Below are 136,510 nucleotides of genomic sequence, written 5' to 3'. Positions count from 1 at the left end.
AATAATGAACAACCATATACCAGAGACATTTTGTGGGGGCGGAGTGGGGAATGGGATCAAAAACAGGGGGAGGGGGAGGAAGGGAGAGAAATGCACGGGACTATGGTGGTGGCACAGGGGTGATTTGGTGATGGGAAACCAGCGGGGATTACAATCGAGATGGAAAAAAAAATGTGCAAAATGATGTAAAAATAAACTTTGTAATAAAAAAAAATATTATCACTTCACTTATATTATCTAGGAGAGGTTGAATGTTACCTGATAAAAATGGTTCTAGGTTTGAAAAATAAAACCTCTCCACGTTTTTAGATATAACTTATGGTGACCACTTGATTGCCTCTTAAAATTATCTTAAGTATCATGAAGTGGCATTAAATATCTCTATAGAAGCAAGTAAAATAAAGATGTGTCTTGTCCTTTCAGTTATTGCTTGAACTATGTGGACAAAATAAAACTTTAACCCCTGTAAAACTCTTTCAGATATCAACTCAAAAGCAATTATGCTATGTTCATCTTTGTCTGCTGCAGAGTGTGTATCTACTGCCTACATTCCTCAAGTAATTATTTCACGAAAGTCTTTTTCCAACCACAATGGAAGCATTCTAACTTTTTAATTTTCAGGAAATCAATCTAAAAGGTATTCTGGTGAGTAAGGATGATGGCTTGTCTAATTTATGCAGTAAATATTTTTATGTATGTACTAAAATTTTTGACTGCAAAATTGAGCTCTAGAAATACAAAGGCACAAGTAGCTCTAGCATGAATCCCAAAATGAAGAAGCTAAAGAGAACATTCCCTCTTCGAGTTTACTTTGACCTAGAATATTGGAAAGTTGAAAGTAGAGATGTATTTTGACTCAACAAGTACTTACCCTCAATCTCCAAAGTTCTTCCCAGCAAGATTACAGCATTGCCCAGGGTGCCCTCTAAAAGGGACAGTGAAGTAGGGCAGCTCTGGGGCAGGTGCCCAGGCCTACTTTGCATCGGCTCCATTGACAGCATAAGGGCAGCACATGCCAGCTACAAGCATTGTTCTCCTTAGAGTGTGCCCTTTCTCTGTCCTGCAATTTGCCAATATACACATGCACATGCAATCATTCTACCTTGTTACCGAAGGCCCTCCCCATGCTCACACCCTGGGATGGCTCCAGGTATGTCAGGAGCCATACCAGCCCAAAACAAGCATTCTCTGTACCCCTCCAGCAAATTTGCTACTCAGTATCCCCCTAACACCCAGGCATTTGGGTACCCCATGACATCTTGCACTTACTGAAATAATGCTTGTTACCGTTCTTACGCCGCTTCATTTGAGTGGGTTTCAACTCCCAAATTAAGTTAATTGAGGGGAAGGACTGTGCCTTTTATCTCTTTTGAATCCCCCCTCAATGTCCAGAAAGTGCCCAGCACAGAGCAGATGCTCAAGAAGTGGCGGTTAGTGGTCATAGTCATAGCTGAAAGCCAGACGGTGTCTCATTCTCCACATGGGTCCATCTTCTGTCACTACTGAGAGAGTCCCAAAGAGCACATAATGTCACTCCCCACCCATACCATCTGCAATCCCTGAGCCCATATCCTTTCTCAGTTTCCAGGCACCAATTGTATTACCATGTTCTGTCCCTCACTACACTCTCCCTTTTAGTAGAGATCCTTCTCCTTCACGATCTTGTGGGGAATGCCCCTCCTCATAGGTACCACTCTTAGATGTTTCTGGTGTAACGGACTCCCAGTTATCTTACAGACTCCCAGTTATCTTATTTGTTTTAGCAGTGGGAATGACAGAATTGCCACCAAACATACATGAAGGCCAGATAAAAGGAGAGGAAACGTTTTTTGGAACGGTAGGCACCAGGAGGATGTCTATCTTAACAGCGCTCATGGTCAGGTGAGGAATTCTTACTAGGACACCCTCAAGGCCACCAGAGCGGTAGCTCTGAAGCCCCAAAATATGATCTAAATATACTTTTCCTTGGGCTTAACAAGATTCCGATCCAAGTATAACATTCCTTTTTCCTTTTTCTCATGCAACATATCAAACCCGTGGAGCCTTAGCGCCATTCCATTCCCTTTCTGAAGTGGTTTCTTCCATCTATAGAAGCAAAAGTTTCGGCTGGGAGATCCCAAAACCCTCTCCAGTTAGAAAACCGACGCAAAAGTGTCCAGAAGACATCTGCTCTTCTAGCACCCCTAGACCCCTCACTCCCTCTGAAACTCAGGTGCAACAAAGGAGATTGGTGGGACCCTGAGGACACATTAGATCCGAAGACACTAAGCCACAGACTAGCTAAAAGGACTACGATGCTGCGTCCGCCTTCTGGGTTGCATAGACCAGGGAACCAAGCAGGGGGACTCCAGAATGAACTAGTGTTGGGATCCAAGCTGCCACCAGCCACCCGGGTGTACATCCCATCTCCGGCCTCCCTACCCCTCTTTTCCGGCCCTGCTCACCGCTCGCGAGGCGGCAGCCCTCCCGGAGCGCCGCTGCTGCAACAGCATCCGGCACGCTAAGGTGAAGGGATGTGTATACAGTCGCCATGACAACGGCCGTTTCCAGCGTTCCCGGAAGTATCGAGGTGGTGGCGGAAATGAAGTCCACGGTCCTCTGTTGAACACGAATAAGATAAGGGTAGAATCGAAAAACCTGAAAAAGAGACCGATTAATCCAGAAAGATTGCGGCAGCCGCAGTCGCGAGGCCAGAATTGGGTACGAAAGTTGCTCAAGAACCAGGAAGCGGGGCAGCAAAGCTTCCGGCGTAGAGGAATGTGCGACTACGGCGGCCGCGCAGGCCAGTCCAATTCCAGCCCTGCCCTTGGAGCTGCTATCCGCGCATGCCCTCGCCCCGCCCTTTTTAGTAACGAGCCGGCCGGCAAGGCCTGCGCAGTCGCGGCGGCCGGGGAAGATGGTGGAGGACGGCGCGGAGGAGCTGGAGGACCTGGTGCACTTCTCCGTGTCCGAGTTGCCTAGTCGCGGCTACGGCGTCATGGAGGAGATCCGGCGGCAGGGCAAGCTGTGCGACGTAACCCTCAAGGTACCGCGTGCAGGGCTGCGCGGGACTTGGGGGGAAAGCGGCCGGGTGGGAAGGAATGAGGGGCGGGGGAGCGGGGCAGAGAGGTCTGCGGGGCGGAGAGGTGGAGAAAGGAGGTTGGAGGGAGAGACCGAGTAAGGGAGGCCGAGGTGCCGAATAGGAGTGGCCGGTTGGGGCTGAGTGGAGAGACGGGGAAGGATAGCCTTTTGTCCCTCAGAAGGAACGGCTGGGAGATGCGCCGCTGAGGTCCTCAGTGGGAGACACTGAGGTTCCCGCCTCCGTTTTCTGTCACACACAACACACACACGGAAATGGACGTGCAGCCCGTCTGTAAGGTGGGCAAGCTGGCGACGGTACATTCTGAGAGGCGCTACTGAGGCATCTTCTCTTGTCACCATAGGCGTTTCTTTGGGTCCTGAAGTGAGCTGTGCTGTTGTAGAGGTTTCTCCCTAGGAGTCATTGTTTGTCCTTAATTGCTAGATCGCTACCTTGTTCTTTAAGAGCTTTCAAAATCGAATCTGGAAATTTTGAGGGGGGCAGCTCCTGTATCCCGCCATGCATACCGCCACAGTGGTTCCGGAGGCTGGGCCGGTGGGCTCCGCGGGGAGAGGGATCTCTGAACCACCTGTTCCCTACTGACATTCTGGTCAACAAAGCCAGCCTCCCTCCCGTGCTCTGCATTCACTCCTGCTGGGGATGCATGCTGTGTTGCTCCGTGGCCAAACGAGCCCTTCGGTGAGGAGATGCTCCGCAAGCCGTGTCCCCTCTTGGGCTTCGGCGGTAAGGTTCTCAGCATCTGTGGAGGACCCTGTTTGAAAACAAAACTATGCAGAATCTTTTTGCTCTTATTTTCTGCAGTTATGGAAACTTTTCTTATTCCACATATTTGAGTCAGACCTCTGGAGACAGTGGTGTAAGAATGTGGCTTTAAGGATAGAAAAGCACTTGGATTATAATCTTAGTTGTAACCTTGGACAAATTACTTAGTCTGTTTAAGCATCAATTTTCCAAATATAAATTCTCCCTAGTGTGAGGATTAAATGAGAACATTTGCGGTGTTCTTTACATAATGCCTGGCATAAATTTTGCATCACTCTGAACTCTTCCTGAAGCAGGTTAGTTTTCCAGAAGAGGAATGAAGTGGTCTGAGAGGGGAAAAAAATCTTTAATAGGGAACCAAGAATTTTGAGAAATGAGCTGGACTAAAAGAGGCAGAGGATGTAAATAAGTGAGAGGTGTTTGTTCATGGTGACTCTGTGGTAGAAGATATCAAGGCTACTAGAGATTTGTAAGCAGAGAAATGATAGGATTGTGACACAGACACTTGAAGTAGAGACGGTGAAAAGGAGTAATTGGGGAGAATTTTTGGTTTAAGATTTAGGCTGTGAGCGTGAGCATGGAAAGCTTGTAAGACTCAAAAGAGCAAAAAGGGTGTGATAGTGCGATGGTCCTAAGTACTTTACACTGAGAATGTCAATGAAAATTACTGTATTGCTGTCAAAGAGTTGGGAAATAAGGACCAGTACAAAGACAGGCTAGAGCTGGATTGGACCATAGAGCATCTGCTTCATTGCTTTTCAAAATATTCTGCAGAAGGTGAGGAGTAGTTCAGTTGCAGTGTTACAGTGGGAGCCTGAAGGAAGCCAGGCTTACCCAGTTCTCTTGGTTTTACTCACCTTCACCAGAGCAGCTCTATGAAATCTGTTTTGGGCTCTCTCTTTTAGGAAGAGAGTCTTCCCTCAAATTTCTGGCAATTCTAGCCTGCTTTTCAGATACATAGACTAGACACTGAAAAGCTGGTTGGAAGCTTTTTGATGTGGGATGGGTCTGTTGACTAGTGATGCTACTTGTAGGGTAGTGGTTCACAAACACTTTAGCTGAGATTAAAATCAGCTGGCTTCCTTGTTCACCACTGGTTGTTGGGCCTCACAGAAGACTTTCTTAATCAGTAGATCTGACATGGGCCCGAGAATTAACATGTTGTATAAGTTTCTGGTATTACTACTTCTGGTCTGGGACCACATTTTAAAAGCAATAGTTGTGTGAGGATAGAGCTGTCCTTTTCAGTGAGATATGTCAGAGTACATGGCCTTGTCCAAACTGATCCTTATTCTAGGAGCCTTACGGTGAGAGAAAACTAGGGGCTCTTGCTTCTGTGTACAGACTTTCACTGAACTCCCACCAAATGGTGCTACTTCCTTGTCTTCTAAATCTGGATTCTCTAGTTCATTCTATCCAGATAATAAACCTCCAGCCTTTTCCTGGGGCATTGACAGTATTTGCCCATGGATGGGGACCAATTTAATTACACGTTTTCAGCCTTGTGCTAACACCTTCATGGAAAGCCTGTATTTCTAAAAGTTGAGTTCTGGAGGAAGTTCCGTAGTGGTTTTCCATCTCAGTACTCGGTATTCTCCATCTAAGTCAATTCATGCTCATTTGTCTGATTTTTCACCTTCCAAAATCTCATAACATTATCTAAACTGCTCTCTCAACTTTTTCCTGGGAGCATTGTTCATCTGAGAGTTAATATAGCTGACATGAGCCAGACTGCCTAGGTTTGAATCTTAGCTCTGCCACTTACTAGCTGTGATGATTTGGGCAAGTTTCTCAAATGCTGGTTCCTCCATCTATAAAATGGGGATCATCACCTACCTAATAAGAGTGTTGACGATTCCATTAGTTAATCACTTAAAACAGTCATGTAGTAAATGCTCAGCAAGTATTAGATATTAATTAACTGCGTGAGATTTCCGGAGGGAGTAGAGATAAATGTGTATGTTTGACCTATCATTTTGAATATGTTTTAGTTTCTGATGAATTCTGAATGATTTTATCAAAATATAATTTCATTGTCTTAAAAGAATTTGCAAACCTCTTCTACTTAAGTAGTCTGAATTATACAGATGAGGATCCAATCACAGAAGGCGGAAGGACTTGTCCAAGATCACAGATTGAATTAGAACTAGGAATAGACTGGAGTCCTGGTCTCTGTACTCTGGGTCAGGTGTTCTTTCATGCTCACCTACTGCCTCATCCATCACTGATTTGAAGTAATTTCAGCTGCTTCTATGTGAATTAATCTACCTTCAATCAGTTATTCACATCTTTAATCTGTCGTCTTTTCTATCTGAATTTTATCTGAATTCTTTTCTATCTGAATACCATGAAAGCAGCCATGCCACATTCTCAAAATTCACTGCCAACTCTGACACCTTGCTAATTTTTCTTTTGGAAAAATTTGAAATTTAAATTTCTTGGGATAGCTAATGTATTGTAATTTCTTTTTTTGTAAATTACCTTCTGTATTTCTGGTGACCTGAATCTCTTTGGACTATCTAAGCAAAGATCCCTCTCCCCAGAAAGATGCACATGCTCTGGTGCATATAAAATTCAGTCTTGAGAGCAATTCCCCTGAAGTTCATCTTTAAGTCTTGGGTTATGAATTCAACTGAGTATTCTTCAAGCATATGATCCTTCTCCTGGCAAATTATTTCATTTTTAATGTTAGGTATTCAGATAATAGTGCAAGAGTTTTTGGCAATTTATAACATAAAATCTGGTTTGAATAGAGAAGTCTGCATCCCCTCTCCCCAACATCTGGTCTCATCTCCTCTCCTTTGGGCTATCAGGAACCCACTGCTCAGGCCGCATCTGTCAGATTCATCTGGGACAGCGATTTGGGCAAACTCAACAGATTTCAATGAGTGTTCTCCACAACATTTTATTCATGAGGTTTAGACCCACGAGATTAATATATTTTTAGTTTTCCTCATTCACATATTTTTAAATTTTCCTTTGTGTGTGAAAAGAGAACGGGGTCACCAAACCTGCATACTGTTTGCTAATCCATAAGCTTAGAAGAGAGGAGCCTCCTACACACCCACATACCTTGTTTTGCAACCACTAATAAGTGTTTTCTCAAAGATCTGTGGGCATGGGTCTTATCAACATTTTTTTAAGGTCTCTGCTGAGGTTTTTAACCCAGATCTGAGACTAGTCCCCAGAAGGAGATGGCTTTTCCATTGGTGAAAGGCACAGTTTTGGAATATTTTCTTTTGATCCACTAAATTCAGGTTATATAATTCTCAGTGATACTTCAGGAGTCACAGATTTGAATCCGGAATCTTGCCTAATTAGTTGTCACACTGAAGTTGTGATGAAAGAATAGGTGGAGAAGACTATCAGGAAATGAAGTAGAGGCTTGTTGCTGCATGCCATTTTTTTGTTATGTGTAGTGAATTACACAGCTGTAATTATAGAGTTAGAATAATCATATTAAAAGGAGCCATCGAGGTCATCTATCAAAACCATTCATTTTACAGATGAGCAAAAAACTGAGACTTAGAGCTGTTAAGGGATTTGCCCAAGGCACAAAGCTACATTATCTGAGATAAAACACAGCTGTTCATTGGTAGAAGCAATACGTTTATATCCTTTGTCAGATTACTGGCCTCTTGCTAAATGGTAGGAAGCAGAGGGGGTAATAAACACATTTCCAGTGTCATCTCTGAGTACGGAGGACAGTGATGTGTGTGTCTAAGTGCAACATCACTGTTTGATTTCAGGAGAAAAGAAAGTTGCAAGATTTTTCTACTAGACTTTTACTATGAATTCTTGACTTTTAAATAATACAGTTTTGGGAAATTTGTGATCTTGAGTATTGTTCTGCAGACAGTTTTCAGGTAATTGTGTTGATTTTCAGGCTTTTTTCCGTTCAATGAACAATTCGAACCAAAAGGAAGAATGTATTTCTTGAGAGCATATGTACTCTCACATATCACAGAGTATACTTGTGATATGAATTAATTCATCAGAAAGTATTATTTCCAAAAGGCAGATTTGCTCTCTCCTTCAAGTCATGTTACAGATACTGCTGTTACATTCTGACAGCAGGAAGATGAATATGAGAGCTTGATGCTGCCTGACTTGTGGGTGAGGAGAGCTAGTGGAAAGTCAATTACCAGCCAAACCACATTCATGGGGTTCACCTTGAGGCATCCAGAGGTTGGCCTATTGGATAGACTTAAAAAAACAAAAACAAAAAAACCCAAAAACCTATGTTTGGAGATGCTTCTAAATGCAGGCAGTTCCTCTACTTGTGCATGAGACGTCAATCTGGTTCAGCTTATCAACTGATTGATGGAAAATGAGACCTTAGTGTTTTTCTAAAGATCTTTCCTTACCCCTTCCTAAATTACAAGTTCGGCATCCACCTTCCTATTCTTGATTTGTTGAGTATGGGCACTCACATTGCCTCATTGCAAACAGCCAGCTTCCCAGAATTAGTTTAGGAAGATCTTTTCTGCCTAGGTGATTACATCAATACTTGTTTGCTATTAGGGAGAAGAGGATGAACCAAAAGTATGAAATAGGAGTTGGCAAGCATTTTCTCTCAAAAGGCAGATGTAAATATTTTAGGATTTGTGGGTCATACATATAGAAAGTTGCAAGTACTCAACTTTGATTGTGTGGCACCAGAGCAGTTGTACACAATACATTAATAAGTGGTATGGCTGTATTCCAGGAAAACTGTATTTGCAAAAGCAAGTGTGGACTGAACCCATTGACTGTAGTTGGCTACTTCTGTTGTATAATGTTAGAGCCTTTGTATACTTTAAGACTTTTAGAGTAGGTTAAATTGCTTTTTTACTCTAATGTGTACTTCTGTCATTTCAACACAGTATCTAGGAATTAAAGAATGCAGATGAACTAGGGATGAAAAATGTTTTTTTCTAGCTCAATGCAGGTGCTTATGGGACTGTCCTAATTGGTGACTGAAAAACTGGCATAGGAAAAATTATTGTTAAATTTTACATCTCATCTTTAAAGTCTTTAGCTCTGTTGGAGCTTGACACAGACGTACTTCCCAAGCATTAACTAAAGACACCATGCTCCCTTTCTGTCTCAGTTGGAGCTGAGGATGCTTAACTGCTTGCAGAATGGCAGGCCAGAGGAGACCATGATGGCTCCTGTGTTCCGGTGGACCTGACCAGCTGTGTTCAGGGCCATGAAGGTAAGGGTAGTTTGGGTCTTTGGCAGGCAAAGTAGTGAATCTGTAGTTCATACATAAGTTGGGCAGACTGTGCAGGGTATGCTTTTCAGGAAAGTTCAAGAACGGATATTTATATGACCGTGTTCACAGCAACATTATTCATAATAACAAAAAGATGAAAGCAGTCCAAGGATGCAACTAGATAAACAAAAATGTAGTACATGTTGTTTGTATAATATTCTATACATATAAATGGAATATTATTCAGTCTTAAAAAGAAAGGAAATTCTGACACATGCTACGACACAGATGAACCTTGAAGACAATCACATTAAGTGAAATAAGACAATTACAAAAAGGCATTATGATTCCATTAAATGAGGTAATTAGAGTAGTTGAAGGTTAGAGAACTATCACATTTTATGTGCTCACAATTTTGAGATGTGGCTCAAGTTCAGGGTAAAACAAATTTTATTTACAAAGTAGTGATTAAGATAAGGAAAAGGTTTCTAAGGCCGCAGATGACTGGACTCTTCTGGGGAGACTTCCAAATGACATGAAGTCAGAGCATTGTAGCAAATATTTGTTGAATGAGTAAATGACTGAAACTGGACTATAATTATTCATGCATTTATTTATGAATAAAAACATCATGACATGTTAGGAGTGTGTCTTAGAAAGATAGGATGCATTTTTCATAGTTCATGAAGAGAACACAAGATTTCACTTACACTTTCCCCTTTTTCCATTCAGGAGAGATGATATTAACAGCTAGAGCAAGAGAGACTAATTCTGGCTTGTTCTTGAAGGAAATTCTATTCTTTTGCACATAGTGAAAATCTGAAGTTAGGAATTTACCAGGGAAACAGCAAGTAGAGCAGAGCTGCTCAGCTCTTGGTGCCTTTAAAAGGTGCTCTTTCCCATATTACTGGTCTTTTTTCTGTATCCACAGGCTCTCATTTTAAGTCAGCAAGACAACTGGCGAGAGCCACAGAGCAGTGGGAATGCAGGAACAACAGGTGGTGGCTAGTTTTCTAAGGATTAAGGGAAGGACTCCTGATTTAACTGACTCTGATTATTCTAAGCTGCTCACAGAAATCCTGTCACTGCCTTCTGTGAGACGTAAAGGAGAAGCTTAAGGATGTCATGTTGGTGTTGACCACCACTACTAGTTGACCTTTCTAGCTTGTTCTTGATACTCAGGACGCAGCAAAAGTACTTTTATTTTTTAAGCACTGTACTTGATATTTAAAGATCACTGGGGAAGATAGATACCTATCAGTTTATTATGATGTGTGATGTTTTGTTACTACACCACTATACCTAGAGGCCATCACAGGAATGGCAGCTAGTCCCAGTTCAGAGGATTTGTGACAGTGTCATGGAGTGGGTGGTATTTGATTGTGCCTTATAAGACCAGTAGGACTTTTGTAGTCACTGTGGAAAGTCATTCTAAGCTGGAAGAGAATATGTTCAAGGACCTAAGCATGAAAGTACACATACAGGATGTTTCTTGAACAAGTTAGAGTCACAAGGTGTAAGGTACAATTGGGGGAGGTGGTTTGGACACAGACCAAACTAACTGAATTCTCATTGTGAGAAGTCTTAACTGGTAAGCAACATCCACAAATCACATGTAGTTGGTAGGATTAGATACTCTTTTGATGGATGGACATAAGTGGGAGGTAGTGGAGAGTTAGGAAGAGGTATGGACAGGCCTAATGCTTTAGCCAAATCTTAGCTGACTCTTCGCATGGGACCGTAATAACTTTAGGTCTTTTTTAAATGCTAACTGGTCAGCCACTTCCTGGTCAGCTACTTCCTGAGTCATTTACACATTGTGGCCCCTTAAAGCAGAGAAACTCAGGTTCCAATAGAAAGTTTCAGGCTGTGTGCTTTAAAATTGTATTAAAATGCCATTGTATACCAGTGTGTTTTATTATACTTGTCTGTTTCCCATCTCTGAGTTTGCAAGAACTAATTGGAACTTAGAGCAGGATGGACAAGCACCCCTTTTTTCCTATATACTACCTTGTTAGAAGCACATTTAAACTGCATTATGGCTTGTTTAGTTGTTCCAGGGCTGAGAATACTGTTAGCCTGGAAGTCAAGCCCTCCATAATTGTTCCTAAATCCTACCCATCTTTATCTTCAGTCTTTTGTTTTATCCAGCTAAATTTTCAGAGGATATCAGAGTAACTAACACTCCTCATGCTTTCCCACCATTGAGCTTTAGTCAACGGCCAGGGCCATCCTCCCACTGACTCCACCAATCCTGACCCATAAAAAGAAGAGATGAAACTCATTGGACATTTTTTTTTTTAAGATTTATTTATTTATGCATACAAGGACTGGGGTATAGGCCAGAGGTGTGGGGCAGGTCAGAGGATTCACTAGAGACAGAGTGGAGAGCAGAACAGGCAGATCAACTGAAATAACACTGCTGAGGGGAGCAGCACGCCAGGCCTCCTGTGACATGTGGATCACCTCCCTGACCAGGGATCGAACTCATGCTGCAGGGGCTGCAGAGAGCTTCATAGTGCTGTGACTTAACTCCTTGTACCACCAGAGAGGGCCCCTCATCAGAAGTTTTTGTAGCTTATCTGTATTGCAGATGAAAGACCAAGCTACCTTTTAAATGAAATAGGGTTTAGGACTCATTACGTAGACCCAGGATTGAAGCACTCTTCTAAATGCTAGGACACAACCTTTTCTTTTCATGGGAAGAATATTACCCTGGACAAAGAGACATTGGCAGAGACAAAGTAATACATGCTTGAGGCAAAACCAGGTAGTACAAGAATTGGGGAGCTGACTGCCGTAGTGAAAAGGAAAGTGACTCATGAAGAGGCGCTGGATCTGTAAGGATGAGGAGTAATTGATTGGGCACAAAGAGGGTAATGATTCAAGGGGAAATAGGAAAATTTAGGGAGATTAAGAAGACAAGCTTGGGGGATAAAACTGGCTGGGATAGGCCCTCCCTGGTGGCGCAGCGGGTTAAAGCACCGCACTAAGAAGCTAAAGCCACTTCTGCATGAGTTCGATTCCCGCCTGCCCCGGAGGTGACCACATGGCGCGGCAGACCTCTCCTGACCCGCCCGCTGCTCCCCTCAGCAGTGTACTTCGTGGATCTGCCTGTTCTGCTCCCCACTCTGTCTCTGGTGAAGCCTCTCACCCTCCGCATCTCTGGCCTGTACCCCAGTTCTGTATGAATAAATAAATCTTTAAAAAAAAAAAAAAAAAACTGGCTGGGATAACTGAGGATCATTTTAGGATTTGGACCTGACTTGTTGGTAGTAAGGAGCTCAACAAAACGGAGATTCTGTGATACAGGTGGACACACCCAGATTTCTATCCTATTAGTTCCGTTTTCCTGCAGAATCCTGTTTTTTTTTTTTTTATTTCAGACATTATGTGTGGTGATATCTCTTTGTGATACTTGTTCATTTCCCTGATGGGCAATGTTGAGCATCTTTTTATGTGTTTACTTGCCATATTGATATCCTTTTGGAGAACTGTCTCTTCATGTTTTATTACACATTTTCTTACTGGAATGTTTTTGTCGTTTGAAAGTTTTTTGCTTAATATATATTTTTTAAAGGTTTATTTTTGCGTATAGAACTGGGATACAGGCCAGAGGTGCAGGGGGGTGAGAGGATTCACCAGAAACAGAGTGGGGAACAGAACAGGCAGACTGATGAAGTACACTGCTGAGGGGAGCAGCCGGCGGATCAGGAGAGGTCTGCCGCACCATGTGGTCACCTCCGGTGCTAGCAGGGATTGAACTCATGCTGAAGTGGCTTTAGTGCTCTGCTGTAACCCCGGAGGGCCCCAAAGTTTTTTGTTTGTTTGTTTTATAGGTACCTTTTGTCAGATAGGGTTCATTTGACAAATACTCAAAAATACTTAGTACATTTACATGATTAGTCCAGTAATATATGACTTTTACTATTCTTTTAAGTTGGGTATTTTAAATATTATATATATTTTATAATTTTTTTTAAATGGCAGGGTAGAGTTGAGTTAGAAAAATTTTGTTTGTACCTGCTCTTTAGTAATGATAACTTAAGGTGCACTCACCACATTTCAAGGGCTCCCTCCCTTACTGGACAGTGCAGATAAAGAACATTTTTACCTCCATGGGAAGTTCTGTTGGACAGCACTGACTTACATTAATTATGATTTACTACTACTCAGTCTTAAAACTGCCTTCCTGCCCCCCTGGGGACATCTATTTGGTGAACAGTCACAGCGTCTCACAATGATTCCACCTGGATTTCACGTGTGTGAAATCCTGTAATGTGTTGGAGTAACACATTTCTGGAGCAGCTGTATTTCACTTGGGACCAGTAATTTTATTTAAACATTAAATTTTGAAATCATAATGCTCAGTTGCTGGGATCTGTGGTTTACTTGACAAAAATTGGTTATGTATATTTGTCAATTTTTAACTGGGCAGTTGAAAATGCTAGTAAAGTGTGCTATATCTGTTCTTTTATTGTGCTATCCAGAAGTTCTTATAACAGGGGATCTACTTTATAAGTGAATGTGAAAATAGGTCCTAGTGTGTGCCATCACCAAAGTTTCACTTTTTACTCTGCTGTTGCTCACCATGGCAGCAGAGAAAGTATATAATTATTGATAGTCTCCTTTATTTTCCTAATCATTCTTGCATTTTCTGGGATCTTGTAATAATTCCATACAAAGAAAAGGAAAAATAGCTAGAAAGATACAGATTTTCCTCTTCTCTATCCTGCATACTAGAGGTAGGGTATGGCAAGCCCTGCATGCCTCTTTCTTCTCTCTGTGGTAGAAATGGTAAGGAGCAGAAGGTAAGAAGCACTGGACAGAGCTGACATGAGGTAGAGACAGTAACTAGTCAGGTTTTGGGGAAGGTTTTAGTGGCATGTGTTGAAACCAAAAGGGTCTTCTGTTAACCTTCAAATAACCTAAAATAATTAATAGACCATCACCATAATGATTGATAGCAAATGTGTTAATTATGACATTAATGTGTAGTTAGTAGATATAAAGAGATACATATATCTAGTTAATAGTGAAAAATAACACTAGATTGTTTTTGCAGTAGCCATCAAGTGTTATGTTCTTTATTTTTACTTCGATTTCTTTAGATTTCCTTTAACTTTTTTATGTAAGAAAACTTTGAAGGTAATGAGTAGAAAATCACAGTGCTTCCTGCTGTCTTTGATATGAGATTAATTTATTTTCACAGGGAATTGCTGATTTTCTGGGCTACTGTTTAGGATAGAATAGATACTTTATTTTGATGTGTATTTATTGAGCTATTTAAGGGCACACAAGACCCTTACTACCCTCTAGGAGTCTGAAGTACCCTGAACTGGGTTAAAACAGAAAAGCACAGTACTTGAGTCTGAGACTTCACATCTTCAGCATGGAATTGCCTCACTCATCTAACACCTGATTAAGTTTTTGGTTGGGGGTAGAAAGGTGGGCTGCACCTGCTTGATGCTTGGTGTTACTGAGTGAGGTTGGGAATTGGTTAGGAGGTAGGAAGGCAGATGCCTTTATGTAGTCCACCTCCTGCATTTCTGATGGACAAGGCTACATTATTTGTTGGGGTTAATTGGCATTTACACGCTGTAGAGATGAAGAGAGAGTAATTATGTAACTATGACTAAGAAACTGAAGGTTTTTTTAAAAAAGGGCATATTGGTTAGTGCCAGTCCCATACTGGCCATTTTGGTGGCTTGTTGTTTGGGCTTAAGTCATTCTCTCAAAAGGGGGCAAGTATTTTGTATTAGATATAGTTAGTTACCTTGGTATTCCACAAAGTGCAGACATTTCATACTAGTTCAGCAGTGGGGAGATTTGGAATACCAGCAGAAAATGAGGTTTGGTCTGGACTGGGAGAAAAGGGGTATCTTTAGAAAGTACTCAGCATCTTCTTCTTTATAGAGAATGTTTTTATAGCCTTCTTCATAATATTTTTTTCCTGCAACTCTAGAGCAGAGGGTAGCTAAGTTTTTCATAAAGAGACAGTTAATATTTGTGGATCATTGGTAGCTTTGCCATTATATGGGTATGTCTATGTTCTAGTAAAACTTTATACATGGACACTGAAATTTGGTTTCACATAATTTTCATATCATGAAATACTAGTTTTGATATTTTTCCCCCAACCAGTTAGAAATGTAGAAATTACTTTTAGCTCATGGGTTACACAAAAACAAGAAGCAGGGGCACACTTTACCTCATAAAAATAGTTTAAGACTTCTCTAAATGTCTTAAAAATAAATTCTGTAAAGTTCCAAATTTTAGTACATTTAACAAAGCTAACATAGCACTTAATATGTGTCATGTATTATTTACGTGCTCCACAGGTACTAAATAATTTTCATACTCTCAGAAATCCCTTAAGTTCTGTTATCCCATTTTATAGATGCACAAATTGAGACACAGAGGTTAAGAAACTAGTGCAAGGTTGCCTAGCTAGTAAACAGTAAGTAATTTAGCTCCAGAGTACTTTTTCTTCTCTACCACAATATGCTATCTCAAAGACTTTGTAGCTACTGACTTTCTAATTTAAAGGAACTTCAGCGATTAATCCTTTTCTACTATGTCTCCATTTTATACTCATACTTACACACCAGCTTCATAGCCTTTATGATTCACATTTGTGCTTAGTAAAATTATGGGTACTACTTAATGCACTTATAGTATCCCTTGTGACCATCTAAAAGCTTAAACACCATCCACCCCAAAGGTATTCTCTCTGAACAAGTTGGGCCCTTAACTGTTCATATATTGTCTTATATTCATTTCAGGCTTCTTGAAAGTAAAAGCAACACTATCAAAGTGTTTTCCACCAAAGAGAAGTCTATTCTGGGTGTATCTTTTGTTTTCTTTGGGAGCACTTGTCTTGGTTACTCCAATTCAGATTTTTCCCTGCTACTTTCCCTGCTTGAATAAGCAGCTGTTGAATCTTGAGCCCCACCTGCCTCTAATGCTAAACTATTCCTGTTGACCCAAAGATCCTGTCAGGGTAGGGCCTGAAAGGCAGAGCTTCTTTGTCTCTCCTAAGAAGAGCAGGAGAGGGTGTGCACATGTGAAAGCACATCTAGTTCCCTTTGCTCCATCACAGTGTCAGACTGCACAACAAGAGGGACCCTCGCACCTCCTAGGGAGGGGGCCCCATGCCATGGGGGTTTCCCAGAAATACTGCACTATGACCTCAAGTCTACATATATACTAATCTGTAAGCCAGAAAAATGTATCTTTTACATGTGTATACAGTTACTCTTCAAATATATGTAGAGGCCATTCTGATCAGAAAGCAAAGCTTACTGAGTTCATGTTAAGCTATTATTATGACACAACTAGTATATTGAGACACCTGATATAGTTAAAGTCCTTTATTTACTAGAACTTAGGAGTGATAGAATAATTAGTGGAAGCTGGCAATTTGTACGTATCATGTGGGTTGTGCATAGGCATAGGTAGAGATTGACAAGCATTTTGACTTTTTTTTTATCTCTAATAGAACTGGTGGGGTAGAAAGAGAAGCAAGGATATTTCTAATAATAGAGTCTCAACAAAACCCCTTAAAGTATCCATCCCCTCTAGGCAAATACTTAGCCAAACAAGGTCAGCCTAAAGCAGGGCTGCTGAGGCCCAGAAACTTTCCATAAATCTAAGGTGCCTTCTGTTAGGCATCCCCAAGAAAAGGGTTAAGCAGTTCCCAGAGAGCTGGAATTGAAAGGGGTTTCAGAATTCAAAATGTACCATATAATCTACTGTGAAGTCAAAAGAGGTGTTGCCTTTGTCTCTGGGAAGGACCAGGAGTAGTTCTCCCATGTGTCTCTCACATATATAACTTTTTCCAGTATGTCTTTCAAATTTCTCTACGTCTCCAACTCTACTTCCCAGCAGAAGTGCCAGAGAAGTGGGCCATAGAAGCATGGCCACTAATCTGTGTCCCTTGTTCCCAGCAGCCCACACATTCAGGTAGTCAGGTTCATGGCATGCTGGGAGTTTTACTTTGGGCAACTGCAATCTCTGGCATAGAGATGTGGGTGCATTTTATAAAGTCATCAGGGGATGGAGTACATTCTGTTTATCATTCACGGGCTCAGAGTTTGTTCTAACAAAGCCAAGCTTAGACCCCTGGTAAATGGTGAGTTGTGACTTTAGGTCTGACTTCCTTTATAAATAACCCTAGGGGAATACTCTGTAACTATCACTGGGACATCTCAATTTTAACTTTGACATTGATCTTGATGAAATTTAGATGCTTCTCAGCTATGGAAGGTCCTCTGCAGAGCCGATGAGGCCCAGTATACCATGGACTGTCTTCATGGGATCATGTGAGGTATAGTTGCAGCTACAGGAACTGCATGTATGACAGAGGTTGTCATGCTGAGGATGGGGGCTCCCCACACTTCTACTCTCACCCCAGGACTAAAATAGAAAATATACCTAATGGGTACTTAGAAAAATAGCTCAATTTATCTCTCTGTCTCTCTTTTTAGTGACATTTGAAAACTGAGATTACCAATAAGGGTATATGGTTTTTAAAAGCTTTTCACACAGTCTAAAGCCCCAAGGTAGTGGAATTAGAGGGCACCTTTAAAGATTACTTAATAGTTCTAGACCCGTCAAGGATATTCCTAAACATTCTTAGGTGATTGGCTTCTATTCTTAAGATAAACCAAAATCTGCCTCTCTGTAACTTCTAGGTCAGCCCTCATCCCTGTGTAGCCCTTCCAGGACTTGAAAACTATGGTGTCCCCCTTAAATTTCTTTCTCTAATCAACTGTACTAGCTACTTCTCATAAGATATTGCCTCCAGACCCTCTACCATCTTGGTCTCCTTATTTTATCTAAAGATAAATTTGTTGTTCCCCTAAACTAAACACAAAACTTAGATGTAATCCTGCTAGCATATTCCAAGATAGCTGAGCTTTACTGCAGCTGAGCTTTTTTGGGAAACCAGGTCACCTAGTTCATGCACACAAAGCTTATTCTTTTGTCTTCTGTTTACTTTCCATATGAAAAATAAATGTCTGGCAATTGAGTAGCAAATCAAATATACATTTGAATCTCTATTCCCTCCTGTAATGCCATTAAAGTGGTTGTAAGAGTGAAAAGAGGTATTAGCAAAAAAATCAATGTTGAATCCAGAAAGCATATGTTAGATTTAGTGGCCCAGAGGAACTAAAAGTGCCTGGAAGAGGGGCCTCCCTGATTGTGAGGGGTTAAGTCTCAGCACTAAGAAGCCCTTAGCAGCCACCCACTGCAGCATTCTTAGATCCCTGGTCAGCTGGTCAAGGTGCTGACCCATATGGCATGGCAGACCTCTCCTGTCCCGCCCCCTGCTCCACTCAGCAGTGTATTTCAGTCGATTTGCCTGTTTTAATACCTACTCTGTCTCTGGGGAATCCTCTCATCCCTCATATGTCTGGCCTACACCCCAACTCTTGTATGCTTAAAAAAATAAAAACAAAACTATATATATAGATATAGATATATAGTTATATATTCCATCTTTTCCCCCAGTTCCTGCCACAGAGCTCCTAAAACACTTGTAATTCCCAGCATGATAGGTTTGATAGGAGTATCTTTTGTTCCTATTCTAAAAATTAGGTCTTTGTTAAAGCCCTAATAATATTTGATGTTTGATCCTGCTTCCTCAACAAAAGTGTCTAAAAACCTTGGAAGTACCTGAGTGATAGGGATGTAAGGAGCAAGCAACAGCTTTGATGTCATGCTAATTGGGTAATTCTTGATAGGTCTTTAGATAGCTTCAGGATGTGTCTGGTTGTTAGAGGAACCAACCTTGTGATTAGGAGGTTCCAAACTTTCACCCCCACTTCTCAGTCTCTGGCAGGGAAAGAGGATAGAAATTGTAGAGGGTAAGCTAATTGCCCAGTGACCAACGATTTAATCAGCCATACCTACATAATTGGACTGCCATAAAAACCCAGGACAGTGGGATTTGGGCTTCTACATTGGCAGATACAGCCATGTGCTAGGCACCTTTGTACCTCTTCAGAGGTACCTCTTTTGTATTTTATAGAATCCTTTCTAATCTGCAAATCATCAAACCTTAGGAAGTGGTTGTGAAGATCACCCCCTTCCCAATCCTACCTTTATAGTTGATCAGTCGGAAGTATAACTTGCCAGGACCCAATTGGCATCGGAAGCAGGGGCTTTAGTCTTACAGGACTAACAGAACTAAACTCTTAACCTATGGAGTCTGGGTAGTTAGCATGAAAATAAAATTAAATTGTAGGCCACCATTTGGTGTCTGTTCGAGTTGGAGAATTAGTGTAAGAAAAATCCCATACTTTTTTGTCAGGTATGCTGTGAGTAAATACAGTTTAAAGCACTTTCTAGAACTATCACCAGACCAAGGAGAAAAACAAGAAGGACTAAGTGGAATGCAAAAAACAGGGATTCTTATCTCAAGAAAAATTTAAATCACACAGTAAAGGAAACATAGCGGTCATCTTGGCTTGGCTACAGATAATATTCATATAGACCTTATAATGCAACTCTTACTCTAGCCAGCATTGATGTAAGTATATTGAAAAGATGGAGTAAGTAGAGCAAAGAGAAAAGATCAACAAAACCCTAATCTTCCATGATAAAAAATACGTAATATTATTGTATTTTACTACTATTACTAGTAGTAACAATTACTCCAAAACTTGGTAACTTAAAATGACAAGTACCTATTATTTCGCTGTTTCTATAGCTCAGGAAGCAGGAGCAACTTAGAGATCTCTCATTAGGCTGTGGTCCCTGTGTCATCTTGGGCCTCAGTCATGAGACATCTGGGGCTGGGGCTTTCACTTTCACACTCACTCAGGTAGCTGTAGGAGGGGGACTTAGTTCCTTCTCAGCTAGGCCTGTCCTCAGGATTTGTCATGTGGTTTCCCCCAGAACAAGTTATCTAGGAGAGAGAAGAAAAATTCACAGTGTATTTTATAGCCTACTCTTGAATGCGACATTCAAGCAGTGATGACATCATCACCACGTCTGTATTCAGTTGGTCACGCAAGCCATTCCTGAGACTGTGGAAAGGTGCTACACAAAGGTGCTGAATACCAGGAGACAGGAATTTTTGGGGCTGTTGGGACACTAACTACCAAAGGTAATACCTAAAAGTGAAAGATTCAAGAAGTAATGTCATTGATATGTTATTTAGAAAGGTGGAGATAAATATGAGAAGAAAGGTTGGCCCTGGGAGCAGGAACAGGGTTCAAAAACTGCTGGATTTCATTTTAAGCCTTACAGAACAATTTTAAGTAGAACAACAATTGGATTATAAGAGGAACTAGTAGCAGCTGAATCTGGTAAGGATCAGTAGGCATTTGGAAGATTGTGTGTGTGATAAGGATAGTTGATATATATATAAGCCTACAGTTCAGTGAAAAAGAGGACATTGTGACAGAAATGAGCTAGGAGCCTTGAATAAAAGAGATGAGCATCAAGTAGTGGTTACTCTGACATTTCATTGATGTCGCTCCCAGATGAAATAAAAAAGCTGTTCTTTCTGCTCAGTGCTTAAGTGGAAACGTTTGTGTCTTGGAGCTATAAATGGCAATACTTATCAAAGGGAATATTAAAGTTTAATAAATGGCAGATAGTTGGAAAGCACTTACAGAACTTCCTAAGCTAAGGATGTTTTGGTGAGAGTTGGGTACAAATGGGAGAAAGAGACAGCCTCTGCCCTGCAAGAGCCATGTGCCTGAGCCCTGTGGGTTGGCAAAACACTGGCCAGGCCACAGCAGCCCGCTGCTGTGGGGTCCTTTTCCTAAGAGCAATTCTGGCTCCCACATGGTGCCTAGAGACCCACCAACTTTTGTGCCTGTGATACCCACTGTGTTCCTTATCCCCATGCATGTCCCCTGTTGAAGTTTAGCTGTGCTTGTTCTTATCTCTTCCTGTCACAATGTATTTACTCTTCTGGAAGAACCTACAGATAGGAATTTTATTCTGGGGCAGTTTGTCCAGTCCAATGGCCTTCTAATAAAACGAATCAGGATAAATTTGAGGATATCAAGTCTTTCTTTGAGTGAGGGGAATTGCAGTGACAACTACCCTATAAGTAAAAATTAAAACTAAAAGCATTCAGGCTTATATTTGAGCCATTTTAATATCTCGTTAAAACATTCATCTACTGTAACTGAGTACATTGAATTTATAATACATCATAGCCTCCATGATAATTCAGACATCATTTACTAGGTTGTCTTCTGTATCATTGTGATGTTGGCCAGAGGATTCAGCTGTGGAGGGGGCAAGTTGGATTTTTAAAATTTTGTGTTCCTCAGTACCTATCTTTGTATTTTACTTTGCCCACAGATTGGGGACCACAAATTCAGTGCTCACCGGATCGTCCTAGCAGCCTCAATCCCGTACTTCCACGCAATGTTTACAAATGACATGATGGAGTGCAAGCAGGATGAGATTGTAATGCAAGGAATGGACCCAAGGTACTAAATTCCTCCGTTAGGTTCCACAGGCTGCTGTCCAGGTACAGATTCAGCCTTGTGCTTTCATGTCATGAGGGCCTGCAGAAGGTAATAGCATCTAGCACAGCTCTACACACTTAGTAGGCAATTAATAAATAAGTTGGACCCTCACCTGGTAGCCCAAAACAGTTTAAATGCGGTGAGTTTTGATGCTATTTTTTACTCTATTAGAGCAACACATTTAATAGGAACTGGAATCCAAGATATTTTCTTAAACTAGGACTGGATATAAAGATGGCAGTATATATTGTTCTCTGCACTTTTCTGTGCTAGCCATTTTATATGGCAAAAGTTTTCCAAACAAGTATCATTTGTTACCCTGCTCATCAACCTGGAATAGTGTTGTCATTAGAACTTTCTGCAATGATGGAAATTTTCTGTTCACTCCAAAATGTGTAGCCAGTAGCCATATGTAGCTATTGAATATTTTAAATGTGACTAGTTTGACTGAGAAACTGAATTTTACATTTTTACATTTTGTTTTAATTTTCTAAAAATATTTTTTAGTTCCCCCATTACCAAAGCACCATCACAGTCCACTGTACTCTTCCCATTTCCATTTTTCTCCCCTCCCCCCTCCCCATTTTATTTAATTTTAATTTACTTGTAATTTTAAACAGCCACATGTAGATAATGGCTATTACAACACAGATATATAAGGTGGCAGACGTCATAACGTATTTGATGGGTAAGAAAATTGAAACCTTGGGAGCCAAGCCCAAGATTATCTTTCAGTGTCTAAAACAACCCTTCATGACAAAGAATTATTAACCCCAATGTTAGTAGAACCAAGATTGGAAATTTTGGTATCATAACCTCCAAAACCATATCATTTAGGCGCTGTTCTTATATCTAGAGTCACTTCATGGAAATGCTTTTCTTATTTCTTCATGAAGACTTTGCATAAACATTTCGTAGTATTTCTTTTTGGACTTTGAAAGAAAAAAGGCGTGTTGACATTACTTAAGAGGCTTTGTTGTAAGTCTGCGAACTGAGGCTGTATGTTTATAATCTAAGCTGTATCATCTATTATGTGTCTGCATTGTTCTGAGTTATGGGAAATCAGCAGTAAGACATACCAAGTGGCTCAAGGCGATGAGTCTTGTACTTGTATGAGGAAACAATAAACAAATCAGTGATCCACAACACTAGCCAGTAACCTATCATTTGTTGCCTAACTTCTTAATCTCATGATGGTGAAAACTATGGGAAAAAGACCTTGGAGAATGTGGTACCCTCTGCATGATTGAAGGTGATCTCCACAATACATGGAAAGGATTTATATACCTACTGTGAGACAGAAATCTCAGGTCAGCTACTTGTGAGGAAAAACACAGAAGTGAATCTCCAGGAGTCGAACACTCTTCTCTGAGGTCTCTATGTAAAGGAGCCATGCTAATCACCATGCACATTCCAAGGACTTCATTTCACAGAAATACACTGAGCACCTGTGCCTTTGCTGCTGTAGGCGTTGAAGTGTAACAGTGATAAAACAGAAAGCACCTCTTCTCATTGGGCTGATACGGTGAAGAAATACATGCATGGTGTGGCAGGAAATGAAAGTGAATTAAGAAAAGTAAAGCAGAGTAAAAGCTAGCAAATGATGGTGGGGGTCTGTGCTATTTCAGGATGATCAGGGAAGGCCTCTTTGATGAGGTGACATTTGAGTCAAGACCTTAATTGAAGTGGGGGAGTGAACCTTCTGGGGGAAGAACCCTCCAAACAGAGAGCAGCCAGTACAAAGGCCCTAAGGTGAGAGTGTGATCAGCATTTTGGAATAGAGGAGGGTGGGGGAGGAGAATGGAAGGTGATAACCTCAGTCGGAGGCCAGACCACATCCAGTCCCATAGATAGAATTTGAGTTTCATCCTTACTGTGAATTAGAAGCCAGGAAAAATGTTAGAAATTTAATCCTGGAAATCTATCCTAGTTCTTTTTATAAGGTAATAAGATATTAATAGCTGTTATGCCTACTATTAAAAGAAATAAATTTTAGCATATTTACATGTTGGAATGCTGTATAGCAGCTATTAAAAATGTTAAAACATGAAGACGTGTAGAACCCAGGAAAGAGTTTCATAAGTTTTATATAATTAGACTCATACAATTTGCACATGCTGGCAAATGGGAAAATGACTACCCTTGCCTCATTCAATAGAGGCAACTTCATGAATAATTATTTTCTCTTTTTAGAATTTTCTTTAATAGAGTTATTTAAAGACAACTTTAAAAAGAGTGAGTCTTTGATGGTGATGAAGCAGTTTTTCCATTCAGGTAAATTCTTAAAGGGCGTGGACTGAGTGCCTGTTAGAGTAGGGCACACTCGTTCCCCATACAATAGATCCTGAATCTCCTGTGAGCCAAGACATCTCTAAAGAACATCTTTTTCTCTTCCCTCAGTGCGTTGGAGGCGCTCATCAACTTTGCCTACAATGGCCACCTTGCCATCGACCAGCAAAATGTCCAGTCACTGCTGATGGGCGCAAGCTTCCTGCAGCTGCAGAGTATCAAAGATGCGTGCTGCACGTTCCTTCGAGAAAGGTGAGGTGTGATGGGCCTGACCTGTGGTGCAGAGCATGACCATTTCATTTCTCAAATCTCTGGTCACTGAGTCTTTGAGCCACATTGACTTTTATGAGGATTGTAAGCTGAGGTAACTCTATAGAAGTGACATTTTTTTGGAGTCAGTATCTAGTGCCCCTTTTTTGGGGGTAAGCCTTTGAAATTTTAGGGTTTACAGAGCTCTGCCTTCACTGCCCGTTGGCCGGACATGTTCCTCTTTAATCCCCTCTTCATTCTGACTAAGCCACTGACTTAACTGACTCTTCTCACCAAACCATTTTATTCATTGCTCTCTATCTGTTCCATATACATCTCGTTTTGTTTAGCTCCTCTTTCCCCCTCCTTAATTTCTTGATCTTTTTATGTTAGCTCTTTAAAAAAAAAAACACCCAAATAACCCCCTGGAATTCTCTGTCCATCTCAGTCTCTTAGCAGCAACAATTTGCTGCTCTTGTAGGACCCTACCTGTGACAAGTACTTGCCAGTGACCTTTTAGTGACTAAACAGATAAGAAACCTCTTCATACCCTTCAATGCTCAGTGCTTTTAGTCATAAAGTAAAAGCCACCTTTTAGCCATGAGAGGCTTGCGGGTGAGGATTAGTGCTGGTCTATACTCAGGCAGGAAGAAACTAGAACAGTACCCCTGAGGTGTCTAGTGCTCTCTGATGCCCAGCCTTCACCTAAGCTACTCTGATCACAAAGCCACAGGCCTGAAGACCAGCATTAGATCTGTCCCCATTCTTAGACCTGGTGTGCCTGTCTCCCCTTCCCACTCCATATGTCCAATTCACTTGGCCACTCTATGGATCCTGTGTTGTCCATATCCTGCCCATATGTGGTCATGGATGCCACTGAACATTACTGTGTACGCAGCTGGTCCTAACTGTGGTATGATGCCTACCATTCGGGCATGCCTTAGCTGGGTGCAGAATGAATGGTCTCAGGGTGAGGTAGGTGATCCTGTTTTGGACTTTACAGATGGAGGTTGTGTGGTAAGGGTGCAGCGCTAGACCAGGCTTGTCCCTTTCCGGAGAAACACCTTCTCAGCAGATTAGAGGGATGCAGATGGGTATGTAGGACATACTCCATTTTTCCTACTCATTTGTGAGCTTCTTATGAACGGACTCCACACTTGTTTATCTCTGTGTTCCCACAGAACTTGGAGAATGCTTAAGTAGGCATTGTGGAAAGGATTATGTTGGCCATTTTCCCTAAGGGCAAAACAGCTCCACCTAGGGGCCTTTGAGGCCTTCACTGTCAACTCCAGATTCAATCTCCTATAAAGTAGTGTCATCTAAAGGTGCTTAGAAGAGTGATTTTTTTAGACCAGTGCAGTTTTTATATGGAACAGTGACATTTTGGGGAAAAGATATGTAATTGCACAAAGCCTGTTGTTTTGAGTCTACCCTTGACATTTTTTCATTCAACCCTGCAAGATCCCTTTTAAAGCCTAAACTCACACCTGATTTCTGTTCTTATCCCTTCCACAGGCCTCAGAGGCTTAGTCTGTTTTCTGTTTTTCTCTCCAACACTTACTACCACTACATCTGTCCCTGGGGATGATTTTCCCTGTGCCTGCATAGAATGATGGAGTCTTTGTAAAGGAATTCTCTCCTTCCTGTGTGCCCTCGAAAAGACAAGCATGTGCACACTTTGGTCTTAAGATTTGCTTACTAATGACGTGAGGGGACTCATTCTGAGAAGTAGTGTAAGAGGCTGGGCCCTACAGCACAAAGAGAAGCTGCAGAAATGCCATCGTTCTTGATATTGTTCTGCCTGCTAGAACTTTAGTATGCTGATTGGTTTATTTCCCACATAAAGTTGAGGTTATTTTTTTTCTGGTGTTCCCTTTTCCTGCCTTCAGATATAAGGACCTTGTTTTTTAAGTGAGCACTGCAGCATGTATTTTCCAAAACTCTTTTCTCAGAGTTGGATCCACACAACAAAAACACCATTGAAATAAGCCATTAACATATTTGACTTAAAGAGTCACTGCTTGCCTCTGTTATTGCATTAGCTCTTTGGGTCTGTTTTCCCTCTTAATCTCCTTGCTCAACAATGGGACCCTTTCCTACTTGGTAGCACTATCTCCTTCCCTTCCTGGAGTACAGTTCAGCTCAGTTGAAGGTGTCTGTTATGTTCAATATTTTTTTAAAGATTTATTTATTTATGCATACAAAACTGGGGTACAAGCCAGAGGTATAGGGACAGTGAGAGGCTTCACCAGAGACAGAGTGGGGAGCAGAACAAGCAGGTCGACAAGGTACACTGCTGAGGGGAGCAGCGGGTGGTTCAGGAGAGGTCTGTGCCATGTGGATCACCTCAGGGGCTGGTTATCGAACTTGCACTGAAGCAGCTGCCGCTAGTCTGCAGTGCTGCATCCTAACCCATTGCTTATGTTCAATATTATGCCAAGACCATCTAAGACTGTCAAAGGTGAGGTCCAAGAGGAAGAAAATGGAACTATATTTGCATGCCAGTCAGCTATATTGATCATCTTTCTCTGTGATTTTGGACTGTTCGGTTCCCAGTCTGTGACATTTCCTCTTGAGTTGATATCAATACAGATGTTTGAGTGAAGAAATACTGTAGTGGACTGGGAAGGGTTAGCCTCATGTTTGCTGTACATACACAAAGTGCTTTTAGCAAATCTCAGTCAGTTCCTATAAGTGCTCCAGGAGAACGCTGTTACTTGACACACGACTGAGCTGACATTGTGATCTTGAGCCGTGTGCTGCCTTGCCTGTGTGTTGCTTTGTGCTTATGTCTTTGGTCTTTGCAAATTCACATAGGTTCCAAAACAATGAACAAGACAGTTGAGACTGGAATGCAGACACCTGTGTAAAGTTCAGTTTTATCACAAAGTCCAGCTACTGCAATGCTCTTACTCTTTCAGTCCCTGAGAGGTCTGTTGCTGGGGGACAGTGGTGAACACTGGGTAGTAGGTAAAATTCTGTGCCTTTAACCTTAAGTTAACATAAAGGCGAAAGAAAGAATTTTTAAAAAGTAAGACTGGGTAATTTTAAACACCTCCTGCAATAGATTGAGTCACATGACCCCCAAGGGGCTGCTGCTGTCACCAAGATTTCAGAACTATATTAGGCTTATTTGGAATTTTCTTGAATGTCATAGTAGTAAGAAAAATAACCTTAGTCAAAAATTAAAAGAGCAGGTAACTTCATACCAGGCATCTCGATGAGTGTGTTTCATTACATTCTTAATCCCAGCCACAACCCTAGGAGATGGGTAGCTGTGGGCATCACCCTTTCCTAGGTGAGGCTCTTACTGGCACCTGAGGAACCTAAGGTGCTGGCACCACCAGTGAGCAGCCAGGCCAGGGCTTGCACTGGTCTCCCTGTCACTGGGGGGATGTGCCCAGGAGGCTGTGTTTAATCTCAGCACCACCATTTGTTGGTAGGGGGACTGTGAGCAACTTTCTTACATTCTCTGAACCTCACTTTTCCACTAAAAATGAGAGCAGTTGCTACTTTTTGATTTGTTAAACATTCTGAAAAATGTGTCTAAAAGCATAGCGAAGTACCCGCCTCCCTGATAGTGCTAAATAGCAACAGGTGCTGCTTTTGTTTCTAGACACTTAAACAGGTATATTTACAAAGCCTTTCCCTGTTTTGGTTTTTTTTTTTTTTTGAAGATTTCTTTATTTAGCATATAAGAACTGGGGTGTAGGTCAGAGGTGCAGGGTGTGAGGGGATTTACCAGAGACAGAGTGGAGAACAGAACAGGGAGATCTGTTGAAATATAGCTGAGGGGAGCAGCGGGTGAAACAGGAGAGGTCTGCTGTGCCATGTGGGTCAGCTTCATGGCAAGGATTGAACTTATGCTGCAGTGGCTGCAGTAGCTTCATAGTGCTGCACTTCAACCTGTCACACCACCAAGGCTCCCTGTTTTTGAAGAAAAAAAAAAGTGTCATCTCTCCACGTGATTTAAATTCTCACTCTAGAACTTCAGTGCCCTTCTGGTAATCAGAGGTGGACACTCAACTAAGAATGTCAGTAGCTGAAGGATAACAGACAAGTTTTCTGTTACTCTTTTCTCCTTCTGATCGCTGCTTCATACAACTTTCCAGAGAGCTCATTCCTAGAAGCATGGAGCACCAGGCCAGAGATGCAGTGACCTTTGAGAATAATCTGTTTTAATCTTATACTTTCATAAGTTGAGTCCCAAAGAGATATTCCCTGATATCACACAGGGAGTTTCCAACAAAGCTGAAGACAGAGCCTATTTTTTGTCATCTGTGACTACCTAGAATTATCATGGGATGATAGAACATTCTTAGTTTATATAAAGTTTTTCTTTTTTCTTATGTCAAAAGGCTTCATCCAAAAAACTGCCTTGGTGTACGCCAGTTTGCTGAGACAATGATGTGTGCTGTGCTGTACGATGCAGCCAACAGCTTTATCCACCAGCACTTTGTGGAAGTGTCGATGTCGGAGGAATTCCTGGCCCTGCCCTTGGAGGACGTGCTTGAACTGGTGTCTCGGGATGAGCTGAATGTAAAGTCAGAGGAACAGGTCTGTAGAGCTCTAACAGTGTGTGGATGAGTCTTTTTTCTAGTCTTTATTATCATTATTATTATTATTATTATTATTAATAATAAAACAAAGATGATGTGTATGCACTTGTTGTTAATTACGGGTTTATTCTATTTACATTTTTCATGAAAACCTTTATATATTTTGGATGTTTGGGTTATTTACAGTATTTACTACTAGAAATAATGCTGTTGTGAACTGTAAATAAGGATAAATAACTTTTTTTTAAAGATTTATTTATTTATGCATACAGAACTGGGTACAGGCCAGAGGTGCAGGTGCGATGAGAGGCTTCACCAGAGACAGAGTGGGGAGCAGAACAGGAAGATTGACAGAGTATACTGCTGAGGGGAGCAGCCAGGTCAGGAGAGGTGGATCACTTGGGGGCGGGGATCCAACTCAGGCTGAAGTGGCTTTCGCTTCTTAGTGCTGTGCTTTAACCTGCTGCGCCACCAGGGAGCGCCCAGGATAGATAACTTTTAAGTCTCTCTAAAGGAGCAGAGCATTTAGGCAGTCCTTGTAGAGGCGTATGAAATCAATATAAGTGTCTTAATTTTTCGATTGGTTAGTTTTTTAAGATAAATAATGGCTAAGGCACTTAAGCAGTATGACAACAAAAAATAATTCTAAGCATCATGAAGTGAGTTGGCTCTTTTTTAACTGCTGACTATAAAATGTACAATATATTATTACTTTTTTTCCCTACCACCATTCCCTATCCTCCTTTGACCTTCTCTTTATCCTTCTTTTCCTCTTAACCTCAGCCATCTCACTTTGTTCATTAGTGGCTACTAGTTTTTCTTTTTAATATTTTGCTTTGTTAATTGGTTGGTATGTATGTGTCCAGTATTTGTCATTCTGACTTAGTTTACTGTGCATAATTCTCTCAAACTCCTTCTAGTTTGCTGTAAATGGCAATGTTTCATCATTCCTTATGGCTCAATAGTATTCCATCGCTGGATATACCAGTTCTTGTCAGTGGGCACTTAACTTGCTTCTCTGTCCTAGCTATTGTAGAGCATGTACTGTTTTTGTTTTGTTTTGTTTTGTTTTTTAAGTTTTACTTTATTCATTTATACATACAAGTGCTGGGGTATAAGCCAGAGGTACAGGAGATGAGAGGATTCATCAGAGACAGAGGGGGAACAGAACAGTCAGATTGACTGAAATACATCACTGAGGGGAGCAGCAGGTGAGACAGGAGAGGTCTGCTGTGCCATGTGGATTAGGCCAGCTTTCGAACTCTTGCTGCAATGTCTGCCAGTAGCTTCATAGTGCTGTGCTTTAACCTATTGCACCACCAGGGAGGCTCCATATAATGTTTGTGTTGATGGTTTCATGTTGTTTGACTAAATTTCCAAGAGTAGAATTGCTGGATCATAGGTATTTCCATCTTTGGACTTATAATTCAAAGGTATTTCCTTTTTTTTTTTAATTTTTAAATGTAAATTCAGATTGCCTTTCAAAATGTCTGTACCAGTTTACTTTTTTTTTTTTTTTTTAAGATTTATTTATTTATTCGTACAGAACTGGGGTACAGGCCAGAGATGCGGAGGGTGAGAGTATTCACCAGAGACAGAGTGGGGAGCAGAACAGGCAGATCTACGAAGTACACTGCTAAGGGGAGCAGCGGGCGGGTCAGGAGAGGTCTGCCGTGCCATGTGGTCACCTCCGGGGCAGGTGGGGATCGAACTCATGCGGAAGTGGCTTAAGCTTCTCTGTACTGTGCTTTAACCCGCTGCGCCACCAGGGAGGGCCCTGTACCAGTTTACTTTTACAACAGTGTAATAGGGTTCTTTTTTTTTTTTTACCACATCCTCTCCAGCACTTGTTGAGGGTATTTTTGATAATGTGCCATCCTCATGAGTGTGAGATGACATCTCATTACTATTTCACCTGCATCTCCCTTATTGAAAGGAATATTGAACATTTTTACATGTGTCTTCTTGCTTTCTAGATACCCTCTTTGGCAAATTGTCCATTCAGAGCTCCTCCCATTTGTTAGTTTGTTTTTGTTGTTAAATTGAATGTTTTAGTCTTTTCTTTAGTATTTTCTGGAATATTAACCCCTTGTTGATTGTGTAATGTATGAGTATTTTCTCCCAGTCAGGATGTCTTTTTAGTCGACTTACACTTTCTTTCATTGAGTAAAACCTTTTTAATTTGAAGTTATCCCACATGTTTATTTTTACCTCACCTTGCTTTAGGGTTCTAGTTGTCAAAAATATCTTCCTCATAAATGTCAAAATATAGTGTCAATGTTTTCTTTATATATTTTATTGTTGCTTGTCTTATATATGCATGCCTTCAATCTAAATTTTTTTTGGCATACAATTGGAGAGTGGTCCAATTTCATTCCTTTACAGGCAGCTGTCCATTTTCCCCAATAATATCTGTTAAAGGAAAGTTTTTTTTTCCTATATGGCTCCTTTGTCATTAATTATTTATACAGATGTGGGTTTATTTTGGACTTTTGATTCTGTTTATTGACCCATATGCCTATTCGTATTCCATTATCATGTTGTTGTAATTACTGTTGCTTTGTAGTATGACTTAGTTAGGTAATAGGATGCTTCCATTTTTCTACTTTTTCTTAGAATTACTGTAGCTATTTGAGACCTTTCATGGTTCCTTATGAACCTAAATTTTTTTTTTTTTTTCAATTTCTTTGAAGAATTTTGTTGGGAAGTTTGAGCACTGTCCATGTCTCCTTCAGTATAGAAGGGTGTCTGTGTTGAGGAGGATAACTACCCTGACTTCAAGTGCTTTGTCAAAACCTCAAATGCAAGGCCTCTGTGGTTTCATAGTGTTAGAGCATTCATTGTATCCTGGGGCGTTACAGCTTTCTATAAAATTGCTGTGGCTGAACCAAGAAAGAAGGCATAATTTCTGTAGAAATTACTGTTCTGGGCCCTCCCTGGTGGCACAGTGGGTTAAAGCACAGCACTGAGAATCTAAAGCCACTTCTGCATGAGTTCGATTCCTGCCTGCCCCGGAGGTGACCACATGGTGGGGCAGACCTCTCCTGACCCGCCCACTGCTCCCCTCAGCAGTGTACTTCATCGATCTGCCTGTTCTGCTCCCCACTCTGTACCTGGTGAAGCCTCTCACCGCCCCTGAGCCTCTGGCCTGTACCCCAGTTCTGTATTAAAAAAAAAAAAAGAAAAGAAATTATTGTTCTGTGAAAGATTTAAAGATGAGGTCTGGTATCTTTCATATACCAGAGTGCAAAGTGATCTTGAAACATAAAGGATTTCATTGACTTGACTTTCCATGGATGTTTGTCACTGACTTACATTCTTAAACTGTGAAATATGAATATTTGGGCTAAAGGATAGTTTTCTTGATACATAACTATTGTGGGTAGGGGGAATATTGTAGGTATTTTAATGGAAATTGCACTAAATTTACAAATATAATTACACTAAAATTTGTGTGTGTGTGTGTGGCTTTAACTGTTCTCTCTTTGGCTACAAACACCTCAAACTAATAAAAATCTCCATAAAACAAAAATTCAGTGTCAGAAGACTTTACAAATAAATTTTATGCAAACCTTTAAGGAAGAATTCATGTCCATGTTACTCAAATTATTTTTAAAGATCCAAGGAAAAGAAATGCTCTTTAATATATTCTATGATATCAAAATCAGACAAAGCACAAGAAAGCTACATACTAATTTTTTATGAATACTGATACAGAAATCATCAACAAAATACTAGCAACTCAAATTCAACAATACATTGAAACGTTTATATATATCATGATCTAGTGAGATTTATCCCAGGGTTTTTTTGTTTTGTTTTTTTTTTAAGATTTATTTATTTCTGCATACAGAACTGGGATATAGGCCAGAGGTGCTGAGGCAGCATGAGGAGTCACCAGAGACAGAGTGGGGACCAGAACAGGCAGATTGACAAAGTAGTGCACTGCTAAGGGTTGCAGTGAGCTGGTCAGGAGAGTTCTGCCTTGCCATATTGATTGCCTCCAGGGTGGGTATCAAACTCTCACTGAAGCACCTGCGGCTAGCGTGCAGTGCTGGGCTTTAAGTCATTGCGCCACCAGGGAGGGCCATTATCCCAGGGTTTCAATGATGGTTTAGTATATACAAATCAATGTAATAAATTACATCAACAAAAGATAAAACCCATAGGGTAATACCAGTAGATGGAGAGAAAGCATTTGATAAGATTCAGCACCCATTTATGATAAAAAGTCTAAACAAGATGGGAATAGAAGTAAACTATCTAAATATAAAGAGTATGTAGTACAAACCAAGGTAATACTTAATGGTGAAAAACTGAGAGCTTTCCCTTTGTTGGGAATAAAAGGATGTCCACTGTCACTTCTGTCTAATGTAGTCTTAAAGGTTTAGCTAGGGCAGTTAGATAACAAAGGGAAATAAAAGGAATCCAAGCTGGGGAAATGGAGAAAAAAACAGTGGGTTCAGGAAGCAGCTAGGATGAAAGATGGATAGACTCAAAGTCCTGCATCAGGGGAGGGAGAGTGGAGGTTAACTTATGGGTGGGGCTACAGGGATGTGGCCTCTGGGTGAGAGAAGTTGCAGCCAGAGCTTCTCCTTTGCATTGTGCAGGTCTTCGAAGCTGCTTTGGCCTGGGTCAGATTTGACCGGGAACAGAGGGGGTCCTGCCTGCCAGAGCTGTTGTCCAAAATCCGCTTACCGCTCTGCCGGCCCCAGTTCCTGTCAGACCGAGTGCAACAGGATGACCTGGTGCGTTGCTGCCACAAATGCAGGTGAGCAAGAGTGGGCTTCACAGGACCCCACTAAGGGTCTCAGCAGGGAAGAGAAATTGGCCACTTGGGCTATTTCTGTCCAAACTTAGGGGAGAGAGGATTTGAAGAGGCCAGTCTTAATTTATAGCAGATGATTTAGTCTGCTTCTGCCTAGAACCTGGAAAGCCAGAGTCTTACCCCTCAGGCAGAGAAATGTGCCACATGAAAGCATCAAAGCAAACAGTGCCTCTTCTAAGTTTCTGAGGTTTTTTAGCATCTCCATTCATTGAGCTCTTTATGAATCTGTATAGCTTGGTGGTGACTTCCCAGGGCTTTTTGCCCTCTTCAGTAAACATTGGTCAGTGTGCTGACCTCAGGAAGGTTTGCCCATCTACAGTAAAGGGCAAGGAGGAACACATTCACCAACATGTGAAACTTCTACTAAAGGAAATCAGTGATGATAGCATAGCAGAACTACACAGCTCAGAAGATGGTAGCCCTGTAGGAGGATCATTATGTAAATCGAGCAATAGAAAAGAATGTTCATCTTTCCCCAGATTGCTTATCATTCACAGCTGGTTCAGGAGAATGTCAGTTGTTTATTGCAAGGGATGAGAAATTATGTGTCAGAAGGGGTGGAGGTGTGACTGGTGGTGGCTGGGACTCTGATGAGCAGTCTCAAGGGTGCTTTTGAAGAGTTTGGACTGTAATCTATAGATTTTAGTTCTGTAGGGTTAGTGGCAAAGGAAAGGTAGCTAGGACCGTAGGACTGGAGGCAGAGAAATGCTTCAGAAGCTGTTGATTTCCACTGCCGCGATCCAGGTGAGAGGCAGTTAATTGCATTGAGGTGAGTCATAGGAATGGAAAGGAACAGCTGGACTTCAGTGGCCACAGGATTGCAGCTGCTTGTTGACCCTCCCCTAGGCCAGCTATTTTAGTGACCACACTGTTTATTTCCAGGTAGGTACATGCCTGTTAGATACTCATTCTGATTATAGTAGCTGAGGAGGAGCTCTGCTCAGCCAGTCTTAGTAGCCATGTATGGTTCCCCCTGGACTCACCTGGGTTCTTTGAGACCAAACCCTTCCAGAAGGGTTCTCATCTGAGGTCTTTCCTGCAGTTAGTGATGGAAGAGTTAGGCCTAGAAATGCAAACATGGATTACATGGGGAAGGTACCTCCTGTCCTAACCTCTTCCTCTATTCCAGGGACCTGGTAGATGAAGCAAAGGACTATCACTTCATGCCTGAGCAGCGACGGCCCTACCTGCCAGCTTTCAGAATTCGGCCTCGCTGCTGCACTTCCATTGCTGGGCTTATCTATGCTGTGGGGGGCCTCAACTCAGCAGGTATCTTGCAACTCCCTTTTGTAGAACACCATCTTGGACTTTGCTTAAGGAGGCACTAAATGGCACAGCCTGACCCTCTGGTTCCTCTCCTTTGTGTCACCACTTTGTCCCTCTTGATTTTGTGCAGTTGTTTTACAGTTACTACATGTCAGCTATTAATACCAGTGAATCAGACTATCAGGCCTGAATGGGCCTGTTTTATAGTTGAGAGAATTGAGGCCCAGAGAATTATGTCCCAACAAGTTTTAGCAGAACAAGGTCTCAACCTCAGGCTTTCACTACTGAGCCAGCACAACAGGGACACAGGCAGCTTGCCCGAGGCTCACTTGCTAGTAAGTGGAAGTTAGCATTGGAGCCCGTAGCCTTCCGTCTGGTCATGCCTCCTGAACTAGGAAAAGGGCGTATCCATTCATCTTCATGTTTAGCTTGAGCACGTAGGGTACCTTACTACTGCTCTTCAAGAAAGGAAATGCAACTTGTCTGAATCTGATTTTCCTCAAAAAATTAAGGTTATCATAGCTGAAAATTCTTAGAGGACCCTCTGGCTCAGTAATTTTATGGGAAGAGCAGCTAGAGTCAAATGTTCCATATAATCAATGCCTACAATCAACAGCTGTGATCTAAACGAGTGGTCTCATTTGTTTTAATTTGAGTAGCAAATTTTTATGCAGGTGATTCCCTGAATGTGGTGGAAGTGTTTGACCCCATCGCCAACCGCTGGGACAAGTGTCATCCCATGACTACAGCCCGCAGCCGCGTTGGTGTGGCTGTGGTGAACGGGCTTCTTTATGCCATTGGAGGGTATGATGGCCAACTCCGCCTGAGCACTGTGGAGGTCTACAACCCAGAGACGGACACATGGACCAGAGTGGGGAGCATGAATAGCAAGAGAAGGTATTCTGGAAGCCATTTGTGCAGCACAAGTATCCACTGAATTTCTGGGCAATGTCATGCTAGACAGGGACATATGATAAAGTAAAACACGAGCTTTGGTCTGGGATTCCTGCAGCTAGCCCAGTCTCTACCAACATTCCCATCAGCTTAAAAGTGAAATACCTCTTTTTGAGGAACTTTGATAAGACATGACATGTGGAAGTTGTATTTTTGTGTTTATATTTTCGTGTAGAAGAAATTAGAGTGTAGGTCAAAGGTGCAGTGGGTGGGAGGATTCACCAGAGACAGAGTGGGGAGCAAAACGGGCAGATTGATTGAAATATACTGCTGAGGAGAGCAGAGGTAGGAGCCGTCTGTGGCACCATGTGATTTAGCTCTCTGGCCAGGGATCAAACTCAACACAGGGCCATGTGGTGGTAGCACTGATGGCACTGCTGAATATGTGTATGAACCATCACAATATTCTTTACTTTAGTGCCACCACACATTCCCCTCTGCGTGAGCACATAGGTATTTGTGAGGTGACCAAGTTTATATGATACTTAACACATGCTAGCTGTTCCTCCATCCCTTGCTAATTTGTATTTCCTAAATAAGATGGGGATAAGAGGGCTCCTTAGTGCCTCCATTTAGCCTTCTTAATGCTTAAGTTACAGTGATATCTTGCTTATGTCAGACATGTTGGAATATGTACATGGTTGGGTGGTGGAAGCTTTGGGGGGCTGGCACTGCTGAAGGTATGACTGGACAGGTTCTTTTCTGCCCCTGGTGGAGACACACTGGATCAAGTAGCAATCTGATGGTTCTGTTCTAAGATATCAGAGGACAGGAAAGCAGAGCAAGAGCCCCTCCTGATGCCCGGAACAGCACTGCATTCATTTCTTCTATATATTGAGCTTCCTTGACTTGTGTCCAACTTTGGTGGGGAAAATTACAGGAGATTTTTTGGAAAGGGACAGTTTGAAAACCTCTGGACCAGTTGCACTTCAGGGATCTTCCTGCTTCATAAATAATTCTATGGTCTAAGTATTTGCCTCATAAACCACTTTGACTATGCTTTGAATTCTTTAGCTGACTTTGAGTTCTCACGTGATAGCAAGGAAGAAAATTTAAGCAACTGTATGTATGGTGAGGAAGAATAGTCAGTGAGGAAGTCCTTTGCCATTTAAAAGTGTGATAGCTATGATACACATGTGCCATGGTCAGCGTGTTAATCTGTGACTTTGAGCCAGGAGGAATCTCTCGTTATGCCAATAAGACCAACTTCACAAAAGGTCAAAAAGTAAATTTGACCTTTACTTTGGAAAGGTATTCCTTACAAAGGAAGAAAGGAGAGAGTGAGTGTGTGCGTGTCTCTCCCCCGACGTGGTGAGCTAACACTCTCGTGGTCCTTCCTTCTACCACCTTCACCTCGTGTTTCCCATTCCTGTTCCTGAGATAACTTTGCAGTTTTCTATGGCCTCCGATGACTCACTGCTCCTTGTCCTGGACCACGAGTGCCTTTTTTGCTTTGACTGCAATCAGCTGTTCTTGTGTAAGTGCTCTAGGCGCTCCTAGCTTTGCTGTACTAGGTTTGGCATATTATCTGGAGGAAAGTCCTCTGAATAGTTCCCTCCGCTTCATTAAGGCCTTTATAGTAACATGGCCCAGCTCCGTTTTACCCCTTTTAAATTACAAGCTACCTAAAAATGTTCTTAGTCACTTCTTACCTGACATCCCACTTGGTTTCTGTTCAAACAGTTAGTAACAGCATCCTTTTTTTTTTTTTTTTTTTAATTTATTTTACATCATTCTTCCTTTTTGTACAATGCATGTTTTCTCCACTCAAGTGTAGTACCCCCATAGCTTCCACTGTTGATCACCTGTGTATCATCACCATAGTCCTTTGTGTAAGAACACATTCCCTCCCCTCTTTTGATCCCTCTCCCTCTTCCTCCCTTGCAGAGTAGCTCTGATTAATACTGCTTAACAGCCTCCTTTCTGCCATCAGTCCTTCCTCTCTCCTCCAGTTTTCTAGGCTGCTTGCATGGAGTATTCTCTCATAGACTGTTCTAGTCCCCACTGACCAGCCTTTTCCCTATCTATTCACAGTGTCTTTTCCACTGAATTGATAGTCAGTCTCACAGTTTTTGTGGCACTCATTAATTCTTTCCCATATTTTTGTTAAATTCCTATATTATCACTTGTGTCCTCTCCTAAAGGAATAGAAATAGATCCAGCAAACTTGTTGATCTTCCCACTGTCCTTGCTTAATGCAAGTTCTTTGCCTCTTTCAGGCTGGCTCATGGTCTGTTGTCAGCCACTTGCCTTCAAAGGGCAGTATGTAGATCAATTTGATTTGTTATGTCCATTTGAAAGGTAGTGGTGAACATAACATATTTTCCTGTTTGTTAGCCGTCAGATTTATGTCCGTTTGCTCTAGCATCAGGTTTGAAAACAGTGAATTGGGCAGCTTGGAATTTGTGTTTAAATTCTCATGAAGCTTTGTGTAGAATAGATAATTATATTACACCAGACGTCTAGGGCTCTAAACTTGGTATGTTGAACAGTGTGGGAGTGTCAGGCTTGTCTCATTTAATCTGAGACACATCTCTCTCTGGGCAGCTCTGAGAAGAGAGCCCAAGCTGTGAGGGGCTTGTCTGTAGAGTAACAATGGGGATTCCCTTGCAAGGTATGGTGAGGGTAGAAAATAGCAAGTGTGAAAAATACCAGATGGTTTTGCTCATAGCAGAAGTATAATGGACCAGATGAGAAAATAATAGGAATAATGAACAGCCATATACCAGAGACATTTTGTGGAGGTAGAGTGAGGAATGGGATCAAAAACGGGGGGAGGGAGAGGGAAGTGCACAGGACTATGGTGATGGCACACGAGTGACTTGGTGATGGGAAACCCACGGGGATTACAAGTGAGATGGGAAAAAAAATGTACAAAATGATGTAAAAATAAACTGTTATAAAAGAAAATAGCAAGTGTAGTGTACTTGGTATCTGTAGTAACTGCACAACAAACAGGAGTGAATATTACATTAGCCACTAAGGCAAATTAAGGGCCGTCCAGGGCTATATATGTAATGAAAAGACATTTGGAACTTAGTGAATTGAATGGGGAAATCCAGGTAACACAATAACAATAATAATAAAGTACTGTCAGAATCACGCTGATGAAGAGGCAGTCTGAACTTGTTCAAGAGGTGGCAAGTAGATCCCATTACCACCATGATGCCAGAACATAGTGTCTAGGGCAGGAGCTTGGGCTTCCCTACCATTCTGAACCTAGTACCTGGGGGGCGTGCCTCCTCATTGCCTTAAAAAAAAAATCTGATGAATAACTAACTGACAAGTGCTGCAGTGTGGGGCTGGGAGAGAGTAATTTTGGAGAGATCCAGGATGGGATTTTGAGAGAGAGGACTTTGACCTGGGGTTAAAAGGTAAATTAGACCCTGAATCTGATAAGGTGAGCTTTTAAGATTAATCAGGAACTAAGAAGAGGGTGATGGGGAGGTAACACTGGGCAGGGGAGGGGGTGGGGAGGGGGTGCGGGTTGGAAGCCAAAGGAACCTCAGGGCAGCTTCTTTCCCCTTGGTTTTCACCTTCACAGGAACATTCTTGGGATTTAGGCAGTTGGTGATTAGATTTATTTTTCAGCGAGCATGAGAGACTTGCCCCACGAAGTGTGAGGCTTATCTGGGGTGACAGCTCTGTCTCTTTCAGTGCCATGGGGACAGTCGTGCTGGATGGGCAGATCTATGTCTGTGGGGGCTACGATGGCAACTCTTCTCTCAACTCTGTGGAGACCTACTCACCGGAGACAGACAAGTAAGGACTTCGAGCTCCCCTGGGGCAACTGGAGCTCACTAAAAAAGGATATAAAATTTGAGCTTCAGTTTTATGACCAAGCTTCTTGGAGATAAAGAATAGCATAGCTTCATAGTACCTTACATATAATGGCTTCTTAATTACTTCTGGTTAAATTATCTACTTGGATATTGGGGAATGTGTTTATTTTCTTGTGTCTTTTCCCTCACCCTCCACCAGCAGCCCATACCCATACCTCACCTACCTCTTTCCCGACTCCGTCTACCTTTTCTTAACCCCTTTGAGAACCATTATCTTCTTTTTGCTCAATTCAAATTTGTTTCCTCTAAAATCCCTTTTTTTTTTTAAGATTTATTTTTAGGGCCTCCCTTGTGGCACAGGGGTTAAAGATGGCACTATCAGCCACTGGTGATATTTTTTATTAAAAAATTATTTTTACTTATGCATACAAGAATTGGGATGTCAGCCAGAGGTGTGGAGATGAAAGGATTCACCAGACAGAACAGGTGGAAGCAGAATAGGTGGAGCTACTGAAACCCACTGCGAAGGGGAGCACTGGGCGATACAGGAAAGGTCTGCTGCACCGTGTGGATTAGCTCCCTGGCCAGAGATCAGACTCCTGCTGCATTGGCTGGTGATAGTTTGATAACACTTGAGACTTTAACCCCTGTGCCACCAGGGAGGCCTCCAAGAATCTTTTTGACTGATTTCACTCAACATGATCACCTCAGCATCCCATTTGATGTCCCAAAGGCTACCCGTGTGCCTTTTTCATAGCTCTGTAATATTCCTTTGAATATATACTCCACTGTTTCTATCTGTTCGGGTTGGTTGCACATAATACAGTGCAACCAACAGTGCTGCTGTGTAGGTTTAGATCGAGCTTTTCATGTGAGTTTTTCATGTCTTTTGGGTAAATACCAAATAGTGGTACTGCTGGGTCATATGGAATTCCCATTTTTATTTTCTTGAGAAATCTCCATACCATTTTCACAATGGCTATACCAAGTTACATTCCCACCAACCCTGGATGAGAGTTCCTGTTTCACCATAATCTCACCAGCATTTGTTAATTACATTCTTTTTTATGTGGCCCATGTTCACAGGGGTGAGGTGGTATCTCAGTGTGGTTTTAATTTGCATTTCTCTTATAATGTGATGTTGAACATAATGTCTGTAGGTCTTCTAAATGTCTTCTTTAGAGAAGTGTCTATTAAGGTCCTTTCCCTTTTTTAATTGGGTTGTACCTGTGTTGCTGAATTTATTTTTTTTCAAGTACTTTATGGTTTTGGTTCTTATACCCAAATCTCTAATCCATCTTGAATTTTTGTGTATGCTGTTAAACATGGGTCTTGCTTTATTTTATTTTTGCATGTGGCTATCCATGTTTCCCAGCACCATTTATTGAAAAGGCTGTTTTCTTTTCCAGTGTGTGGCTGTAACTCCTTTGTGAAAGGCTAGCTATCCACATTTATGTGGATTTATTTCCGCTTCACTGGTCTTTTTGGAACTGTCTTTTTGTTTTCTATTTCATTTATTCTCTGATTTTTATTATTTCTTGCTTTCTGGTTTGGAGGTACTTTGTTCTTTTTATATAGCTTCTTCAACTGTAGAGTTAGATTGTTGAATTGAGATTTTTTTTTTAAGATGGGCCTGTATTGCTACTAACTTCTCACATAGTGCTGGGTCTGGTAGCTTATCTCTTTATGTTCATTAGTTTCTAGTTGTTGTTTTAATCTCTCCTTTGATTTCTTCATTGACCCAAAAACTGTTCAGAAGCATTTTGTTTAGTCCCCACATATTTTGGTTTGTTCCAAAATTCTTTTATAGTTCATTTCTAGCTTTATATATAAGCATTGCAGTCAGTGAAGATGCCTGATCTCTGATCTCTTCTGAGAGTAGGGAGTGGAGGGGGTTTTCAGTCCTCAGGCTATCCCAGTTGGGGAATTCCCAGTTTCCATGCTCATAGTCTACAGAATTCCCACTGCCTTAGGCTGAGGCTGGGGCTGGGCCCGGCCTACTCTTGTGTCAGCAAAATCCCTCCATGGAATTTCATAATGTCCTGTGTTTCCCATGTCATGACTGGGGAAATTGATCCCCAGGCCAGAGATGCTCCCCTTCTTTTCTTCCCTTTTCCTGTTATTTCCCCTCAGCAACTACCAACCTTACTTCTTGAACTCCTTGGGGAAGTTCTAGAGCTGTACAGCTAGGATGAAGCATCTGGATTTACCTATGAATACATACAAATCGCTTTATAGTTGTTTTTAAGGGAGAGTATGATTCTAGCCTCCGTAGTCCTCCATGTTCAAAATGTTTCTTTAATACTTTATGTCTCTTATGTAAATCAGCCCATTTTAATGAAAGTGATTAAGGAATAAACCAGAAATTTCCCAAGTGAATAGGACATGATTTGAAGGCTAAACCACTATAGTGTTTCAGGTTCCAAGCTAGGGCAGTGATGATAACTAGCAGTAACTGGGAGGCATAAAACTGGGTCTTTAGCGACTACAGGAAGGTTGAGGATGAGGGAGAAGAAGCCATCCACATGCTCAGTTTATCCATATGGCAGCTAGACCGCTGGTGGTCCCATTAACAAGTACAGAGAAGTGAAAGATCTATCTGTAAGAGACCTTGTTTGGGAATTGCTGATTTTGTGTGCCTGAAGAGATGAGTGGAGAGTAGCTGCAGGTCTGAAACGTGGGGGACAGGGAGCAGCTGGAGAGCTGTCAGCAGCAGTGGTGGGAGATTGTCTAGCCGAAGAGGAAACAGCACCTTCACCAAATCCTTTCTCGATTATCTTGGGAGGATAGAACGCCGAATCTCATGACTGCCTCCTGCTTTGGCTCTTTCTTACAGGTGGACAATGGTAACCCCCATGAGCTCGAATCGCAGTGCTGCTGGGGTTACAGTCTTTGAGGGCAGGATCTATGTGTCAGGTGGCCATGATGGTTTGCAGATCTTCAACAGTGTAAGTCTGGGTCCCCGTTAGGCTGAGTGCACATACTCCTTGCATCTTTGAAAGACAGTTCTTTGGGAAAACTTTCACCCTGCCATTGTTGGGTAAGATTCTCTAGTGAGGTTTCAGGCCATCTGCTCTGCGCCCTGGAATTCCCCCAAGAGCAGAAGCTAGTGAGCACAAAGAAGGGGTTGAGGGCAGCCATGCTGCCACTGCCACCCCGCACCCCATTCAGTTCTCCGTCAGGTACTGCCTGCGACCTGTTACAATATCTGCTCAAAGTGAGCTGCTACATACAGTGTGAATTTGCAAACAGTCATATGCTTTTGAATAATTTATTTGAAATTGCATTCTTTAAAAAAACCTCAACAGAATCAGTCATTGCTGGGATAGCATCTATTCTGGACAGGTTTCAGGAGACACTGATCTTCCTAGCTTTGTCATAGCGCTGCATCCATGGGCCGCTTCTTCATTTGTTTCCCTAGACGTAAACAGAGAGGGTTGGATTTAGGGATCTCTCATCTGTCCTTATAAACCCGCGGGCATTTGTGTAGCTGAGGAAGGTGAGCATCAGCCGGAGCATATACTGCCAGAGCTCCAACCCCCCAGGTCCCCTTACTCCCCAAGTCTGGCACCCTGTGACACTGCCCTGTGAGATCACCTGTGACACAGCTTGGGCGCTGACTGTCCTGTACTTATGCCTGTTTCCCACTGCAGGTAGAACACTACAACCACCACACAGCCACCTGGCACCCAGCAGCTGGCATGCTCAACAAGCGTTGCCGGCATGGAGCTGCCTCTCTGGGAAGCAAGATGTTTGTGTGTGGGGGCTATGATGGCTCTGGGTTCCTCAGCATCGCCGAGATGTACAGCTCTGTGGCAGACCAGTGGTGCCTGATAGTTCCCATGCACACACGCCGCAGTCGCGTCTCCCTGGTGGCCAGCTGTGGGCGCCTCTACGCCGTGGGCGGGTATGATGGACAGTCCAACCTAAGCTCCGTGGAGATGTATGACCCAGAGTTGGACTGCTGGACATTTATGGCCCCCATGGCTTGTCATGAAGGAGGGGTCGGCGTGGGCTGCATCCCTCTTCTTACCATCTAAGGCAGAGCAAGGGATGTAGTGGGGTTGGGATTTGGTACAAACAGACACTTCTTCCAAGGACAGTCCCTCTCAAGGGAAGGCGGTGGACCAGAAGACGGGGTGCAAGGTGAGCTCGCTGGAGGTACAGTTTTCCAGGTGCTTAAGTCTTCCCTCACTGTGCTACTCCTGGTGACATTCAGGCCCAGGTCATCAAGATGCACAGCATGGGACAGAAGCCCCTCTGGGTCCTGCAGCTGGTGACACGGGACTGCTTGCTCTGTTGATCCACACATATGCAGGCTCTATCCAAGCCCAGCTCTAACTTGGGGATTCAATGAGGTCTTTTTCATCTTGTCCGGGAGTAAAAGAAGAAATAAAGATACTTGAAAAAAAACTGAAGGAAATTTAAACAAACACTTGAAAGAAACTGGAAAGAAAACTACTTTAAGTAGACTTTTTTTTGCAAGAAGAATATTAAAGACTAAAGGCAAATACGTGTTTAAATGGAAAACCACCAAATATGATAAAGGGCACTATCTGCTCCCACATTCGGATCCCAGGGTCCTGACGCCTCACCTAGCACATGGGGTTCCCTCTGAGCCCCAGTGTGTTGGAATCTGTGCACTCTTGACTGGTCCTACAAGTAGCAAGGTGCTCATGGGGTTCGTCTTCATACCCACTATCAGAGGACTTTTTTAATCATAGGCTTGGCCCATCGGCTAAATTACTGCCACTCTTCTAGGTGAGAGCTCCCATTTGGTGGCTGGAGGCTCAGATGTCCCTGTGGTTACCTCCCGTTGCCACCATGGCATTCACTCAGATTCCCCACCCCCACTCTTATCCTTCCTTATTTGACCAGCAGGTTAACAGCAGGTCTGGCCAGATTCTCAGTTGCCCACCTGTCATTCTTGGGTCGACTTCCTCATTGTGACGCTCCTGGAGCTCGTTGACCATTTGTACCTCTAGATCTAACCAGGGACTTGTTCCTTCCACCAGCCATGGGCTGCTTGACCCAATAACCTCGTCTGTCCTACCAGTCCACTGCTCCTCCAGCCACTCACCAATTCCGGGGGTCTGGCCCTCCCTATGGCCCCTGGCAGACCAACCAGCAAGGTGGACTTTTACATTCAAGTAAAGCTGGCTCTCTGGCATAAAGAACTAAAGGCTAAAATGAATCTCTTGCTGCTGCAAAATACAGTTTTTATATTTCTCCCTCTGATCTTAGGAAATGACCTCTTGAAGAGACTCTGGCTCCTTCCTCCTCCCTGGATGGGACCTAAATGTAGCACAACAGGATCCCAACAGGAGGGTGCATTCTACTACCCGTACACTGGGCAGTGGCGCTGTCCTCCAGCAGTGACTGCCAAAATCTGCTTCTCTGAAATTCTTCCATTATAGACTAAGAGAGCATACAATTCCTTTCACCCAGGACTCGGTCTTAGGATCCAAGTCTCTCCATTTGGCTGGTCTCCTGTCCATCACTGCCTGGGTGGGGTGACCTGAAAGCTATTCAGAAAGATACAGTGTGGCACCTGGACATTTTTTCCACCCCAGGACTGTGAGACTCCCTGGTGTGGGTAGTCGCCATGTACTTGGAGGCAAGTACCTTTATTACCTGCCACTAAGGACCTGAACCTCTGCTACAAGCACTTGAAATTGATATTTTTATTTTAAAAGACAGCCGTCTGATATAGTTTAGGCTGGGCTCGTGGTGGAGCACCAGCATTTCTCACTCCTTGGTCTGCCTGTGGGGTAGACATGGAGCTGGGGTCTACATTTCCTGTTAGAGAGGAGTGTATCCTATTATTATGAGCCCCTTTTGTGTGTGAATTTGCGGCAGCACTGATGAACCTGGGTTATGAAGGTATTAAGAATCATTTGGGCTGGGTAGCCCTCCACTGGCCCTTTCGACGCTGGCCCAGATTTTGCCATTTGGGTGAAAGGTTGCCTCCTGTGACCTGTTGCTCTTGTAGCCTCCTCAAGTCTTCTCTCACCTACAGTATAGAAATTACACTGCTGTGCCAGAGGTCAGTGTGTTAATCTGGGCTCTGAGCACAAATGAGCAAATGTCACCTTGCATAGGCTTTGCACTTGAATCCCTGATCTGATAGAGTTAACTTTGCCTGTGGCTAATCTGGCCTTTGGCGTTGGAGCCTTTCCAGTAGCACCATGAAGAAGAGAGACATCAAGGGTATTAGGAAAAGGCCATAACAAGAAGGTAGCACGGATGTGCTCAGTGTGTCCAGCCCAGCTCTGAATACACGAATGTGCCATTTGCTATCCTTGGCATTTTCCTTCTTAGAAAAAACACAGAACCTTTTCTTCTTCTGCGTTGCATCTGACATCAATGCCAGGACGGAAGCTGAAGACCAGCCTCTTACCTTGGCCACAGAGCTAAGCCCAAATAGAAATTCTGCCCTTCCCAATTTATTACTTCCCAGAAAATCTGGTTTTATTTATAGAATGCATGTCTTTCATGTTAAGAAACCAAAGAGAAATAAAGAGTACACTCCTAACATCTTCTTGCCCTTTATTGATTTATTTTTTAAATGTTAGAAATAAGTAATATTTCTATTGTAAGTCAGTGAAAAAATTTGTTGAGCAAAGTAAAAATATTCTGTGAAAGTAAGGGGAACGTCAGACTCCATTTGCAAGTTACATATTTGCTCCTGTGACTACATCCCATCTCTTAGATTCCTTAGAATCCTACTATGTTCTCACTGTTGTTAAAACTCCAGATTCCCAGAGAACTGTGACTTGCCTGGAACCAAAACCCCTGGCTACTTTTTCATGCCCTGAACTTTGGGGCATATGAAGGTCACTAGGAAACCTTTGAATCACAAATTCATTTGTAGATCCCTCCCTGGAGATGCACTGTCTAAGGCTGGGATGTAGTTCAGGCTCTGGGGTGCAGGCAGCTTTCCTTGATGTTTTATGTGTTCATCATAGTGAGAGCTGAATTCTGTGCCTAGTGTCCACTTCTTCAGATATAGCCACATCTCAGGTCGATCTGGTGAGGTTATACCCTAGTTACTGTGCTTGTGCATGTTAAGAACGTCTTCCCTCACACTCTCCAAAAGTCAGCTTATAGTCAATCCCATCCATTAGGTACTGATTATACTTTCACATGATAACCTCATCTTCGAAGTTTTAGAAGGGTATGTCACTCCCCACACACTCCAACATATGTTTCACGCATAAACACCACTGATTCTTAATTGGTTTTCTCCATGATCTTTACAGGCTGGGTGGTGCAGCTCGTTTTAACACATACTGCCTCAGTCTGCGAAACTGATCTGACTCATCAACTCACCAGTAATAGTGTAAAGAATTGAGACCAGATTTCCATACTCACTGCCTGTTCACCTGAGTAGAGCAGGGTTGTTCGACCTTTGAGGCAGTTGACCCATCAGCCTTCATCCTGGTATGTGGAAGTCTGCTGCTGGTACTTTGATGGGCTTTGGAGAGCAGACTGCAGTGAGAGAAAGAGAATCCACATTAGCATTTTGGAAACGGTTCCTTTATGCTGAAATACGAAGTCATATCATACGCAGGCTCCCTTTCTCCCTGTGGGAGAAACGCCATGTGCCTATAAAATAACAGCCCTTTCCATGAAAGCTACACCCTCTTGCTCAGACCCAGTGAGTCCACAGGTGAAGAAGGAACTATGGAATTCGACTAGGTTCATTTGCTTCACTTTTTTTTAAATTTAGCAACTGTACTTTGGACCTTCCCCTCACAGTTAGCAGCACCCACTCCTTTTCACCCCTGAGGAGCCCTGCTGGGTTTTGTTTTGTTTTTTAATTATTATTATATAACAGTTTTTTACATCATTTTGTAAATTTTTTTTTCCATCTCAATTGTAATCCCCGCAGGTTTTCCATCACCAAGTCACCCGTGTGCCATCACCATAATCCGTGTACTTCCCTCCCCACCCCACCCCCCTTTTTGATCCCATTCCCCACTCCACCCCCCACAAAATGTCTCTGGTATATGGCTGTTCATTATTCTTGTTATTTTCTCTCCTGGTCCATTATACTCCTGTTATGAGTGAAACCATCCGGTATTTTTCTCTTGCTGGCTTATCTTACTAAGCATGATCTTTTCCAGCTCCATCCAAGTTGCTGCAAAAGACATGTGTTTCTCTTTTTTGGTTGCTGAGTAATATTCCGTTGTATATATGTACCACATCTTTTTAATCCAGTCATCTACTTTGGGGAGCCCTACTGGTTTTTACTGCTGCTCACCATAATCTAACATTATACAACCAGAGAATGACACAGGTATCACACAGCTCTCATCTCCCTGGTGGCCTAGGGGTTAAGTCTCAGTGCTGTCATCACCATAGCCTGAGTTCAATCCTGGGCCAGGGAAATATGGTGCAGCAGACCTCTCCCATCTCACCCACTGCTTTATTTTAGTAAATCTGCCTGTGCTATTCCCCACTCTGTCTCTGGTGAGTCCTCCTACCCCCCACACACACACACCTCTGGCCTACACCCCAGTTCTATGCAAAAATAAGTGAAGATTAAAGTAAAAATAAGACACTGGAATTGTTTATTAAAAAATTGTTCCAGATTTACTGTTCCCAATCTCCTCTCTAGTGTAAACAGAATTTTTTTCTCTTTAGTGGAGCTCAATTCTATATATAATTCTCTTTCTAGATTTGTAGTTCAGGATAAAACCTAAACTGGTGTAGCATAGAAGGTCGCTATGATCTGGCACTTCCTCCCAGTTTGCCTGCCTCCTACAAGTCCTTCAGGGTCCAGTTTAGATGTTTTTATGTAGAAAGCATCTCTGGTCCAAAGCTGGTGCCCCTCTTCCTGACCCCACCAACGCAGTGGGAATTTTGCTTGTCTTACTCTCCTGATAGTGAGCAACTCGACAGTCCCTGTAACTCTGTACCCCCAGCATGGGGTACAAAGAGACAGTTTCTTGGAGGACTTGAGGACAGTCAAGTATGACCAGACTTAAGTTCACCTAATCACACTTCCTAGTCATTTCAGGTGACTGATTTTTTTTATTGAGGTATAATTTATATCCATTGGCATTCACTTATTTTAAGTATGCAAATCAAAATTTTAATAGATAAGCAGAGTTTGTGCACCCACTACCACTTTTCTATTTGGAAATGTTTTTATCACTTCAAAAAGTTCTCTCATGCCCATATACAGTTAATCCCCATTCTTTTTGCTTAATGTTTCAGGCAACCTCTGTTTTGCTTAATATCATGTAGGTTTGCCTCTTCTAAACATTTTGTATAAAAGAAGTCATATAATCCATGGTCTTGTGTCTGGCTTCTTTCCTAGGATAATGTTTTTGTGGTTTATCCATGTTGTAGAATGTCTCAGTATTTTGTTCTTTTACTGTTCCTAAATAGTACTGTTCCATAGATTTATATATTTATTCAGATAGAACTGAGGTACAGGGGCAGTGAGAGGGCTCACCAGAGACAGAGTGGGGAGCAGAATAGTCAGATCAACAAAGCATACTGCTGAGGGGAGCAGTGAGCAAAACAGGAGAGGTCTGCTGCGCCATGTGGGTCACTTCTGGGGCAGGGTTTGAACTCGCACTGAAGCAGCTGCTGCTAGCTTGCAGTGCTGCATCCTAACCTGTTGCGCCACCAGAGAGCCCTGTCTGTTATTTTTTTCCTCCACCAGTTGATGAATATTTAGGTCATTTCCAGCTTGAGGCTATTATATGCAAGTCTTTGTGGATATATATTTTCATTCCTTTTGGGTAGATTCCTAGGAATGGAATTTCATTTGTAAGTTTATGTTTAACTTCTGAAGAAACTGACAAGCTTTTCCAAAGTAGCAGAATCATTTTGTATTTCTACCAGCCATGTATGAAAGTTCAGTTTTCTCCATATCCTTGCCAGTTCTTAAAATTGTCTCTTTTTTATTATAGCCATCAATTATAGTTAAGTGTTAAGTAGGATCTTGTGGTTTTAGTTTGCATTTCTCTAATGATTTGGGGCATCTATTCATATAGTTTTAAAAAATAATATAGGGCCCTCCCTGGTGGCGGAGCGGGTTAAAGCACAGCACAAAGAAGCTTAAACCACTTCAGCATGAGTTCTATTCCCACCTGCCCCGGAGGTGACCACATGGCGTGCAGACCTCTCCTGACACGCCCGCTGCCCCCCTCAGCAGTGTACTTCATCGATCTGCCTGTCTGCTCCCCACTCTGCCTCTGGTGAATCCTCTCACCCTCCGCATCTCTGACCTGTACCCCAGTTCTGTACGAATAAGTAAATAAATATTTTAAAATAATAATAATAATATAATTTATTTTTACATCATTTTGTGCCTTTTTCCATCTCAGTTGTAATCCCCATTGGCTTCCCATCACCATATCACCCGTGTGCCATCACCATAGTCCAGTGCATTTCCCTCCCCCCCCATTGTTTTTGATCCCATTCCCCACTCCATCCCTGTAAAATGTATATAGCTGTTCATTATTTTTATTATGTTCTCGCCTGGTCCATTACACTCCTGTTATGAGTGAAACCATCCAGTACTTTTCCTTTTCTTTCTGGCTTATTTGACTAAGCATGATCTTTTCCAGCTCCATCCATGTTACTACAAAAGGCATGTGCTTATTTTTTTTTTGGTTGCTGAGTAATATTCCATTGTGTGTATGTACTACATCTTTTTAACCTAGTCATCTACTTTTGGGCATTTGAGTTGTTTCCATGTCTTTCCAAATATATTCATATACTTTTTAACCATTTATATATCTTTAGGGAAAATATATTCACATTTTGCCCACTTAGGAGTTGGGCCATGTCTTTTGAGTTTACAAGAATCTTTTATGTCTGTCAGGATACAAATTCTTTATCAGATACACAATCTGCAAATATTTTCTCCCAGATGTGGCTTGTCTTTTTGTTTTCTTAATGGCATCTTTTGAATTGTAGAAGCTTTACTTTGATTAAGTTAAATTTATCAATTACTTTTATGCATCATGTTTTTGATGTCATAAGAATTTTTTGTCCAACCCAAATTTATAAAGAAGTTCTTCTAGAAGTTTTATAATTTTAGCTCTTACATAGTTGTATGATCCATTTTGGTGGTTTTTTTTTTTTTTTTAGTTGACCTTTTTTTTACATGGATATCTATTTGTGCTATCACATTTGCTGTGGATATTATCCTTTTTTAAATTGCTTTGGTATCTTTGTTGAAATTAAGTGACTGAAAAATAAGGGTTCATTTCTAGACTCTGAATTCTGTCCCATTACTCTGTTTTCCTGTCCATTAGTGAGTACCATACTGAGTATATGGTGTTGATTACTCCACATTTTAAGTAAGTCTTAAAATTGAATATTTCCTCTGACTTTTCTGTTCCCCACAATTATGTTAGGTACTTTGCATTCCCATCAAACTTTTCTGATCATATTGGCAATTTGAATAGAAAAGATTTCTGGATATTAAAATTTAAAATTTCTGGATATAAATTTCTGGATATAAAAATTTAAAATTGGATGGTTTCAGTTATAGGAGAAATATAGGGGAGCCAAATAAGGGATCAGGGAAAACACAACAAAACAAAAATAAACAGACAACTATAAATCAGAGTCATCCTGCAGGGGAAGAGGAGAGGGGGGATCGAAATGAGGGCAGGAAGGAACTCCGGTGATGGTGCACAGGTGAATTAGTGGTGGAAATTCTGTGGGACTACACCTGAGGAAAAAATTAAATGTTAAAAAGAAAGTAATGACGTAAAATATGTATATAAATAAATACATTATTTTAAAAATTAATAGAGATTTAATAGATACTGTGTGGGATTTACAAATCAGTTTGGGGAGAATTGCCATCCTAACAACCTAAAGTCTTCCAATCCATGGATGTAGGATGTTTATTATTTGTTTAGATCTTTCTTGATATCTGAGTGACATTTTGTCATGGTCAGTGTACAAGTCTGTACTCTTTGTTAAAATGTTTTTTAATTTTTATGGTATCATGGATACAATTGCTTGGTTTTATTTTTAGATTTTTGTGGTGCTGTTATACAAATACCATTGATTTTTATATATTGATTTTGTGTCCTGTGATCTTGCTTAAATTCATCTATTCACTTTTATCTTTTTTTTTTTTTTAAGATTTATTTATTTATTCGTACAGAACTGGGGTACAGGCCAGAGGTGCGGGGGTTGTGAGGGTTTTCCCGAGACAGAGTGGGGAGCAGAACAGGCAGATCGACGAAGTACACTGCTGAGGGGAGCAGCGGGCGGGTCAGGAGAGGTCTGCCACGCCATGTGGTCACCTCCGGGGCAGGCGGGAATCGAACTCATGCGGAAGCGGCTTCAGATTCTCAGTGCTGTGCTTTAACCCGCTGCGCCATCAGGGAGGGCCCCACTTTTATCTTTTTTTAAGGTGTATATGTGTGTCTGTGGTATTTCTTGTGATTTTCTACCTATGTGATCATGTCATCTGTGACTAATGACTTTTTCCTGGATGCCTTTCATTTGTTCCTGCTCCTAAAGCACAGCCTAAAGCACAGGCTATGTCCTCACAAGCCTCTTACTTTCCCTCCTGCCCCAAACTGGGGATGCTCACTTCTTATCTCTGAGACCATCTCTGATCTCCACTGCCCATCTCCACCTTTCTAAATTCCTAATGTAAAAGACTCAATGTCATATACTCTCCCTAGCCAACAATGTCCTTTCCCCTATATGAGAAAGATGTCTGAAGTCTTATCTCTGGATGTGTACTTACTACATTTACTTGGATATGTCCCAATATGACCATGTTTGAAACAAGATCTCAAAATTGACCACCCCCATTGTTCCCCCAATCTCATATGTTTCATTTTTCCATTCCTCAAGAACTCAGTGAGTGGTGAGTTTGAGATGGAGGGAGAAAAGGAGGAGGAGGTTAATCATCTCTCTCTTTTTCCCCATCAGTCAAACTTTAACCTAGTTCTGTTGACTCTGTTTCAGTCCTGCTCTCTCCTCTGCCTCCAACTTGTCCAAACCATCAGCACTTCCCTTAGAACCTGGGTCACTACAATAGCCTCCTAACTCATGTCCCAGCTTCCTCTGCGCCCTCTGCAATCTGTAAATAGCAGAGCAGACAGAGTGAAATTGTAAAGTTGTAAGTCAAATTGTGTCCCTCACTATTGAGACCTTGAATTGGTCTCCTTCCCTCTCAGCCTTATTTTCCCCATCTGTAAGAGGGGATATTTCTGCTGGCTCTTCTTCCAGGCTCAGGGACATCTGACAAATGCTCTATAAAAACCAAGGAGACCTTGGGCCCCCCCTGGTGGCGCAATGGGTTGAAGCGCAACACTATGAAGTTAATTGCAGTTGCTTCAGCACGAGTTCAATCCCCAGCCAGGGAGGTGACCCACATGGCACGGCAGACCTCTCCTGTCTCCCTACTGCTCCCCTCAGCAGTGTACTTCGTCAGTCTGCCTGTTTTGCTCCCTACTCTGTCTCTGGTGAAGCCTCTCACCACTCCTTCACCTCTGGCGTGTACATTCTGGCCTGTACCCCAGTTATGTATGCATAAATAAATCAATCTAAAAAAAAAAAAAAAAACCCAAGGAGACCTCTACTAGGGATGGAGATACTAATGCCCCAGACTTTCTATCCCCAGAGGCTGTATGTACTATGGCTGGAAGAGGGGAGGAAACCTATTCAAGGTCACTCAATAGTGAATGACTGATAAAGCAAAATAAATTTTTTTTTAAAGATTTATTTATTTATTCATACAGAACTGGGGTACAGGCCAGAGGCTCAGGGGCGGCGAGAGGCTTCACCAGAGACAGAGTGGGGAGCAGAACAGGCAGATCTACGAAGTACACTGCTGAGGGAAGCAGCGGGCGGGTCAGGAGAGGTCTGGCTCGCCATGTGGTCTCCTCCGGGGCAGGCGGCAGGCGGGAATCGAACTCATGCGGAAGTGGCTTCAGATTCTCAGTGCTGTGCTTTAACCCGCTGCGCCACCAGGGAGGGCCGCAAAATAAAATTTTAAAAATCGTTAGACAGCCACATTTGGTGATAAAGAGAATGATGAAGAATAAGTATACAACATAAATGGATCTCAAAGTAATGTTTGGCAAAAGAATCCACCAAAAAAAGAACATATGCTATATGGATTCCTAATCCATTCAGGCTGCTACTTTAAACTGCTGTAGGCTGGATGGCTTCTGAACAACATGAATTTATTTCTAACAATTCTGGAAGCTGGTAAGTTCAAGATATTGTCAGATTTGTTGTCTGGTGAGAGCTTGTTTCCTGGTTCACAGCCAGCTGTCTTCACTATGTGTCCTGTGATGAAGGGGACAGCCCCTTGAAGTCTCTTATAAAAGCAATGATTTGATGGTGAAGGCTCCACCCTGGGTGATGTAATCACCTCCCAATGCCATCACATTAGGGATTGGGATTTCAACATGCAAATTTTTGAGAGGACACCAACATCCAGTCTATAGCAAGTGCTATTTACATAAAACTAGAAAATATAATCTAAAGTGGCAGAAAGCAGATCAGCAGTTAACCTGTAGACAGCAAGGCTGGATGGAGCTTATCAGGAAGGAGACAAAGACTATGAAGGGATATACAGAAACTTGGGGATGATGGATATGTTCATTATCTTGATTGTGGGGATGGTTTTATGGGTGCATACTATGTCAAACTTACCAAAATGTACAGTTTGAATGTGGGTAAGTTATTGTATGTCAATTTTAAAAGCTCAATAAAGCTTTTAAAATTTTTTTATTTTTCCTACATCTTTCTTCATTTTGTGCATTTTTTCATCTTAGTTGCAATCGCCATGGGCTTCCCACCACCAATTAGCTTTTTTTTTTTTTTTGTTAAGAAAAAAAAAATACTGATTCCCCGGTGGTTCTTGAATCCCCAAAAGTCTGATGTCTCTTTTCCCAAGTGACCATATGGTGCTCCAGATCCTGGGATGGAAGTTGGGCTGGCATGGTAAGAGGGCTTGTAGGCTCCAAAGACATTGTGGTGTTGGTGTCCCTTACGTAAGGACTTTCTCAGCTTAGCAGCACTGTGTTGAAGTGAGGTGAGTCCACCCATAATTGTAAACTTCAGGATCTTGCTTTTGTCATTTAACATTAATGATGTCCTCAGTGTTAATACTTGGGCTTCAAGATAATCACTGTTTGGGAACTAATTCCTCTCTATATATTCTCATACTGTCCCTCTTCACAGAAATGCAGGACTGTGCCTCTCTCAGGCTTTGTGAAAGTGAAACTCCCACTTGTCCCCTAGGCTTGTTGTAGGCTTTCTCCTTCTGGTTCTCATCCCACTTTTATCGGTGTGTTTTCTTCTTGAATTTGCTCTATACTCATGTGAACTACCTATACACATCTGCATGACCATCGCTTGGAGTTCTGCCCATTTACAGGACATAGAGTGTATTGTGCATAATTTTTTAAACCTTTTCCCCACACCCTCTGCCAAAGTTAATCCTCTTTAGGTGGTCACTCAATAATTAATGACAGATAAAGCCAAAAATAAAATAAATCAATTTTTAAAAGTTGTTATATAGTCATATTTGGCAGTAAAGAGAATGAACAATGAATTTCCAGGGAGTTACAAGTCTCCCTTTAGTCATTACTCAGCTGGTCTCCTCTTTGGTTCCATGCTTTGGTTACTTGGTTTTCCTGAAAGATGTTACTGTTTTATTTTTTACATGAGTCATTAATCTACCTAGGATTGTTAAGAAGTAATTATACATTTCACTCCAGGTAGCAAACCTCCTTCCCCAACTGATTAAGCCGCCATTGTAGTCATATAGTCCCTTCTCACATGTATATAGTGACCTGATTCCAGGCTCTTTCCTGTTCATTGGGCTCTTTGTCACCCTTCTTGGACTGTAGTCACTTTGTCCCAACTCACTGTTCATTTTCATAATTTTCTGGCTATTACTAGATATATATTCATATGTGTGACTATGTGTTACCCAGGGTTTAGGTGGTATGGGAATTAGAATGTTGGCTGTAAATAAGTCAACCAATTTCCTTGAGACACTCTCCTCACTGAGTCCCAAAAAGTTGTAGACCATACATGCAGCTTGCAAGGCAGTTCTGTGAACAGACTGTACTGTACAAAGTGCTATTTGTAAATGATGGCTGTGAGTAACAATGCGGAGGCACCCTTGGCTTTTCCAGGACTATTACTAAAAGAAGGCCATTTCCCCTGGTGGCTGTAGCCCCTCATACAACATAGCCCCTCTAATGAGAGTCTCACTGAGATATTTCTGTAGCAAAGAAGGAGCATGGTAGAAGAAAGTGGCCTTTATCCACATGAGGAATATTTACTGAGCGCCTGCTGTGAGCCAGGATGAGTGTCTCAGGGCTGGGGATTTACCAGTGTCCAAAAACAGACCTACTAGTAAACAAGATACAAGTTGAGAGAGAGGGCAGGGAGTATAAAGGCTGACTCTCAGGTTTTGGGGTGGTTGAAACTGCCGGCTGTAGAAGAATAGGTTTGGAGAAAAGATACTGAGAGTTTGATAGCCTTTGGCCTTCCATAAGCAGACTCCAGGAGGAAGTCTGAAATGCATGTCTAAGATGCGGTTTGGTTGGAACTTTGTGATAAAGGAGGAGGCATAAAGGACCTAAAGGCAGATAAGGAGATTGGGGCAGATTACTCTGCCTTCTTTAACATCCAGGGTGGTCCCCGATGGTCTCCTGTTACCCCATTTCCCTTCATCGTTTGTGCCCTGACCACAAGAAGTCCCATGATGCCCAGTGGAATTGCCCCTAGAACCAACTCACTGGTGTAGTCACCTGAATCCAGCCAGTACAACCTCTAATGCTGTAATCATTCATTCTCTTAATCATTTATTTCAGAAAGCTTTTATTGAACCTCTCTTCTGTGATTCTCACCAGGACCAGTTCTCATGGATTTCTCTGCCAGTTCTCTGGCAGATTTGAGGGTGTCTGGATATGTTCAGTTGTCACAGTGACTGGAAAGTTTAGTTGTCACAGTGACTAGGCAGGGAGCTGGGGTGCTCAGGCTCCTGTGTAAAAGGAATTGCCCTCTCAGGATTCCTGGAGCACTTTGTTGAGAAACTCATTCCACAGCTCCCTGCAGCTGGCTCTGGGAGTAGACAGTGTTATCTGTGAGTAGACAGTGTTATCTGGCTTGGGCACAACAGGTAACGCCAGCATGATTTGAGGTTCATGAAGGTACAGATGAGGGAATGCTATCTTTCTTAGAGTAGCGCAGGGAAGCTTCCTAGAGGGCAGGGCTTTGGAGCTGTGCTTTGAAGGATAAGTAGGATGACAGACATGGGGTAGGGTAGGAGCTAACTCAGGCAGAGGGAAGCTTGTGTGCAAAAACAGAAGCATGTGGACGAGTTCAGACAGCAGGAAAGGTGCTGAGGGCATAATGTTGCAAGGGGAGCTTGTGGTGGAGATGCAGTACCATCCCTTCCTTCTCCAGCTCTAGAAATTCTTCAGGATGGTGGTGATGTCCTACTTGCCTTTCTTATGCAGGGTGTAGCCCCCTTGTTGCTTGATGATATCAAGCCCCAGAGAGTCTCTCTCAAAGGGGTCAGCAGAAGGCCTCATGGTGGGGACCTGCAGAAATAACACTGGATAGCCACTCTAGTCCTCAGGATTGATCCCCTTTTCTGCCCCGCCCTGGGCCTCTCTCCAGGACAGGTAAGGAGAGTGAAGCACAGGCAAGGAGGTTGGTGATGAGGATGCACAGTGGTCCTCAATCAGCCCCTCCCCCTTGAGGTCCAGAGACCTGGAGAGGTGTGGGTTGTGGTAATTAGAGCTCTTCCACTCTGCCAGGAGGCCCCACCTCTGGCTTCAGTTTTCCAAATGTAGGATGGGAAAGGGTGTGGATGAGGGACGGGGCAAGGAGGTTAGGAGTCCCAGGAGCCAGGATCTCCAGCAGAACCAAATCTTGAGGACTCAGCACCAACCCGCAACCCCAGTACTCTCAGTGGTCTGGCAGTGTCTGCTCCTCCCCTCCTAACAAATGGCTAGCAGTCGTGAAGACCCCTCCTCACACCCCATAAGGCTCTGTCTTCCCAACAATTTGCGTTTAGAAGGGCTTGATGGACCCCATTTTCCAGATGAATAAACTAAGGCCTCGCCAGGGACATCTGTGACCCAGGCAGCAGCACCTCAGTCGTGGGAAAGTAAAACGGGGGAGCAGCCAGTGCAGCGAGCCGAGGGGGCGGGAAGTGGGGCTACAGGCGGGCAGGCGGGGACCGGGAGAGGGCGGCGGTGACCACTCACCTCTGGCTCACCGACCTCTGGATCGCGGACTGGGACGCAGTCGACCGTGAGGATGCGGCGGGGTGGCCTCTTGAGGAAGCTACCGGTGCATTTTCTCTCCTCCTGCCGGGGAGGGCGCACAGGGCTGGAAGCGTTCCTGCAGCGCTCCCCGGGAAACCGAGCCGCGCCGGTGCCCCAGTCTGCGGGCGTCCCTGGTCTGAGCCCGCAGCAGCCCCGCGGGGGCGTGCCCATCACCTAGCCTCCCGGCCCAACAAGGTCTCACCCCTAACCCTCCTCAAGCCAGAGGTGCAACTTGAGGTTGCCCAGAGCTATAGCTGGAAAGGACACTGAGCAGACTGCGTGAGCACCCACGCAGATAAAGGCTGTTTGTGTAAAACAGTAAATGGGAAAAGGCACTCGTACATCAGACGAAGTCATATTTGTTTAAAATAGAGGGGTGTACATAAAAACGATACAAAAGATGATATACCAATGGTTAATGTCATTTGGTTCCTGGATAGTAGTGTTTAATGGAGGTTTTTATTATGACTTCGTTTGCTTCTCTGTTAATTTACTCTAATAAATTGTTACTTTTTTAAGTTTATAAAAGCAATTACTTCTTTTTTTCCATAAGATTTATTTATTTATGTATACAAGCGCTGGGGTGTGAGCCAGAGGTGCAGGGGAGGGGTTGGGCAGGTAGAGAGCGGTGGGGGGGCGGGATTCACCAGTGAGTGTGGGGAGCACAACAATCAGATCTACTGAAACACACTGCTGAGGGGAGAGCAGGCGGGTCAGGAGAGGTCTGCTGAGCCATGTGGTCACTTCCCTGGCAGGCTGGGAGTCGAATTCTAGCTGCAGTGGCTGGCAGAAGCTTGATAACACTGTTTTTAACCCTTGTACCATTTAGGGAGGCTCCAGAAGCAATTCTTTCTACATAGATTAGGGTCTTGATTTGTCCTTTCTCTTTTTATGTTTAACAATTTTTTAGCATGTATTGCTTTTATAGTACGGATTTACAATAGTTTATATTAAGAAAGAACAGGAGGAAAAACAATTTTTTAAAGGCTTCCACAGGGCCCTTCCTGGTGGTACAAGGGGTTCAAGAGCAACACTATGAAGCTACCCAAAGCCACTGCAGCATGAGTTCAAGCCTGGCCAGGAAAGTGAACCACATGGCATGGCAGACTTCTCCAGGCCGATGTGCTGTGTATTTCAGTCAATCTGCCTGTTCTGCTCCACACTCTGTCTCTGGTGAATCCTCTCACCAGCCCCTCCCCACCTCTGGCCTGCACCTTAGTTCTTGTATGCATAAATAAATAAATCTTTTAAAAATAAATAAATAAAAGGCTTCCGCAGGACCTCCCTGGTGGCACAGGTGATAGTCTCAACACTATCAAGCTGTGTTTGACGTCCAGTCAGGTGAGCTGACCCACATCACGGTGGTAGACCTCTCCCACGTCTCCCCTCAGCAGTGTATTTCAGTGGATCTGCCTGTTCTGCTCCCCACTCTGTTTCTCGTGAACTCTATCTCTGCCCTACACCCTACTGCATCTTTTTTTAAAAAGATTTATTTTATTTATTTATGCATACGAACTAGGGTACAGGCCAGAGGTGCGGAGGGTGAGAGGATTCACCAGAGACAGAGTGGGGAGCAGAACAGGCAGACTGATGAAGTACACTGCTGAGGGGAGCAGCGGGCAAGACAGGAGAGGTCTGCTGCACCATATAGATCACCTCCAGGGCCAAGTATCGAACTCACACTGAAGCAGCTGCAGTTAGCTTGCAGTGCTGTGTCCTAGCCCGTTGCACCACCAGGGAGGGCCCACAAAAATACATCTTTAATAAATAAATAAAAGGTTTATACAGTCAAACCTTACTTACATGGCCAGGTGGGGTGGGTGTGGGCAAACACATCCGCTTAGAGCAGGGGGAGAGAAATGGACCCCCTCCTGTTTATTGGGGCTTAGAGAAGAGGGATGGAAGACTCACCCCGCCTTCCTTGAAAGCACATTCTCTGGGCTGTCTCTGTTGATTTAAAATGCACACAGTCTCTTTAATCCTGAAGTTGAGCGGTATGGGAGTCTTCGTGGAGTTCTAAAGAAGCAAGAGAAAATTCCTGATCATCTCCTTTTTCCAGATGCAGGAACAAAGGCACAAAGAAATCAGTTACAAGTTAGAAGCGACTCAGCCCAGGTTTGTTCTTTTCACCCCCCTCTTAGGGGAGATTTTAGTTGTGGGGGAGCTTGGTGAAGCTGGTGGAAGAATACCACTTCAGTAGCTATATGACCTGGAGCCATCACTTCCTGTCTTTGTCACTGAATTTCCTCTTCTATGAAACAGGAACAATAATATCTGCCTTCTGTGCTCATCTTCCTAGAGAGAGAAATGGAACAGCGAGGGACAATGAAGGCACCCTCTGGGGCTGGTGACAGCATTCTGTTCATGTCTCTCCTTTGAAACAACCCTGCATTTCCCTTCAATCTTAGAACCTGCTTGCAGGCTGGATTCAGGGCAGAGGCCCTGAATTTATCAGCTAGACAGCTGTCAGGCCCAAGATTATAAGCTATGTTTTACCTTACAATGGAAAAACATCGTCATGATAACAGCTAATATTAGCCAAGCACTTTATACCTGTGCCAGGTATTTTCTCTTGCCTGCCCTCACAGGCTGCTAAAAAGCAGGTGCTACTTGCTACCCTGGCCTGGGCCCTCAGATAACTCACTGAACTAGGAGGTGGGGTGGCTTCCAGCAGGCGGAAGAGGGACTGTCCTTGTTGCCCTCGATTGAAGAACTTCAAGGCCATGGTGACAATCTCCTCATAGCTCAGACGACGAGGCTGGGCCTCACAGGCCACCGCTGCTAAGCCCACTACCAGCACTAGTACCCTCCAGGCCCCTGCCATTGTTCCTTTCCTGATCCACTGCCCCTTACAGCCCTTTTAAGGCAAGAGCCATACATATTGCCAATAGCCACATTACTCAAAGAGCTGTTGGCAACATGTAAAGCACGTGACTTCCTGAAGAGGACCTCTCCTTGCCCTTGCTAGACACCCAGTATTGACCAGTCATCTGAAAATATCATTGGCAAAGAGGCAGGAAAGCTTAGGCAATAGGCCAAGGCCTAAGAGTGAGGCCAGAGCCCTACTCAGGGCAGGAGACCTGTGGAACCCAAGGGAGGTCTCTTCACTCCAGACCTCAGTGTCCCCCACTGTGCCACAGAAGGCTGCCTCCAGCTCTGACAGTTCAGCACACTGTCATTTTTGCTGGGCTGTTCTGGTCTGATCCTTAAACAACAAGCCAGAATTTAGACTCTGTGCAGGACAATCCCTCATCCACATGTACAAAGAGATGGTCAAACTGAGGCTGTGCTTAGGTTGACACCTACAAATTAATCTCCATTTGACAAAATTGGCTATCAATCCTTAAACATCCAGATGCTTTGAAGCATGTCCTAAGGTCTGACCAACCGAGGCTCACAATGCCTTGTGGCTGTGACAGCGACAGCCCATCCAGGGAGAGCCTCACTCTGCAGACAAAGATGGGAGCACGTCCCTGTCAGGGTGAAGCTTCTTGGTTGTTGAGACAGGACGTTCCAGCAGCTCAGAAGGGGATGAACAAAGGCCTCAACTTCCTCCCAGGACTCTCCCTTTTAAAAAAATGTTAAATTCATTTACATATCTGTATAGCTTTGGGGTAGCTATATTTTTGTATCACTCACCCTCCAGCAAAACTCCTGTGCTCCCCTCCCTCACATCCCTCTGGTAACCTGTATGCTTTTCCCCAGAGTTTAAGAAATGTTGCCATGCTTTGCCAGTGTATGTTTTTGAATAATTTAGATTCTGTAGAGAAATGAAAATATCTGGTGCCTGTCTCTCACTTTCTGACATTTCACTTAGCATAAATTACCTCAATCCATTTTGTCCCGAAAAGCACTGTTTCAACTTTATTAGGTGAGTAGTATCTCATTGAGAATATATTCCACAGTTTCTCTAGTACTTCCAGTTTCCCAGTCCATCCTTTCTTTTGGGGCTCCTGTTCTGAGGGAGATTCAAAAACTGGGGGAGAAGGATAACAAGTACAGGTTGTCCCAGTTGGAGTCCACCGGGGAGGAAACCAAGGCACAGAGCAGCATGCTCCTCCTTCATGAAGTGCTGAGAAGACCAGAGCCAGAAATGGGGAGAGAGACAGAGCAAGAATAGTCCCCCAAGACTTACAGGTCATCAAAGACCAAGTCTCATCTTAAAATACATGTAGGGGGCCTCCCTGGTGGTGCAGCGGGTGAAAGCACAGCACTATGAAGTCATCCGCAGCCACGGCAGCACAAGTTCTACCCCGGGCCAGGGAGCTGACCCACATGCAGCAGACCTCAACTATCCCACCTGCTGCTCCCCTCAGCAGTGTATTTCAGTCAGTCTGCCTATTCTCCCCACTCTGTCTCTGGTACATCCTCTCACCCCCGCACCTCTGGCCTACACTCCAGTTCTTGTATGCATGAATAAATCTTTTTAAAAAGGCAGGATGTCCAAATGCCTACTGACTGGAATTAAGTGAATGACTGGATTAAAAAGATGTGGTAACTACACACAATGGAATATTACTCAGCAACCACACACACACACACACAAAATAAACACATGCCTTTTGCAGCAACATGGATGGCGCTGGAAAAGATCATGCTTAGTGAAATAAGCCACAAAGAAAAGGGAAAATAATGGTTTCACTCATAGCAGGAGTATAAGGGACGAGGCGAGAAAATAAAAATAATGATGATGAACAGCTATATACCAGAGACATTTTATGGGGGTGAGTGGGGAATGAGATCAAAAATAGTGAGGGGAGGGAAATGCACTGGACTTTGGTGATGGCACATGGGTGATTTGGTGATGGGAAGCCCAAGGGGATTACAACTGAGATGGAAAAATGCACAAAATGATGGAAAAATAAACTATTGAAAAGAAAAAAAAAAAGGCAGGATGTACAATGGTGAAAAATTAGAAGCAACCTAAATTTGCTGCAGTACCTTTGTGGTATGTCCACCTGTGAAATACTGCTACCACTAATTGGTGGTTGTGTTCATCATAGCTTTTAGCTAAAGAATGAGGATTCTACACAACTGGTCTGGTAGGAGTCAGCTTTGTATCCATAACAGGGAGAGTGGATAAGGAAACTGGTTGATAAAGACTAAAATTTAAAAAAAAAAAAAAGATTTATTTATGCATATAAGAACTGGGGTACAGTCCAGAGGTGCGGGGGTGAGAGGATTCACCAGAAACTGAACAGGGAGCAGAACAGGCAGGTCGACTGAAATATACTGCTGAAGGGAGTAGCAGGCAGGGGTCTGCTGTGCCATGTGGGTCAGCAACCTAGCCAGAGATCAAACTCATGCTGTAGTGGCTGCAAATCGCTTCATAGTGCTGCGCTTTAACTCATTGCGCCACCAGGTCCTACAAACTGAAATTTTATGCTGGAGTTAAACCTTGTTATCAGCTGGAATGATTTCCTCTTTGCTCCTCAGGAAAATGATTAATGTTAAAGAATTTTTTACACAATTTAGAGAGTAGGTACAACTTGTATCTAGTAGATTGAAGTCAAGATGCTGTTAAACTTCCTACAGTGTGCAAGCAGTCGCTATGAAGAAATGTCCAACCCTAGATGTCAATAGTGCTGAGATTGAGAAATTCTAAAATAGAGCAACGAACCAGATGAAACAGAGCACCCGGATGAATCAGTCTTAAAGGCAGCAGCTACCAAGGTGTTCGTAACAAAGGGAAGAGACAGAATGAGGTATGTAACTTCAGGTTGCTTTTATTGTTTAGAATACATCTCTTAAACTGGTACACATTTTATTATAACACTTGCAAAATAAAATGTAGATAAGAATGATTGATGGTTGAGAGGGTGGGAAGTGGGGTGAGGTAAATGTTGAAAGGGGGCTTGCACAAGCCAAGGAAGGTAATGTGTCAATACATTCCAATGTCAGGTGTAGATCCTTATATGGAAATGATGCACCTATCAACTTCCTAGCAGTATCACAAGCAAGGTTCCTGAGAGAATGTCCCCTAAAATGTCAGTAATGATTATCTCTGTGTTTTTCTCTGTATAGAACTGGCAAGGGATATATACTTTCTTCTTTCAACATTTTTTCTCTTTCCATCTCTTTTACTTTTATATTTTTTATTTGAAATTATTTCCAGTTTTTATTATTTGAAATTTTTTTTACAATAAAGCTTAACTTTGAGTTTTACAAAAACAATATAGGGTCTCCCTTGTGGTGTAGGGGGTTAAAATCTCAGTGCTATCAAGCTGCTCCCCTCAGCAGAGTATTTCAGTAGATCTGCCTGTTCTGCTCCCCACTCTTTTTCTGGTGAGTCCTCTCATCCCCCGCACCTCTGGCCTATAACCCAGTTCTTGTATGCATAAATAAATAAATCTTTAAAAAAAATTCTATAGAGTAATTGTCCAGGAGCTTTGCAAACCCTCATAGGGCTCCTCACCACTTTGAGGAGCTCAGATTGTCTCCAGCATTCGACAATGAGGAAAATGAGATTTTTAAAGCTTAGAAAACTGGTCTAGGTTACACACTGTATCCAATGTAGAAAGATAGTGTGGGGTAAATGAGTTAACAATCAGGCTATTTCCACCCTCCGTCATTAGCCTCCATGGCTAGCACCTGGGGTTGCAGGTCTCCACAATTATGAGCTACTGGGCCGAGGGCACGGTCATGCTCACCTGTGTCCAGGGGCGAGGGCTAAAAAGCTGCATCACTCTGAAAATAGAATGCAGGAGAAATGCTGAGAGAGAAAGCTGGTCTGTCCCCTGATTCAGCAGTAAAACTTACTTAAATGAAGGCTTCAAAATTATCTTTTCATCTTTAAGAGCCAATAGTGAACCCACCAGGCCTGGGGTGGTTGCAAGGTAGATGGGGAACTGAGAAGCCTGCAGGGGAGTGACAAAGAACACTTGAGTCTCTGTTCTGACTCTGAATGGCTGCCCTGAACAAGATGGTCAGATTGCTCTTGTGGCCCTGGGTGGAACCAGGCTGTGACAAGGCCTGCTGATAACAGTTGCAGACCAGCGTGACAAGGATGGCAAGGGGGACCCTGAACTGTGTCTGGACAAACCCTTAGCAGGGAAATCACAGGATACTATAGCAACCATCTGATGCTTGATCTCTCCAGTATCCATTTTCCTTATACTTCTCCCTTCAGACCTCAATTTCTCTTTGCACACCTATATGATTCTGGGAGAAGAACATTTCACTTAATCAATGCCTTCTAGCTCCTTGTCACCACGGGTGATTGATTCAAGATACACATGTAGAACACATCTTAGAACTTTTGGTGAAAATGTCACTTTCTTTTCTACTGGAAATAAGGAAGTATGGCCAGAGGTGGCGAAGACTTTAGGATATTGTTGTGCCAGCAAGGTACATGGCAGGTTTTCTATGATCCCGGTGGATAGGTAAAGGCGGAGGCATGAAGCCCTTGATGGCCTTTTTCGGGCTTTTTTTTTTTTTTTAAGATTTATTTATTCATACAGAACTGGGGTACAGGCCAGAGTTGCAGAGGGTGAGAGGCTTCACCAGAGACAGAGTGGGGAGCAGAACAGGCAGATCTATGAAGTACACTGCTGAGGGGAGCAGCGGGCGGGTCAGGAGAGGTCTGCCGCGCCATGTGGATCACCTCCGGGGCAGGCGGGAATCGAACTCATGCAGAAGTGGTTTAAGCTTCTTTGTGCTGGGCTTTAACCCGCTGCACCACCAAGGAGGGTCCCTTTTTCGGGCTTTTTAATGATCTTTGTGCCCCATTTGTAGTGTACACCATTTGAGGCTGGCAGGCCTCCCAGCCCCTGACGAATCTTTACTCTTCATGGGCTTTCTAGTGCTCCCTCGTTGTCTCTTTGTGGCCTCTTCGCTGGTCTCCACTGTACTCTGCTGCATGGCCCTCTGCCTCCTCATGTCCTCTGCTACTGCGCTCTGCTCTTTGATGCTGCACCTTATGCGTTCAGCCTCCATGCTCATGCCCACTCATGCATGTCCACACCAGATTCCAGGTGCCGCCATCAGGCGCGAGTGCAAGACCACAGGTGTCGATCATTGATGCTAATGGTGGGAGGAAGGAAAACCTGATCTCTTCCATACCTTACATTAGGATGAGATAAGTACCTGGAAGGGCAGCAAGTAGAAAGACATAAATTGATCCTTGTTACATTAGTGAGCTATTGAACCATACTTTGCATGAAGGTGGAGGGCCCTGGAGATTACTATTTAAACAAGTTTGATTGGACTTTTCTATTACCTGAAGTTGCAACAAATATAAGATTTAGGCACCCAATTGAGAGGGTCAGACAAGGCCACATAGTTTTTATGATTCCATCAAGCTGTGAGATTCTGACATGTGCAAAGATTTGAGGTTAGAAGGTAGTAAGTAATCCTGGGAACCCAGGTGGGGGCTTTCAAATGGAAGAAAATGTATTGTTTTTGCTTTTGCCTTTAAAAAAAAAAAAGTGGTGGGCAGGTAGACCTTACAGAGTAGGAGTTGAAGTGATCAAACTGTTACATAGTCACACAAAAATCCTTCAGCTATCAGTATTTAAGTGTGATAATTGACCCAAAGCAGCTTCCTGATAGAACCCTGAATCAGCTTTAGGATCCCATAGACTTGGGCTCAAATCCCATCTTTGCCACTGATTCTAAGTCTTTCTGGGTTTCGGTATCCGCATCTGTAAGACACAGATAACAACTCTCATTAGTGCAGGGAAAGCATTAAAGTTAATGTGGGTGAATAACTTGGACTAATACATGAAGCAGGGGAACCCTCAGGGGTGGTGGCTTTTAGGGCAGTGATGGCTCAAAGATGCAGCTGAGTTTGTTACCAAGCACGGAGCTCTTACCTGTGCCAGGTTCTGGATTTTGTGGATAAGAAAGTTTAACTGGGGAGTTAATAACTGGGCCCAGGCACAGAGCTGGAAAGTGGAGTTGCTGAGATTCCATCACAGGAAGGGTCATCCACTATGCTGTTCTGCCTATAGGTTGGGAGATGTGGATCTGGTCCCTGCCAGCTGGAAGCTGAGCTTCTGAATGAAGGTGAGGGCAGGATTCCAAGTGACCCAGCAAGAGGTTTCTCCAGACCCACCTAGCATGTGACTTAACCTCCGGGTATGAGGTTGAAGCAGAGGCTGGGTGTGGCTCTGAAGGGCAGTTGGTAAGTACAAGTTTCAGGATTTGAACCCACAGGGGAGAACTGGGAAGGCCTCCACATGCAGAGGCAAGTGGTCCTGTTCAGGTGAGTGGTTCCAATCCACACTTACTTTCCACTTACCCAGCACAGAGCTAGTGTCATGGGCAGTGTCATGAGACCTGTGGCTCCTTCTGAATGTCACTGCAGCTTCCATGACTTCTTGAAAAGATGGTTGGAGCAAAAACCTTTCACAAAGCTCAGAGAATTGTGAAGAAAGAAGCTCGGTGTGTCATTGGGCAAGCACCCTTTTATAATGGGACTGCCCAGGAAGGGGGCACAGATTATGTAACAGGGTGGTCCCTAGGAAAAGGGGAAGTTCCAGGTTCCCTGCCCCACCCAGAAGGAGGATGGAGCTGAGCAGAGAAAAAGGAGAGAAGAGAAGGAATCGGAGAAGAAAAAAGAAAGGAAGCAGGATGGAGAGCCAGAAGGAGACCTGAGGAAGCCACATGGAGCAGCAAGCATGTGATGAAGAAACCGGGCTTGTTTCCTGACCCTGGACTGGTTAAGGCAGATGTGGGTGAGATACCTGTAGGGAGGTGACTTTGGCAGTGTTTATATTGATTTTGATTTTGCTCTTTTCCTCCCAGATTTGTCTGGCCATTTCTGACCCTTTTCCATGGGTCCCGGCCAGAAAGTGCTTTAGTCTAGTGGCAGGTTTTCAGGCCTTGCTTTGGGCCAATCAATCCCTTTTGGGTTGACTTTTGCCCATGAGGGGATGGGTAACTTCAGGTGTTTGATTTAGAAGTTATATTCTTTGTGTTCCGTATTGTATATTTACTGTATTAAAGTCCCTTTTCATTAAAGTTTTATGTTTTGTCCTGACGCGGCGGATGGCAGAACCCACTTAGAGCAGGCAGGTTTGGGGCTTCAGGGGTGTCCCTCTCTCCCTGTCCTGTAACAGATTTGCTGTCCTGTAATAATTATAGGAACTCTTACCTATTACCCAAGTGGGCTGTGCAAATCGAGCAGGGTGGAGAAGGTGACTGTGACCACAGCAGTCCCATGAGGACACATAGTTGATATTTCACATCCAGCAATGTGGACACAAGTTTCCTACTACCCAAGAAACAGAAACCTCAACTAGGAAGGCCCTGGTATCTGACCCCAGGGGTACTGCACAGCCTCCAGGCACTCTGGCTGGGCAGTGGCTAACTGCCTCACACCAAAAGGTCCATGCGAGTTTATCTGGCCAATCCTAAAGGCACCATCTACTCCATAGCCCCTCCCTATCAATGGCCTGAACAGGGTGGGAAATGGTGGAGGAAGAGGTGTGTTAAGGCTTGTCCTAGGTACAGAAGGGATAAATTCTCTGTTGCTTCCTTTATATTCACAGATACTGGTACAGGAGGGATTCTCACTCCAAAGTTAAATCTTGTCCTGGGCAAAACAAGAATAGGATACAATTTCAAATTTTCAGGGTTCTTTTGCAGCCAAAAGCACCAGGGAATGTGGTTGTTATTGCAACAGTCTGGCTTTGGCGCCATCTGCTGGCTGAGTGACCTCGAGCCCAAGGGGGTGGTTTCTGGTGGGTGAGTGGTTCTGCCTCTGGCCTTTTGAGATATTTGTAAACCTGTCAAGTTGGAGCCTTTTAGGGAGAACGTAACAATGCTCTAGGGGTTCCTGGAGAATTGGGACCCTCTTGAGGGCAAAGGCTGTACCACTTAGCAGCTTCTTATCTTTCTGGATCAAAGGGGCCTCCTCAGAGCCCTCTTCCCAAGCTCTAGAAACCCAAAGTGGACAAGGAAGTGTTGAGTCTGTGCCTAGTTTCTCTAATCGGTTCTGATAGTTTGTGTTATGTTCCTGAACAAAACTCCACATCATTCCAATTATTCAGCTTTCTAACAGGTTTAGATACTTTGTGGAACATGTCTTTTATTTCTCTTCTTTCAGTCTAGGTTCTTCTAAGGCCATTGCTTTTCCATATAGCTTTGAGAAATGGCCTGTCAACTTCTGCACACAAAAAATTAGTGATTTGGGAGTTTAACAGGAATTGCATGGAGTCTATGGATGACCTCTCTCCCAGAATGCTTTCTCTCTACTAGCCTCATCAGGCTCTGGGAACCCTCTGGGTTCACACTCTCTACATGTCACTCTATGGAGCTGATTTGACCTGCTTGGCTGACCTAAGCACACAAAACCCCATCCTACTCCGCATCTGTGGAATATTCTTTTCTCAACACTTCCTTATGTACTTTCTTCATTTCCATATCCTGATATGATGACCCTGAAGGCAGGATCTGATTAGTATAGTTCTCCTATCTCTACCCTCCAACCTTGCCCCACTGTGCCCAGGACAGTGTCTGAGACTCCATAGTCCTTGGTATGGACCTTTCCTCCTCTCTCTCTCTCTCTCTCTCTCTCTCTCTCTCTCTCTCTCACTCTCTCACTCACACACACACACACACACAAACACCCCGAGTTGATCAATATAACAGCCAGTGGAACCCTTACAAAAGTCATTGGTCAGATCCCATCTCTCCTGACCCTGAGCAAGGGTCCGGGAACCATAGTTCCCCAGATCTTCCAGGGAAACACTGAAATCCTTATCATGGTTTTGTGTTTATTCATTTTTCTCATCATAGTGTTTGAACCCCACTCCATCTGCAGCCCCCCACCTCACCGTACCCATTGCCTCTCCATTCCTCCTGTTCTCTACACTGGTCGGCCTCAGTCGATCTGGCCTCCTTGCTGTTCTTCAGGCATGCCAGGTACTGTCTTGACTTGGGGCCTCGGGATTTGATGTTCATTCAGTCTTTCTAGGACAGAGCCAGCACCACAGGCAGCTGAGTCGGGCAGCTCCGGCTTGCTCCTTCATATCACTGTGCAAATAGTAATTTCTCAGTCTTTTATGACCACCTGGTATGACTGCAAATGTCTCTTTCCTCCTTCTCCCATCCTCCTTTCCCTGCTTTATTTTTCTTCTTACCTTAGTAGTTATTACTATCTAATATGCTGCTCATTCTTTATTGTGTTAATGCCTGTTTCTCCTCACTGAAATGTGATCTCATGAGGGCAGAGATCTTTGCTTCCTCTGTGTAACAGCACCTAGGACACAGGGTTGAATAAAATATTTGTTGAATAAATGAACCAGGAGGGATGAGACCCAGGCCGACTTTTCCATTCACTTGCTGGGAGACTTGAATCAGACCAGGTCTGATTGCACATTGGGAGAATGTCTGTATATCTCTGAGGATTTCTAGATCTTCTGTGTGTGACAAGAGGGTTGTCTTAAGAAAGGGTGAACTGGTCTAGTTGAATAAGTTATGTACCACCCCTGGCTATGGCTTCTACTCTTCTCCAGCACAACTCAGGAATATGCTTCTTCTAACTCCCAACACTGCCTTCTGTCTCTCAGAGGAAATACGTGTGTAAGGAGGATACCACTTCCCTCAGAGACATCCTTTCTCTGTCACACCTCCACTGGCCCTCTCCACCCCACTGTCTAATCATTCAAGGCCCCCTCAAGGCCCCCTCATAGGGCTTCTTGATCTTTGATGCTTCTCACATCAATTGCCCGTCCTGTCACTGGGACCCTGTGTTATGGGCTGACTTTTGTGTCTCCCAAATTCCTATGTTGAAGTACTAATTCCCAGTATCTCAAAATGTGACTGTATTTGGAGAAAAATCTTTAAACAAGTAATCTAGTTAACATGAGGTAATGAGGGTAGGCCCTCGTGTCCTTATAAAGAGCTTAGGACACAGGGCTCTTCTTGGTGGTGCAATGGGTTAAAGCACCACATTATGAAGCTCTCTGAAGCCACTGCAGCACGAGTTTGCTCCCCTGCCAGGAAGCTGACCCACATAGTGTGGTAGGCTTCTCCTGACGCACCTGCTGCTCCCCTCAGCAGTGTGTTTCAGTACATCTGCCTGCTATGTTCCCCACTCTGTCTCCCCACTCTGTCCTCTCACCCACCACACCTCTGGCCTGTACCCCAGTTCTGTAAGCATAAATAAATAAATCTTAAGAACAACAACAAAAAGCCTAGCACCCAGACACAGAGCAAGGCCATGTGAAGGCCCAGGTAGAAGGTGGTCATCTACAAATCAAGAAGCTTCAGAGGAAACCAGTCCTAGTGACACATGGATCTTGGACTTACAGCCCTCAGAACTGTTAAGAAAATGAAATCTACATTGATAGGCTACTCAGTCTGTGTGGCACTTTCTTATGGCAAACCCAGCAAATTACTGCACCCTGTACAAACAAGGTGTTGTAGTTCAACCCCACAAACACCATGAAGAGCCAAGGTTGTCACGTTCTATCAAGTGAGGTAAAGGGAAGAAAAAACAGTCGGGCCAAAAGGGCTGGTCTGGGAAGTTTATAAGGTAGGGACCCATTTGCCTGGCTCGTTTTTGTACCTGCAACTGCACCCACCTGGAATACCTGCCTTTGTCGGTCTGCTGTGTCTTGTAAGGCCCAATTTAGAGCTTTCTACCCCCACTGTCTTTTCCTTCCTTACTGTTCTAGCCCATACAAACCTGCAAGTATTTAATCCTGACTCTTGCAGCTCACATGCTTGGGGCCTGCACTGTCCTGTGTCCATGTGGCATAACAGTGGCCTGGCTTCCCTAGCCCCGTCTTGATTCTTGCCTCTTGTCATAATCAGTGATGCTCCCACCCCCCAGTCTGCTCCAGTTCCAGTTGCTGTGTCTATTTGTCTAGTGACTCACTTATGGGAGCCCTCACCATCAGAGAACCTAGGATGGGCTGCTTAATGATTCTGAATTTCATTTATTATAAATTGTGTTAGGGAAAATTTCTCCTTTCTCCATGGTTGGAATCCTTAAGGCATCAATCTTATCCTCAATTATGCTCTCTAACCAGGGGAGCCCAAGATGGTTCTCCAGAAATAAGCTATTTTAATTAAAATGCTGGTAAAATTTTCTCTTTCCTTAAAAAAAATTACCTGTACAGTTTTGTGTTTAAAATTTTCTTTTATTGCGATAAAAATATACCTAATATAAAGTTTACCATTTACCATTTTTACGTGTACAGTTCACAGGCACTAAGTACATTCACACTGTTGCACAACAATCACTATTTTCCAGCACATGTTTATTAGTTCATGCTGTGCCAACTCTGTTCTCATTAAATATAATTCCCTATTCTCCCCTATCTAGACCTTGGTAAGCACCATTCTACTTTCTGTCTCCTATCAACCTGACTACACTGGGCACCTAATATAAGTGGAGTCATACACAATTTGTCTTTTGGTATATGACTAATTTCGCTTAGCATAATGTCTTGAAGTTTCGTTTACATTGCGACTTCTATCAGGAGTTTTCTCCTTTTTAATATCCCACTGTATAGCTAGCTCACATTTCATTTATTCATTCATCCACCGGTTTGTTGCCAGCTTTTGGCTATTGTTAATAATGCACTGTGAACATTGATGCATTTGTATTTTCTTTTGCTCTAAACCCAACTGGCATGACTGTAGGCTCTTGACTGAGTCAAGTGTTTTGGGTATCAAATAGCAAAGGGGATCTTGTTGGCATGTGAATGAAACCTTTCTTGAGCCCAGAGGCCACATCCCACCCTCTCCTTATTTCCTCTTGCATGACTCAAAAGCATCTATATGCAGCTAAGCACAGACAGACTTGAACCTTTGCTCAAAACTGTTTCCTAGCTTGGTAAACAGCCCTGCAGTTACCAGCTATAACAGCTAGAAACTCAGAAATTATCTTTGGCATTCATTCTCAATCTCCAAAACCCATTCATTCCAAGTACTGATACATGTTTTCAAATCATTTCTCAAATCTGCATACTTTTCACCTCCCTCGTCCTATACCACATCACTGTCTCCTTGACAGACTAAAAAGGGCTCCTCACTGGCTTCCCTGCTTCCACTTCTGCCCTCATTATCTCCAAGCTGTTTTCTATCTTATTTCTATAGCTAGGTAATACACCATTTAAACATTCCTGCTCGCCAGAGACGACAGCTGTGTCCCTAGATGGCAGCACATATTCACTCCCCGCTTCCTACCCACTTTGCCCTGGGCTTTCATTGATCTGCCTTGCGCTCCACCTAGGCGTTCTTTCTCCATCATCACTAATAGATGTCTCCGTCAGCTACCGCCCTGCCTCTCCGACCAATCATCCCGTTTCAAAGCTCGAAAGCCTTCAAGACACTGGGACGAAAACCCTTCCTTTATTCGTGGCTTCGTTTTCCTGGGGCCAGGCAGCACTCAGGATTGTTGTCAAGTCACGTCTTCAGTACGGCTCGCCGGCCCGCCTTCATGGCTCGCGACACTACTTGGGAAACAAATTGATAGATGCGCCGCGAGCGAAGAGTGAAGCTAGGCAGGTCTTTGTGGCTTCAGCGGAGGAAACCAGCTCGCGCGGCGACTCAGACCGGGAAGAAAGACTCCTCCTCCCAGAAACCCTTTCACCGAGGGACGGCTATTGGGCCTCCCCGCAAAGGAGACAGAGCATGCGCGGAGCCCGCGCGGGGGGGAAGGACTACATCTCCCAGCAGGCCAAAAGGGGCATTTTTCGCCTCCGCGTGACAAGTGACTTCCGGCGCAGAGGGGCGGGGCGGGGCGCGCGGCTGAGCCAGCAGCTGAGCGAGGGGAGCGGCCCGGTGGCCGGCGGTCGCCAGCCGCCATGGAGGCCGTGCCCCGCATGCCCATGATCTGGCTGGACCTGAAGGAGGCCGGCGACTTCCACTTCCAGCCCGCGGTGAAGAAGGTGAGGGCGCCTTCCAGCCGCGCACGTCCTTCCGCGTCTCTCCGTCGTCGGCCAGCGCGTGACGCCCCCTGCGCGTCCATCCCCTCCCAGGCCCTGTCGCAGGGTCTGGTGAGGCCAGCAGCGGCCTCCGGCGGCGCCCCCTGGCCTGCTGCTGCCCCTCCCCCCACCCGGGGCTAGCACCCAGTCTGCTCGGAGCCCGCTTCCCGACCTCCGCCACGGGCCATCCCGGTTCCCAGCGAGGCACCACACTTCCCCAGTGGGACGCCCGGGACCCGGCTCGACTCCGCCCCTCCGCGGGGCCGGGGCCGCGCCGTCGGGGGTGTGGGGCGGCCCTGATGCTCGCGTGAGGCGCGGGGCCCGGCCCTCGGTGCGCTGTCAGTCCACGCCCGGATTGCGACGGCCCGGTCGGGACGTGTGTTTGTAGACGGGAGCCCCGGGGACCCTGAGGAATTGCCTGACCCCTGCGGCAGGGGTCTCTGGCCCACCCGTGGCGCCAGTCCGTACCGTCTCCTCAGAAGAACCTATGCGGGAGCGCCTTTAGACCGAAAGATAAAAGTTCCGAGCCACTTTTTGGTGGGCTGCTGGTTTCCACACGGGTGGAGAGTGTTGTGGCTCCGGAGAGAGACCTTGCCAGTCATAGCGAATCTTCAAGTGTGGGCAGTGGAGAGAGGCGTGTTTGGAGTTGACCGAGGCGAGGGATCTCTGGAGAGAAATCAGGCCTGGCTGGTACGGAAAGGGGTCAGGTGTGTTGAATGGCGTTGGGCGCCCTGCGGGACACCTGCTGCTTTGGGAAGGCCGACCTGGGAGCATCGGGGTCGGAGAGACGTGGAAAGGAGCACCAGGAGGCTGTTCCAAGTTGGCATCCCGGGGGTGTGTGCGTAGCAGTTGCCAGAGGGATGGTGTATCACTCAGCAGGGGTCTAGAGAATAGAAGTAGGAGAAAGAAAATGGATTTGGAAGTTTCCACGGTGCTCTCTCCCACTTCACCCTGTCGCTATTTAACTCAATTTGTATTCCTTTGAATCCATCATTTAACCCCTTTAGGCCTCTTCTCCCTCTCCTCCCCCCCTCATTTTTAAAATCAGAAAATTAAATAAGTGTCTTTCAATTACAGAATTTTGTGAACCTCTCTGCTAGACTTTGGTCTCTTCTCCAGCTACTCTTTCAGGTGATTAATTTTTTCTAAAATGCAAACACTTCTACCCTAACCACTCAGAGCTCCCCCTGACAGCCCAGTTCTTTCTGCAGTGTTTCTGAAATAGGTATCCCAGATATTTTCACAGTCAGCTTCTGGCTGCTTTCTTAACATTTCTGCGTGTTTGCTCTTCTGTGTCTTTGTTCAAGGAATTCCCTCAGTCCAAAAGGGCTCTCATCTTTGCTGTGTGGGGTGGACATTTAATTCTGTATATTGGCTCTGTCCTTTCAAGGCCCAATTTACAATGTTTCCTCTTTAATCCTTTCATCTTAATTAATCTTTTCCTTTATCCCTAGCTCTTTTTCATCCTTTTTCTGATGACACAGTGTTATGCTTTGACCCTTCTTTTGAATTGTAAGTTACCTGACAGCCTGCTTCATACTCCTTACAACTTAGGGTTTCCTCTACGTCATTGACATTCAGAAAATGTTTTTCAAATAACTGAATGACATTTGAGAAGGAATTTAGAAATGGTGACCATAAATTTATGTATTTTTAACCAAGAAATTCCTAGGAGATTTTTTTTTTTAAAGATTTATTTATTTATGCATACAGAACTGGGGTACAGGCCAGAGGTGCAGGGGCGGCGAGAGGCTTCACCAGAGACAGAGTGGGGAGCAGAACAGGCAGATCAACGAAGTACACTGCTGAGGGGAGCAGTGGGCGGGTCAGGAGAGGTCTGCCACGCCATGTGGTCTCCTCCAGGGCAGGCGGGAATCGAACTCATGCGGAAGTGGCTTTAGCTTCTCAGTGCTGTGCTTTAACCCGCTGCGCCACCAGGGAGGGCCACCTAGGAGATTTTTAAAAAAATTATTTATATTTTGGTTCATTTTAAAACAATGTTTACTTCCCCTTTCCCCCAATTCACCCACACCACAGTTCCACACATCCCTCCTTCCCTCTCCCTTATAGGATATCTGATTTATAATTGTCTGTTTTTGTTTTGTTTTGTTGTTTTATATTGTAATAACAATACAGTTTTTTCCCTATGTCTTATTTGGTTCTTTTATATTCCTGCTATAAGTGAAACCAATATTTTTCTTTTTCTTTCTGATTTATTTCACTGAGCATGATCCCTTCTAGCTCTATCCATGTTGCTGCAAATAGCATGTGCTTATCTTTTTTGATTGCTAAGTAGTATTCCATTGTATATATATATATATATACCACATCTTCTTTATCCAGTCATCTAACATCTAATTTTGGGCATTTGGGTTGTTTCCTAGAAGATATTTCTATTTGAATTTATCTTTCGATAATCTAGTCACTTAGTGACCAACCAACAATAAGTTCCCTTGGAAGCTCCTAAGTCTCCATGAAAGGAGTTTTCCATTATCTATTTGTCCTGAGGTAGTATTAGATACTGAAGAAACAAAAACAATTCATTTCCTGGACATTTTTTTTTTTTTTTTTGCTTCCTCTTTGGAATTGGAAGAGAATACCATTTGATAAGTTAAGATTGTGACATGTGGCCCCTCCCTGGTGGTACAATAGGTTAAAGCACAGCACTGCAAGTGAGCTGCAGCTGCTTCAGTGTGAGATTGATCCCCAGCCCTGGAGATGATTCACAAGGCATGGCAGACCTCTCCTGACCCACCTGCTGCTCCCCTCAGCAGTGTGTATCAGTCGGCTTGTTCTGCTACCCACTCAGTGAATACTCTCACTACCCCTGCACCTCTGGTCTGCACCCCAGTTCTATATGTATAAATAAATAAATCTTTAAAAAAAATTGTGACATGTATTTGCTACAGCCCACTGAAAAGGAATAAGCAAATGGGTAGTCTGGGCTCAGAAATGGCCAACTACCTCAGGATGCCTTGTAACTTTTCCAGCAGGGAAAGAGGAGTGTCTGCAGAAGCCTCATCTTGGAAACTGTACCTGATCTGGACTGCTCTCCCCTACTCGAGAGCCCCTGATTTGTCTTCTGTCTCTGGTATCCTTGTCCTTTTCTATTTACCCTTGTTCTGAGCTTCAGGAATCTGTAGGAGCTAAGGGACAGGATTTAATTTAGGATAATGAGGTAAAAATTGGTTCGGTTGAGGTCAGTATGTTGAACCCCTTTGCTGAGCTTGGTGATACAAATGAATAAGACAGTACTACTCAACCCCCACCGCCAAATTCATACTCTAGTAATTTGAAAATTAGACAATGATATCAGTGTAAAAGTAGAAGTATATGCAATATGCAAATGCATTAGCCTAAGAAGGGCCATCAGGGAAGGCTTGCCAAGATGGTAAGAAATGAATAGTTTTCTAGATTTCTAAATAAAGAGCTTCTTTTTTGTAAGTGCCAGGCTTTTGAAAAATATTCATAATTGTTAGTATTGGTTTCATTCCTGATGGACAGCCTTTCAATTTTGGGATAATGCCAAATAAAAACCAGGAGAATAGCAAGTTTGTTTTGAACTGCAGTGTCAAACTTTAGGATACCTCACTTCACTTAATTCTTAGTGGGGCAATGGCTGCTTGCCTTGTATCATCTTATCTGTGCTTTGGAGTCCAGAATACTGACTCACCGGAAACTGATAAAGAATGATTCTTGTGCTGTCCATCAGAGAGAGATTTGGTCACAAGTGTTTGTTTTTGAAGTTCTTTTCTCTTCCTATCTCAAACACCTGCCCTTTAAGCAGCTGCACTTGAGCTCAAGTCAGGCTCACTTGAACTGAGTTGTTGCATCCATCCCTGATTAATTCATTGAATAATTACTAAGACCCTTTTCTGGGAAACCAGGGCTTTATGTAATGACAATCCCTGCCTTTGTGGAGTTTATCTTCTAGTGAATCACATAATAACCCATTTTCAAGTGCAGATAGACTGTAGGAAAGCCACCCTATCACCCAAGTGACTTCTTGGTCTCTCCTCCCACTGTGGTGGGAATGAACTCTGTCTTCATATCCCCTCCAGATTCCTCCAGAGAAACTCTTTGCTATTTAAGGCCTGCTCCCACTTCAGCCCACCTCTCTTAACTTCATGTGTGCATGCACACATTCACAGCCTTCTTCTATAGGAACTTTAGCCTGCTTTTCCTTCCATGTCTGGTCATTGTACTTGTTACACCCATACTGGAATTCCTTTCCTACTGTTCATCATCCAGGTTGAACCACACCTCAGGGCCCTCAGCTGCACGGCAATTGTACCACCATCCTTCACATTCAGGCGGGTCCTATGCTCCTGTTATTCAGTTGATCTATACCACAGTACCCACTCATATGGCCTCTTACAGTTCATCTTATTCATGTCTAAGTAGACCCTGGTTTTTCAGGCTTATGGAATTTTCCCCCCTTCCAATATCTGAGACAGTGAGTTCTTTTGAAAAGCTTGTCCAGAGATTTAAAAGTGTCCTGTGTCCTCAGCAGTGAGGCGCACAGGAAGGACATTGCTATTTACTTGTGGTGGTAATCTCTTATCATAGACTTTGAGTCACCACTTGTATTTCTGCCGGCCCACTTGTATTTACAGTGAAATGGCTCCAGATACAGGTGGTCTGGATTATTTAGTTCATTCTTCTCCCATTTTAATCTTATATCAAAACCCTGTATCAGTTTCATACCAGACTCTTTACTTGGAAAGTAATAATATGCTTATATGGAGAAAGGGCTAAACAAGTGTTGGTTGAATGCACTAGCACAACTGGTGTTGTTCAGACAGATTGAGGGGCCGTAAGGGGGAGATGTGGGACAGAGACTTTGGCTATTATGTAGGGGTTAGACTAGATGAGGATAAAGGTCTGATCTTACCCCCTGTGCTCTTGGCCTGTAATTTTGTTTTAGCACTGAGTGGCTGATGCCTTTCCTTGGCAGTAATAACCCTTTCTTTGAATAAAATTAATCTCACTTAAAATCTGTAGCAGAGGGCCCTCCCTGGTGGCACAGCGTGTTAAAGCACAGCACTAAGAAGCTAAAGCCACTTCCGCATGAGTTCGATTCCCGCCTGCCCTGGAGGAAATCCACATGGCGTGGCAGACCTCTCCTGACCCGCCCGCTGCTCCCCTCAGCAGTGTACTTCATAGATCTGCCTGCTCTGCTCCCTGCTCTGTCTCTGGTGAATCCTCTCACCCTCCACATCTCTGTCCTGTACCCCAGTTCTGTATATGAATAAATAAAATCTTTAAAAAAAAATCTGTAGCAGAGTATACATAATATTAATACTACACGTGGCACTCAGTTTTATATGTGTTTGTGTGGCACAGCCCTAGGAATTACCTGTATTTGAGTCAACTCTGCAGCTGCAAGTGGAGAAAACAAATAGAATGTGTTTAGAGTGTAGAATGAGCAACGTAATACAGATGTGATGCTTTGTATTGCTTTTCTCCTTGTGTTATAGCTTTAATTAGTACCATGAAATTCCAAAATGGCTGTATGAAATTGAGAGCAAAAGCTTTACAACCCTTCCAGAGGGGTGGTGGTGGACCACACAAATAATGAGAATGTTCTGGTACAAGAGAAAGTAACACAAAAATAAACCTGACTTGGAGTTTAACATTGCTGTTGATTATCTCTGGTTTCCATTTTGTATAACAGTGATAGTATCCTACCTACAAATTCTGTGCCATTCCTTGTTCAATAAAAGAGCATATAGTGGGCTTCCCTGGTGGCTCAAGGGGCTAAAGCACAGTACTGTCAAGCTGTCCACAGCCACTGTGGTCTGACTTTGATTCCCTGCACCTCTCCTGTCTCACCTGCTGCTCCCCTCAGCAATGCATTTCAGTCAGTCTGCCTGTTCTGTTCCCCACTCTGTCTCTAGTGAATCCTTTCACCCCTCCCCCTGCACCTCTGGCCTATACCCCAGTTGTTGTATGCATAAATAAATAAATAAATCTTAAAAAAAAAGAATATATAGCATAGAAAACATTGGAATCAGACACAACTTGGCTTAGGTTCCATTAATAGCAGAGTGACCTTCAGCAGCTACCAAGAATCACAGCTAATCTAGTCTGCATTTATCTCACCTATACCATGAAATTAATAATATACCTCATAAGCTTCTAAGAATTAAGAGTTAATGAGAGCCTCCCTGGTGGCACAACAGGTTAAATCACAGCACTATGAAGCTCTCTGCAACCACTGCAGCATGAGTTCAATCCCCAGCCAGGGAGCTGACACACATGGCCCAGCAGACCTCTCTTGTCTCACCTACTGCTCCCTTCAGCAGTGTATTTCAGTCAGTCTGTCAGTTCTGCTCCCCGCTCTGTCTCTGGTGAATCTGCTCACCCCTTGCACCGCTGGCCTGTACCTCAGTTCTTGTGTACATAAATAAATCAATCTAAAAGAAAAATGGGCATTAATCATAATCAGGTTTCACTTTTTTTAATCTAAAGATTTATATATATATATATATATATATATAGAACTGGGGTACAGGCCAGAGGTGTAGGGGCAGTGAAAGAATTCACCAGAGACAGAGTGGGGAGCAGAACAGGCCAACTGACGAAGTACACTGCTGAGGGGAGCAGTGGGTGGCCCAGGAGAGGTCTGCCACACCATGTGGTTCACCTCCAGGGTGGGGATCCAACTTATGCTGAAGTGACTTTAGCTTCTCAGTGCTGTACCCTAACCCGCTGCCCCACCAGGGAGGGCCCTCACTTTTTTTTTTTTTAACTTTTTTCCCCTAACAATTATTTATGCAGGGCCCTCCTGGGTAGCACAAAGGGTTAAAGTGAAACACTATGGAGCTATCTGCAGCCACTGCAGATGAGTTCGATCCCTGGGCACAGAGGTGACCTACATGGCCTTACCCACCCACCTCTCCCCTCTGTAGTGTACTTTGTGGATCTGCCTGTTCTGCTCCCCACTCTGTCTCTCTGAATTCTCTCACCGCTTGCACCTTTGGCCTGTACCCCAGTTCTATATGCATAATCTTTTTTTTTTTTAAAGGTTTATTTATTTATGCAGAGGATTAACCAGAGACAGTGGGAAGCAGGTCAGGCAGATTGACTGAAGGGGAGGAGTGGGTGAGGAGCAGGTCAGGCACTGCTGAGGGGAGCAGTGGGTGGGTCAGGAGAGGTCTGTGCCATGTGGGTCAGCTTCCTGGCTGAGGATCAAACTCATGTTACAGTAGCTGGTGATGGTTTGATAGTGCTAAGACTTTAACCCCTTTGCCACCGGGAGGCCCATAATGAAGTTTCACTTTATAGTTCAGGACACATTTTATATTTGTATATATATAGAGTTTATTTACATAAAAATTATGTGGAGTATAGAGGAGAGATTTTGACTAGATCAAAGTGAGAATTGTTAACTAAGAGCTTATAAGTGACCTTCCAATCTCTTAACTGCCTAAAATTATTGGCAAATTTTTACATTTTTATATAGTCATATAATTTTTGGTTTTGACTTTCTGTCATATCCTCAAAGGACACTTTGAGGGCAATTAAGAGAGTGGTTTCCAGGTACCATTTAGATCTTCAGGAACTCTGAAAAAATTTATTTTCCAAATTTCAAACATACAAAAAATATAGTGCTAACCCATATTTTGACGGTGACATTTCATCTTTGTTCTTTCTCTGTTCCTGGATTATATGTATCATATCTATGCATGCTTGAGCCTTTCAAAGTAAGTTTTAGACATTGTGACATTTCTCCAGTACACATCTCAGCATATCCTAAGGGTAAGGATATTTTCCTGCATCTTATCTAAGAACATCTACAGAAATTTTCTATATTTAAATTTTACCTATAACATCTTTTATGACTCCCCCTCCTCCAAAACCATATCTAGTCAGTTTCCATATCGTATTTTGTTGTTTCCTCGCTGTACTGTCTTTTATTATTTTTTTCCTTCAGTCTCTTTTAATTTGGAATAGTCTCTTGCTTCCTCCCTCCTTTTTAATTTTTCAGAGACTAAATGAATTGTTGGGTAAAATGTCCTATCTTCTGAATTTTTTTGAGTGTTTTAGTATTATATAATTTACTCAGCTATTCTCTGTATTTCCTGTAAAGGTATCCATTTGTTGATTATTCAACACATTTAGCAAGGGTCCTACCACTCCACTGCATTCCGTGACCGGAAAGTGGTGGTATTAGCATGACCTGCTGCAAGCCAGTCTGCTGGGGTGATGTTCAGATGTGGGGAAGCAGTGGCTAATGTACAGGGAGTGGCATTTCCTCTGAGTCTTGGTAGAGAAGGTGGGGACAACATGTGAACAGGCATTGAAACATGAGAGTGTAATTCCAAAGCAGTGTACTGGTGTCCCTGGAGGGGACCAGGGGAAAATCCTTGAAGGCTGTCGAGAGCAGGTTTTGTCATATCATGGACTATGGAGATTAGACTTAGGCCTGGAGGCATTGGGGGAAATCACTGTGGGTCTCATTTTTTAGATTTTAGATTATTTTTCTGTGTAAATTGTAATTAATTTTTCATAAATCACTATCCTAAAAACTTGCTTTGGCTCACTTTCCTCTGTGTGTGTGTTTCAGGATTTAAGATTAGTGACATCAAGTTTGGCTACTAGGTAAGGGGTGTATTTGAAAGAGCGGATTGTTCAGACCAGAGGTGTTGGTGGGGAGAGGTAGAAGAGAGCTCATGGACATACAGGACTCTTAGGAGCTCAAACCAGTAATAGGATCTGGGGCTGGGTTTGGGAAAGGGTCTCAATAGTGCTGTGAAAAGTTCAGAATTAGCCTCTCTGCTGCCTATTCCACCTCTCCCTTTCCCTGGTAGGGCATGTAAATGCTGTTACACAGCCTTCCCGGTCACCATGTGGCCAATTCCTTAGTCATATGTCCTAGATTCTGGGAAGGGATCCGGGGAAGGTTGGTAGGCCACGGCCATGATGTGAGAGTGTTTCTGGACAGAGCAGGTCACCTCATCTCCCCTTTTATAGCCTCCTTCCTTTTCTGCTTTATAACGTTGGTCAGATCCATAAGGAGCCTTGTGAGTTGGACGTCAGTACCCTTAGTATTTGTGTAGTGAATGACTCTGGCTTGTCAGATTACTAACCTAGGAAGTAGGCACTAGGAACTGCAAGAGGGATTGGTCCAACTGCCTTAGTTTTCTGTCCTTTTTTTTAAAGATTTATTTATTTATGCATACAGAACTGGGGTACAGGCCAGAAGTACAGGGGTGGTGAGAGGATTCACCAGAGACAGAGTGGGGAGCAGAACAGGCTGATTGAGAAGTACCCTGCTGAGGGGAGCAGCAGCGGGTCAGGAGAGGTCTGCCGCGCCATGTTGGTCACCTTTGGGGCCGGGATTGAACTAGCACTGAAGCGGCTATTTGTGCTTGCGTCCTACCTAACCTGTTGTGCCACTAGGGAGGGCCCTAATTCTTAAATAAGACTTTTTATACATACAAGAACTAGGGTCTAAGGCAGAGATAAGGGTGAGAGGGTTCACAGAGTGGGAAGCAGAACAGAAAGATCTACTGAGATACCCTGCTGAGGGGAGCAGTGTGTGAGACAGGAGAGGTCTGCTGAGCCATGTGGGTCGGCTCCCTGGCCAGGGATCAAACTCATGCCTCAGTGGCTGGTGATAGCTTGATAGCACTTAGACCTTAATCCCTGAGCCTCCAGGGAGTCCCAGGGTTTAATTCTTGAGGGATGCTTGCGTGTGTTAGAATCTTCAGTAGGATCCCATTCCAACCAGCTAAATTCTTGGCTTCCTCAGCTGACTGAATCTTGGACTTTGTAGCATGATGAGAATGGCTGGGGTTTCATGTAGGATTATCCAATCTTATTTTCAGTTTTGCTCAAAGGAGGACGCCCCTGTGGTTTAAGATTTATTTATTTGTACATACAAGAACTGGAGTATAGGTCAGAGGTGCAGGGGGTGAGAGGATTCATCAGAGGCAGAGTGGGGAGCAGAACAGGCAGATGGACGAAGTACACTGCTGAGGGGAGCAGTGGGGAAATAGGAGAGAGGTCTGCCATTACCCATGGGTCAACTCCCTGGCTGGGGATTGAGCTCGTGCTGCAGTGGCTGTGGACAGCTTCATAGTGCTGTACCTAACCCCTTGCACCACCAGAGAGGCCCTGTCCTATTTTTTAAGGTAGAATTTCTTGGTGGTCCAGGGAATGAGCTGCTTGTTGTGGGTCTGGAATACATTCTGATGTTTGACTGGTAATTTCCAAGGCCTCAAAGGAGCAAGCCTGGGAGCCCAAGACTCTTCTCTCTCCCTGGTTTACATTATTTTCTTTCTCTCTAGTTTGTCCTGAAGAATTATGGAGAGAACCCAGAAGCCTACAATGAAGAACTAAAGAAACTGGAGCTGCTCAGACAGGTAGGATAGTTTTTTTTTTTTTTTTTTTATTCATACAGAACTGGGGTACAGGCCAGAGATGCGGAGGGTGAGAGGATTCACCAGGGACAGAGTGGGGAGCAGAACAGGCAGATCAACGAAGTACACTGCTGAGGGGAACAGCGGGGGGGGGGGGTCAGGAGAGGTCTGCCATGCTGTGTGGTCTCCTCCGGGGCAGGCGGGAATCGAACTCATGCGGAAGTGGCTTAAGCTTCTTAGTGCAGTGCTTTAACCCGCTGCGCCACCAGGGAGGGCCAGGAGGATAGTATTTTTTTTTTTTTTTTTAAAGATTTATTTATTTGTGCATACAGAACTGGGGTACAGGTCAGAGGCTCAGGGGCGGTGAGAGGCTTCACCACAGACAAAGTGGGGAACAGAACAGGCAGATCAACGAAGTACACTGCTGAGGGGAGCAGCGGGCGGGTCAGGAGCGGTCTGCCACGCCATGTGGTCACCTCCGGAGCAGGCGGGAATTGAACTCATGCGGAAGTGGCTTTAGATTCTCAGTGCTGTGCTTTAACCCGCTGCGCCACCAGGGAGGGCCGGAGGATAGTATTTTTATGTAGGTTTGAACAGGATTAGTTTGGTAGGAAAGAATCACCTGGAACACTATGTTCTTACTTTAATTTAGTATTTTCCCTCTGTGAAAGTAGCAAAATTAGTGGCAGAAAAATTTGTTGTGTTTTTAATACAAACTTCAAGTTTTGCATTTAACTGTTTATAAATCACGTCTGTCTCTTCTTTCCCTTTACGGTATTTGCCTTTGATAGCCCTCTGGAAAAACCTTTGTTACCCACAAAAGATAAAAATTGTCACTGATGTTCTTCTTATATTTATTTGGTTTTGATTTTTGCTTACATCTTTTTTATATGGAGGTAACACTGGTTTATGATATTGTATATCTAAGAATACAGCTTCACACTTCTTCAGATGCCTGACACCACACCTAAACCACCGTCAAAGATCTGTTTACCATCCATCACTATCTATCCAGCCAACCCCCTGTTTGTTCCTTCCACCCCCATTCTTACTTAAATTTTCATACGGCATTTATGTAAATATGATTTATGAAGGAAGGCTCAAATTTTAACTTTATACCTTTTTTCCTAATGTTTTGATACATAGATGCTAAATTCTTCCATATAATTTAGGTCTATTTCTGGATCTCCTGTTTTCCATCATCTATCTTTCTCTGCCAGGCTCATATTTTAAGTACTGTATCTATTTTTATTTTAAATTTTTGCGTATCACTGGGATATAGGCCAGAGGTGCAGGGTGTGAGAGGATTCACCGGAGACAGAGCGGGGAGCAGAACAGGCAGATGGACAAAGTACACTGCTGAGGGGAGCAGCGGGTGGGTCAGGAGAGGTCTGCTGCGCCATGTGGGTCAGCTCCCTGGCCGGGGATCGAACTCGTGCCTCAGTGGCTGATAATAGATTGATAGTGCAGAGACTTTTTCATTGTTGATTCTTCTGTAGCTGGTATTTCAGTGAACAGTGAGTACATCTTCTATATATTTGGAATTTTTCCTAATAAAAAATTGTGGGGAAATGACCATTTGATGAGCACCTGCTGATTGCCGGGTACTGGAGGGTGCCTAAAGGAGAACCCCGCCTAGGAAGGGAGAACCTGCTGCCACAGCACTCTCCTGGGAGGTAGGCCATGTGGAAGGGCAAGTCCTTGGAGAGCCCACCAGCCAGGTGGATCATGATTGGGTGGTTTGGAAGAGAGCTTGTGAGAGGACAGAAACCTGCCCCACGCCACCCCTGGCACCTGGGAGGCCAGAAACATTCCAGAAAAGTGTTCAGGGCTGTTTGGTAATGAACAGATAGGCTCCATAGAAGAGTCGGTCTGAAGAACACAGAGAGCCGTCTTTGCCCAGGCCTGAGCAGCCGGTGGGGAGCGTAGTAGAGGGGCTAACAGGGTATTCTGGGCAGGAGCCACCCCCAGAGGTGGCTGGGGGTGGGCACGAGGCAGGTGGAGGTGCTGCTGGCTCCCCAGCATTGTTTCCCAGGGCCTTTCCTTTGCCAGGAGCAGAGGCTGGAATAGGAAAATGGGCCAGCGTGATAGGCCCTGGGAACCTACAGGAGCGTGAAGATAGACTCCCAGGATGCCTTGGCTACTTTTCTTCAATGTTTTTTTCTTTCTGTTTCTTAGATTTGCCAAGTTCAATAGTCTTATCATTAAGATCACTGACTTTTTTTAACCTAGCTTCTCAAATCTATCTTTGAATACCTCTAGTAAATTTTTCAATTCAGCTACTATTTCAGTTTGAGAATTTCTTCTTACACTTTATATTTGTTGATATTTCCATTTCATTCATGATGGTAACTCTGGAAATCAAATCTCTCCCAGGATTTGTTATTTTATTCGTGCAACCTATCTCCTGCCAAGGATCAGCCTAAGGTGTGAATTTAACAGGTCCTTTTTGAGCCTCTCTCTTTCTCTTGTATATACATGGTGATTTTCTAACTTTCTCCATATATGGGGGTTGCTTTTGAATATGATGTCTCAAAAGAGAAGAGGAGAAAAACAGAGGAGATCCTGATGAGGAAAAGGGAAGCACAGGCACTTAGTTAATATACTATTGAAATAATTGCATTATCATATTATATAATAGTGAATATGTTTCAGGTGTTCATCATTGAGAACAATGTGTATATACAGTAAGTGCTGTCACTTTAAATGTCCTTGGCCAGAGGGGCACTGCAATAGGGAGGAGGTGGAACAACAGTGTCTGCTCTCCTGTTCGCAGTTCTGAGGTCAGAAGCCATGAAGTGACCCGATCTCCAGTGTTTGGATGACAGAGTCCTTATTTCCTAAACTGGCCACACAAACTGTGTGCAGTGTTCAGGAACGTAAGGTTGCCTGCATAGGGCTGGGGACAGGGAGTAGGTAGCTGCTGCAATTCTGGAAAATTTGCTCTCTAAATTTACCATCTGCAAGCGCAGGCCTTTAGGGTTCCAAAATAGTTACATCAGAGAGATCTGTCAGTGCAGTTGTTGTCTAGGTGGAGAGACAGATTTCTGGTGCTTCCTATACTGCCATCTTCCCAGGTGGAATTTAAGGATAAATGATTTTATTTGAAAGTTAAAGAACTAGTGAGAACCTTAACCTATAGGATGACCTCCATTGTGTGCACATAGCACACTCTACAAGGAAGTGTCACCAGTCTGTAAAACCCCCAGAGGCAGGCGGCCTGTGCAGAACAGTGGGCAAAGGGAGCCACCTGCAGGAGCACTCAGGAGCCTCCAGACAGAACTTGTAGAAGCATTTTACTCCTGGCGCTTTGCTTATTCATTGAACAGCGTGAGAGTTGGACTAGATTGTTCACTGAAACCACAGATGAAACTAAAATAACCAGACAAAAAGAATTCCAGACTCAACAATATACAAAGAGAAAAAAGAGTAACTAGACCTTTACAGGAATTTTGATACTAATACTTTGCAGTGACTTAACAGAAAATGTATTCTGACATATAGGGTAAAGTTACCCCATTGCTATAACTCAGTGATCTACAGTGGGGAATGGAGAGGTGATATAATTTGGGAAGCTTTAAACAATCCTCTTGCCCTAATGTATGCCTGTTTCTTCATTTGTAAAACTGGAGCTAGAATAGTTGTCTCTTGAGGTTATTTTCTGGTTGTAGTTTTAGAATAAATTCTTGGCTTTATGATCATTGGGTTAAAATCAACAGGTATGGGGTTAGGGGTGCTGGTGTGGTGTAGCAACAGAGCTTGTAGACCCCTGTGTCCTATTCCACATTGCCCACATGCAGTACATCAGTGTCACAGCCAGGTTGGGGCAAGAGGTTGGATTAAATGGCTGGATGGATCTGTATAACCTGGAGAGAGAGAGTAGCTTCTATTGTTCCTCAAGGGTGACTAGGAAATGCAACGAAAACTTTCAGAAATCTGTCATTTTGTGTATGTTTCAGTATTAAAACAAAAACGTGTAGCTAGCACATCAAACCTAGTATTGCAGATATGGATGTAGCTCCAATTTAAGAAATGGTTTGGCTTAAAGGAAAATGTTAAGTGCCCATGGCATTGATTATGGCAAGGGTTATGATGGAGAGAGGGGTGATGAGAATGTGTAGGTTTGAGAAGCCTTAGCCTGTGAGATAAGGCCCCCTAAGATAGCAGGTGACAGGTGAGCTAGCCATGGGACAAGGCCCTCGACAGGTGACTGTGACACAGCTTATCCTTGTGCTGGACATGTAGGGACTTAGCCCAAGGATGCTTCTTCCTGTTCAGAGAGGGGTCTGAGGCCCAGAAGGGAGATGATCTCCTAAGATGCTCCAGCAAGTGGTGTTTAGTGGGACTGGTGCTGGACTTCCTACTTTGAGGTCCCACAGGGCATCCCCGGCAGAAACTCAGAGCCTAGCTTCTTAGACAGTGTACTGAGTGTACTGGAGGGTTACTTTTTTCTGAGGCTGGTTAACCTGTCTACTGGGTTCCTCAGTTGTTAGTGTCTTGATGTGGGCACTGGTAGGTGAAGGTATCCACAGAACTTCTCTCCCATCCCCTTTGTGCACCTGCTTCCTGGAGTGTAGACTGTCTGCTGTCTGCTCTTCTGTTTGAGCAGAGGGCTTGTTTGTTATGTTTTCTCTCAAAGTGGGAGTAGCTTTACTGTAAAAGGTGAAGTGTTCAATATAAAGAATACATAAACAACAGAAGAATTAAATGTCTATTAAGAAAATTACTTGACAGTATTATCCAGGGATAATCACTTAATATTTTGACACAGATATAGATTTTTTAAAAAGATTTTATTTATTTATGCTTACAGAACTGCTGGGGTACAGGCCAGAGGTATGGTGGGTAAGAGGACCCACCAGAGACAGAGTGGGGAGCAGGACAGGCAGATCTACTGAAGTACACTGTTGAGGGGGGTTAGAGGGCGGGTCAGCTCCCTGGTGGGGGATTGAACTTGTGCTGCAGTGGCTTCAGAGAGCTTCATAATACAGTGCTTTAACTAGTTGCACCACCAGGGAGAGCCCAGAACTAGATTTTTAATTGTCTCTGTACCTAGTTTGATATCACTTTAAATGTGTAATATTAATTATACCACTTGACACATTTTGTTTTTTTTTCTTTGCTCAACAGTAAATATGTCATTGACATCTTAACATGAGACCATTTGTCTTTTGAGTTTTTGTTTCTGTAGAGTTATGTCAATAGCATTAGTAATTTATTTAAGATACTTTTATTACTTATATCTTTTACATCATTGTGTATTCCCCGTAAAATTCCCATCACCATAGTCCCTTGTACTCTATTCTGCCCTGTTTTGATCCCTTTCCTCCCCCTCCCTTGAAGACTGTCTCTGATTTATGGTTGCCTAATAATTTCTTTTTTATTTTTAATCTATTTTTGGACATCTGAATTGTTTCCATATCTTGACTGTTATATACTGCAGTAAACATAGGGGTGCAGGTGTCTTTTGGAATTAATGTTTTTGCGTGCTTTGGGTAGATTCCTAGGAATAGAATTGCTGGGTCAAATGGAAGCTCCACTTTTAGTAGCTTGAGGAACCTCAGCAGTTTTCCATAGTGGTTGGGCCAGTTTGCACTCCACCAGCAGTGGAACGCATCACATCCTCACCAACACTTCGTTTTTTTCAATGTGTGTCATTCTCACTGGTGCAATGTAGTATCTCATTGTGGTTTTCATTTGCATTTCCCTGATAAGTGATGCTGAACATTTTTTCATCTACCTGGTTGCCATTTGCATTTCCTCTTTGGAGAAGTATCTTTTTACCTCTTCTACCCATTTTTGGACTGGATTGTTTTTGTTGAATAGTGTGAACTCTGTATATTTGTGTGATCAGTCCTTTATCAGTTGTATTATGTGTAAAAATTTTCTCTCAATCAATCGGGTGTCTCTTAAACAATCTTTTTTTTTAATAAAAAAGATTTATTTATGTTTACAGAACTGGGGTACAGGCCAGAAGTGTGGTAGGTGAGATCTGCCATGCCATGTGGATCAGTTTCCTGGCTGGGTATTGAACTCGTGCTACAGTGGCTTGGGAGAGCTTCATAATGTGGTGCTTCAACCCGTTGTGCCACCAGGGAGAACCCTTAAACCATCCTTTTTAATGGAAATTTTGATGCTGTCCACCATTTGATTGTTAATAATGCTGTGATAAATATGTATTGCTTTTATCTCTTTCTGTGTATTTTTAGATACAGAACTGTAGGCCAAAGGTATAATGAAATTTTAAATTTATATTCTAAACTGCCTTCCAGAACAGTGGAACTAATTCACAGCCCCAGCCCTGACTGACAGGATGGTTTGTTGAATGATAGATGCAGCTGTTGGCTTTCCTTAGACTCTGCAGTCTCCCAGCTCTGAGGCCTTTCTTCTCCCAGGCATTTGAGAGTGGACAAGCCTGCCTGTCCTTTCCCTCAAATGACGGCAGGGCGGCTTTTCTTATCCATCCTCTAGAATGCTGTCCGTGTTCCACGGGACTTTGAAGGTTGCAGTGTCCTCCGCAAGTACCTTGGTCAGCTCCACTACCTGCAGAGTCGGGTCCCTATGGGCTTGGGGCAGGAGGCTGCCATTCCTGTCACATGGTAAGAGCTAGCAAACAGGGTTAGGGGGAGCTTAGAGGGTGCTTGGGATAGATCAGGGCTATCTGAGTAGTGGTGATGCCCCTTTCTCCCTCTCTCTGACCCTTACTGTGGGGGCCTGTCTACAGGACTGAAATATTCTCGGGCAAGTCTGTAGCCCATGAGGACATCAAGTATGAACAGGCCTGCATTCTCTACAACCTTGGTGAGCTGTATACCTCCTTCCCCATGACCCAACCCTACCAGCCCAAGATCTCAGCACCAGGCTACAAAGGCACTGAGCTGATAGTTGTCTCCCCTCTAACCACTCTGTCTTCCCCACAGCTCTACCAGCTACCCTTTTCTAGGTCATGAGGAGCCACCCTACTGGGCTGACAGTCACATGGTTCTTCAGCTGGGAGAGATGTCTTTTTTGACTGGAGTGTCCCCTACCCACCTTTTGACTTTGAAATACCTCAGGCAGGACAATACTGGCCCCAGGTGGTCCTACTGTCAATCTTGATTCAGCCTCAGCCTGACTCAAGAAGTCTGAGGCGTTCAGAATACTGTGTAGCATCCTGAGGCTTCAAGATTAAGAACTGTGGGTGGTAGCCTCCCTGTTTGCCCCAACTTTGGATCCTTAAGCCAGCCTCCCAGTTCAGGCCCGTTTTCTGATCATGGATAACAACACTGGCCTCCAGCCCCCTACCCTTCACTCGTGTGGGCAGCTAGGAGTTCCCCTCCCCCTAGCTAGCCCTGGTAACATATTCTCTGCCTTCCTAGGAGCACTGCACTCCATGCTTGGAGCCATGGACAAGCGGGTGTCTGAGGAGGTAAGGAGAGGTGGGGCATCAGGTGGGTCACTGAACATTACCAAGGAGGGTAGAAGTGGGGTTATGTGCAGTCTTGTCAGCCTGCAGAATTGGAGTGAAACTATTCTGTGACGTGAACACAGGCATTTTGTCTAACACAGCCTCTGGCTGTCCACTCACTTTTCCTTCCCAGGGCATGAAGGTTTCCTGTACTCACTTCCAGTGTGCAGCAGGTGCCTTTGCCTATCTGCGCGAGCACTTCCCTCATGCCTACAGCGTTGATATGAGTCGACAGATCCTCACTCTGAATGTCAACCTCATGCTGGTGAGGGGTGCCACATGGAATCCAGGGGAAGGGACTTAGCACTGGATCCTAGATTAAGCCCAGTGCAGAAGCACAAGCTATGCTTCTTGGAATGGGAAGGTCAAAGGAGGGTGGTGAGGTGAGCACTGTGGCCAGCCTGCTGGGAAGGACAAGGCCTTTAGGTGAACTTAAAAGCACACCTGCATTTGTTGCATCAGGGCCAAGCTCAGGAGTGCCTTCTGGAGAAGTCGATGTTGGACAACAGAAAGAGCTTTCTGGTGGCCCGCATTAGTGCACAGGTGAGTGTCCAGGTAGACAGGCTTTTGAGTTGCAAAAAGCAGGCCTTTCTTTGCTTTACTCCTGAGCTCTCCCACCCCTCCCACTGATAGCCCCATTCTGGCTCCCAGGTGGTGGATTACTACAAGGAGGCATGCCGGGCCTTGGAGAACCCTGACACTGCTTCACTGCTAGGCCGGATCCAGAAGGACTGGAAGAAACTTGTGCAGATGAAGATTTACTACTTTGCAGCTGTGGCTCATGTGAGGACACCGTGGCCACTGGGTCTGGGCAGGGCTGAGTCCATAGGTTTGGAGATAACTAGTGACCATCTTTTTTTTTCCTAGCTGCACATGGGGAAGCAGGCTGAAGAGCAACAGAAGTTTGGGGAGCGGGTGAGTGAGCTTTGAAGAGGGTACTCAACACTTGTTCCATCCTTGTTGGTGAAATGTTGGTACAGTCCCTTCCTTCCAAGGATGTGGGGGGTGATCTCTCAGCCATGGTCCTGCCACAGGCCTGGCAGGGCTTGGAGGAGTGGTGGGAGGAACAGGGTTCAATAGGAAAGGGTGAACCAGGCTCTGCCTGCTCCCCTCTTACAGGTTGCATATTTCCAGAGTGCTCTGGACAAGCTCAATGAAGCCATCAAGTTGGCCAAGGTAAAGCTGAGGAAGCCTGGCTGCCCCTCAGAACCCTAGAGTACAGGGTCTGAGCTTGTGGGGGGTTGAAGGCTGGCCTTGGATGGTGCTGAGGTTCCCCCATCCTGCCCCACAGGGTCAGCCTGACACTGTGCAAGATGCACTTCGCTTCACAATGGATGTCATTGGGGGAAAGTGAGTCTCTGGGTGGCCTTGCTTGATCCCTTCTTAGAGAGGATCTCAGCCCTTTGCCTACATCTTTGGGAGGAAACCTCTGGTGCCAGAGCACATTAGGGAGGCTAGATCCTAGATCCCTGTAGACAGCCCAAGATTCTTCATTCCTTTCTTCTGACCCCCAGGTACAATTCTGCCAAGAAGGACAATGACTTCATCTACCATGAGGCTGTCCCAGCACTGGACACCCTTCAGCCTGTAAAAGGTGTGGAGCTGACAGAAGGCTGAGGAATAGGGAAAGGTTAAAGATTGGGGGAATGTGAGCAGGACAGAACAGAGGCAGATAATAGTCTCATTTCTTCCTCCTCTCCCTAGGTGCCCCTTTGGTGAAACCCTTGCCAGTGAATCCCACAGACCCAGCTGTTACAGGCCCTGATATCTTCGCCAAATTGGTGCCCATGGCTGCCCACGAAGCCTCATCACTGTACAGGTAGGAGAGGCTGGTCCTATCATTAGCTCAAGTGGGGTTGGGATGTGTCAAGGGACACAGGTTTCCAGCAACTGTTCTGTCACTTCTGCAGTGAAGAGAAAGCCAAGCTGCTTCGGGAGATGATGGCCAAAATTGAAGACAAGAATGAGGTGCTAGAGTAAGTGCAGAACTGGGGGTGGGGCACATGTGTCTATACCAGACAGCTGAGGGGTCCCCAGTGCTGCCTGCAACAGGGAGCGTGGTAGTGAAACATTTGCTCCACAGGGGTTTCCTAGATTGGGCCTCAATCTGGATGTGTAAGATGAGAGGAAGATGTCCCTTTCGTCATTGTTTTCAGCCAAAGTTAGATTCTCTGGGGCCAGACCAGATTCTCAGACCTGGCTTCCAAGGTAGGGGGCTCACCGTAGTGGGCTCCTTTTCCATGTGAGTTGAGTCAGCAGCCAGCACCCATGGGTCCTGTTGTCCCCATCCCTGCAGCCAGTTCATGGATTCGATGCAGCTGGATCCAGAGACAGTAGACAACCTTGATGCCTACAACCACATTCCACCACAGCTCATGGAGAAGTGTGCAGCTCTCAGCGTCCGGCCCGACACCGTCAGGAACCTTGTCCAGTCCATGCAGGGTGAGCGAGGGGGACAGCAAGCAGCCAGAGGGTGGGAACATGAAATTCATCTGCTGGCACCTCCTGTATGCCCTGTTTACCAAGGATGGGGATTGTAGCTCTCAAAAGCATCAGGTACAAGCACCCACCCCTCGGGATTGCTGCACCCTGTGCCTCTCTATTGCTCAATGAGCATCAGACCATGACTGTACAGGCAGTTCTGTCTCCTGGGGCTGAGCCAGAGTGGGTGGCTGGTCTGATTGCCTCAGGAATTGCCCTCCACCTCTCCCCTGTACACACCCCCAGTGCTGTCAGGTGTGTTCACGGATGTGGAGGCCTCTTTGAAGGACATCAGGGACTTGCTGGAGGAGGATGAGTTACTAGACCAGAAGCTGCAGGAGGCAGTAGGCCAGGCGGCGGCCAGCACAGCAGTCTCCAAGGCTGAGCTGGCAGAGGTGAGGCGAGAATGGTCCAAGTACATGGAAGTTCACGAGAAGGCCTCCTTCACCAACAGCGAACTGCACCGGGCCATGAATCTTCATGTCGGCAACCTGCGCCTGCTCAGCGGGCCACTAGACCAAGTCCGGGCTGCCCTGCCCACACCAACCCTCACCCCAGGTAAGTTTAGCCCACAGGGAGAGTCATGGAGCTGGGGGTTTTCCCCGGCCTCACTAAACACTTCTGTCCCCAGAGGACAAGGCTGTGTTGCAGAACCTAAAGCGCATCCTAGCCAAGGTGCAGGAAATGCGGGACCAGCGCGTGTCCCTGGAGCAGCAGCTACGTGAACTTATCCAGAAGGATGACATCACCGCTTCGCTGGTTACTACAGACCACTCAGAAATGAAGGTAGGTGGGCGAGCGGATCGAGGGGTCTGACGCTGGCTCCATGGGGAGGCCTAAGTGTTCTTTCTCTACGCCCAACACACTCCCTTAGAAGCTGTTCGAGGAGCAGCTAAAGAAGTATGACCAGCTGAAGGTATACTTGGAGCAGAACCTGGCTGCCCAGGACAATGTTCTCCGGGCACTGACAGAGGCCAACGTACAGTATGCGGCAGTGCGCAGGGTGCTCAGTGAGCTGGACCAAAAGTTAGTGCTTCCCTTTGTGCTCTGGCCCAGAGCCCTGCCCAAGCTTAGCTCCCACTGCTTACCTCCTTCTGGCCCTTGTGCCCGCCAGGTGGAATTCTACGCTACAGACCCTTGTGGCCTCCTATGAAGCCTACGAGGACCTGATGAAGAAGTCCCAGGAGGGCAAGGACTTCTATGCAGACCTGGAGAGCAAGGTGGCCGCTCTCCTAGAACGGGCACAGTCTACTTGCCAGGCCCGTGAGGCTGCCCGCCAGCAAGTCCTGGACAGGTAGGTGTGACAGCTGTGCCTCACTGTCTAGACACGGGCTGGGCTGATGAGGGTTGGGCTCTACTTCCTTCCCTTGACCACAGGGAGCTGAAGAAGAAACCACCACCACGGCCCACAGCCCCAAAGCCACTGCTGCCGCGGAGGGAGGAGGGAGAGGGAGTGGAGACCGACCTGCCTGAGGAGCTGCGCAGCCTGCCCCCCGACATGGTGGCAGGCCCACGGCCCCCCGAAGCCTTCCTGGGCTCTGCTGCCCCCCTCCACTTCCCTCCTGGCCCTCACTATGTCTCAGGCCCCTTACCCCCTGGTACCTATTCAGGACCCACCCAAATGTTGCAGCCTAGGGTCCCCCAAGCCCCAGCACACCCTGCAATGGCCATGGTACCTGGCCCTACTATTTACTCAACCCCTGCTTACACACCAGAGCTAGGCCTTGTGCCCCGATCCTCTCCCCAGCACTGTGTGGTAAACAGTCCCTATGGGGGAACAGGGCCACCCCCACCAGTTGCAGGTCTGCCCTCAGCCCCACCTCCCCAGTTCTTGAGCCCTGAACTGGCCATGGGGGTTCGGCCAGCCACCACCACAGTAGATAGTATTCAGGCCCCCATCTCCAGCCACACAGCACCTCGACCAAATCCAGCTCCTCCCCAGGCCTGCTTCACGGTGCCCCCACAGCCACTGCCTCCATCCTATACCTCCTACCCACTAGGGGCCAAGCAGCCCCTCCCCACCCAGCACCACTTTTCTCCTGGGATCCCCACAGGTTTCCCAGCCCCAAGGATTGGGCCCCAGCCTCTTCCCACCCGAACAGCATTTGGACCGCAGCCCCCTCAGCAGCCCCTTGCACTCCAGCATCCACACCTCTTCCCACCCCAGGCTCCAGGACTTGTACCTGCACAGACTCCTTACCCCTTTGCCCCTCAGCCTGGTGTCCTGGCACAACCACCCCCCCCTGTGCATGCCCAGCTTTACCCAGGCCCCTCTCAGGATCCTCTGCCCCCCCACTCAGGGGCGCTGCCTTTTCCTAGCACTGGACCACCCCAACCACCCCATCCCAACCTGGCTTATGGTCCTGCCCCTAGGGCCCTGGGCCCCCAGGCCACCCCTCTTTCCATTCAAGGTCCACCGCCTAGTGGCCAGCCCACCCCTAGTCCCCACCTGGTGCCTTCACCAGCTCCATCACCAGGGCCTGGCTTAGTATCTCCTCGGCCCCCTGCAACAGAGCCACCCCCACGCCGAGGCACCGCAGCTGCAGATCTGCTCTCCTCCAGCCCTGAAAGCCAACATGGTGGTACTCAGCCTCCTGGGGGTGGGCAGCCTCTGCTGCAGCCTACTAAGGTGGACGCTGCTGAGGGCCGGCGGCCACAGGCCCTGCGTCTGATCGAGCGGGACCCCTACGAGCACCCAGAGAGACTGCTGCGATTGCAGCAGGAGCTGGAGACATTTCGGGGCCAGTTGGGTGATGCTGGAACTCTGGATATTGTCTGGCGAGAGCTACAAGAGGCACAGGAACAGGACGCCCGTGGCCGTTCCATCGCCATTGCCCGCTGCTACTCACTCAAGAACCGGCACCAGGACATCATGCCCTATGACAGTAACCGCGTGGTGCTGCGCTCTGGCAAAGACGACTATATCAACGCCAGCCGTGTGGAGGGGCTCTCGCCGTACTGCCCACCCTTGGTGGCCACTCAGGCCCCACTGCCTGGCACAGCTGCTGACTTCTGGCTCATGGTACATGAGCAAAAGGTGTCAGTCATTGTCATGCTGGTGTCTGAAGCTGAGATGGAGAAGGTGAGACGGAGGTTTTTTGGGGGCGAGGGCAATTTGCCCAGGTAAGACCCTGGAAAACCACACCTAACTGCCATCTGTTTGCCTCTTAGCAAAAGGTGGCACGCTACTTCCCCACTGAGAGGGGCCAGCCCATGGTGCATGGTGCCCTCAGCCTGGCACTGAGCAGTGTCCGCAGCACTGAGACCCACGTGGAGCGGGTGCTGAGCCTGCAGTTCCGTGACCAGAGCCTCAAACGCTCACTTGTGCACCTCCACTTTCCCACTTGGCCTGAGTTGTATGTCTACTACCCTGGGTGGTGGTAGGAGGGGTGGAGGGGGCCTCTGGTCAGGTCTGGCTCAGGGACCCTGCTCTGCCCCTGCAGAGGCCTGCCAGACAGCCCCAGCAACCTCCTACGCTTCATCCAGGAGGTGCACACACATTACCTGCACCAGCGGCCTCTGCACACACCCATCATTGTGCACTGCAGGTAAGGCGGTGGTGGGATGCTGCCTGAGGTTCCTCTCCCTGGGGTTCTAGCCTCACACCCTTTTCCTGCTGCAGCTCCGGGGTGGGCCGCACAGGAGCCTTTGCACTGCTTTATGCGGCTGTGCAGGAGGTGGAGGCTGGAAATGGAATTCCTGAGCTGCCTCACCTGGTGCGGCGCATGCGACAGCAGAGGAAACATATGCTGCAGGAGAAAGTGAGGGTCAGGGCAGGTGGGTGCTGGGAGGAGCCCTCTGCTCACAATGACAGGGCCTCCCAGTTGACTAATGTACCTCTCTGCAGCTGCACCTCAAGTTCTGCCATGAGGCAGTGGTGAGACACGTGGAGCAGGTCCTGCAGCGCCATGGTGTACCCCCTCCATGTAAGCCCTCAGCTGGCACAGGCATCAGCCAGAAGGTGAGGAAGGAGCCCGGAAGCTGCTGGAATCACCACAGTCTTCTGGGCCCATCTCTTCATCCACTTCTGTCTTCTCAGAATCACCTTCCTCAGGATTCCCAGGATCTGGTCCTTGGTGGTGACGTGCCCATCAGCTCCATCCAGGCCACCATTGCCAAGCTCAGCATCCGGCCTCCAGGGGGCTTAGAATCCCCAGCTACCAGCCTGCCAGGCCCTGCAGAATCCCCAGGCCTGCCACCAGACAGCGTCCCAGAGTCTACCCAGCTTCCATCTTCCTCTCCACCGCCTCTCACTTCACCCCAGCCTGAGGCCCCCCAGCCTGAGGAGGAGCAGCCGGTACCTGAGGCCCCTACCTCAGGGCCCCCTTCCTCCTCTTTGGAGTTGCTGGCCTCCCTCACCCCAGAGGCCTTCTCTCTGGACAACTCCTTGCGGGGAAAGCAGAGGATGAGCAAGCAGAACTTTCTGCAGGCCCATAATGGGCAAGGTCTGCGGGCTGCCCGGCCTACTGATGACCCCCTCAGCCTTCTGGATCCACTCTGGACACTCAACAAGACATGAATAGGCTTCGCCTATCTGGGTCTTACACTACATCATCTCCCCGCCTGTTCACCAGCAGGACCTGAGGTGGGCTAGATCTCTCCCATTCCTGCTGCCTTCAGCCCTGCCTGGCCCAGCCCGCACCCCTGTGGGGTGAGAGATGCATTGCGGGCCTTGGGTCAGGTTCTGCTCCTTTGTGGGACCTGACATTTTTCAGCCTTTGCTATTGAAGAAATAAAACTGACCTTACCTGTTCTGTGGCCTTTGTCTGTCCATTGCTACCTAGGGGAGGAAGCTAGAACCCTACCACACCCTAGCAACTTTGTGCCTCGAATGAGCTTGAGGTAGGATGACTTTGGAATCACCCTCTGACATGGTTACGGTCTCTATAGAGTTGGCCTGCTGCGCTTTCCCCAACCTGTAACTGTCCCCTGTACATGGCTCCAAATGCTGAGGTTTGGTACAGGGAGGAAGTGAGGCTGAAGTTCCTAAGGGAAAAGGCACATGGCTTACGGGTCCCTGGCAAGGGTGATTAAAAAAAAGTTTAATATTATAGTCACGAGGCAGCTTCCAGAAGGCTCAGCTCCTCCCCCCAAAGTCTAGGTCCAGTGCATTGGCCCCACACAGCAGCCCAGGGAGTCACAGCCACTGCTACCCTCAGTCCAGCTTCTCCAGCACTGAGGGCACATACACCAGACTGAGCTCACTGCCGAAGTTGCAGACGATGGCAGCATTTTCCAGCACCAGGATCTGGCGGGCAGGCTGGGCCTCACTATTCTTCCCCAGGTAGACTGTCTGTAACAGGTCCCCGTAGTTTAGGTCCCAAAAAGAGACACAGCCCTGGCCACCGGTCACCAGCAAGTTGTCTGAGATGACACCCAAGCTTGCACCACAGCCCAGGTCCTGAAGGCAATGACATGACAGTGTCAGTGTCTCAAACCCTTCCGTAAGTCACCACCAAGAATCCCGTGTCCCCAACCTGCCTACCTGCTGAATAGAGTAGAGCCTGATGCCTGTGCTGCGATCCCAGATGCTGATGAGGTCATCCAGGCCACTGCTAATGACGCAGGAGGTGGTACAGGTGAGAGAAGTGACATCCCCACGGTGAGCAAACATGTGGCTGACCCGACTGCCAGTCAGTACATCCCACAGGCAGATGGCCCCATCTTGTCCTCCACTGGCCAGCACCATGGTCTAAGGGAACAGGCCCAGGACAGCTGGGTCACTGGTGGAATACCTTTGTTGACAACCTTGCCCCGGTGGGTAGGCGATCCTCATTCTGCTTTCAAGGGCCTGTCTTGGTACTTCTGTACCCACTCACAGCCACCATGAGACCCCCTTACCTGGTCAACGTACACAGTCGTGATGGCCCCTGAGTGGCCCTGCAGCGTGAAGAGGCAACATGAGTCCTCCAGACGGAACACCTGGGATAGAGACAAATGTCAGGTTCAGATGTCTAGGGTTTTCCAAAGTACACAATGGCCAAGAAATAACTCCTGCATGGTTTTTTGGTTTAAGGATTTTATTTTTGTATGGAAGAACTGGGGTGTAGGCCAGAGGTGCAGCAGGGAGAGGATTCATCAGAGACAAAGTGGGGAAGCAGAACAGGCAGACTGAGGAAATACACTGTTGAGGTGAGCAGCAGGAGAAACAGGAGAGGTCTGCCGTGCCATGTGGGTCACTTCCCTGGCAGGGGTTTGGGATGGAACTTAGGCTGTGGAGGTGATAGTGCTAAGACTTAACCCCGAGGCCAAGGAGGCCCCCCACAGAGTTAATGTCAAGCAAAGTAAGTCAGGAGAAACATGACTACTGGATGATTTCACTCATGGAATATAGAGAAGCCAAATGGAGGAACAGAAAATGAAAGCCAAAAAAAAAAAAAAGCTAGAAATATGAAGATAGAGGATTAAAGGTCCTTTGGGTAGTGGGCAGTGTTGTTACATGCATCTCAAGAGGTATGTAATCCCCAAATCCTACAATGTTGTAAACCACAGTTACTGCAATAAAAACACAATTAGGACACCTGTAGCACTTTCCCTGACCAACCACAAAACCTTCCCCATCCCCACAGCCAACACTCACTCTCAGCGTGTGGTCTTGGCTGCCAGTCACAAGGCGCCCTGCAGCAGCCTTCAGGGCTGTAATGGGTTTCTGGTGTGCACAGGGCACAGTATGGGTCAGGCGACAGGCCACCCTGTCACTGCTGCTGTACACGGGGGAGACGGGGGAACTGCCCCGTCCTGGAGTCCCTGGTGACAATAGGCAAAGTGAGGGGGTCTTTGAGAAGGCACCTTGCAGGCAGCCCCTGTGTGTCATCCATCCCCTCTAACCTCGAAACTGCAGTGGGCTGAGGGCTGTGTGGGTCTCCAAGGAGAAGAAATCAAGGGAACCGTTGAGCCGGGCAGCCACAATCCTGGAAGACAAAAGCACTGCCAGGTGACTTTCCCTCAGAGCCCCCAGTCTCTGGGCTGAGTATGCTTGACAGACTCAGATCCACTGGGCTTGTGACAACAAAGAAGGGACCATACCAGTTCCGGAAAGGAACTATAGCCTGTCAAGAAACAGCACAGGCACTGAGGGAATAGATGCTGGGGCTGGAGAGTCCCAGGCTGCAACTCTTATTAACCTCTCTGTGCCTTACTTTCTTCATCTGTGAAATGGAGAAAGAATATCCAGCTCACAGAGCTAGTATGTATAAAGTGGTACCCGACACTTAAGACTATAAAAAACCTTAAGACTATAAAAGACTAAAAAACCCAACAGCCCAAAATAAACTTATGGAGGGTTCCCAGCTCAAACGGGGGTTGAAGAAAGATCTCTGAGGAGGGAAACCACCTGGGATGCGGCTGTTTCTCAGCTCCAGGAGGTACTACCTCAGTGACACAAAGACCTTCAAGACCCCACCCATTTCATTCTTTTCCACAAAGATCTTCATTGCTCAAGAATTCCTAGGGCACGGACAGACCAAGACAGGGCTATTTATCCGGTGGACCCAAAGCCATAAAAGTAGACGGAGTTCAAAATCTTACTTCTGCAAAAGGCAATGCATGTCTACAACCTCTACCTGTAAACATGAAGGGCCCACGTCACCTAGGAAAGGCAAATAGAGAAAGCCCTGATGTCTGAGCCTGACCATGGTCCCCAGGAACCTTGACCTTGATGCTTAGGCAGATACCTGGGCTTTTCCTAAAAAAAGAAAGAGCAAACAGCAGGGGAGACTTTCCTAGTGTGGGAAACCCAGTGGGCTTGACCGGCTGGAGGGTATCAGCCAAGCCCTGTGTAAAACGTCTAGCAACAGCACCAATGACAACTGCCAACAAGCAGAACCAGTTAAAAGCAGGGGGTCCCCTTCACCCCAAGAAAGAAAAATGGTTTCAGCTCTAGCTTAGATGGTGCCACAGGTGGTCAGAGACTGGGAAGAGTCAGCATGGGAGGTCCCTGGGCACGAGTGACCTATATTTGCCCTTTTTTTTGGTCCTTTTGTATTTTTATTCCTTGTTTTGAACTGTCATGTTCATTCTTCTGTTGGATTTGGTTTGAGGGCTTCTTGTAGTATTTTTTGGAGTGGGGGTGTAGTCATGACAAAGTTGTGGAGAAGCCCCAGGAGTGAGTGTACCTGGAGCCCTAGAACACCTATAGCCCAGAACAGTGCATCAGTGGGAAAGAAGTCTTAATAAAAAAGGTTTCCCATAAAATGCAGTCAAGACAAACAAGGGTCAGTACTGGTAGTCTAAGAGAAACCTGCACTTCCAAAAGGTGAGAGAGGAGAACAGCGTTAACTGCTGTCACAGGATTAAGGAGTCCTCTGGGTGCCAGGCCCAGTTCTAGGTGCTTCATACATCACAACTTGGGGAGTTTCCACCCCTCCATTCGAGGTGGGCTACCCTCTCCTATCAGAAAAGGAGTTCCAAGCCCATGGGCCAGGAAGACGGGCAGAACCAAACTGTAGCATTGCGTCCCCGCTCTCACCTCTTGTCCAGGAAGACCAGGGCTGTGATGCCTGAGGAGACCTCCTCGCTGCTGCAGCGGAGCATGCCCTCGATGGCGTCCCACACCTGAAAGCCAGGGGTGGTGAGCGCCTGCCTGCCAGCCAGCCGGGAAGGCCCAGGTCCCCTCCCCCCAGCCCAGCTCCTCCCCCACCTCCAGTCGGCCACTGCTCCGCCCCACCACGATGAGGTTGCCCTGCAGCTCCAGGCTCCAAACGGAGCCATCTGCACTGGGGATCCAGGCGAGGGAAGGGGAGCCCTTCTCGGGAGGAGAGCCTCCCTCATCTTCAGGGGCTTGCGGCAGCACAGGCCCGGGTGAGGCAGGGCGCAGGGCTGGTGTGGGGACGGGAGCCAAGTCCTCTTCCTGGTACACCCGCTGCACCAGGCGGCTGAAGTCATAGCCCGGGGAGTCCCGAGCACGGCCGCAGCTGGCCCGGTGCCGGGGCTCGGGGAGAGTAGGCTCTGAGGGCCGCAGCTGTGCAGAGAAGTTGGTGTCGATCAAGCAGGTGAGGTCCGGCTGGTCCCCGAAGAGGGAAGGCGGTGGAGGGCCCCGGGGGCGGTGCCGCAGTGGAGGGCTGTCCCCCAGCTCCTCAGGACCACTCTTCCCGCCGTCAGACAACCGTTCCCAGCTCTCCTGAGCCTCGAACACGCTGCCAACACCACTGTCCCGGCGCTGCCTGCTGGGGGGCCGGGAGGATGGGGTGAGGAGGGGTGTGGTGGGGGCGGCCTGGGGAGCAGGGCGATGGGGCAGGCGTGGGGGCTGCACCTACCCAGGGCGCGGGATGCGTGTGAGGCAGTCCCCGGTCTGAGCGTCCCACACGCGGATGTGGCCTGCCAGGCAACAGCTCACCAGCAGCATGCCGTCGCTGGCCAGACACTCGATGTCCTGTGGAGTGCACCACGGGTACAGGCACAGGCATGGCGCTGGCACTGACGTCAGCCTGCCCTGAGCCCAGGCTCCCACCCCTTGCTCACCATGAGATGCCCGCGCAGCACTAGGGGCACAATCTCCGTCTCGGGCGGTGTGTAGCCGTAGTCGTCACAGGGCAGCTCCCCACGTCGCCGCCGCCCGGGCCCACCGCCAGGCTGCCCATAGTTGCGTGGGCAGAGCACACGGTACAGGCAGAGCAGCAGCAGCACAAGCACGATGCCTGCAGCAAGGCCAAGAGCTGCCACCCTGCACAGAGTTGGGAGAGGTGAGGTGGGCCCAGGCGTGTCCACCCACCCCAAGCCCACCCACCCCAGCCTCCTCTCGGATCTTACTTGTACAGGGTGATGTCCCTGTGGGGCTGCACCATACCCGGTCCCTTGGGACCGGCCTCCCAGAGCCCACCCGGCTGGGGCCCTGGCGGAGGCCAGGTACTGTGGCTGTCCTGAGGGTGCCGCCCCTCCAGCGCCTCTCTGGGGTTCAGGCGGAGTGTGACTGGGATGACAGGCAGCAGGCTGATGTACCTAGAGCCAGAGAGTGGGCAACCTCGGTGGAGAGGCGCTCAGAAGGATCCCTCCCCTCCAGCTGCTAGCCTGGCCCCTCCCCACTCTCCACACGGGGCTCAGCTGAAACCGCCCACTGCAAACCGCCCTCTGGGGACCACAGGAGGGATGGTGGAAGGTCCCTCCTCAGCCTAGCTCTTGACACCCCAGTCTCGCTGTCAGACACTGGCATCCAAGCAGCCGTCCCCCCCGCCCCTGCTGATAGTAAGCAGCCAAAGGGCAGACAGCAAAGTCCTCGGAACAAGGACCCAGGGCCACGGTCGAGTAGTGCCTGTCTGGAGGCCTACTTCCCACCTCACGGCCTTCCAGGTTTTTAATTACTTGAAAGGAAATGCACAATTCAAGTTAGCAGATCCCCGCCTCACAGGGAACGGATGCTCTGGGGTAGTGAGCAGACCCCTCACCGAGTGAGGAGGAGGCAACTAGCACCACCTAACTCACCTCTTGGCCAGCGTGATGTTGTAGTAGCTGAAGAGTGTAGGCCAATGGCGGAAAGACAATTTCCTCCAAAGTTCCTCGTCCTCGGGCCCCCAGGTTACCTCTGGGGCTGGGCTGTCAGGAACGCCTTCTGCTGCCCCCCCAGGCTCAGGCAGCTCCCCTGGCAATGTCTGGTTCTCAGGTAACTTAGGGGCGTCAGGTGGGAAGATGGAGAAGGCAGGGTCTGGGTGGCTGGCAGGCAGTACTCCACTAGGCATGGGCATGGGTGCAAGGGCGCCCTCACCCAGGGGGCTCTGTTCTGTCACCTGGGCAGCAAGGTACGTGCGCAGCCCTGCTGGGTCTGTGTACACTAGGATGCCAATCCAGACAACGGTGCCGGCCTGCAGAGAGGCATCGGGTGCTCAGTGGCGCCTCTCAGAGGGATGAACACCCCCAAGCCCCACCAGCCTTTGCCCTCAGAGTGGAAGGAAGCAGCACAGGGACCTCAGGCTTAGGAGTGGGAAGAGGACACAGGGCCTAGTCTGTCCTTTACTTCTTCCCTGAGTCTTGCAAACACCAGGGGCCAAGCATCACCGGAGGGACCTGGTTCCCTTCCCATGATCAGGGTTTGGGTTTCCTAGTCTGGAAATTCAGAGGGCCACCTTAGGTTTTGACAGAAAACTTTCTACCATCAAGCCCTACCTCAGCTTGACTCCCATGGTCAGCAAGGCCAAAGGGACCGGCTGCCAGCTGTGCTCTGGGAGCCCAGAACTCGGAAGGCCTTAGCCTTGCTCGCCTCTCACTCCAACTCCTTGGGAGAGGGCCTGCTGGTCAGCAGCCAGCCCTGCCCCTGCTTTGCCCACTGCATAGCAACTGATGAACTGACCTGGGGAGCCAGGGTGGTTTGTCCCCGAGCTCTGCATCTAGCAAACTCCTTTCCTGGGCCACTCTGGGAGACGCTGACTCCTCTACCTTATGACCCCCGGGCTACATCTCCCAGAGACAGGTTTATCACCTGAGAAATCAACAGGGTTCAGGCAGGTACCCCGAGTGTGATGGGCTCCCCAGAGGCTACAAAGGATGACACCCACCTCCAAGACAAAGGACAAAATTCAAGAGCAAATGGAGTGTGGGCCCTTGGAGGAAGCTGGGCAGGTACCATGATTAGGCGTTGCGCCAGGCGGGTGCGGGCCAGGAAGTAGATGACACGCAGCCTCTTGGGGAGCCGCAGGTTTCGGAAAGAAGACGGCTGCAGTGTGATGGTGTGGGGAGTGGACGGCCGCAGGGCCAGCTGCCGCTCGAAGCGCACTGGCTGCCCCACTGGCTTGGCTGAGGGCAGGCAGGCCTCAGGGGGCAGCCGCTTGTTCAGGTCCGCTAGCTGTAGGGACACAGCAATCAGGGCCCAAGGCTCCTGCCCACTGGCTGCCCACAAGGGCTGCTGACCTACCCAAGGGTTGTGCCTCTTTCACCCAGTGACTCCCTGGGCACAGCCAGGGCTGAGGAGGAGGTGGGCGGGGCCGGGCTCGGCCCACTCCTACCTCCATTCGGCGAATGTCAATGGACAGGACAGTGGTGAAAAACAGCATCTGAAGGAAGAAGTCAGATACCAGGCCCACGACGGCAAAGAGACAAAACTCCTGTAATTAAAAGATATGAGGGTGCCATGACCTTATGGCCCAGCGCCCTAGAGAAGCGCCTGCCTGTCTGCTGGCATCTCAGAATCTGCACGGCAGTGGCAGACAGGGCACAACAGAGAAAGGGAAAGAAAGCCGCTGGATATGGGAGTGACCAAGGAGGGAAGTGCCAGCCATTCCTTCCCTCCCTCCCCACCAGGGGGCAGCAGAGACCCCTCATACCACCAGAACTGGCTGACTTTCTACTCTCCCTAGAGAGGGACTGATCCAGATTGGAAAACTTAAGCCCTACTGAGCCCCTGGCCCTGCCTGTGCGCCACAGACCGACACCTATCCAGAGCCCAGGGCTCTCCGAGTTTCCAGGCCAATGATCACACTGGACCAATGAAAGGAGGGAAAGAGGCCAGGAGGGAATGAATTCAGCCCTAAAAACAAGACAGTGGTCTCTGCTACCCAAGCTCTGTTGATAGAATTGTCTCAGATTCAAGTTTTCCTCCCCTCCCCTCTGGTGCATCACCACAGCTTCATCTCAAATGTGGGGTAAGACGATGTGGATAAGCACAGGGTGGTGTCAGCTCTGCGGTCCCAAGACTGCCACATCCGGCAGATGCCCTCTAGGCCACCTGGACGGGGAGCCTGGGCCCTGTGCACTCTGCTGATCCCCACACCTCACCAGGCCTGCTAGCTCCAGGGAGACATGGATGAGGGGACTTTTCACTGCCTTTATGCAAGAACTCTCAGAATGGTCACAGCAGTCTGTGCTTCTCCTCAGTGAAGGTCTGCCTCTACCTCTGCTCACAGGCTCACAGCTGAGTAAGGAAGGGCAGGGCAATGGCTGTTAGCCCTACTATGGGGCCTTACCTGGATGGCGGGCACTAGGGTGAAATAGCCAATAAGGATGATGCCCAGCTCTGTGGCCATGTTCTTCATGATGGACCAGCTCTCACTGCTTAGGCCTGCAGAAGACAACAGGCCATGGGACCAGCACAGGACACCTACTTGCAACATGTGTGCACCAAGCTTGTGGTCCTCAGAAGGGAGAAGCATGAGTGGGCATCTAGCATTCTGAGGTCACCAATTCAACAGAGAGGCCCAACCCTCAAGACCCTGCCAATGCTAGGGCCCCAAAGAGCAGGAAAGGGGTGGGGGCTGTGGAAAGGGGGTGGGGCTTACAGGGTACAGGGAAGAGCTATAACCCTCAGAGGAAGATAGAAGTAGGCTGCCAGATGAATAAACCCAGAGGAAAGCCAAGTGCTATCCAGCCAAGCAAATCCAGCCTCCAAGACTGTTCTTGTCTGACCTGCTCGGGCACGGGCTGCCTGTCACGTGCAAGAACAGTCTGAGGGCCGAAGACCTCGCTGTGTTGCTCCTCAAGCCTCTCCCCTGTACCCCACACATACACATGGCTGCTCATGTGTGCCCGAGTGCCTCACATGGAGGGGCCTTTTTCTCAGCTCAGAACACCTCGTGGAGAGCCTGGTCCTGTACTCACTGAGGTTTTTCCAATAAATGAATAGCTTCCTTCTCACAACTGAGAGGTTAAGAGCAGGAGATACAAGAGTTCAGACCTTCAGGTCTAGATTTCTTGGTCCCTTCTCTCCTACACCCTTAAAGGCCACGTGGGACTTTTCTGGCATCTGTGGAAACAGCATCTCTGAAGTGACCAGCCCCAGGGGCCCCACCCACAGTCGTCAGTGGATGAGGCAAGAGGGGGAAACAAGTATAGCCTGGACAAAGGGCCACCAAACACATGAGCCCTGTAGCAGTCTGGTTTGCTTTCTCACTGAATGAACCCGGACAAAGTACAGTCCAGTAACCCACAGGTCCTCAGGGCATAGGCTAAAGAGCTGGCTGGAAGTAGCAGCCCATGGCATATTATAATGAAGGGGGGCGCAAGGGAGGTTTCGGGGCTCCTGTTTCCATGGCAAGAGGAAGTCCCTCCCCTACTCTAGGGCATGCCATCACACTCCCCGAGTTACCTTGGGCGATGCGCAGTTTCACCTCGAGGTCCACTGGGGTGGAGACCACTGACTTGGTGAGCACCAACACATTCTCTAACCCAATCACCACCACGAGGTAGGGGAAAATCTCACTGGAAGCAGAAAAAGGGAGAGGACAGTACTGAGGAGGGCCTTCAACACATCTGGCTCTTAACGTTTGGGTCCCAGGGAGCCATTTTTCTCAAAGGAATGGCTGTTCTTATCTGACCTGCTCAGGGTTTTCTGCCTGTAGAGGAGGCTGCAAGCAACTCCACAGCACAGGACAGAATCCACACTTGCCCAACAGGGCCTCCGTCTGCACGGCTCAGATTCCACAAAGCCTTACTGAGGGGCCAGCCACCATCCCATCTCCAGCCAGATGGCACAGTGCAAGAAGGGCCGGAGAAGACCTACCCCAGCACAGCTCCTGCCACTCTGCGGGCAGAGGAATTGACGGTGGCCAAGACCGCTGGCAACATCCACACAGACCTAACTGCAAAGGCGATGAGACTAGCCTAAAGCCAGCGTACCTCTGTGGAGAAGCTGTGTTTAGAGAAGAACAACTCTTCCTAAAGAGAATTCTACTGGTTACCAGAAACCACAGCCTCACACCGCTTGTAACAGGCTAAGAGGGAAGTCTCTGCACAACAACACCCAAGGGGGTGCACTTCACTAGGGTCCCTGGGTGACCCTGAGGAATGCACAGCAGCAGCTATGGAAGCTGGGGGTGTTTAGCTCTGTTGGGTTCAGGAAAGGAAGTAGCTCTATGAGCCAGGAAAGTAACAGCACAAAACACAACAAAATTTCTGTTCCTGTGACCAATTTGACAGGCCCTGGTGCAGGACAAACTGACAGCAACCACTGACAGGCAGGTGGGGCCAAGCCTCAGTTAAGGCCAAACTCAGGGAAGGGCTTCTGGACAAGATTCCGAGAGAGATGACAAGGAAAGCAAACAGAAAGATGACAAATCAGAGCGTGCACGCATCTCTTAAACAGCTCCCTCTAAAATGGCCTATTAGGCACTTAAATGTAGAAATAGTGAAAAGGAAGAAATATATCCTTCTAGATCTTACACATCTGTGACTCACACCCTGCAGGAATAGTTCATGTGCACATATAGTGTACATGCACACCAACATCCAGGCACACTGTAATACTTGCCAAACATACACACATACATATCCCATGCCCACAAATACATGCCTGCCTACGCATCTACACACATAATTAGCATACGTATATACAGATATATTTTACATACACATAGGTAAATCACAACAGGTCACCAAAATGAACAAAAGAAAATGCACTGGAAAGATACGGGGTAGCCACAAGCTTCCAGCCCACATGCCCGGGGGCAGAGGCGCTCTGGGCTGCGGGCCCACCCGTGGCCCCGTGGACCTGCTGGGGACCTACCCGCCATTGAGAGTGGGCGTCAGGCCGAAGAGAGTGCAGAGCCCCACAGACATGAGCAGCGAGCTGAGCACCGTGACCACAGCAGCCAGAGCCAGCCCCCACTTGGACTTGACCATGTCGATCTTGCCTAGAGAGCAAAGAAGTCTCATCAGGGCAGCGCCTCCCTAGGCCCCAGAGCAAACAGGCCCTAACTAAGCTCCTAGGAGTAGAGTGCGCCCTGACAACTGAAGGGAAGACCCCGGTTTAACCAAAAGCAAAGGACTGCTGCATACTTTGCTCGGTGTCAGGGACATGGTGTGGCTTTGGGAACACTGGTCCAAACAAGTGACTTTTCATAAGAACCTAAAAGGGCCCTAAACACACCCAAGCCCCTGGCAGAGGCAGAGGTGGGGAGAGGGTCCTCTAAACCCCTGGCCCTGCGACCACCAGGTGTGTTCTAGATATCTGCCCCAGCCACACCCAGGGGAAAGGAACAACCGGTCTGGAAATGCCTGTTAGGGGAGAAAGTCCCCAGCCCCATGCTGTGGACCTACGTGTAGAGAAGTAGATGTAGGCAAACAAGATGATGTAGGTGGTCACAAGGGGGATGAGCTCAGCGACACCAATCTCCTCCTTGAAGTGCACGTGGACCAGGCTCTCCGCCCGAAGGCTGCAGTTGGGGCTGGGGTGCAGCAGCATCAGGCGTGCCCGCAAGCTGCCCAGGAACCTAGTGGAGCAGGACAGGGGAGATGGAATGTCCCATTTGTTCCAGGAGACAAAGACAATCCCTGGGAGGAGGCTCCCCCAGGGAGCCTGTTCTGTGTTGAGGGCACTCTAACATCGAAGCTTTCCGACAGTTCCCAAGAGAACTGCAAGAAGGACAAAGTTAGGCAGGTTTTCAGAGGAGCTCCCATTCCTTCCTCTGCAGCACTCTCCCAACCTATCATGACGTAGACCAGGACAGACTCCTGACGGCACCTCAAGTGTCCTTGCTCTTGCTGGGGAGCTGCCTGGACTCTGAGACCACATGCAGCTCAGTGGTGACCATCTTGGGACTTGTCCCCTGGAGTCAAAAGAGACCAGTGGAGGCACCAGGACACTAAATTCACCAGTCCTGCCTTAGTTCCTTATTCTTAGCCAGCTATCAGATGATTCCAACTCAAAATGTGAGCCCAGCAACCTTCAGTCTAAAGGATAAACACTTCAACACAAGGCCTAAAAACTAAGTTTCCAGGGAGGGCTTCTGGACATTAACCACAGCAGGGACTAGTCAAAGTCCCGTGTTCTAGAGTCTTTCGGGAGACCAGGGTGCTAACCACTCTTACTTGGCATGGTAGTGCTGGAACACCAGGGTAATGGTGTATGAGACCATCCTCTTCCTGGTATAGAGGCTAACCCCGCTGTACTTTCCAGGAACACCAAACAGCAAGTCTGCAGACAGAAATCAGCAGGTGCCACTGAAGGAATGGCAGCACTGTGCAGTCAGCAAGGGTCCCTCCCCATACCCACCCTGGGCACAAGGGGTAACCCCTAATGTGCCAGAGCACCCATCAGAGAGAACATGGTAACCGACAGTTATGCCCTCTGGCTCCTTCTCAGGACATGTGCCCTGGGGGCAACCTTTGAGCGTGGCTGAAGTCTGCAGGGTTTTCGGCTCATGCTGGTGAATGGTCCTGATGATGTCAGGGTCAGTGTGGAAGCGTTCCCGGTCATTCTGCCAGAAGTTCCCAGGGGACAGCAGTAGGCATCCATGCTCAGGGAGTATGTTCCGGAGCTTTCTGAGACCTGGCAGCAGGTCAGTCACTTGCAGACACACTTCCTCCAAGCTCCTGGTCCCAGAGCTGTGAGGAGACAGAACAAAGAACCTACAGTGTCTGCCAGCACATGCAGGCCCACTGCACTTACAGGATTCCTCGATGCCTGGTATCCTGAAGACACTGAGGATTAGGGCGGCAGGGGAAAGCTCCTCCAGACTGTCAACAAACCAGCAGCTGTCTAACCTTCGAAGTGCATCTGGAGCCCAAAGGCCTGTCACTTCTGAGGAGAGGCAAGTTCCAGGAGCATGCACAGCTCTCCCCACTGAAACACTTCGGGCAATTCAGGATCAAAATTAGGGGTTTTTTTCCAATCACAAAATGCCCTTCCTTAACTAAAGCCCCAGTGGTGAAACAGCCTGCCAAGTCAGCAAAATCCAGAGAACCCCTGATAGACTGGAGAGGACCCCTGGGCTGGCACTTCAGAGCTCGCTGCAGGCACAGCTTCTGCACAGCCGCCCCAAGTCACTCATCTCTACTAAATCTCGGGCAAAAAGCCAGTGGGTCCTGTCAACTCATCAGACGGCCAGTCCAATGGACACAGTATCTGAGGCCTAAAACAAAACTGTCAGGACCAGTGTGAGAGCAGTCATCTGCACAGATCGGGGGGATACAGCCCCAGTGACCCACAGGAAGCTAAGAAATGCAAAGTTGGTTCATCCACCATCCTTCTTGCTTGTTCAATTTCTAGAGAGCTGGCTGGCTGGCTGGCTTGCCAGAGTACTACATTCTCCCTTCAGTACAGAACAGGACCCAGGAGGCTGAGCCCCAGAGAAGAATACCTGTCTCTCAGCACGTGGTTCCGGATTTCCTCTACCAGCTGGAAAGCCCGGGACAGAGGGGAGCGGAACACATCTACTGCCAGGAGGTTCTTGTGCCAGGGAGATACTGAGGACTTCACAAATATCTGCTGGATATAAGCCACCGGGGCACCCACATACTGCAGAAGACATGAAAAAAGTAGGAAGATTAGCTTAGCATAAGAAAGAAAAACATGGGCCCGTATGAATTTTTCCCCTCCCCCCTACTGAGTAAGGATTTACTAAACCTATACCATGGGCAAAGCACTGTGGAGCCAATACTCAAAGTAGTCAGTAAAGTGCTTCTTTACCACTTATGAACCACTTCCCTACACATTTCTCAACAGACCACTCACAATATATGAGGCCTCCATAAATGATGGCCCACTGATTAAGTGGGGCCCAGCCTGTTTTTCTAAATCAATTTTACTGGAATACAGCCCCGCCCCCAGCTCTGTATGGCTACAGCTGCTTTCAGGCTACAACAGGTAGGGGGTCTCCCTGGTGGCACTATGAAGCTCTCCACAGCCACTGCAGTACATGTTCCATCCCTGGCCAGGGAGCTGACCACACGGCGTGGCAGACACCTCCTGACCCGCCCACTGTGCCCCTCAGCAGTGTACTTCTCAATCTGCCTGTTCTGCTCCCCACTCTGTCTCTGGTGAATCCTCTCATCCTCCTCACTTCCGGCCTGTACCCCAGTTCTATATGAATAAATCTTAAAAAAAAAAAAAAGAACGTGGGGTAATGACATTCACTCTGCACACACACACACACGCATGTACTATACTGATATTTGTCTGCATATGTGTATACAGACAGCGTCTGCAGAGATGAGATGGCACAAGTGTCTGTGATAAACAGGGTGGCACGCCATTTCACTGACCCCAGGATCACCCTAGCACAGCACAGTAGGACAACGACTCACACATCAGTCTCCTGTTATCATCACACACTTTTTTCACCAGAACCTGCCATCTGTCCTTAAAGATCTGTCAGTCACTTAAGTAATCACAGTGTTTCCAATGATGGGCATATCATTGAGCACCCCTCAAAATGAGGTGCTAGAAGAGTCATGGCAGCGAAGAGCTAAGTGGAACCCTGAGGTAGCCATGAAGAAATGATGGGAGAGGGGCAGCAGGAGTCTCTGAGGAGCAAGAGAAACTGCTCCTCTGGACAGCACAAAGGAGTCTGATTAGGTAGTAATGGAAATTGCAGCTAAAATGAGAAGTGGCTATGGTGAAGTTTGAATGTTGTGTCTGGATTTTAACCAACTGACAAAGTCCCTGAGTGAAGGGGTGACCTGACAAAAGCAGAGCTCTGGAGGACTACCCTGGAGTTAGTCTCATCTGACTGTAATGAAGAAAGACTGCCCATACTCATGGTGTAGGCTGGAGGGATGGAGGGCTATCTCCAGCCTGTTCCACAATCAGGAACTTCTAAGGCAGGTGTGTTGCTGAAAGCAAGGCCTTAGTCACTCAATGATACTGTACCTGAGATTACTGCATGAGCATTGGTAAAGGTGCTGAACATGGGGGCTCCCTGCTGGCCTAGGGGTTAAGTCTCAGTATTGTCACTGCTATGGCCTGAGTTTGACCCTAGCCAGGGAGCTGACCCACATGACACAGCATCTGCTGCTCCCCTCAGCAGTGTATTTCAGTAAATCTGCCTATTCTGCTCCCTACTGTCTCTACTAAATCCTTTCATCCCCTGCACCTCTGGTCTACATCCCAGTTCTTGTATGCAAAATAAATAAAAATCTTTGAGAGAAAACACACACACACACACACAAAGATGCTGAACACACTCCCCGTGGTAACACCTTCTGGGCCCAAGCAACAAAGGAACAATCTAAAGCAACTTTGTGAAATTTATGTTTATGACATCATGTCTCTGTTTATGACATCATGTCTTAGGGGAGAGAAAACCTCACCTACACTGTCTCCTCCATCAGACTCAGTCCACTAAAAGCTACAGGAGGTGCTGACCTGAGAAAATGACCAGAGATGAGAGCTCCTCATGGAGAGCCATGCTCAGGGGGATTATACTCCAACCCTGTGAAGTGCACAGACATGACCTGCACAGCCTCAAGGAGCATCCAGCCACTGGACACAAGCCTGTGATTCTGCACATACCCCTTCCTCTGCCCACTTAAACACTCTACTCCACTCTCAAGCCCCTGTTTTGCTCAGTTGAACACTTACTTCCCAGTGGGGGTACTTTTTGCCCTCTGGTTTACCTTCAGCCCCCTCCCCACCTTTCTCCTTTCTCCCCAGTCACGACCATTTGGGCCACCATTTCAACAAACTATGAAAATACTTCAGAACCAGAGTTCTCATTGTGGGCTCTAGGACTGAAGAACAAGAGTACTTCAAGTACCTCACTCCCCAAATTTCTGCTTTGGAAGTCTATATATTACCACTATCACGTTTAGGAGAGAGGATCCAGGCTTCCATCACATTTTCCTAGACAGCTCTTCCTCCTCTGACTTTTCACTAGTCCTGGGTACAGCTGTTTTCACCTCTCAGCTGGTAGGCCTTACCAAAACCAAGGAGAAACGAGTTTACTGCATGGTCACACTCTCCAGCTTCAGATGGGTGTCCTGTTAGCTCTTTCATTCCTCCTCAATGAGTTCCAACTAACCTTTCCACATATTTCCAACTCACTCAGGATTGTAATATACTCATTTAATATGATTGAATCCAGCTTATGCGCCCTCAATTTCTTCTGGGTACCAAAATGCACCTCTTCTGGTGGTTCTTATTCAACACCTATTGAATAAGCCTAACTCTTATCATTCACTATCTTAGTTTGGGTTTCTGTAGCAGCACACCCTAAGACAAGTGGTTAACTTGGGAAGTGCAAGAAACAGGGAGGGGCATAGGGATAAAAGCATACAGGCATGGCAGCCACGAAGGGTGTTTTACTGACCTTTGTGGATAGCTGAATTTATCAGAGTTATCCCGTTTAAAGGATTAGAGAACTGAGTTTTTATATACCAACTCCTCCAGTTACTGATGAGGGCTACTCCTAGGGAGTATGAACTCTCTAACACCTCAGGCCTTTGTACCAGAAATCCTTTTGCAAATGAGATGTAGGTGCTGGTGACTAGAAGACAGGTAGACGCTAAAATGATAGTCAGGCATGTGGATAAGACCCACAACTCACTCTACAAGGTCCTATCACAATCTCTTTTTGAGAGTCAAATGAGAAATATACATCATGTGGTATCTAAGTGGATGACAGCAGAAGCATAAGGTTTGGTGGAGTCTAGATGGCCCTGGGTACAGAGAGGAGTCCTTCCTAGGCAGAGGTTGTAGCAGGCAACTTTTTTTTGTTTGTCTTAAGATTTATTTATAATTTTATTTGCTTTATGCATACAAGAACTGGGGCACAGGCCAGAGTTCTGGGGTTGAGAGGATTCACTAAGCAGATAGGAGAGCATAACAGGCAGACTGAAATACACTACTGCTGAGGTGAGCAGAAGGCAGGCCAGCAGAGGTCTGCTGTGCCATGTGGGTCACTTCCCTAGCTAGGAATCGAAGTTGTGCTGCAGTGGCTTTGGACAGCTTCCTAGTGTTGCGCTTTAACTCGTTGCGCCACCAGGGAGGACCCTGCAACAGGCAACTTTCTAATGTGGCCTCAATGACCCCTACTTCTTGGAGCTCCTGCCCATGTGAGTTCACCGCTGATAGTGAGCTGAGCCTAGCGACTTGCTTCTGACAAACAGAATGTAGCAAAAGTCATGAGATGTCACTTCTGAGATTACGTTACAAAAGACTAACACTTGAGAATCCTATGGTACATGAAATAAACCAAACAAAAACAATACATGATTCCACTTATATGAGGTACCTAAGTAGTCAAATTCATAGGGAGAAAGCAGAATGGTGGTCGTCGGGGGCTGAGAGGACAAGGAAATGGGATTTAGAGAATTTATGTTTTACAAGATGTAGTTATGGAGATTGGATCAGTAGTGATGGGTGTACAATGTTAAGTATGTATTTAATACCTCAGCTGTATGTTTAGAAATGGTTATGATGGTAAATTATATGCTGTATTTTATCTCAATAACTAGAAAAAATAAAAGACTTACTCCTCCACCCTCTTTTGTAGCAACCACTCTGAGCCAGCCATACTACAAGTTATTCACGAAAGGCCCATGTGGCAAGAATTTGAGGGGACATCATCCAAACCTGAGAAAGGTCCTAGTAAGGAATGGGGCCCCTTAGTCCAACAGCCTCAGGAGCTTGCTGACAAAGGGTCTTCTAGACAACCTTGGAGGAGGATTCCCTCCCCCCACTCTAGAAGAGCTCTGAGATGACTGCAGCCTTGACTGCAGTGTGACTGCAGCCTGTGAGAGACCCTGAGCAAGAGGATCCAGATAAGAAAACTGAAGGCGCAGAGAGATAAAGAGGAGTCCAAGGACACACAGCTGACTAGCAGCCCAAGGCTGCCCTATTCCCAAATCGTCGTTTATTTATTCTTTTGTTTTCCCACTGCAGTCAACCTGTCTGGATAGTTCTGAACCGTGGGAGTTCCCATGAAGAACAAGACACAATGGAAAAGCCCCAAATAAGCAAAACAAGAGAGGGGCTGTAGTCCTGGGGACCCCAAGGTCTCTGGCCACCGTGGTCCACAGCATGAGGCTCCTGACTGGAGCTCCTTAGAAGCTCTGCATCCAGGATCGGGCTGCCACCACAAAATGCTGCGATGTTGTCCCAGAAGTCCAGCTACCTCTGTGGACCTGCAGATAGGACTTGGATTGAGGTTCAGGTTTCTGTGATGACTTGATCAAGAGGATGCGACTGCTGCTTCCCTTTTTTTTTTTTTTAAGATTAAAAAAAAATTTACTTATGTATGTAAGAACTAGGGCACAGGTCAAAGGTGTGGGAAGTGGGAGGATTCACCAGAGACAGAGTGGGGAGCAGAACAGACAGACTGAAATACACTGCTGAGGGACACAGTAAGCAAGACAGGAAGGATCTGCTGCGCCATGAGGGTCGGCTCCCTGGTTGGGATCGAACACATGCTGCAGTGGCTGGTGGTAGTTTGACAGTACTGAGACTTTAACCACAGTGCCACCAGGGAGGCCCCCTACTTCTGCCTCTTTTTAAAAAATAATCCCTCCTTCATTTTTTTACAGAATCACCTAGATCTCCCAGTATTTTACCTTTACACTGCCCTGCGACAAGCAGCACCTTGGGCACCCCACCCCAAAAGTGGCAACAACCAGAAAGGGCTTCCAGGGAGCTGGCGTCACCCAGCACAGTCCTAGCTGATGGTGGCATCACCAGCCAGAGCGGGCTCCCTTCACAATGTGATAGAGCGGATTGCTGTTACTCAACTCTTCTGATCTTTGTCCTCCAGTCCTGCACAGGGCTGGTATGCCTATGGTGTGGTATGCCTATGTGGTATGGTGGAGAGGACAGGCTCAGGTGACCCAATCGGTTCAACTTCCAAGCTCTAGTCCTGGCGGTGTGTCTTGGACAAGGTCTCTATAATCTCCAAGCCATAGTCCCTTCCTTACAGAAGAGTAAAATTTTACTGGGAGTAAAATCTCAGACTTTACTTGATTGTTGGTCCAAACAAAAAGATATATATATACAACCACTTAGCAAAGTGTCTTGCTGAAAACATGTCAGTTATACTATTTAATAAAACTCTTAAAATTGGATTTGGCAACTCCTTAAAGCCAATCCATCCCCCTGTTCATACCTTCTCTCTTCCCATACCCTTTTATCCTAGGCACAGTCACTTCAGTTTGAATCTCTCCAAGTACATTAAGATTGACCTTCTTACCCTAATCTTTATCACATGCCTCTAGTAGAATGGCTTCTCACTACATATATAATTAAAATTTAAATTTTATAGCCCAGGATTCAACATGGTCTCCACTACCTCGGCACCAATGACAGACGAAGAAAGATGCCTCGCTTCAGACTCCCTGTCTCCTAAATAAACCATGCTGTCTCATTTTCTTTTTTAGTTCTTTTTTAATTTATGCATACAATAACTGGGGTGTATGCCAGAGGTGTGGGGGGGGGGGTGTGAGAGAGAGAGGATTCACCAGAAATGGAGTGGGGAGAAGGATCTACTGAAATCACTGCTGAGGGGAGCAGTGGGCAAACCAGGAGAGATCTGCTATACCATGTGGGTCACCTCCCTGGCTGGGGACCAAACTCATGCTGCAGTAGCTGGCAATAGCTTAACAGCACTAAGACTTAACCCCTGTGGCACCAGGGAGGCCCCTCATGTTGTTTCTTTACTTGAAATCTTTCTTGAGCACCTACTGTGTGCAAAAATTGGACTATCCAAATTTGAAGAAACATGATTTTAAGGATAGATTCCAATTCAGAGCACAAAGAAAGGCATACATCTGCAGAGAGCTATAGAAGGCTTCCTGGAGAAAGCAACATCTGAACTGAAGGATTAATAGGAAGTATGTGCTTGCTGCAAACTAGGAGGTCATCATGCTTTTGTCAGATCCAATCAAAGATATGATAAAATGGTGGCAGCCACAAACACTGTACTTAACTTTGGCAACACTCCACTTAATCCTGTCACGATGAATAATGTAGATCTAATTATTATTCCCATTTGATGAAGGCAGTAACTAAGACACAAAGGTGTAAGTAACTTGTCCAAGGTCACACACCTGCAAAATGAAGTCTCTACTGTTTCAGCTTTGCATTTTTCTCCCTCAGGTGAAAACTTTGCTCTTGCTAGAGGAACTGCAATCCCCCAATCCTAGATCATACTGACTCCAGCATAAGGTACAGGGCCTGGCAGAGCTGACTGAATTCCTCTCTAGAGGATACATAAAGGGAGCAACTGATAGGGAACATTTAACAAAAAAGACATCCGGAATGTGAAGAAAACATACTGAATAGGAGAAATTACTTGCAATTACACATAAATGTAATACAGGATTAGTATTCAGAATATAAAATTAAGTCTACCAACTTAAAAGGAAAAAAAAATCCAAATAAAAGATGAAAAAAGGACTTGAATAGCTATTTCTCCAAAGATCTGTAACAAGCAAATGGAAAGATGCTACAGGGCCCTCTCTGGTAGTGCAGCTGGTTAAAGCTCCACACAATGAAGCTCTCAGAAGCCACTGCAGCACAAGTTCAATCCCCAGCCAGGGAGCTGACCCACATGGCACAGCAGACCTCTCCTGACCCGCCCGCTGCTCCCCTCAGCAGTGTACTTCGTCGTTCTGCATGTTCTGCTCCCCGCTCTGTCTCTGGTGAAGCCTCTCACTGCCCCTGAGCCTCTGGCCTGTACCCCAGTTCTGTATGTACAAATAAATACATCTTTAAAAAAAAAAACTGAAACAATTAACAATAGATTTGATTTGTTAGCAAGAATGTAGATGAACCAAAGCCCTCGCATGCTGTTGGTGGGATAAAGGGGATATATTTGACTAGACTGAGGTTATACGTTTCTGGGAGGAAGATCAGAGGTAAAAGTACTCTTATCCCCCAAACATCAGGGTCTGCACTGCCAACCTGATTTATTGCTGTTCGTGTTAACCCTGGTCACCTTTTTGAGAGGTGTGTGTCAGGTTTTTCCACTGTAGGGTGGCTTTTTGCTTCCAATACACATAGACTCTGGGAAAGTCACTATGCGCAGCCTACACCCAAGGAAGGGAGTCACAGCCCACTCCCTGAGGGCAGAGGATCTACATAAGCCACCAGCAGTTTCCCCAGGTTGCCTGTTTGCCCCCATCTATTTACTCAAGAACACAGACCATGAATTTTACACTTTGGGTTATGATCCAAATACTATTTTATCTTGTGACAAAATGTATTTTATTTTCCAGCATTAGTCATTGGGAGCTCTTCCAATAGGGCCTTGTGTTCCTTTGATATACAATGTATTTTAAACTGACTGTTCCCAACTAGACTCAGAGGCAGTGAGATCTATTTGCCAGGCACACTGCATATGTGCAATATAAACAGAAAATATAGACAGAGAAAAGGACATTTTGGTCCTTGATATAGGCAACAGACACCTGTGCTGTCCTGCCCAATGCTAGAGTCCCCTTATTTTCCATTCTTTCTCATTCTCAGCAGTGATGAGTCAGCTGAGTCAATCAATAAAGCCTCCAGCTCAATCACAAGATTTGAGATGAACAGGGAAGTGCTGCCATTCAAAGTCAACTGGGCCCCTGCTCATCCCGCCTAGATTGGATGTTGCAAGACCATGGTGCTAAATCAAATGACGCTGCTGTTCGGCAGGTCTAGAGCAGCAGAGTTGAGCAGAGAGGGCAGAGCTGAGTGACAGACTCCTGAGGGCCAAACCCAGTTGTGCTTGAGTCAACCTTGTGGACCCTGACTATAACTCTGATGAGCTAAAAAGTTCTTTCATTTTCTTTGGATTGAGTCTGTTCCTTATAACTAAAATAGTCCTTACTACTTCTGTATCACTGGCTGGTATTCTTATCAAGAACAGTCAATGGAGGTGACGGACCTTTCAGCTACATGATGCCAGGTGAGTGCATTGAGGGCTAGGTTTCCTTTTCAATCCTTTAGGGAATGAGGATTCCAATTAGGAAAGAAAAAAACAATACCCTGACTCCCTAAAGTCTGTACACCTACTTCCTATCATTATCCTAGACCAATAAAGGGCACTAAAGAAATTTAAAGAGCTCCCAAACAAGTAAACTCCCTGGCCACTATCTCACCAAATGTCTATTTTACATCACTGGGCCCCTGAACTCTAGTAGTCACAAGACGTCCACACCACAGGTTACCTGGCTGTGTCTGAGAACTGTGGCGCCCAGTATGTGATTTAACTGCATCCAACGTTAATGAAGGCAAAAGATTTGAACCAAGAAGGTTCCACAGTGAGCCAATGATCAAGTTACAGAACTGGTTGGTACATGAAGTTACAGAACTGGTTTTTGCCAGCATCAGACCATGCTCCCTCTGACTTTGATGGGCAGAACCCCATGAAACCAGTGTGGTGTACTTCCCCTCGACAGGTATAGTTGCAACATATACTGATCTTACTAGTATGTCTCTAGTTCAGTAAAAGCAGAGCCAAGTTTTCCTGGCTGCCACAATACCTAGAAAAGAATTAGGAAGGAATATGCAATCACTGCCAGAAGGTAGGAGAACGTTTGTTCATGGAGCTTTCTATTTTCCTCCTCACCAACAGACTTGGCAAGACCAGCACCCATCCATGGAACCAAGGTATAACAAAGAAGGAAGTATACCTCATTCATTAACTGGCAGATAAAAGGCTGAGAGATAAATTACTCATGCTCAAGATTTCCAAATAATGAATCCAAAGTTATGGAGAGATAAGTTCTGCACCTAACACTCTTATTAGAGAGATTGTTTCGTCCTCTTTTATATCTGTGCTCAGCTCAGACAGTCAGCTGAGAATAGTATGGTCCAGAAAAAGCAAGTCAGTAGACTTGGAGTTTCAGTCTGTTCTTGACTCCACTTAATCTAAATCATTGAGGCAATTTATCACCCTGGGCCCCAGCTTTCTTAATTGTAAAAGAGATTTAAAAAATAACTTGTGGGCCCTCCCTGGAGGCACAATGGGTTAAGACGCAGCACTGCAAGCTGGCCGCAGCTGCTTCAGAGCAAGTTAGATCCCTGACCCTGGAGGTGATCCACATGGCCCAGCAGACCTCCCCTGTCTCACCCGCTGCTCCCCTCAGCAGTGTGCTTTGTCAATCTGCCTGTTCTGCTCCCCACTCTGTCTCTGGTGAGTCCTGCCCCTGCACTTCTGGCTTGCACCCTAGTTCTGTATGCATAAATAAATAAATAAATATTAAAAAAAAATAAATTGTACATTTTATCTGACAGCATTGTGAAGCATGTATGAACAAAATTAGGCACACATGGCAAGGATTAGATGGTACTGAGACTGAAGACTGGACATTTTTTCAGGATGCTGTGACAGTCATAACCACCTGAGGCAAAAGGCCTGATGCCTTGGAACTGCCTGAAACCTGCCCAGCCCAAGGTATGATCTAGAAACAGCTGGCAACAGTTATGACCACCACAGATCCCAGTTGTTTAGAATAAGCATGCTTCTGCACAACTTTGGTAATTTCTTTAAAAAGAAGTTATACACTGATGTGTAAATATTTCTGATGCCTTTATAAAGCTGCCAAAGTACATTCAACAATCAAAAATAAGCGAACCATCTTCAGTTTCACAAAACCCCTGCCTTGGCCAATCTACCCAATCCCCAGGGCTTTCCTCAGCAATGCACTGGTTAAGAACTGACCCACTCTGGCTGTTCAGAAGGCTCTCCTGGCTTATGGTTAGTGGCCACAGGTGGGGGTGAGTAATCCTTCACAGGAGTGGTGAATTCCACTGGTCCTGTTCCTGGCAAAGGGAGTTTCAGCAGTGGATAGCTGGAATGAACAAAGTAAAGAAGAGTTAGTGAGTACATCAAGTCTGTGATGAGATACAGTGCCTCAGGAACTGCTGTAGATGCACAAAATTCCTGCTAAGATGTCTCTACAAATGTACAAAACACTAGAATCATAAAACGTCAGAGACAGGACAGTCAGAAGTGATTCTAAGTTAGAATTTTTCAAATTTATTTTTAGTCATAAGAAACTTATAAGAAAGTCCTATTCATAAAACAGACTAGCTGAATGTTTTTGAGACTTAAAGTTACTTTAAAAAAAAAAAAAACTCTCGAATTAGGTAAGAGGAAATAAAAAATTATAAAAATCCAGAAAGAACTCAATTCAGATTGCTGAACAACTGCTCAATTTAAGAAAAGTTGGGAGCCTCCCTGGTGACCTAGGGGTTAAGTCTCAGTCCTGTCACAGCCTGAGCCTGAGTTCGATCCCCAGCCAGGGAGCTAGTCCACTTATGGCAAAGCAGACCTCTCCTGTCTAGCCCGCTGCTCCTCTTAGCAGAGTATTTCAGTAATCGCTGCTTTGTTCCCCACTGTCTCTCTGGTGAATTGTCACATCACCCGCACCTCTGGCCTACACCCCAGTTCTTCTACACAAAAATAAATAAATCTTTAAAAATAAATAACTAAAAGGACAGACAATGAAAACTGTGTATAATCCATTGAGGGTATAGATAACACTAGATCACACTGAACAAAAGTCAACAGACCCACTAAATATGAAGGAAAATCCTCGGCTTTTTATCAAGATGCTGGCAAATGGATATACATTTTATTTTTAAAGTTATTTTTTTAATTAACTTTTTTTATTTTTTTAGATTTATTTATGCTCACAGAACTGGGGTACAGTCCAGAGGTGCAGGAGTGGTGAGAGGATTCACCAGAGACAGAGTGGGAGCAGAACAGGCTGACTGATGAAGTACACTGCTGCGGGGAGCAGCAGGCAGAAGAGGTCTGCTGTGCCATGTGGGTCAGCTCCCTGGCTGGGGATTGAACTTGTGCTACAGTGGCTTCTGAGAGCTTCATAGTGTGGTGCTTTAACCTGTTAAGCCACCAGAGAGAGCCCAGAATTAACTTTTTTTTTTTTTAGATTTATTTTATTTGTACATACAGAACTGGGGTACAGGCCAGAGGCTCAGGGGTGGTGAGAGGCTTCACCAGAGACAGAGTGGGGAGCAGAACAGGCAGATCTACAAAGTATACTGCTGAGGGGAGCAGCGGGCAGGCCAGGAGAGGTCTGCCGCGCCATGGGTCACCTCCGGGGCAGGCAGGGATCGAACTCATGCTGAAGTGGCTTTAGCTTCTCAGTGCTGTGCTTTAACCTGCTGCGCCACCAGGGAGGGCCCCAGAATTAACTTTTATAGAGTACTTTTATAGTACAATTCACAAATCATGAAGTATACAGTACAATGAATTTTTACATATGCATAAACCTGTGTAACCACCAAGATCAAACTATAAAACGTTTCTACAACTTCAAAGGTCCCCACCCACCACTATCAGAATTTCTGTCACCATAAATTTGTTCTGCCTGTTTCTGAATAGCATATAAATGAAATCATCTATTCCACATGTATAATCTTGTGATAGGTTGCTTTCACTTAATCTACTAGCTTTTCCATATTCATGCATGCAGCAACAGACCATTCTCTTCCATAGAAATGGATTATTCCATTGAAAGAATACATTAAAGTGCATTTATCTATGCCAATGTAAGAACATTTGAACATTTGGCTGTTTCCACTTTGAATTATTAAGAATAAAGCTATTATGGTCACTTTTATTTATGGGTTTTGGTAACTGTTAAGTAGTTATTTCTGTTGTTTCTAGAAAAATCTTCTAGGATATAGGGTACACATTAATTTAGTCTATAGATAATAGCGGTTTTCCAAAGATGTGGAAATTTACATTCCGATCAGCAGTATAATGGGAATTCTAACTGTTCCAAATCCTTGACACTTCTTGCTAGCAGTTCTATTCATTTTCATCATTGGGAAGTGGTAGCTCTCTGTGGTTTTGTTGTTGTTGTTGTTTTTATAGTTTCTCTGTGGTCTTAACGTCAACAATGTTAAAAACTTTTTTCTATTCTTATTGACCATTTTGATAGAACCTCTTATGTGAAGCACCTGTTCAACTCTTTAATTGATTTCTTACTGATTTACAGGTCTTTATATGTTCTAGGTATGATTACCAAGTCCTTTTTATAGCTGGAAAAAACAGATTTTTATCTGCCACATGGAAATGCCAGTTGCTGCACTTACTACTTACAAGTTCTTCAAGCTACTTCATCTTTAAAGAGCAGAGTAACAACATGATGTTAGTTAATCAAATGAAATACCATGCGTGAAAGGACCTGAGAACCCACAAAGCTGGTTATCATCAAGGATTAGTCTTCCTTTCCTTCCCATTAGTCAAAGCCTACCCTGTTAAGAGCTAACATACCCCTTTCTAAGGACTGATGTTCAGGCATGAGTACCTGTGGGATACTGGGCAGGTATCTGTCCAGAGTGGCTACATCTGTGCTGCATTAGTTGTTAAATACTGTTATCACCACTGCCTCTTCCCAACCTTCCATCCTATTCTAATTCACCATGAGATGAGGTGTCCTCCATACTTGAGACTTCAGTCATATCATAAAGTTTTCATAACAGAAGCCCCCATGCCATAAAGCCAAGGATAATCTGTTTTGAAATACTTGTGTTATTGTCAAATTATTCAAAGATAAGATACATCTTTTTCCAAGCAGCTGCTGCTCATATCCTACATTCCCAATCTAAGAAGCTGCCTGGTCCTAGGATACCCAGAAGATGAGTGGCAAAAGGAAAACATTCTTCTAATTTCCTGTAGCTAGAGCTGTCTTTATGGAAGGGAATCACAATTACATCTTCACTTAAACTGCCCACAGAAAATACAAGTTTAATTCAAACGTATTCACTTATTCCCTATTTACTGACCATGTTCTCATGTGCAAAGGTACATACAAAGAGATCATCAGGGGCCTCCCAGGGGTTAAAGTGTCAGCACTATCAAACTATGTCAAGCCACTGTGGTCTGAATTTGATCCTCGGCCAGGGAGCTGACCCACATAGCGCAGTAGAACTCTCCTGTCTTGTGTGCTGCTCCCCTCAGTGATATATTTCAGTAGATCTGATTGTTCTGCTCCCCACTCTGTCTGGTGAATCTTCTGACTCCCTCCCTACACCTTTGGCCCACACCCCGGTTCTTGTATGCATAAATAAATAAAAATGAATCTTTTTTTCTTTACACACATCATGAATTGAGAATTTATTGGAGGGGGAACCAGCCCCATCCCCTTAACTGAAGGCAATACAACTGGTAGTGCTACACAAGTTGCTGCTCCAGAGATCAGAATAAAAGAGAAATATTTCTCGCTGAGATGTGTCAGCACTTTAGTAGAAAAAGTCTCAAGAAAGAACTAGCCATGGGAGACACTCCCTGGTGGAACAATGAGTTAAAGCACTATGAAGCTATCTGAAGCCACTGCAGCACAAGTTCAACCCCCGGCCAGGGAGCTGACTGCCCACTGTTCCCCTCAGCAGTATGTTTCACTCAATCTGCCTGTTCTGCTCCCCACTCTTTCTCTGGAGAATCCTCTCACTCCCCTTTGTACTGTATCTCAGTTCTTGTATGCATAAATAAGTACATCTGTAGAAAAAGAAAGAAAGAACTAGCAATGGAAAGAAAGAACTAGCAATGGTGCCCTGTACCCAATCCACACAAAGAATGAAAGCAGCTACAGTTCTCACAACAATCCCTGGAGAGCAACAATTCCTGAGAATCAATAAAAGCACAGAAGGAGGCTATAAACGAACACAAGAAAATGATTAGTAAGAATCAAGTATCTGGCCCTCCCTGGTGGCACAATGGTTTAGGACACAGCACTGTCCTAAGTGAGCCTGCATCTGCTTCATTTTGAGTTTAGTCCCCACCCCTGAGGTGATCCACATGGAGAGTAGACCTTTCCTGAGCAGTGTACTTCATCCATCTGCCTGTTCTGGTCCCCACTCTGTCTCTGGTGAAGCCTCTAACCACCCCTGCACCTCTGGCCTGCATCCCAGTTCTGTATGCATAAATAAATAAATCTTTAGGAAAAAAAAAAAGAAAGAAAGAACCAAGTATCTGGGGTTAGCCTACAAGAGGTGTACAAGGAATTGTTCAAACTGACTTTGCCTTACAACACTCCTACTCTTAACCAGATACCAAAAAGGAGAATGATACTACTGAGTAGAAAAATAAAGATTATACAATACCTTTTAACTTCTTGTGGTCTATTGTTATTTTCAGATAGGTTACTAATGACATGAACAAAGTGAATCACTAAGTCACTGCTAACTGCAACTGTTTAGATTAGTGGCTAAACACCCCAGGAACAGAGCTCTCTACCCAGCACCAAATTCCATGGTATAAAAAACATACATATCCTGGGCCCTCCCTGGTGGTGCAATGGTTAAAGCACCGCATTATGAAACTCTCTGAAGCCACTGCAGCACAAATTCAATCCCCCGCCAGGGAGTTGACCCACACGGCATGGCAGACCTCTCCTGACCCAGCTGCTGCTCCCCCTCAGCAGTGTATTTCAGTACATCTACTGTCCTGCTCCCCACTCCATCTCTGGTGAATCCTCTCACCATACCTCTGGCCTGTACCCCAGTTCTGTAAGCATAAATACATTTTTCAAAAAAAAAAAGAACCATATCCAAGGGCTACATAACAGACATGGTTAGGAAATATATTGTCCCAAGGCACTGACCCGCCAAATGGCTAAGGCAAGTTGGAAACATACCAACAGGCTAAGATGCAGAACCCCGTGAAGAGGATGATGGGGATGGGGTAGGATGCACAGAGCAGTCCATGATTATAGAAGGCCTGAGATATCTTCTCACGCAGCCTTTCAGTCAGGGTCATCCTCAGCTGAAGTCACCTCGCTGCCATCCCGGAAAGTGACCATGGATCAGCCTGGCACACGTTGAACACCATCTGCAGGTACCTAACAAGAAAGAAGAAAAGCTAATTAACAAAGAATACTTGGCCCTGTACACTGGAGGAGGGAGCCACAGCCCCCAGTGATGCGGGTGGGGAAATATTTCCAATGCTTATACACAAAGTCTACAGACAACCATCCCAACACACACACATACACGCACACACACAATCTTGGTTAGGTCTTACTGACTGTGGGCAGTTTTAAATCAGTCGCAACAAAGAAGTCAAACTGCCCGTCTAGTTCTGGTAACAAACTCAACTGTCTTCATATCAGATACATCTGAAAGGCATTTTTCTCACATGTGGCACAGAAAAGCATGTCTGTGTAACAGACATCATCTTCAACTGCTTTCTGCCAAATGGCTATTCCGGGCACCCTCCCCACCTTTGTGCACGGACCAGGTTAAAAGCAATCCTTGGGGAAAACTCTGTACACAGGGCTAACCCTTGAAAAAACACATTCTTTCATTGATAGGAAATGTTTAGTGAAGTCCATGCTTAACATAAAAAACACCAAAAAATGTAGGGCCCTATTTAAGTCAACAGATAAAATTCACTCTGGCAGCAATATTAGGCGGAAGTCTCCCTGGCCTGTGTTTGCTCTTGGGCACATGTGGGCAAAAGTCTTTCCCCACCTCCCACCCCAGTTCCAGCATCTGTATCCTTGAGCAAGAGCAGCCAGATATGGTTCAAAGGAACCACCTTTTCCACTGGATTGGTCCTGGATTGACAGTCAGTAAAGATGCTCCACCCTGTCTTGTGTCAGTCTCATTCTCCCTGGACTTTGACTTCTTATTAGAAAGAAGCAGACTGGATATGACTGTGTTTATTCACCCTGGCCCCAAGGTTGTGGGCTGTTCTGGCTTCAAAACTTTCTGAAGATGAAACTCGTGTTTTCTTGCCCGGTCTATAAGCCATACCATATGCCCCCCAAAATTCTCTTTTTGTTGTCTGCAAACTGAGAACTTTAAGCCAATAAAACCAGAACAGAGGAAGCCCCAAAGATCTAGAATTGCTTTTCCTACTGAACTCTCTTAATGGAATCCAAGTTTAAATCCACTTCTGTTTCATGCTGCTTTTTCCTTTGGTCTGTACTACAAGGGACCTGCTCAGACATGTGACTTGGTTAGATCAGGTGCACTGAGGAAAACCCCAGCCAAAGAGATGACTCCTCAGAAGTATCAAGACCAGAAATGAGAACCCAAAGGAGCCAATTCACAAGAAGGAATGTCTATCTTGCCTTCCACCTTGCTAAAAGCACATACGCAATTTCCAGTCCAGAAACAATCTAAACAAGTAGATGAAGGGTCCTCCCTGGTGGTAAATGGGTTAAAGCGCAGTACTATGAGGCAGGCCACAGCCACTACAGAAGGAGTTCGATTCCCTGCCAGGAGGTGACCCACATGGCATAGCAGCGCTCTCCTGGCCCAGTGCTCCCCTCAGCAGTGTAATTCAGTTAATCTACCTTTCTGCTCCCTTCTCTGTCTCTGGTGAATCCCCTCACCCCCAACACCTCTGGCCTGTACCCCAGATCTTGCATGCATAAATAAATCTTAAAAAAACAAATGTAGATGAGGGCCATGCAATAGGAGGAGCCATCAGGTGGCCACATTATCCAAAGAGCAGAGGTATTCATAGTAGCTCCACCACTCACAAGGCTCACCTGGAGCGTGATGGTTAAAGAAGTTATCTGTAGTAAGGGATCAGTGACAGTGTTCAACCACCCTGTGCCTGTCTCCCAGGGGAAACAAACACTAGTGAGCTATACACCGTAGAGAGACCCTGAAGACTGATGGCCATAAATCAGTTATTGCTTTCCCAACCTTGTTCTGATAAGCCCCCATCTCTTCCGTTAAGTGTTCCAAAAACTAAGGCTCAGTTAATTCTGATCCTGCTAATTCCAATCTCCTCCAGCTTCTCCTGTATCACGCATCACTAACAGAAGTGGTCAGAAGGTACCTTTGTAGTTCATCTCTTACACATGAAACTACTAATATAAGAAAAAAAAACTATTTCATTCACTTCAATTTTGCAACAAATACAAATCTTTCTCACATGACCTTAGTAGTTTGTAGCCTTCATCAATATTTATTAGTTATATTAACTGCTTTTTTTTCCACAGGACCTAAAAAACAAAGCAAAAAAAAAAAAATCCAAAATCTAGCTCATATGTACAATCCATCCAACCTAAATAGCAAGACACAATTCATCTCTACTTGACCATTTACATTTCAATACAAAGATATTCCAAAGATATTCCAAAGTAAAATTACCCACCCTGAACCAAAACCCTGTGCTTACACTGGCTCACAACTTACATATTGCTTCAGATCAAAACCTACAGCTCTGCTTCTTGCTTTTATTTAAAGATTTATTTATTCGTACAGAACTGGAGTACAGGCCAGAGGTGCAGGGGCAGTGAGAGGCTTCACCAAAGACAGAGCAGGGAGCAGGACAGGCAGATCAATGAATTACACTGCTGAGGGGAGCAGCGGGTGGGTCAGGAGAGGTCTGCTGTGCCATGGGGATCACCTCTGGGGCTGGGGAATCGAACTTGCACTGAAGTGGCTGCAGCTAGCTTGCAGTGCTACCTCTTAATAACCACATAAAAATGTAACTAGTTCTGCTGCCTTCTTTTACAGGAGACCAGTTAGAAACAAAACAATAAGAGCTTATTATTATATCCTCAAATTACACTGCTGTACACATAAAGAAAAATAACTAGAAAAAACTCCTGAGAAAATAGAGAGAATAAGTACCAATCAAGTCAGACCCACTGGCTCAGAAGATAAAGAGTGAGTCTATGAGAGCAGATTGGGAAGCAGGCTCATCCTACTTTGTCAATAGCTAACTTAAGGTGCCATGATTCTGAACTTACCCAATAAGATAATAATGTCCAGGTTTTTTAATTTTTATTTTTACGGGGAATAGGGAAGGGCATATGCCAGAGTTGTGAAGGGTGAGAGGATTCACCAGAGACAGTGGGGAACAAAACAAGCAGATGTACTCTGAAACACACTGCTTAGGGGAGCAGCTGGTGAGAACACAGAGGTCTGCTGCACCATGTGGTTCACCTCCCTGGTCCGGGGATCAAACTTGGGCCTTAGCAGTGATAGCACCAAGACTTACCCCTAGGCCTAGGTTTGTTTTTTTTTTCTACACACACACACAAAACCTGTTTTTCAAAATGATCTATTTGTGTCTGTATTCACCAAATTGTTAGCATTTCAAATTCTTTTTAATACACACATATAAAAATCAAACAAAAATAAATGTGCCAAGAAGATGGAGAGAGTAGAAGAGATTTTATATATATATAATATAATGTGTGTATCTCTCTATATATATATTTATATAGATTATATATGTATATCTATAGATATATATAGATACACACACACACACACCTACAGAGAGAGAGAGAGACTGAGACTGCAGGCTCTGTCCCAAGCTTTCCAGATCATCTATTGAAATGATTAACATTTCCTCCAAGTTTCAGCCATATAGGACTTATCTTTGTTCTTACCAATTTTTTTGTACATTTGATTTTTGTTGTTGTTTTTACCATAAATGTTTAGTGACTTTCCCATTTCTCTGAAACAAATGCCTAGAAGTGAAACTGCTGTGTTTAAGTTTCCTAAGACACTGAACAAAAATATTTTCAAGAACGCCTATACCCACTGTTCATTCTCAACAGCGGTGAGATGAGATTCTCTTTCTTTGCCTCCTTGCCAGCATTTGCTATAGCTTTTTTTTTTTTAAGTTGTGCAAATAATGTACAGTTATCTGTCTGGGGCTTAATCAACATTGCCCAAATGACTAGAACTAGAGACCAAGTATATGTGTGTTATATGTCTGGGTGTGTATTCCTTAGAATGTTACATATATGAATATATATGCCATGTCATTTGCAAATAGTTTAATTTCTTCTTTTTCAATTTGGATGCTTTGTTTTTCTTGTATAATTATCCTGCAAATAGTTTAATTTCTTCTTTTTCAATTTGGATGCTTTGTTTTTCTTGTATAATTATCCTGGCTAGAACTTCTAGTACAATGTTAAATTTTCATTTTATTCCTGATCTTAGGAAGAGAACATTCAGCCCTTCACCATTAAGTATGCCATGAAATTCACGGGAGTTTTCACAGAAGCTCCATAATGTTCAGAAAGTCCCCTTCCATTCCTAGTATGTTGAGTGTTACTGGTATTTTTTTTTTCTTTTATCATAAAAGAGTATTGTGTGTCCTTTAAAACGATCATGTGACTATTTATACTACTAAGATTACTATGTAGATTGATTTTTCTTCATGTTGTACCAGTTTTGCATTCCTAGGTACAATCCTTTAAATGTTGTTAGACTTGGTTTGTTAATATCTTGTTGAGCACCTCTGTATTTATAACAAATATTTGTCAGTGGTTTTCTTTATCTCTTTCTTTCTTCCTTTGGTATCAAGGTAATATTGGCCCCATGGAACGACCTGGAAAGTACTCCTGTCTGCTTTTCAGGAAAAGTTCATGATAATCTTCTTTTGATCTTGGGCTTCTCTCTATGGAAATTTTAAAAATACTAACTTAGTCTCTTTTTCTACTTCTTCAGTCAAGTCTTGTTAGTTTGTATGTTTCCAGGAATTCCTCCATTTACCTACACTATCTAGTTTATTGCTATAGTTATCTACTGTTCATAATGCTTCATTATAATCATTTTTATTTCTGGGAAGGTTACTGTCTCCAATCCCTTAATGACTTTAGTAATTAGTCTTGTTTTTTAATTCTACCTGAAGATTTATCAATTAAACTTTTTTCTTAAAGATTTACTTATTTATGCATACAGAACTGGGGTACAGGCCAGAGGTGCAGGGGTGGTGAGAGGCTTCACCAGAGACACAGTGGGGAACAGGACAGGCAGATCAACTTAGTGTACTGCTGAGGGGAGCAGCGGGCAGGTCAGGAGAGGTCTGCTGCACCATGTGGATCACCTTCAGGGCTGGGGATCAAACTCACACTGAAGTGGTTACGGCTCTCTTGCAGTGCTGCATCCTAACCTGTTGCACCACCAGGGAGGGCCAAATTCATCTTTTAAAAGACCCAATTTTGGGCCCTCCCTGGTGGCGCAGCAGGTTAAAGCACAGCACTAAGAAGCTAAAGCCACTTCCGCATAAGTTTGATCCCCACCTGCCCCAGAGGTGATCAACATGGTGCGACAGACCTCTCCTGACCTTCCCGCTGCTCCCCTCAGCAGTGTACTTCGTCGATCTGCCTGTTTTGTTCCCCACTCTGTCTCTGGTGAAGCCTCTCGCCGCCCCTGAGGCTCTGGCCTGTACCCCAGTTCTGTATGCACAAATAAATAAATCTTTAAAAATAAAAAATAAAGAAATACTTGCTGAAATCTCAGCTCTAAGGACAGATTTGCACATCATAGTGCTATATGTCCCCAAAAAGATTTTCTCCAAGGCATAATGTAGTAAAAATACCTAACAGCTGCTTTTTCTTTCTGCACTCATACAACGAGGAAGCTGCACTTCCAGCCCTGCACACTCACCATCTCAGCTCACCGTAACAGTCATCATTAAGTTCAACCCTGTGACCTCCAACTGCAGCAAAAACTTCAAACACTATTTCAGTGCTCCCTCACACATGCAAGGAAGTTCATGTTGTCCCACTCTCTAAGCACAGGTGGAAAAATACATTCAGGTGGTTCCAGGATACTAGCAAAATTAGCAAAGTAGTGCACATGTACAGAAAGAATATGTCATCCACGTCTAGCAGCTGCAGCATAAGATTAGTGGCAAAACATCGAGCAAAGTGATTATCATCAGGCTAAAACTGAAAAAAGATGAGAAAAAATTCTTGACGGTAAAAAAATTCTTGACAGTAAAACCAAATCTCTACAAGCTGGATAAAAGCAAATGTAAAGAACTTACTTAGAAAATTCAAGAAGGAGTTTAATCTACTATGCGGCCATAGTTTCACTAAAACTTTTTAGCTTAGCATCTATCTTTTGAAATATTTCAAGATAGTTCCCTACTGTTTTGTTATCAACATGTGGGTCTGTATATCTGCTTCTTGCTGTTTCAACTCATAATTTTGTAATAAGACCTCACTGGTGGCATAGGGGTTAAAGTTTCAGTGCTATCAAGCCATTGCCAACCACTGTGGCATGAATTCCATCCCTAGCCAGGGAGCTGACTCACATGGCACAGCAGACTTCTCCTGTCTCTCCCACTGCTCACTTCAGCAGTGTAGCTCAGTATATACCTCTGTTCTGCTACCCACCCTGTCTCTGGTGAATGCTCTCACTCCCTGCACCTTTGGCCTACACTCTAGTTGTTGTATGCATAAATAAAAACAAATCCTAAACAAAAAAATCAGAGACAAAGAGAATTTTAATAGCAGCTAGAGAAAAATATCCTCACAAATAAGGGAACTTCCATAGGGCTATCAGATTTCTCACATGAAAACTTGCAGGTAGACAAATAGGGAGATATGTTCAAAATGCTGAAATAAAACTTTCCAACCAGGAATTCTTTGCTAGCAAAGCTGTCCTTCAGAAATGCGGGATAAAGATTTTCTCAAACAAAAGCTTTTAGATTTCATCACCACTACACCTGCCTTACAAGAAATGCTGAAAGTTGTTCTTCAAACTAAAGTTAAAGGACACTAATTAAAACTTGCAAATGCAAAAATCCTCTACAAAACACTATCAAACTGAATTCAACATTCATTAAAAGGATTATTCACCATGATCAAGTTAGATTTATTGATATAATGATAATTCAAATTTTGCAAACCAATGTGATATACCACTTTCATAGAATGAAGGATACAACTTAGGATAATTTCAATAGAAACAACATTCCCCCCTCACACACACACACACAAAATCCATCATCCTTTTATGATAAAAACTCTACAAATATGGTATAGAAGGAAGATACCATAAGATAATAAATGTCATATCTGAGAAGGCCACAACTAAAGTCATATTCAATGGTAAAAAATGCAAAGTTTTCCTTCTAAGAGCAGGAATAAAACAAGGGTACCCACTCTTGCCACTGGAAACTCTAACCAGAGAAATTAAGCAAGAAAAAGAAACAGTATGAAAACTGCAAATAAGTAAAATTGTCTACTTGCAAATGATAGGATCTTATTCTCTTGTCATCAAAAAATGATTAGAATAAATGCATTTAAGAATTCACAGGATACAAAGTCAATTGTTAAAAAAATCTGCTTTTTATAAGGTCTCCATACACTAACAACTAGCAAGAAATTAAGAAAACAATTCTATTTATAATAGGATCAAGAAGAATGAAATAGAAATAAATTTAACCAAGAAGCTGAAAAACTTGTACAATGAAAACTATAAAACACTTAAGAAAGAAACTGGTTAATACATAAATAAGTAGAAACAAATGTTCGTGGATTTGAAGAATTCGTGGATTTGAAGAATTCGTATTGTTACAATGCCCATAAAACACATAGTCACAATATAAAGTCAGTCCAAACTCTATCAAAATTTCATCAGCATTTTTCACAGAAATAGAAAAAATAGCTCTACCCAAAAAATTGTATGGAACCACAAAAACCTTGAGTAGTCAAAGTGTTGGGGGGAAAGGATGTCCTGAATGAACTCTGCAAGAAACAGGTTTTGTGGACTCCACCCCCTACTCCAGTTATTGAAACTACAACTCCATCCCCTACTCTAGTCACTGAAACTACAACTCCCAGCAATACCAAAAGGAGGACTGCGAGGACCCAGGGCAGAGCTAAGCAACCATTTTGGGAGTTTTGGAAAATATATATGTAAGGGAGACATGTTAGGCTCTCTCTCTCTCCCTTGGCCTGGTAGCTGGTTGCATGGCTCTTGATGAGCTTTCCGTGTGCTATTGGGGTTCCAAGTCAGTGGAAATGGTAGAATGCTCTAGTTATCTTGTACCTTTCTCTCTCTTTCCCTGGGTTGATCCTTTTCTTTCCCCTTTGTAAATAAGCCCATTATTGACCCTTTTTGTATGTGCCTGTAGTACAACTGAATCTTAAGTGCACAGGTGAGGACCCACAGACAGGAAACCCAATTCACATTGGGTTGCCCTGTAACAAAAGCAATCTTGAGAATGAACAAAGCTGATGCAACATACTGCCTGATCTCAAAATAGCTTAAAATGCTGTAATAATCATTAACAGTATGGCATACAACATATACAAACCAATGAAACAGGAAAAAGAGTGGCTGAACATGCAAATAGAATTAACTAATCTTTCACAAGGGTATCAAGAAAACAGCGAACAAAGAAAATTTGTTCAGCAAGTGGTGCTGGGAAAACTGGGTATCTACATGCAAAAAAATGACACTGGATCCCTATTTTGAACTACTCACAAAAAATAACTTGAAATATAGACTTAAATGTAAGATTTTCTATGACAATAAAGAGTCCTAGAAAAAAAAAGAAAACTCCTAGACATTACTCATGATTTGGATATGCCAAAAATTCAAAAAGCAAAAGCACAGGCCAAAAGTGAAAATAAACAAGAAGCATTACATCAAACTAGGATGTAAAGGAAACAACCAACAAAATGATAAGACAACCTACAAAATGGGAAACACATTTGCAAACCCTGTTATCTGATGAGGGGTTAATATACAAAGCACTGTAAGTTACTCTATTCAATTGCAAAAACAAAACAAAAAACCTCAATTTAAAAAATGAAAATGGACCTGAATACTTTCCAAAGAAGACATACAAATGGTCACCAGACTCATGAAAAATCAATCACTACTCATCAAGTAATTACAAATCAAAGTCACACTGAGATTACTACCTCATAACTGTATAACCTCATAACTTAAAAAAAAAAAGTGTTGGCAAGGTTGTGGAAAAAGAAAACACTTATACATTGTTGATGGGAATATAGACTGGTGTAGTCATATGACAAACAGTATGAAGGTGCCCCCAAAACTAAAAGCCAAACTACTATATGATCCAGCAATCCTACTTCCGGGTTTCTACTCTAGAAAACAAAATCATTACCTCAAAGATATCTACACAGCCATGTTCATTACAGCACTATTCACAATAGTCAAGCTGTGGAAAGAATCTAAATGTCCATCAACAGATAAACAGATAATGATGGCGGGGGGGGGGGGGG

The 136,510-nt window shown here is 45.2% G+C and overlaps 5 protein-coding genes across 9 annotated transcripts in view; 2 read left to right on the top strand and 3 right to left on the bottom strand.

The window, feature by feature from the left end:
• Nucleotides 1-2,694, bottom strand: part of KIF9 (kinesin family member 9) — a 38,600-nt gene extending 35,906 nt beyond the window's left edge. Inside the window, exon 1 of the mRNA XM_004676232.2 lies at nt 2,445-2,694. Within this exon, the coding sequence (XP_004676289.2) occupies nt 2,445-2,532 (88 nt within the window). The 5' untranslated portion in view covers nt 2,533-2,694. The remainder of the gene's footprint in view (nt 1-2,444) is intronic.
• An 82-nt stretch (nt 2,695-2,776) lies between these two features.
• KLHL18 (kelch-like family member 18) lies at nt 2,777-45,981 on the top strand. Of its 3 annotated transcripts, none has more exons than XM_004676230.2 (10): nt 2,777-3,025; nt 21,369-21,499; nt 23,939-24,079; nt 28,435-28,633; nt 33,246-33,406; nt 34,593-34,732; nt 35,404-35,626; nt 39,341-39,445; nt 42,302-42,413; nt 43,119-45,981. In XM_004676230.2, exons 1-10 carry the CDS (start codon nt 2,897-2,899, stop codon nt 43,503-43,505), a joined length of 1,728 nt encoding a protein of 575 aa, XP_004676287.1. In that variant the 5' UTR covers nt 2,777-2,896; the 3' UTR covers nt 43,506-45,981. The 3 variants fall into 3 exon arrangements, with proteins under 3 accessions (XP_004676287.1, XP_012576075.1, XP_012576074.1); XM_012720621.1 differs by having other exon boundaries at nt 2,870-3,025; nt 35,389-35,626; XM_012720620.1 differs by having other exon boundaries at nt 2,870-3,025; nt 35,386-35,626.
• Nucleotides 45,982-56,275: 10,294 nt separating this feature from the next.
• Nucleotides 56,276-60,601, bottom strand: LOC101622088 (15 kDa protein B-like). Its single transcript, XM_004676604.2, has 4 exons — nt 60,415-60,601; nt 59,682-59,786; nt 57,711-57,812; nt 56,276-57,038 (listed from the first exon to the last, which is right to left on the bottom strand). Exons 1-4 carry the CDS (start codon nt 60,592-60,594, stop codon nt 56,934-56,936), a joined length of 492 nt encoding a protein of 163 aa, XP_004676661.1. The 5' UTR covers nt 60,595-60,601; the 3' UTR covers nt 56,276-56,933.
• Nucleotides 60,602-73,488: 12,887 nt separating this feature from the next.
• PTPN23 (protein tyrosine phosphatase, non-receptor type 23) lies at nt 73,489-98,710 on the top strand. 2 transcript variants are annotated; one of them, XM_004676229.2, is made up of 25 exons: nt 73,489-73,618; nt 83,953-84,027; nt 90,496-90,623; nt 90,749-90,825; nt 91,383-91,432; nt 91,605-91,736; nt 91,934-92,014; nt 92,123-92,254; nt 92,339-92,386; nt 92,591-92,647; nt 92,763-92,821; nt 92,986-93,065; nt 93,176-93,290; nt 93,382-93,447; nt 93,768-93,913; nt 94,199-94,510; nt 94,584-94,738; nt 94,827-94,978; nt 95,067-95,246; nt 95,330-97,034; nt 97,124-97,308; nt 97,396-97,500; nt 97,575-97,713; nt 97,800-97,913; nt 97,992-98,710. In XM_004676229.2, exons 1-25 carry the CDS (start codon nt 73,535-73,537, stop codon nt 98,469-98,471), a joined length of 4,857 nt encoding a protein of 1,618 aa, XP_004676286.1. In that variant the 5' UTR covers nt 73,489-73,534; the 3' UTR covers nt 98,472-98,710. The 2 variants fall into 2 exon arrangements, with proteins under 2 accessions (XP_004676286.1, XP_012575881.1); XM_012720427.1 differs by lacking the exon at nt 73,489-73,618 and having other exon boundaries at nt 90,470-90,623.
• Nucleotides 98,711-98,943: 233 nt separating this feature from the next.
• SCAP (SREBF chaperone) lies at nt 98,944-127,371 on the bottom strand. Of its 2 annotated transcripts, none has more exons than XM_004676226.2 (22): nt 127,172-127,371; nt 122,224-122,353; nt 111,949-112,106; nt 110,973-111,193; nt 110,678-110,783; nt 109,907-110,079; nt 109,374-109,500; nt 107,958-108,070; nt 106,840-106,934; nt 105,883-105,981; nt 105,504-105,722; nt 104,369-104,745; nt 103,700-103,888; nt 103,412-103,613; nt 103,207-103,322; nt 102,591-103,116; nt 102,420-102,505; nt 100,781-100,863; nt 100,533-100,699; nt 99,794-99,874; nt 99,438-99,644; nt 98,944-99,353 (listed from the first exon to the last, which is right to left on the bottom strand). In XM_004676226.2, the coding sequence occupies exons 1-22, from the start codon at nt 127,291-127,293 to the stop codon at nt 99,108-99,110; spliced, it is 3,843 nt and encodes a 1,280-aa protein (XP_004676283.1). In that variant the 5' UTR covers nt 127,294-127,371; the 3' UTR covers nt 98,944-99,107. The 2 variants fall into 2 exon arrangements, with proteins under 2 accessions (XP_004676283.1, XP_004676284.1); XM_004676227.2 differs by having other exon boundaries at nt 102,591-103,113.
• Between the last annotated feature and the right edge of the window lie 9,139 nt (nt 127,372-136,510).

This window comes from Condylura cristata, unplaced genomic scaffold (genome assembly GCF_000260355.1).
Source record: "Condylura cristata isolate star-nosed mole 26May11 unplaced genomic scaffold, ConCri1.0 scaffold00004, whole genome shotgun sequence".
Taxonomy (NCBI): Eukaryota; Metazoa; Chordata; class Mammalia; order Eulipotyphla; family Talpidae; genus Condylura; species Condylura cristata.
This window is presented reverse-complemented; position numbering and strand designations above follow the sequence as displayed.

Excerpts from the sequence above, each read along its gene's own strand:
- PTPN23 (XM_004676229.2), top strand. The coding sequence starts at position 73,535 with ATGGAGGCCGTGCCCCGCATGCCCATGATCTGGCTGGACCTGAAGGAG. Across the intron at positions 92,648-92,762 it reads AAGCCATCAAGTTGGCCAAG|GGTCAGCCTGACACTGTGCA; the intron begins GTAAAGCTGAGG and ends CCTGCCCCACAG. Across the intron at positions 93,066-93,175 it reads CACCCTTCAGCCTGTAAAAG|GTGCCCCTTTGGTGAAACCC; the intron begins GTGTGGAGCTGA and ends TCCTCTCCCTAG.
- LOC101622088 (XM_004676604.2), bottom strand. The coding sequence starts at position 60,594 with ATGGCAGGGGCCTGGAGGGTACTAGTGCTGGTAGTGGGCTTAGCAGCG. Across the intron at positions 57,813-59,681 it reads GTGCTTTCAAGGAAGGCGGG|GAGGAGAGAAAATGCACCGG; the intron begins GTGAGTCTTCCA and ends CCTCCCCGGCAG. Across the intron at positions 57,039-57,710 it reads CAGAGGTCGGTGAGCCAGAG|GTCCCCACCATGAGGCCTTC; the intron begins GTGAGTGGTCAC and ends TTATTTCTGCAG.
- SCAP (XM_004676226.2), bottom strand. The coding sequence starts at position 127,293 with ATGACCCTGACTGAAAGGCTGCGTGAGAAGATATCTCAGGCCTTCTAT. Across the intron at positions 103,117-103,206 it reads ACACGCATCCCGCGCCCTGG|CAGGCAGCGCCGGGACAGTG; the intron begins GTAGGTGCAGCC and ends CCGGCCCCCCAG. Across the intron at positions 102,506-102,590 it reads GGAGCAGTGGCCGACTGGAG|GTGTGGGACGCCATCGAGGG; the intron begins GTGGGGGAGGAG and ends CCTGGCTTTCAG.
- KLHL18 (XM_012720620.1), top strand. The coding sequence starts at position 2,897 with ATGGTGGAGGACGGCGCGGAGGAGCTGGAGGACCTGGTGCACTTCTCC. Across the intron at positions 21,500-23,938 it reads ATGCAAGGAATGGACCCAAG|TGCGTTGGAGGCGCTCATCA; the intron begins GTACTAAATTCC and ends CTCTTCCCTCAG. Across the intron at positions 34,733-35,385 it reads GGGGGGCCTCAACTCAGCAG|TAGCAAATTTTTATGCAGGT; the intron begins GTATCTTGCAAC and ends TTTTAATTTGAG.